At 32.2% G+C, this 144,179-nt stretch overlaps 2 protein-coding genes and 1 long non-coding RNA gene across 6 annotated transcripts in view; 1 reads left to right on the top strand and 2 right to left on the bottom strand.

Moving 5' to 3' along the window:
• Nucleotides 1–30,381: 30,381 nt before the first annotated feature.
• LOC143051190 (uncharacterized) lies at nucleotides 30,382–122,438 on the bottom strand. Of its 2 annotated transcripts, none has more exons than XM_076224179.1 (5): nucleotides 121,976–122,438; nucleotides 121,297–121,390; nucleotides 33,300–33,479; nucleotides 31,798–31,977; nucleotides 30,382–30,948 (listed from the first exon to the last, which is right to left on the bottom strand). In XM_076224179.1, exons 1-5 carry the CDS (start codon nucleotides 122,327–122,329, stop codon nucleotides 30,797–30,799), a joined length of 960 nt encoding a protein of 319 aa, XP_076080294.1. In that variant the 5' UTR covers nucleotides 122,330–122,438; the 3' UTR covers nucleotides 30,382–30,796. The 2 variants fall into 2 exon arrangements, with proteins under 2 accessions (XP_076080294.1, XP_076080295.1); XM_076224180.1 differs by having other exon boundaries at nucleotides 31,798–31,974.
• LOC143052291 (uncharacterized) lies at nucleotides 76,101–84,016 on the bottom strand. Its single transcript, XR_012971067.1, has 4 exons — nucleotides 83,861–84,016; nucleotides 81,060–81,217; nucleotides 78,345–78,422; nucleotides 76,101–77,023 (listed from the first exon to the last, which is right to left on the bottom strand). It is a non-coding gene; the product is annotated as an uncharacterized LOC143052291 (long non-coding RNA).
• Nucleotides 122,439–138,216: 15,778 nt separating the features above from the next.
• The window catches only part of LOC143052287 (neurotrypsin-like), an 11,496-nt gene continuing 5,533 nt past the window's right edge, over nucleotides 138,217–144,179 (top strand). For 2 of the 3 annotated variants that reach the window (XM_076225293.1, XM_076225295.1), the window contains exons 1-3: nucleotides 138,231–138,366; nucleotides 138,925–139,031; nucleotides 141,612–141,759. In XM_076225293.1, the coding sequence (XP_076081408.1) occupies nucleotides 138,965–139,031; nucleotides 141,612–141,759 (215 nt within the window). In that variant the 5' untranslated portion in view covers nucleotides 138,231–138,366; nucleotides 138,925–138,964. Of the gene's footprint in view, nucleotides 138,367–138,924; nucleotides 139,032–141,611; nucleotides 141,760–144,179 lie in introns of all 3 variants that reach the window. The other variant, XM_076225294.1, reaches the window with a different exon arrangement.

The raw sequence follows: 144,179 nt of genomic DNA, 5'->3' as shown, positions 1-144,179 counted from the left end.
GATAGTAAAAAACAAACACACTTTATTTATAGTAATGTGTGTTCATAACATACTAAACGTATGTTCATGTTGAAATACATAGAAAACAAAAAAAAAATGGAACTTTTGGAAAAAAAGGAGAAGGGTTGAAAAACAATTGTCCTGTCCCCAAGTACCTATAACTTTTATAACCTTTCCTGAAATTCTCCAGTCCTAAATTTTTTTTACAAACAATTCATCCTACAACACTTTTAACATACTTTCAACTACGCTCTCACGGGATGCCCGCGATTTCACAGGTGTGTTCTAGTATTTATCATCCAAGCCTAAACTATTTCAGTTTGGTTTATTTTTGGAGGAAAACGAAAATATAGGCGTCCATATATTTTTTCCGTCATAGGACTGACTTTTTGAGAAATATAAAAGACTTCCGCTCCCCTTTAGGCCTGTTTTGAAATTAAACATAATTTGCATAAGTACTTGGGACAGAACAATTATTTTTTTTTTTGCGTTTTTCTGTATACTATGATCATACATATACTATAAATAAAGTGTATTTGCTATTTATTTATATTATCAATTCCAATAGTTTTCTATCTACGGCGGTCACTGAAATATTTCTGTATACTACTATGAATGAATTGTATAAATTTGCTATAATTTACTATAAATTCCAATAGTTTACTGGGGTGACTTTAATATATCAGTGACCGTTGTATATAGTAATTATAGTATATATATATGTGTATGTTCATAGTATACAGAAAAACAGAAAGAATAAAAATCAGTTTTTGGAAAAAAAGGGGAAGGGCAAAAAAAAATGTGCTCAGTCCCCAAGTACCTTTGACTTTTGATACCTCTCCTGGAATTCTCCAGTTATAATTTTTTTTATAGTTTACATACCATACGCTCTATTTCCCCGCGATTTCGCGGGTGTGTTCTAGTAAATATAACAAGACTAACAAAGGGGGATGGGAATGGTAAGTATAGATACGTTTATAAAAAGTAAACAAACAAAACTTGTCTATCGTTTAATTGAGGAGCCATTGGAAAGCTGGAATGCGATCGGTAAGTACTGGCTTCGGAAATTTGATGAAAAATATAATGATGCCTTTTTTGTATGTTAATGTTCAAGTTTAAATGGTTTAGATATGAACCAACTACCACAAGTTTATCAGTAAATTATAACTACGTGGTCAGGATTCATTCAAAATATTGACACACCTTCACATAAAAGAGATATTTTAAATACGAAAATATTTGGAAACTCTTCTATTCGTTTCAAAAATAAACCATTGTTCTACTCTTCTTTTATAAAAAGCGATATCACAACTATCCAGGACATTTGGAATTCAGAAACTACAGATTTAATTAGCTGTAATGAAATTTATAGGAGGCTGATTGATAGGAGAAATTGTATTTCCGAATTTTCAAAAAACTAAACAGGCAATTCCTAAAGATTTCATGCAAATTTTGAAATCTTGCGGAAACCAGAATTTGCATCTTGAAAATAAATTAAAGATATCAAATGATCTTGAGATCATTAACTTAAACAATCAAACAATCAAACCATCAAAGTTTAAACTCAAATATATTCGTACGGTTTTAAATAAAGATGTATCTCCAAAATGTCAAATTAAGTGGGAGGAAATATTTGGAACAAATATACCATGGGAAAATATATGGTCGGGATTAGAACATTTGAAAATTGAAAATACAGTAAAAGAATTTCAATGTAGATCCTTGCACAATATTTTATATACTGAAGAAAGAAATGCCACATTTGTTAAAATGACAGTGATATAGAAACGCTGCAACACTTATTTGTCAGTTGTAGTACATCACAGTTAACTTTTAAAAATCTCCGAAAAAGACTTATCAAATAAAACCTAGGATTAAATAATCCTTTTGTTGAAAAGGACATTCTATTAGGTAAAAACACGAGAGAATTAAAATATGATAATTTTTTAAATATAATTATCATATATTTTAAATGGACACTATGGAAAATTAGGAATTCAATAAAATTTGACAAAACGCCTAAAGCACCGCAAGATATTTATAAAACTGGAAACAAAACTTAAAAAATAATCTAAAATGTGTTCTTCTTTTGAGAGGCGTTGACATCACTGATAAGACAAAAGAGCCGGTTATAATGAAAATCTAGACAGTAAATGTAGTATAAGCTTGAGTCAAAGTACATTTTTGTATGGTTTATCGTATAAGAATATCGATTTTATCAAGTTATACAAACATACAAAAAGATAAAAATGTATTAGCCTATCATGTTTATTGTAGGAAATGCACATCTTTTGTGTGAGTATCTTATTATTTACTTACTATTTTGAAATTAAAGAATAGAACTGTTAGATGCTTCTAACATTATCATGATTATATGGATATATTTTTTACACTAATTGTAAATCCAAGGTAAAAAGTGGACAACATCTTTGTTACCTTCTATTTCCCCTGGATAGATGGTTCATTTTGTAAACAGGGACCCTTGGCCTGTCCCTGGACGACTAAGGTTATTGTATACAGGAAATATTTAGGAATAAAACGTTTATATGTCTAAAAAAAAAAAAAAAGGCCACAGGCTCCTGACTTGGGAAAGGCGCAACAATGCGGCGGGGTTAAACATGTTTTTTGATATCTCAACTGTCCCCCTATACCTCTAGCCTGTCTAGAAAAAACAAAGATACAACAATATGCACGGTTAAACTCAGTTACAAAAGTTCGAGTACATGTCTAAATAGGTAACAAAAGAATATAAACAACATAACAATGATACATTAATTGACAAAGGACTACTAGCAGTTACTGACATACCAGATCCAGACCTCAATTAAGCTGATTGAAAGATTATTTCTTTATCATAAGAACTTCAAGTACAATCCCTCCCGTAAGGGGGTTTAGTATTATACCATCATAAAATATATGAGAAGAACCGGAATCATGCCAACAACTGATTTTAGGATAAATGTGTTTATTTTCGATGCAAAGACCCTATAAGTGAATCAATATTAGAGCCAATATATGCAATATTTAATAAATTGTATCGTAACTATATCCATTCTTAATAAGTCTGTTAAGGTTGCATTCCTGTAAATATAGACAATGCAATTTTCCATAGGAACTCCTTTTACGGCTAAAACTGTACCACTTTTACTATGAAGTTTTGAAAAAAATCTTATCCTAGAATTGAAAGTTCAATGCAAAACAATTTTTTTAAAAGGTCAAAATATAGGGCTGTGCGGCAAATTTTCAACGTTCATATGCCCTGAACTTTTCAGAGTTCAAACTAACACTAATTTTCTTAACTACCCCTACCTCGAATGAAGGGTTTCCACAGATTTCAATGTAAACAATATGCACATGTATATTTACTGGTAACATTCCCAAGTTCTGTCTCTATGAGATGGAACACAGAGAGCATAACTGGAAACCGGTATGTAAACAAAATTAATTTTCTATGAATGTTCTAAATCTCCCCAAAAGAGGCGTGGTTTGAGAAACAGCTGTATGAATAAAGTGCAACCTTTAAAGGTTTTGTTAGCTTTTGAGTTGAGATAGTGACAAGGGAACGTCACAATAACAGAAGGGATAATTACCGATAGGATCCATTTCGACATTTCTTATTCACATTTATGTACATTATATATAGAAATAATTTAAAGTATAGAACTAAATAGCTTTTATAATTAGTATTAGTTAATTTGATATCATTCTTGTCAACAAGACTTACCTAATTAGATAAATATAGACTTACTTAAGTGAAGCTGAATAAAATATTCTATACTTTATTTAATGCTTGCGTCAAATTTTATCTCAGATATGATTGGCCTTTTAAATTTTAACCAATAATCTTGTGGTTCTTATAAGATGGACAAATAATCTAATGTGTTTCATTTATTTACCTTTTCAAGATGAAGTGGGTATTTATTGTAGCATTATGTGTAACATTATTTGGAATTCATATTTTGGCAGCAGTGACTTTAGCAAAAACAAGAAAATTAGGGAAGAACAGATTCTTTCGGTTAGCTTTTTATCTGATCATTACTGATGCCTGTTTGATGATTGAGTATGTTTGGAAGGTCATTACAACGAATATCTATGAATTCAGCATTGATGGTCTGCACCAATATCATTGTATAGTCATGATACATCTCTGTCCTGCTGCAATCCTGTGTTCCCTATTGATGACATTAAGCATGTGCCTCCATCGTTTGAATGCTACATTTACAACACCAAAAAGAGTTTTGAGTGCTTTAACAAGCAACATTACTATAGTACTAGGATTTTTATTTATACACGTTTACGTCTTATTGCGTTGTGTGTTAGAGCTACTGAACCCACGTGTACCCTTACCATGCGATCCACTATATAACACAGAAAAAAAGCTTTCTTTTGTTTATAGATGTTCCTTTTGCTATTTTCGTTTCATTGATTGCATGCTGTTACATCGTTGTGATTTGGAGAATAAGAACACACCAATATTTGGTTATGGAAATCACAACCTTGAGTGATGAACAAATTCAGCAGCAAAGAAAAGCATCGTTACGAATGTGGTATAACATGATTACCCTAAGCTGTATCATCGTTGTAACCGCTTGTGCAATTTTACCCAGAACTATCTATGGTCTCTACATTAATGTTAGTGATAATATTAATGCTGAAATCGTCCAAGCTGCCAACAATTTGCTTTTGATCAATCCTTTGGTAGACCCTTTCATTTATATTTTCAGAATTAAAGAAATACGTAGTCAGTTTGTTAGCAGATGTTTCCGGTCAAACAAAACCACGCCTACGACAATACCAACGACTTTACTAGCAACTTCTACGGCATTTTCTGGTCCTAATACTTAGAACAATAAACAAAAACAGTATGGACGACTTTCAGAACTTTTATGTCTATCCACAAACAAAATTATCATTTGTATTTGATAAATATTTAAAGCGTATTTAAGGAAAAAAAGATTAGATACATGTGTACGGAATAAATATAAAGTGCATTTTTTTTCATTATTGTAAGGTATGTAAAATAAACAAGTTTTATTCATCTATTCATGTGTTATTGCTTAAAATAATATTGCTATTTCTGAACCATCTTATACTTTGTTGACAGTACAGTGTCGTCACCTTTGATAGAAGAGGGGCGAAAGAAACCAGAGGGACAGTCAAACTCATAAATCGAAAATAAACTGACAACGCCATGGCTAAAAATGAAAAAAAAAACAAACAGACAAACAATAGTAGACATGATAAGTATACATGATAAATCTTCTTAATAAAACAATAAGGAAAGATGTGGTATAAAATCCCAATAAAACAACTATCCGTCAAACTTCGAAGTTGATAAATGATTATAAGCAACTATGCGACCTCGAAATCGTATTTAAAACGGAAGCTGTTCAAGCTAGACATCATTGAGATGGGTGCCATCTCTGTGGATCCAGCTGTTAATAACGTGTGTTAAACAATGTATATGGATAAGCTGATATGAATCACTTTTTAAGTTATGACATAGTCTCGTTACGTTCTGAATTCTAAGTGTTTTAGTTACAGTGAAATATTTGGCAATTTGATTAAACTGATAAATATCCTGAACTCACTATCATAGTATAATAGTGATATCACTGCATAGTGTGAAATCATTGTTGACCACTAGGTGACTGAATATATAGGTTGATGTGTAAACTTTGAAATTATAACGATTCTCAAGATATAGAGCGGACAAGATCTGTACCATATGATATTGGTTTTCAATTAAAAACGAACATTTTGACCCTGAACTTTAACGTAGAAAGTTGTACAAATATTATGACACACCCTGTGGTGTTGGTTAATGTACATCCCATGTATAAAGTTTGAAATTATAATGTTTTTCTTGATATAGAGCGAACATAAATTGGTACGGACGGACAGACGGACAGATGGACGGATAGACTGTTCACTATAGGGTGACCTGCCTCTAAGAGGGGCCCTTATCAGTTTAGTGAGATAGCAGGACATGTGCTTAATTATGTTTAATTTGCTGTACAATTTTGTTTTGAGAAGCTTTTTTTGCATATATCCAATTACTAAAGAGCATTACATTTTATATGCTACACAACACATTAACACATTAGTTATATGAAAGTCTCGGTCACTACGTGAACCACAGATGCTGAAAAAAACTCAATTTCCTGAACTTTAAGACAATGATAAATTGACATATTCAGACTGCGTATTGTTCAAAATAAATTACCGACTTTTATTAGAAAATAGGTTAAAAAGTAAAATAAAAAAAAATACTGAACTGCGAGGAAAATCAATTTGGAAAGTCCATAATCACATGGCAAAATCAAATGACAAAACACATAAAAAATGAATGGACAAGAACTGTCATACTCCTGACTTGGTACAGGCATTTTCAAATGACAAAAATGGTGGATTAAACCTGGTTTTATAGCGCTAAACCTCTCACTTTATTGACAGTCTCATCAAATTCATCGTTATATTTACAATGATGCGTGAACTAAACAGACATAATAAATAAAATAGTCAAAATATGGTTACAGCAGTCATCATCGTGTAACAATTTTAAAAGGAACAATTTAACAGAACACAAAAACATCTATCTACAAACACATTCATTGCTTCGCGTGTCTAACGTCAGAAAATTGTATACGTCACATATTTTTGTCGTTCAATGTGTATACAAACAATTTTAAAATTTCACAAGGGCAATGCTAGCATACAGGGTTAACAAATCAAAAGTATGTAAGAATTAATTTCAGAAATAGACCGAGATTTAAATAGTCCAAAAGTTCTATAGAATTTATAAGAATCTACAAATAGTTCCTTACACTACGCGATTGAATAATTTTGACGTTTGTGGTTCAACGTATTCAAAATATTGTTTCAAAATTACAGCAGAATGCATCGAGTGTGTAGGTAAAGGTTATATCTTTGGTTTGCTTGTTTGTTAGCTGAACCGTGAAATTATTGTTAGGTTAGTTAAACTACCCTCATTTTAGAGCAGACTAGTCCGACAGATAACCAACCTATCTCTCTGTAGGAATAGACTACTCCGAAAGGAGGGTAAAATTCAGAATGGAAATGGAGAATATGTCAAAGAAACAACAATCCGACCATAGAGCAGACAACAGCAGAAGGTCATCAACAGGTCTTGAATGCAGCGAGAAATTCCCGATGCATGATTTTTTTATAAGTTGTTAGTGGCTTTGAACTAGCTGTCAGTTAACTACGTGTACTCTCAGATCTGTTCCTATTGTCTTTTTGTTGGAAGGATGTAAAAGTAACCACTTGTATTTTTGTCCATCTGATGAGTTAAGCCTTTTTAAACTAATTTTTATAGTTCGTGCTTATGTTGTACTGTTATACCACTGTCCCAGGTTAGGGGAGGGTTGGGATCCCGCTAACATGTTTAAACCCGCTACATTATGTATGTATGTACCTGTCGCAAGTTAGGAGCCTGTAATTTAGTGGTTGTCGTTTGTTTATTTGTTTCCTATTTGTTTTTCGTTCATTTTTTTTATATAAAAAAGGCCGTAAGTTTTTTTTACATTGTTTTTGCGGGGGCTTATAGCTGACAATGCTGTGTGGGCTTTGTTCATTGTTGAAGGCCGTACGGTGACCTATAGTTGTTAATTTCTGTGTCATTTTGGTCTCTTGTGGAGAATTGTCTCCTTAGCAATCATACCACATCTTCTTTTTTACCATACAAATTATGTTACGTATGTTATATACTGTCCCTACTGTTGATTGGTACTCTGCTTAAATATTGACTCCGTCTAAAAGGTAGGACTACCTCTGCTGAAAATAATGTCATTGTTCAGCTAGCAAGCAGTAAGACTGTAATAGAAAAGAGAAAAATCTACAATGTCATATTTACCTTTAACCTTGACCCATATACAAATAAAATAAAATTAACGTACTCTTTTAACCAAATGAGTAAAATATTGGATCAATATCTTGTACCGATGTTGATGAGAAGCCAGAATCAAAATATGACATTGATCTTTGACCTTGACCTCCTTTTTGTGGACTTTCAAATTTAGAGAATTAAAGAGAGGTGACAGATATCAATGGGATTTTCAAACTAAAAAATTGAAAACAAACTAACAATGTCATAGAAAAAAACGAAAAACAATGAAAGGACAACACAATATACACAAACCGCTTCATAGCAAACTTAAGACTAAGATGCATGAACCCCACCCGAAAACGTAAGACTAAGATACATGAACCCCACCCGATACCGGAAGACATCAGGTTCTCTGGAAGGGTAGTCAAGTCCTGCGCAACATGTGGCACGAGGTAAGATTGTGTTAACACTATTTCATAACGTTTTATCATGTTGAGACAGAATCTTAATCTAAATGTTGTTTGATACATGTAACAGTTTTGGAAAAAGAATTCAGAAAATTTGTAATATTTTGAAAAAAAGTCAAACATTAGTCTTCTTTGGTATGCTGTTTAGGCAAATTTAGACGACAATGATTAGTCCTGTCGATTGTTTTTTATTTGTAATTTATCTAGCTTATCAAATATCACCAGTTAAAAGCTTTTCCACTCATCCCTTCAGTTCGTATCATATAAAAAGAAACTGATATTGCATATAATTCAAAAAGCATAATTCTATATGACTGTGCTTATGGCAGTATTTCCTGTTTTCAGTGGAAATTACCTGTTAACACGTGACACTTGATAAGAAAGAAAGATACATTTAGAGATGAACATGAAATTGAATGAACTTCACGACAAAGCTACTGTAATTATGATCCATTTTGGAAATAATAGTTTTTTTTTGGTACACACGATTTGCGGAAATTAAACTAATATTAATGAAACCGGATACACAAGTCAGCCTTCGACTTCGAATCAGGAAAATCATGTTGCTTTGGAAAATTATTCATACTGTTATAATATATATCATTTTAAATTCTGTGATATCAAATGATTTTGATCTTTAATAACACAAATCGATATTATCCAATCTATTATTTACATGATATCCGTGCTACTTGAATTTCAATTAAAAACTGCAATTCATTTAAAGTTTGATTGTTAAAACATGTAAAAAACGGTAATGATGAGTGGGCTAATAATACCACGATACAAGTGCGTCATTTCGTTATTTATCACTCAGTCCATTAATCTGTGTTATTATAAGTTACATGGACAAACACTCCATTGATCGAGAAGGCTATTGTCCGTTGAGAGTAACTAAAAATTCAAAATTAGAATCATTGTTATTAAACATGTTAAAATCAATAAATTAAAAAAAAAACGAAAAAGCAAAGAAACACGTTAGGTCATGATTGATAAGTAAAATAGCCGTCTCAAATAATACGGAATCTAATGAGTTCTGCGAGATGTCATTTGCAGACAGTACGCATACAATTTAAAAATAATTGACCTTACATGAATTTTGTATATAAAAACTGCCGATATATTGATATTGTGAGTGATTGCAATATGTTATAACTATTTGCAAGATATTATTTTACTTGAACAAAATTGCAACGTTATATAGATGATTACTTCGAACTCTTTGCGTTACAACAGTTCGACCGCATTTGTCCTTCAAATAACACAAACAAGGAGATGCGATATGAGTTCCAAGGAGACAATACTCCAGCCAAGTCACAATGTATAAAAAAATAAACCATTAAAGTGCAAAGTACACTATAGTTCAAAGTACAGCATTCAACACGAAGCCTTGGATTAAACAGAAGTTTGAATAAATAGATAGTAAGATAGTTAAAACGATATTCATTTAGACATTATTATTGTGTTATTTTCTGATACTGAGTACAGAAATTTATATTTGAACTTGACTGTCTTAACTCAGTCACGAATCTGTATTGTCAATATTGATTAAATTTTTGAGCTAAATGTATTCCAATTGAATTAATTTTATCTATGTAATTTAAAGAAGCTATGACGAATATAAGTAACAGTATTTGGTGGGTTCTTTAATAGCGCACTTTATAGTTTCTGTCCGGGTCAAAACAAATACTTTAAAAGAGAGGGTTTTTTGGTCACGCGGAATGATGGAATAAGACGAAAGACTAGTCGACTTGCAGTCGTAATAATGTGTGCGGTTTTGTCTCCCTACACATTAGCACGTACAAAATCAGGCTCACGGGATCGATCTTGTAAAAGGCATGCTTCATATTCATATATCTTTTATATTTGTATGTATGGGTTAAAGCAGGTGAATGTTGAACAGCCATCCATTTTGATGTTATTTGTAGCGTCTGTTTGTCGTCAAAGTAAAGTATAAATTGCACCTCCATTTATTTATATTTATAACTGTAGATTTAAAGGTTTACCCACTACACCGAATGCTGCAGTTGATGAGCGGTTCGGACTGCGCCGGAATCTAGATACTGGAAATAAATATAAATGTGATAAAGATTATAAGATGAAGGGAAACCCGCTTGCAGTCTGTCAAAGTCCTGGAGAATGGAAAGTTTTGTTTTATTGTACCACGAAAGGTTTTTTTTGTTACATAGACCATAGTTAAAATGATGAAAATATGCAACGAATGGAAAAGCGGAAAAGTGCGACGGAATATCTTCTATAATTTGACCATTTGATGTGCAAGTTTTGTCTCATATTCAAATTAAAACAAACCCGATGTCCCCCAGAGTCATTACAATTTCATTTCCTCTCAATGTTAACTGTGTATCCAAAAGACAAATTTTATTATTTGAACATATAAAACAAAACAGTTATATTGATTAGCGAAGCTTTTGAGCAAATCTAAAATGTGAACGAATGAAAAATTTACGAAACTAAAATAAGACGTAAACCCATCAACATATAGAAAGAAAGAAAACGAGCCTACAGACCTTAATGTCAACCTACTGTTTAAAAAAAAGACTTTATGGAAAAGTTTTGAATATATTAAACAATGAATATTAAATGACTACATGATACAGTACACTACAAAATATAATATATAACAAGTCTAAAAGTGTACAACATCACCAAAAAAAAAAAAAAAAAAACCCAAAGAAACGTACAGTTGTTAAATATTTCAGATAAAGATATCCTTCATCAGTATGATCACGATGTAAAATGAATCATGTCAATCGATCTATTTTGATATAAAACGATCACAATCTTGAAACGTATACACAAAAAAACAAAAAAGTTTAAACGAACATCAGAGACGCTGGAACAATTTTAAATAAAGGCAACAGTAGTATACCGCTGTTCAAAACTGTGCAGAGGGATTTAAGTTTGACGAGAGCACAAAAGTATGTATTAAATTAAAGTCTCCAAAATTTAGTTGGGAGGATGCAAGGCAAAATTGTCAATGGAAATCAGGTGGGAATTTAGTTAGCATAACCACAAAGGAGAAGTGGAATTTTATCATAAAATATATAGAAGGTAATACAACACATGTATGTGTATGTTCAGTTAGTTATGTTACTCGTACGTCATGTACATGGTAGTACATTATTATATTTCACAGAAAACTTTCATTTCACGATACCAAATATATTGCAAGTTGTCATTCTCTTGTAATACATTAATTCGATAGTCATTTGAAAGCTTTTATTTGCTGAGAAACAAATTAAAAACATATTTTTGTCGCAACAAAAAATCTGAATATCAGCACATTTTCAGTAAACAGAATCATTCGAAGGTTTCGATAGAAAAGAAAATAACACGTAGGGAATATTTTTTATTCCAATATTACCCGTCAAAATTATAATAACCGTTAGATATGGTTGCTGTTCACAAGGTATCTATTAAAGCAAGAGTTCCAAGCGGTGAAATTGAAATCATTTCTCCGTATTTTTTAATTGTAAGCGAATAACTATTTCGTCATATCACTTTCATTAATGATTGAACAAAAAAAAATACTTTAGATTTTTTTGTATATCTTGTAGCTAGTGCCCCTTTAATTTAGACCAATAAACACAAAACATAAATTAAAGGCTTTAATGCTATTCAAAAAAACATATATAATTTCATCTGTACAATAAGTGATTTGCATCAAGTACCAACATACCTCTTCATTCCTCCTGAAAATGTCATGTCGGAGAAGGGTGGAAGGTATCGAAAACAGCCAAATTTCATCTTCAAATAGAATGCATGGCTAGGCTGCCCTTTTCCTTATTTTTTGTAATACTCTTATTTGTATAGATGGTTCATTTTGTAAACAGGGACCCGTAACCTGTTTCTGGACGACTAAGGTACAGATGGGTGCGGTCTTAACCTTGACAAAAGTTAACTTAAAGTTAACTTGTTGACTGCTTTTTTAAGTTAACTTGAGAATTTACTGCTATTTCAAAGCATCTGATTTGTTTATTAATTTTAGTGTAATTCAGGTTTTTTGCTTCATATTTCAAAACATTTCAAACACACTATCATAGCTTTTTTTCGATTTGTATTATGTCAGGTTGTCCAGAAGGATCTATACAAAGCTTAAGAGGTATTTCAAAATAAGTTTTAAAATATCGTTTAGACTGAAAAATATAGATATGTTTGAAACTTTATTTTTAGATTCTGTCAATCAAAATGATAAAATATGGATAGGTCTCAAAAATGAGAAATGGATGACAGGCAGTGCTTTCGAGAACATATTCGAAATTCCAGATCTCTGGCAGTATCTTCGAAATAGATGTTGTGTAATTGAAAAACGTCACACCATAAAGGATAAAAAATGTACAGATAAAGAGAAGTTTCTTTGCGAAATACTTGCAACATAAAGCGTTCATGATGCTTCATTCAAATCATTTAGGATGATAATGAAAAAAAAGAAAGTACATTCCCTTTGTTTTTTAAGAGTTTCATACTTCTGTTTGCTTTTGTTTTAATAACATAGATGTGTGATTTTTTTTAACAAAATGTATGGTATGAATTCTTTCATTGATGACTTACGCGGCAATCAAAAGTCGATTATACACCAGTAAACCAAATGTGTTTATAATGTGGTAGTTTGTCGTTTTTATTTTTCAGTTTTGCCTTTACGCAAGAAGTAAGACGGCCTGTGAAAAAATAGAAAAGATAAAAATCAAATATTTTCTTATCCTTATCTGATAGATTCTTTTTGGGAAAATTTGAAGGATGCTATTTGATATATTCAATCCCTTTAGAAGAGGTGTGTTGACGTGTAAACGCAACATTAAAATCACAAATTTAACATGAAGAACAGTGGATTCACTCAGATTGTATGTCAGCCCATGAAGATTACAAATCAAACCACACCTTCAACATGTTCAATATTCACTTTTACGGAAATATTGTTAACCGTGCCCATATCATGCATATATTTAGAAAAGATCCTTATAAACTTATCGCTCCTTTAGCTAAACTTATTCTAAAACACTGTAATAAGATCATTGAATATTGTTTTTATTGGTATAAATATTGATTTTGTTATCAGTAAATTAAAAGCAAATTAAATATTACTAGTATGTTATATACATATACACATTCATGGATCTACAATCTGTCGATACCTGTAACTTGGCATTGCACAAGGTCATGTTTTTCTCTGACTGTTTATGACGTCTTTACACTAAATCCATTGGATGTTGGACGTGTACGGATTGATAGTTTAGTCTTAGATGCATGATTTTTTTTATTAGTAGTTAGTGGCTTTGAACTAGCTTTCAGATAACTGCGAGTACTTTCAGATCTGTTCCTAATGTCTTTTTGTTGTCGGGATGTACAAATACCCGGCCACGCCCACTTGTATTTTGTCCATCTGATGAGTTAAGCCTTTTCAATTGATTTTTATAGTTCGTTCTACTGAACTGTACTGTTTATACCACTGTCCCAGGTTAGGGGGAGGGTTGGGCCTGTAATTAAGTGGTTGTCGTCTGTTTATGTGTTTCATTTTTGTTTTCGTTCATTTTTTTATACAAATAAGGCCGTTAGTTTTCTCGTTTGAATTGTTTTACATTGTCATATCGGGGCCTTTTATAGCTGACTATGTGATATGGGCTTTGCTCATTGTTGGAGGCCGTACGGTGACCTATAGTTGTTAATGTCTGTGTCCTCTTGGTCTCTTGTGGATAGTTAGTTGTCTCATTGGCAATCATATCACATCTTCTTTTTTATATAAAACCAGACTATATTATAGCTTATAAAAAAGGCAATCATAAGATCACTCAATTTCACTTAATTTTAGAAATTTTAATTGGTCAATAGTCAAGGTACGACGAGACTCACAACTCGATGCGCCAGACGAGCGCTTCGTCTACATTTCAATCATCATTGAAACTGAGATCAAAATAGTTAGAAAACCGAACATATATAAATTTGAAGACCATTGGGGACTCTTAAATATAAAAATAAATGTGCTAAGGTAATCTATGCCTGGGGTAAACTCCTTAGTATTTAAAAAACGATGTTTCCTATCATGCATTTATCGGTTCTCATACAAGAACATGCTTGAATTCTATGTATTCAGCACCCGTTCCGATTGAAGTTAAATCTACAAAAGTGCTTTGGACGCATGAAATTTACAAAGTGTATTTATGACACAATTTTTTTTCAGCTTAAATATGTATTTGAATAAAAAAAAAAACATCACTAGTGTATTGTTAGGTTCATTGTTGCTGGTTTTGTACTATCTATCATTGTGTGTTTTCCCTTTCTTTAATCAATATAGTTTTTTGTGTAAATATACGTTGCTTATTAAAAGCTTAAAATAACAAAAGCAGATATGATAGTCCTGATCAGGCTTATTGTATATATGTATTAGTATGAGTGTTTAAAGCTGTCCAAAGTTTCAACTTTTCAACTTTATACCCAACTCAAGATAGTAACAAAAGATAGACGAAGGATATCAGAGGGACAGTCAAACTCATAGATCGAAAATTAACTGACAACGACATGGCTAGCAAAGACAAAGACAAACAGACAAGTAATAGTACAAATAAAACATAGACAACTAAAGACTAAGCATGCACGAACCCCACCAAAAAACTGGGGGTGATCTCCAATGTATTCCTGCCTCAATATAAAAAAACATCGTATTACTGCTATACTATGCAAAACATATACCGTTACACTTTCACACAAATGTTGTAAATAATTCAAAGGATAATAAGTATTGGCATACGTTTAAATAGTCATAAGATACAAACCAAACATTACCGAAAGCTGAGTAAATCACAAACAGATACTTTTATCTAAATGAAGCAATACTACAAAATGGCATTATTACCATGGAGGTTTTGCATTGTAAATTTTGCGCCATAATCGGTTATGTTGTAAAAACTGTACATTATACACACACCTAGACCAAATGAAAACAAATTATGATCGTACATTTTACTTTGGTCTCTCGGATTTTAATATATTTGGTTAAGAGCATTTTCTTTCAAAGTGTTCATCTTTTGCATCCAATTAAATTTAGAATGGAAATGGGTATGTGCCAAAAGGACAACAACCCGACCAAAAGAGCATACAACATCCGAAGGCCACCAGTGGGTCTTCAATGCAGCGAAAAACACCTGCTACAGGAGCGCGCTTCAGCTGCCCCTAAACAAAAAGGTATACGAGTTCAGTGATAACGGACGTCATACTAAACTCCGAAATATACACAAGTAACTAAAATTAAAAATCATACAAGACTAACAACGGCCAGAGGTAGGCGACAACATGCGGCAAGGTTAAAAACACACATCAATACGCACAGTAAAACTCAGTTCAAAATAATTGTACATGTCATTTTGAGAATTGCTTCCTTTTAAATTAGCACGTTAATATCCGGTCCAAATGTGTCGGTCTCGTGCAAAACAGGATACATATCAGTATCATATTTACCTTCTGATCTGGGAGAACCACTAGACATTAATCAAATGATTTACATGTATCAAAAATTAAAAAATTAAAAGGTCACAAGGATAACCAAAATAAATAAAAGTCCTCCGTAAACACTACAGAATATTACAACTATTGTAAATATTGGTAAAAATATCACTTTTGATAAAAAATAAAGATCGTTTCAAAAGTGGGTGTAAGTTCTTCTAAGAACAGAAAGATATTCAGATATGGAATTTGTAAAACTGTGTTGTAAATGACATTTTCCATGATTCCCTGCTCTATAGTAATACCATTTTGAATGTATATGGTCGATGCTGCATATTTGTCATGGCATATTCCGGACCATATGAATATATGTATAATATCCGCTTGGTCATAATCACTTATGTATACACTTTAATGGTTCCATCGTAAACGCAAAGACCAGGTAATCAACACGACGAAAGTTGACACGTTCCTGAACATTCGTGTTAAGTAGGCTCGAGGGTATAAAAATTTCAGAAAAATATAAACATTATTTTTTTTCATTGCAAATTTTATTTATAACTTTATTAGTTGTTACTTTATCATATGGTACAAAAATCATTCAAATAAATCAATTCGTTTTGGTCCCAGATGATTCATCAATGAATAAACTCAAAATTATCTCCCTTTGGTCCAAAAATTGCCATTTTTTTTTTGCATTCACATTGAATTATTTTTTTTTTAACTCATCGGTGACCTATATCTTTTATTATGATTTTCAAATGAGCTGTACTTACACTAAACTATTGTAAAATTTGAGCGATTTCTGTAATTTATCTCTTTTTTTATTTCGATATTACCTCTATTTCTCCTATTAATTAGTTCAACAGAAAAAAGTACATTTACAAAAATGTATCCTTTTTTCGAAGGCAGATTGTGAGCGTAAATAAACAGTGACCCCATTTTTAATTTTATTTTTCTATTAAGTATAATAAAAAGTTCATTTATAGAAAAATATAGCGAAATCCTATATTAAGAAATAAATGATTTAGACCCGCAAGCCCCCTCAATCAAAAATAACACAAGGAGACAAGAGGAAAAATCGGTAAATGTTTCTTACGCATATTCGAAAAATACCTTTATGATCAAAACATCCTTAACAGCATTCTAAATGTTTTTCATTTGGTTAAAATTCATAAAAACCTTGTTTTAATCCAGTTTTCTACAAAAGGGATGCCTTTACCGAGACATAATTTATATAACAGTTGTTTTCCATTCGTTTGAGCTTTTGAAATCCGTGTTACTTGATTTAATTTATAATTCTTCAAAATGCCGCCTAAGGGTAGGAGCGGAAACGAAATCGGAAAAATATTGTCGGGGAAATACAAACGAGAAAACAAAAATCAAGTTATATTGTATTTCATCTATATAATTCTACACCAGACCATAAGTTATTATTTTCATAGTATTTAATGTTGCTGTAGATTAATATATTTTTCTCCCATTAAGAATCAAGGATTAAATATGTCCTTGAAAAAAACACTTGTCTATAAATCAATTTGTCTACAATAGATTCATCACCATGACGTGTGACGATCGAATAAAAAACCAAAATAAAATACAAAGTTAAAGAGTTTTGAGGATCAATATTTCACAATAGAGTTGCCAAATACAGCTAAGGTAATATAATACTGAGGTAGAAAAGCTTTGGAATTTCAAAAATGTAAAGTTTTGTTAACAGGTAATCTATAAGTATGACCATAGCAATGCTAAATCATTTCAACAGAGAAGTGTAGACTACTGGGCTGGTGATACCCTCGAGGAATAATAACTCCACTAGCAGTGTCATCGAATGTCCTTTTTAAACACTCGGGTTTGGTAATTTATGTAATGTTTACAAACACTTTTTTTACACTAAGTGTTTGACGCAGTTTTACAAAAGAATGCGACAAAAGACATATGATTCTCATTGGATTTATTGAAAGATATATGTAAACAATTTCAGAAAAGGTAATACTTGAAGTGATTGAAATTCTACTTTTGGCCAAATTTCGGAGAAATAGGTTGTGTGTGGTTAGCATTACATTTACTGTTTACAGTATCACTTTAACATATCTTGAGTTCATTAATTAATTTTTCGTACCCCAAAATGAAAATAACGTCACGTCATTTGGTAAAATTTTCCATTGTTTATGACATTTTAAACAATCACGACATTTTGGTGTACACTTTTGAAAATGTTACCCAGGATGCGATAGATTCTGAAATGGCGAATTGATATTCATGTCAACATCTAAGTGCTGACATCTTGGCTGGTGAAACCCAAGTCAGGAATATGACAGTTGTTATCCATTTGTTTGATTGTGTGTGTTCGAGTTTTAATTTTGCCATCTTCGTTTTGAATTTCCTCGTAGTTCAGTATTTTTGTGATTTTACTTTTTGAATACTGTAAAAAAATCAATGCAAATAAAAGTGTTTTTAAATATTAAGAACACAGATTTAATATATCTTAATGTTGTACCTTATAGAGGTTTTAAATGGTTCTTTTAATGTAAATTTGATAGTAGAATTTAATGGCCATTTAATACGTGACTATGCAGGAACTTTATTGGACAGAATGTAGCACTTATTAATGAATTGGTATATGATTGAATTTAAATGGATTTGTCAATTTCAAATATTTGCTTTTTACACTTTAATTGTATTAGTTATATTCAGATAGAACATAATCAGTGTATCGTATTTTGTACATGTACTTTCCGTTTGATGGATTAGAGTTATATCCCTTTGTACACTGTATCATTGTAAATATAATGGAATTTGATGAGACTTTCATCAAAGTGAGAGGGTTATCGCTATAAAACCAGATTTAATCCACCATTTTCTACATTTAAAAATGCCTGTACCAAGTCAGGAATATGACAGTTCTTGTCCATTCGTTTTTGATGTGTTTTCTTATTTGATTTTGCCAATTGTGATTATGGACGTTCCGAATTGATTTTCCTCTAAGGACAGTATTTGTGTGATTTTACTTTTTTTTGTCTATTTATTCATAAAAATAAAAAGATGGGGTATCATTGCCAACGAGACAACTCTCCATTAAATACAAAATGACACATAAATTGCTAGTTATTGGTCAACATACAGCCTTCAACAATAAGCAAAATCAATTAATTCATTATGTTTTGTTATTTGTGTACGTTCAAATTATTTATTTATGTTGTTATTTATGTACACATAAACATCTGTGAACTTGACAAATAACTGTATTCCGTCCAAGGACCTAAATACATTTAACACCCACCAGTATGTTAGACGTTTCAACAACATATTTCTATTTTAGAGTCTCAACCAAGGTCATTAACTAGGACATTACATCCAGCGGAAGATTAAAAAATCTGATGAAAAAAATTAAAACGTTGGTGAAAAGTTCCAATGATACAAGCTATTTACTGTTATATCCCTTGTTTATGTAATGAAATTGTGAGAATATACAAATATGTTGCATATATTTGGTATAAGATAGCTACTTGTAAAGTAAAACATTGTAAACTTTTGTGCCGTTTGTAAATTTGCCTTTGTTTGAATAATACTGACAACTAGTCTACTAGTTCAAATAACTTCTACTTTGACTAATTTTGATGTGCAAGCATATAGAGCACTGTTAACGAAAGAAAGAGTAGTATTTCACTTGAATGAAGATTGAACAAAAATCTATAATCGTTTTAGTAACAAATACGATTTCCAAGCTCTATCAATAAGAATAGTACGTAGATGTCTGATTGGTTGTTATATTCTTTAATATTAAAATATTCTTAATCAATACGTCATGTATCAAATGATATGATTATATAAACTGCTGTCAGTTGGTATTATGTACAATACAAAACGTTTTAAAATTAATCAGTAAAAGCCTCAGTGATGAAGTCATTATTTCTTACCATACCAGTTCATTTGGGAATGTTCTTTGTTCCAGCCATTGCAAGTAAGTTTTTTATCATTTCATATACATCCAAAGATAAATCACTGAAAAAGCATTATTTGAATTACACTGAACGTGATTAGCTTGTAATTGTTGCTTATTGATGGCCAGAACGAGGAAAAGCTCTTTAACACAGATGTGTATTGAAAAGATATACAATATATTTAAAGAAAAAAATATAAACATGTCTTATTTGAAAACAACGTTCAAACCTTTGATAGCGTTGGATAAAAACCACAATTTTTATACGTGTGCATGTGAAACATATTTCTTGGTAGAAGGCTCTTAATACAGCACAAGCAACATGTTCCAAAAGACCACAAATTTAAGATTTAAAGTGAAAAAGTATAGTTTAAAAAACAACGCATTTGACTTACAGGTCTAACAACTGATGTTCTTAAACCCTGCTGACTTCCATTGGCCATTGCCAAATAAATTGATCACGAGATGTATCATGGATCTTACATGTCTTAGTTATCCATTTAATACATACCAGAAAACATTGAACTTGGGAGAAATGTAAAAAATACTCTATTTGGTTGCTGAATATATATCAGGATATAAATTCAAAACAAGACGAATCAATTTTAAAAGATTGACCATAGGGACTAAAAGTCGACACTTGAACCTGTAAAATATTTAACGACATCGTATCTATTTGGTGGTCTAAGGTAGCTAGGGTGTATTCCTCTATCTTGGATTTTGAAATAGAAAAATCACTTTTTGAAATTTTGTAATATAAGGGGAGATAACTCAGATAAGTAACTTTATAATATAATGTGTTGTGAATTTACCTATTTAAATATGTGTCAAGAAAACGAATCAGCTGACCCCATTATTTCTTATGTGAAAGCATATTTCTAGAACTATCATCTCATATTTTATATTAAAACTCTATCGTGTGGTTTTCTTTTTATCACTTGAAATTGGGTTTTCCATGCATATTCTATACAGAATATGACAATTTTTCACAACCTGTAGCGTGAAACAAACCTTGGTGAGCCGTACTTTTTGCTATATTTTTAAAATCTCTGTAAAAGTTACAGTGATTTGAATAACCAAACAATTTCAGTGAATTAAGTTTCCAAACAGTTGGACGATAATGTATCCACCCTGTATTTGAAAGTCTTAATAAATCTTGTCGAAAATTTTCACTTAAGAATTGAATGCTTCTTTTATGAACTTCACTGGGATGTAAAAGCGTTCACGGAAGTACATTTTGTATGAAGCGCTTCCGCGCACGGTCAACGCTTTTACAACCCTATGAAGTTACAAAAAGAAACATGCAATGCTTTAAATTACATTGTTTTAGCTAGGATCATGAAACAATTTACCTGTGCACATTATTGTGGGACCTCGTGTCATCATGAATGTGTGATGTCATGGGATGCTCTGTTTAGATAAAAATAAAACTGTTGAATGTTATTTTAAATGATATGCTTGAAAATGAGCATTTATTACTTCAAATTGATATTCATTAAATATTTTCAGTGAAAAGAAAAAGTTGTCACCAGAGACTAACTGTTGGTAAGTTATCAAAATGTTTACTTTTTGTTGCTCGTCCAATATTGTCAATACATCAAAACTATAAAGAACTGCCAGTCAAATGGGAGGGTTATAAGTAGCTAGCTACACAACAAGGTTTATAGTGGTACATAAGACTACTGGAAGATAACTTTGTAAAAGTCAGCAGAACGTTTTAACCACGTTCTTTTGTTAAGGAAAGAATAAGCTCCTCAATACTCAAAATAAGTGTTTGTCAAACTACTATACTACTATATATCCAATGATATTTCTGACAAAGTGTGTGGTTCAAGTGTTTTGAAATTTTATATTTTTGTCAAATCGTCAAAGGAGGTTTATGTCAAATGTTTTTGAAAATTGAACGAACTAAATTAATTTTAGTCAAGGTGTTTGGTACCATCTTTACCTAGCATTTAGTCAGAAAATTCTGGTACCATGTCAGTAATACAACAGTTGTGATTGATTCTTTTGTTCTATTGTTTGATATAGTCGACAGTTTAAATTTGTTAGGTTTTAAAGATTCCTGCTTTCTTAAATTACCATTGAGTTCTATATTATTATATATACATCTTTTAATTTGCAATATGCTGATAATATTTTAGAATAAGAACATTCTTATTCCTCTTATAGTTGATGTGTTTCTCTCAGTTTAAGTTTGTGACCCGGATTTGTTTTAGTTAAATTGAGATATGACTACTGAACAGAAGTATACTACTTTTGCCTTTATTTACACAAAAAAAAAAGATTATGATACAATTTCTTTGAATATAATTCCCGAACCATTTTAGACATGAATATAAATCTCAGGTAAACATTGAAAATATTATGTTGTGTTTTTATAAATAGCAAAAGTATTTAATTTGTCGTGTTAGGTTACTCTAAACATATTTTTTTAGGTTGAAATCTGTAAATACAGCTGATTCACAAACCCCCACCTCTTTTTTTTAGACAACTCATATTCATAAATATATTTTTTTGTTCACCTACTGCTTCCAAGATATGATCTCCATGTTCATCTCATAGAGAGACTTTTGTGAATTTCACCAGACTAATACTGTTGGGTAGCGGACAGATTGAATTGACAGGAAGACTCAAAGTAAAGGGAGGGGTAGTACATACTTTAACGATAAGTTTAAGCTCTCAGAAGTTTAAGGCATATTCATGTTAAAAACATGAAGTCCAACTCTATGTTTTTACTTATGTACCATTGCAAAGAATAATAGATGTGATTTTACTGTAGCAATATGTGATTTTACTGTACCAATATGTATTTTTTTACTTTTTACGACACTTCAATTTCAGTTTAATCCGCAAAAGGAGTTCCAATGGGAATTTACATAATCTAAATTAACAAAAGTGCAACTGGAAATATATTTGCAATTTTTGAACTTTGATATTATTAGAAATTAATACATTTCAATAACAAACAAAAAGACATTATCCCATTTTGATGTGTCTTGATTGTTCATAAAGTTGTCTTGTCATTATTTCAAAATAGATTTTTTTAAATACAAATTTTAGAAGGTAGATCAATGTATCTACATGAAAGTATAGCCATGGTGACAATCGAATCAAAAAGGTGAAAAAGGCCTAAAAAACTACGAAGAAGAAGAGTATTGAGATTGCAATTCTGTAAAAAAAGGGCAATGTAATTTCTCATAGGAATTCCATTTGAGGCTCAACATTGCCACTTTAGAAGTTGATATGCACTACTATGTTATTCAAAGGTCATAATATAGGGCTGTGCGACATGTTTTCAACATTTATATGCCCTGAACTTCTCAAATTAAAACTTAGAAATTTAAACTACCACAAAATCAACTTTTGGCGCTGCTAAGAATTTAAATGTAGGCGCTACCAGGTGTTTAAATACTGGTTACATTCCCAAGTTATGTCTATCTGAAATGAAACACAGATATCATATCTTGGAACCAGTAACAATGTGAAATAAAAAAGATATCTAGAATTTTAAATTGACACTTTAAGTCATCATAGCATTTAGGAACAAAATAAGTTAAATATATCATATCTTTTGAGCTCCTTTTCAATTATCTAAATCAAACAAAATGGCAGGAAAATGGTGACTCGGAATTTTATCTAGAGTTTGAAATAATAATATTTGGGTTTCAAATCAAAAGAAAAGAAATTTAGAATCTGCTTAAATATAGTATAAAAAAATCTACAAAAAAATCCTAAGCTTGACCTAAGTATATCCCAAAGTAATGTATACCCCATGTTTTGAACTTAGATAACTGTCTGATTAAATCATGTTTTGCAGGCGTCTTGTTCCTCAATGTGTGGAACTCTAATCGAAATAAATAATGAAGAAGAAAACAGCTTCATTATTTCAGCTATTAAGAAAATTCCAGTATCAGGTAGATCTAGTTTTACATGTAAATCATCATCTATGAAGGTCAAAACCATATTTACGACACAAATGAATAATGTTAGCTTCGAAATTGTAAACTGTCTAGTTCTCTATTGAGTATATAGTTGCACTCTCTTTGCCCCTAGTTTATTGTTTTCTGTTTTGTATTAGATAAATTTTAAATTCCATTTTGTTACATCTTGTGATCAATTTATTTGGCAGTGGCAGTCAGCAGGGTTTAAGAACATCAGTTGTTCGACCTGTTAGTCAAATGCGTTTTGTTAAAATATACTTTTTCACTTTTTTGGTCTTTTGGACAATGTTGTTTGTGTTGTATTTAGACATCTCTACAACGAAATTTGTTCTACACGTATACAAATTGCGGTTTTTATCCAACGCAATGATAGGTTTGAACGTTGTTTTCAATATAGACTTGTTTATATATAGATATCTCTCTAAATTTAAAACAACGTTCTCAATTGAAACATGAAATTATCTTTTGTTTTGAAGCCTGGCTTTTAACTTTCACTCATTGTCACTTTTCTAGTGTTTATCCACTTTTGCTGAATACTAAGCTAGTTATATTGGCTTGTTTATTATTTTTTAATCGTATAATTGCGAACACATAGTCAACACAATTATTTTTTTCATGAAATGCGAAATCATTTTTATTCAAGTTTAATGGTAGCTTCTTTGGATTGTTCCTCGGAAGTTTTTTGATTGTTTATCGGTAGTTCTGTTGATTGTTTCTCGGAAGCTTTTTTAATGTATATAATATGATTAATCTCGTTGTAAAACAGAACAATATGAAGCGATTTTATGCATATACTATACCCAATCTATTAATTGAAAAAAGTTGAACTAGTTCTTGAAATCGACATTAAAATTAGATTGAGGATGACTAGACTATGATTAACGTATATATTTGTTGTAGAACATTTTTATAAAGTCTATATTGGACTAGAGTCAAAGGATGGAATTAATTATAAATGGCAATCTGGAAATACAACAAAAACAAACAAGTTTGAGTACTGGGACCTCAAAGAACCTAATAGCATTGCAATAGAGAATTGTTTTTTTTAAATATTTTTACAATGGTAGTTTTTATGGTCTGCCGACAACAAATGGGGACGTAAAGAACCGTTTAATTGTATATGCGATTTTTTTCAATTAATAATTTTTTTTCTGTTTTGTAAATTTACATTAATGTGAAAGAGGAGAATTTCAAGGGTCTTGTGGTTTTCAATACTAAACAAGATCTCACACCGTGCTTGAATGCATCTATTTATGGAGCATTATCCAGTCCTTTACTAGTAACACTATCATTGATATGTTCATAATTATATATTTATTGTTAACAAAACTTTGAATATTTAAAATACTAAGGCATTTCTACATCAGGAATAGATTACCTTAGCTGTATTTGGCAAAACTTTTAGGAATTAGTAGTCCTGAATGCCCTTCAACTTCGTACTTTCTTTAGCATTATAACAATTTTTTGATTCGAGCGTCACTGGTGAGTCTTTTGTAGACAAAATGCGCGTCTGGCGTAAATATAAAATTTAAATTCTGGTATCTATGATGAGTTTATTTAATCTGTTTTAAAATTTGATATATATTGATATTAAATGTTTGATACACTATAGCACAGCTTCTACATATAACTCATATGTTATTTAGTATTTTTGCAGGTTTGACTAACCACCATGACAACAATAAAAGACAAGGAGAACGTACCCTTATAATAAAATCTAGAATAACAGTTTATAATTGAATAGCATTTCTTTTATGCCATACCCGATTAACTTCGAAACTGTACCAATTAGTTTTGTCGGGATAGATTAATTAAAGGTGGTGAGGGTGAAGGAGCATTGGGATGACGGGTAGTTAAGTATGAGTCAGGGAGGTGACAGGGGGTCAAGATGAAGGGAAGCGGAAGTCAATGATGCGTAGGGGGCGGAACCGGTAAAAATGGCAGGTAAAACAAAGAAAAATTCTGGGGATGTTTTATTGACTGCTTTTTGTCTTGGAGTGGGAAGTGGAAGTAGGGTGAGGGAAGATAAAGTTATGGGTTAGCGGAGATGGGGTAATGAGGTGCCAGGTAAGGACTGTGTTGGACACACCCAAACATGGTGAATATCGCTAAGTGCAATGTATGGCTGTTCAAAAATCATGAGGATAATTTCATTGCTTTGTCGTTCTTTTTTTTTGTATTACATTTGCTTGTCGGTTATTATCATTTTGTTCATAAATCAATGATATTCCGTCGGTTTGGTCGTTTGAGATTGTTTGCATTATTTTGTAATTTCAGATCTATATAGGATACAGCTTGCAATGCCGTTTGAGTTTTTCTCATGGTTAAATGCTGTAGGTGTAATGTATATTTGCTACCATCTACGTCCTTTATGTCTCTGGTGGATATTTACAACATCAGTTATTATAGCACATCTTCTTTTAATGCTTTAAAACAATGACTGGCGAATTTTCTGGACCATGGCAAACATACTCAATCAAACTATAGCTTTGAATATTCGCCAGCACTATACACATGCTTTGATCAAAGTTCAACTACATACAATTATTTGACAGAACATTATACTACAAACATTAACATTTAGCTGTTTTCGAAGATGTTAGCAAACAGAGTTAGTTCTTGTTCATTACCTTAAGGTCTCTTTCATTTGTGATTTGTTAGATTGTTATTAAAGGGATTGCGTAATGATTGATATTTTGGATTGTTTTGTAAAATTATCCACACGTATCTATTTCTTTCAATTTTTAAAAGCTTGAAATATTTTGAAGACATGTATCCATTAAAGAAACCCGAGTGTTGGCCTTTTTTTAGCTTTGGTGTTAATCTATATGTTGTCTCATTTATAAACAACCACGTCTCCTTTTATTTACACAAACTAATCTAGCAACGCTTTAAATTATTCTACATGCATGTATGTAGGAATACTACTGTTGCCTTTATTTTTAATCACGCTGAAGTGTGATGATGGCATTGTGACACTATGTTGCTGTTTGCTACGCCGAAATGCGAAGATGGTAACGTTGATATGCAATGAAAAGTAAAATCACCAAAAAACTGAACTGCGAGGAAAATCTCCTCGGAAAATCCATAATCACATGGCAAAATCAAATAACAAAAGACATCATAAACGAATGGACAAGAACTGTCATATTCCTGACTTGGTATAGGCATTTTCAAATGTAGAAAATGGTGGATTAAACCTGGTTTTATAGCGCTAAACCTCTCACTTTGATGACAGTCTCATCAATTTCCGAACTACTTAATCTCTCTTTGTCATGTTTACATGCCAATGTATATACCAATGTGTTTGTCAGAAGTATTGTTGTTCTTCGTAAAGGATATCCCTGTGTAATTTAGATAATTATAGTCACGGTTAAAAATAGCCATTACAATTACAGTTTTCACTATAACGTTGTATTGTTGTAGTGTAATGATTTTATAGTTCGTTCGTCTGTTGTACTGTTAAACCACTGTCCCAGGTTAGGGGAGGGATGGGATCCCGCTGACATGTATAACCCCGCCACATTATGTATGTATGTGTCTGTCCGAAGTCAGGAGCCTGTAATTCAGTGGTTGTTCTTTGTTGATGTGTTACATATTTGTTGATCGTTTATTTTTTGTATGTACATTATGTACGTTTGAATTGTTTCGCTTGCGTCATTTCCGGGCCTTTTAAATCTGACTATGCGAGATTGGCTTTGTTCATTGTTGAAGTCTGTACGGTGACATATAGTTGTTAAATTCTCTGTTATTTGGTTTCTTGTGCCGAGTTGTCTCATTGGCATTGACTCAGTTGGTCTTCAGCTGGCCCCCAAATAAAATTGTGTACTAGTTCAGTGAAAATGGACGTCACACTAAACTCCAAAACATATAAACGCACTAAATTTAAGGAAAAAAAAAGTCCAGAGGCTCCAGACTTTTGGACAGGCGCAAAAATGTGGCGGGGTTTAATTTCCTTTACAACGAGTACTAATTGCAATGACTGGAAAACGTGGAATTGGTTTGAAATGCAAACACGCCTGGATTAGTTAGAACGAAACAAAATAAGCGAAACATCCATACTGCTGCTGCAAATGATGTCAAGAAACTAGGAAGATCACTTGGAAGATGGTTTTTATCTCACTTACTTGACCGAGGACCTGAATGTTCCATTACAGAGAATTAGACCATCGCACATCAGCGAAAGTACCACTACACTTCGGCACAGACCATTGCATTTCAGCTTGACCACATAGTTCTACAGGGTTCCCATCACTTCAGAGTCCTACATATATCTTAACCTGTTTTTAAAACACTTTACAGGACTTTTAAATAACCAGCTACGTAGATTATTCATTGTGCACCGTATGTTTGATGCTATTTCATCATAGACAGAAAAAATATTATTTTTATTCCTTAAAGTTTTTTTTGTATTTTTTTTTATTGAAAACTAGAAAAGATAGATAGACATTTTAAATGATATTAACCATGAAATAGCTCTGACTTTGTTTATAATATAAATAAAATACAAATATGAGAGACTGACTTATAAAATAAGCTTCATTTACATCATTTGTTTTGTTGAATGTTTTCTCTCATAGTTACTTGCAGGTTAGGTGAAGCTATCGGTTACTTTTTGAAATTTAAGTTATGTAGTCTGCCATAATTGATTTGATTATTTAATTTATAAAAGAGAAAACAATTGATGTAATGAAATTAAACATGTATAAACACATGTTACCGTATGCATCAGACTGGACGAAAGATATTCATAACTACATAAAATTAATATTAATATCTACATAGACATAAGTTTTTAACTCACAAAGAAATAATTTGATGAGCCATTAGCTAAAAGACAGAGGACCCTTTTGCATCTACTAGAATCTCTTACTTATTTACATTCATGATTACTATTTTCATAATTCATAATCTTAATTTACTGTGAAACACTCTAGAAAGAAATGTAAACTTGACTGTAGAAGGATTTTCCGAGATTTCGTTTGGTCATAAAGCTCCCAATGTTTCCCAGTACTAACAAATCCTTGGCTGGTAAACTCTTTTCAAAGCGGCATACTACTGTTGCCTTTATTTATTAAAATGCTAGTTTCTGTGAATAACACCTGTGCAATAATTAAGATTTTAATTTATGTGTTGAACGTACAACCGTACATTTTTAAAGAACTGAGTGTGTGTATAAAAAGATCATCTCCATTGTTTTTGAGAGACACCATAACGTCGATGTCACAATAAACCTTTTGTTCATGTAACTGAATTTCGGCTTCGCAGTATAAAGTATTTAATACGGTGAACTTCTCTGTAGTTGAACATTCAGGTCCTCGGTCAAGTAAGTGAAATAATGCTTGCAAAACGTGCCATTTAGTGAAAACATCAAATTGTCCGATGATTTGATCGTGTATAGAAAATGTATAACATATGGCCCCTAAAAAGAGATTTAATACTTTAAACAGAGGAAATTTTACGAAAGTCTCATTTTTTTGTCTTCTGAATATTCTCATGCTCCTTTTAGTTGATTAAATGGTTGTTGGTTGCTTTAACATCTCCGTTATGTTGTTAGGATTGTTTTTTCTTACATTTCCGATAACACCACTGGTAAATATAAATATATTTCTATGTTTTTGTAGAGAGGATGTAAGCAATGTTTTTTTCATAAATACGAAAAATAACAAACGAACATGTGTTCATAAATAATATCAATTTAGTGCAATAGTGTATGAGTATAGAGAATATGTAAATGAATGAACCAACAGGTTTTTACACTTTCCAATCCTTGGTATTCAATGTAAACAAATGAAAATAAAGTAATATTACAGTATTTGATGCTATATATGTTAAGTTTGGTAGAATTAAAGATTTAGTTACTACTATTCTCCCTAATATACTTAGTGTTCTTTTCCTCCAGTTTGCTATTATTTTTTCACATTTCAATATTTGTTTTTCAATATTAAGATTTTGACATTCTGATTTATTGTGTTCAAAAATTCCCAAACTTTTGATAGGTTTATTACTCCAATTAATATTTTCATATTTTTCTTTGCAGTGCTTTAATTTGCCAAGCCATATTCCTTCAGTTTTAGTTCTATTAAGTTTAAGGCCAGAAAAGTTACCAAATGTTTCAATTAAATTTAATGTAACTGTAATGTCCTGTTTAAAATGTAGAAACAGAGTAGTATCGTCTGCTAGTTGACATATGTTTAGAGTATTAGTGCTGCTTTCTAGCTTAATTTCTAATCCTTTAATATTTCTATTTTCTTTAATTTTTATAGCGAAGATAGCGGACACCGTTGTTTAATACCACGGAATGCTTTAAAGCGACTTGAAACCCAGCCATTATTAGTTATACATCCTTTAATATCTGAATACATTTTTTTTATTAAAACAAACTGTTTGATTGGAAAGTTGTCGAATGTACTTCAAGTTTAGATATACAAAAATGTTAGATAATTAAAATATTGAAGGTGTGATTTGTAATCTCCGTGGGCTGAAACGCAATCTGAGTGAATCCACTGTTCTTCATTTTAAATTTGTGATTTTAATGTTGCGTTTACACATCAACACACTCATTCTAAAGGGATTAGATATATCAAATAGCATCCTTCAAATTTTCTCAAAAGAATCTATCAGATAAGGATAAGAAAATATTTTAATTATCTTTTCTATTTTGCCACAGGCTGTCTTACTTCTTGTATAAAAGGCAAAAAAGAAAAAAGACAAACTACCATATTATAAAGACATCTGGTTTATTGGTGTATAAATAAACTCATCATAGATACCAGGACTAAATTTAGTATATACGCCAGACGCGCGTTTCGTCTTCTTTGAAGAGCATTGAGGACTAAAATTCCTAAAAGTTTGGCCAAATACAGCTAAGGTAATCTTTCTGCCTGAGGTAGAAAAACCTTAGTATTTAAAAAAAAATCGACTTTTGATTGCCGCGTAAGTCACCAATGAAAAAAAATCACACATCTATGTTATTAAAACAAAAACAAACTGAAGTATGTAAACTCTCAAAAAACAAAGGGAATGTACTTTCTTTTTTTCATAATCATCCTAAATGATTTGAATGAAGCATCATGAACGCTTTATGTTACAAGTATTTCGCAAAGAAACTTCTCTTTATCTTTACATTGTTTATCCTTTATTCTTTCTTTTTTTCAATAACACCACATTTGTTTGCAAACATACTTCCAGAGAGATCTGCAATATCGAATATGTTCTCGACAGCACTGCCTGTCATCCATTTCTCATCTTTGAGACCTATCCATATTTTATCATCTTGATTGCCAGACTCTAAAAATAAATTTCAAACATATCTATATTTTTCAGTCTAAGCGATATTTTAAAACTTATTTTGAAATACCTCTTAAGCTTTGTGTATATCCTTCTGGATTCTAAAGAGAGGGACAACCTGACAAGATAAAACTCGGAAAAAGTGTGCTTGAAATGTTTTGAAATATGAAGCGAAAATCTGAATTACACTAGAAATTATTAAACAAATCAGATGCTTTGAAATAAGAGTAATTTTTTTAAAGACATATAAACGTTTTATTTCGTCATATTTCATGTATACCTTAGTCGTTCAGGAACAGGTTAAGGGCCTCTGTTTACAAAATGAACCATCTATCCAAATAAGATTATTACAAAAACAAGGAAAAGGGCAGCCTAGCCATTCAATATATTTGAATATAAACTTGGCTGTTTTTCGATACCCTCCACCCTTCCCCGACATGACATTTTCAGGAGGAATGAAGAGGTATGTTTGTACTTGATGTTAATCACTTATTGTAAAGCTGAAATTATATTTGTTTTTTTAATAGCATTAAAGCCTTTAATTTATGTTTTGTGGTTATTGGTCTAAATTAAAGGGGCACTAGCTACAAGATATACAAAAAAAATCTAAAGTAATTTTGTTTTGTTCAATCATTAATGAAAGTGATATAAATATGTTTTTAATTGTTTCTCGGCAAATAAAAGCTTTCAAATGACTATCGAATACATGTATAACAAGAGAATGATAACTTGCAATATATTTGGTATCGTGAAATTAAAATTTTCTGTGAAAATATAACAATGTACTACCATGTACTTGACGTACGAGTAACATAACTAACTGAACATACACATCATTTGTTGTATTACCTTCTATATATTTAATGATAAAATTCCACTTCTCCTTTGTGGTTATGCTAACTAAATTCCCTCCTGATTCTGTTTGACAATTGTGTCTTGCTTCCTCCCAAGTAGATTTGGGAGACATTAGTTTAATACATGCTTTTGTGTTCTTGTCATACTTAAATCCCTCTGCACTGCACGCACCTTCTGAATATCAAATATGGTATACGTATATATTCATTGTTTTAAATTGTTTAAAATTGTTCCAGCGTCTCTGATGTTCGTTTAAACTTTTTTGTTTTTTTGTGTATACATTTCAAAATTTTGATAGTTTTATATCATAAAAGATCATGTAGATTGTCATGATTCATTATACATCGTGATTGTACTGACGAAGGATGTCTTTATCTGAAATATTTAACAACTGAACGTTGTTTTGGTTGGTTGTTTTTTTGGTGATTTTGTACACTTTTAGACTTGTTATATATTATATTTTGTATTGTACTGTATCATGATTATATGATTGATCTCCCCGTAAGATTTATCATTTGCTTTTATTCAGTCATTTAATATTCATTGTTTAATATATTCACAACTTTTCTACAAAAGTCTATTAAGGATGATCGCTGCTCAGTTTTAAAATAAATAACTTTTCATAAAACTAGTTTATATTGATAGGGGATTAATTGAGGAATCAAAATAGCAAAAAAATTAAATAGGGGTCAATGTGCTTGTTTTCGAGGAAAATGTTCTCTCTTGATTTTTCATAGCTTTATCATTGACCCGTTAAAGTTCTCAAATACTATTAAAAAATAAATAAGATTTTATAAAACTTTTACAAATGGCTTATAGTTATACATGTAAAAGATTTATAAAAAGAAAAATGGGGATCCATGGGCAAATTTTATTAAGGCATTCAAATGGATAAACCAGAGGATTCCGAAAATCTGACAAAAATTCCAAAACATGACAAGCAAACATCCTTAAGGTCTGTAGGCTTTGTTTCTATATGTTGATGGGTTAACGTCTCATTTTAGTTTCATAAATTTTTCATTCATTCAAATGTGAAATATTCAGCAACATGTCAATTAAGTATCTGAACTAGAGTACAATAAATGAAAGTTCAAAAAAGAGATCTGCAACTTAAACATGTGTTAAAATGCAGTAACGAAAAAACTGTACAAAGAATCTCATTCCTTTAAAACTATTTAATTTTAATAATCATTATTAATGAGTCATTTATGCATTTTAGATTTGCTCAAACGTTTCGCTATTCAATATAACTGTTTTGCCTTATATGTCCAAATAATAAAATTTGTCTCCTGGATGCACAGTTAAAATTGAGATGAAATAAAATTATAATGATTCTGGGGGACATCGGGTTTGTTTTAATTTGAATATGAGACAAAACTTGCCCATAAAATGGTCAAGTTGTAGAAGATATTCAGTCGTATTTTTCCACCTTTCCATTCGTTGCATATTTTCACCATTTAAGCTATGTATGGTCTATGTAACAAAACAAAAAATACCTTTCGTGGTACAATTAAACAAAACTTTCCATTCTCCATGACTTTGACAGACTGCAAACGGGTTTCCCTTCATCTTATAATCTTTATCACATTTATATTTACTTCCAGTATCTAGATTCCGTCGAAGTCCGAACCGCTCATCAACTGCAGCATTCGGTGTAGTGGGTAAACCTTTACAATCTATAGTCATAAACATAAATAAATGGAGGTGCAATTTATACTTTACTTTGACGGCAAACAGACGCTACAAATAACATCAAAATGGATGGCTGTTCAAAATTCAGCTGCTTTAACCCATACATACAAATATAAAAGATATATGAATATGAAGCATGCCTTTTACAAGGTCGATCCCGTGAGCCTGATTTTGTACGTGCTAATGTGTAGGGAGACCAACCTCTTACCAGCAAACACTATTGTGACTGCAAGTCGACTAGCCTTTGTTCTTATATCATCATTTCGCGTGCAAAAACCAACAACCCCTCTCTTTTAAGGTATTTGTTTTGACCCTGACAGCAACTATAAAATTGGTTATTAAAGGTCCCAACGAATACTATTACATGTATTTTTCAAATCTTCTTTAAATCAAATAGATAAAATTAATTCAATTGGCATACATTCAGCTCAAAAATGTAATCAATATTGACAAAACAGTTTTGTGACTGAGTTAAGACATTCCAGCTCAAATTTAAATTTCTGTACTCAGAATCAGTAATTAACACTATAATAATGAATATCGTTTTAACTATCTTTACTATTTATTTATTCAAACTTCTGTCTGATCCATGGCTTCGTGTTGAAGGCTGTACTTTGAACTATAATGTACTGTGCACTATAATGGTTTATTTTTTATACATTGTGACTTGGATGGAGTATTGTCTCCTTGGAACTCATATCGCATCTCCATTTTTGTGTTATTTGCAGGACAAAAGCGGTCGAACTGTTGTAACGCAAAGAGTTCGGAGTAATCATCTATATAACGTTGCAATATTTTGCAAATACAATAATATCTTGCAAATAGTTATAACATATTGCAATCACTAACAATTTACAATATATCGGCAGTTTTTATAAATAAAATTCATGTAAGGTCAATTATTTTTAAATTGTATGCGTACTGTCTGCGCATGACATCTCGCAGATCGCATTAGATTTCGTATTATTTGAGGCGGCTATTTCACTTCTCAATCTTGATCTAACGTGTTTCTTTGTGTTTTCGTTTTTTTAATTTATTGATTTTAACATGTTTAATAACAATGATTCTAATTTTGAATTTTTAGTTACTCTCAACGGACAATAGCCTTCTCGATCAATGGATTGTTTGTCCATGTAACTTATAATCACGCAGATTAATGGACTGAGTGATAAATAACGAAATGACGCACTTGTATCGTGGTAATATTAGCTCACTTATCATTACCGTTTTATACATGTTTTAACAATCAAACTTTAAATGAATTGCAGTTTTTAATTGAAATTGAAGTAACACGGATATCATGTAAATAATAGATTGGATAATATCGATTTGTGTTATTAAAGATCAAAATCATTTGATTGCACAGAATTTAAAATAATATTTATTATAACAGTATGAATAATTTTCCAAAGCGACATGATTTTCCTGATTCGTAGTCGAAGGCTGACTTGTGTATCCGGTTTCATTAATATAAGTTTGTTTCCGCAAATCGTGTGTACCAAAAAAAACCTATTATTTCCAAAATGGAGCATAATTACAGTAGCTTTGTCGTGAAGTTCATTCAATTTCATGTTCATCTCTAAATGTATCTTTCTTTCTTATCAAGTGTCACGTGTTAACAGGTAATTGACACTGAAAACAGGAAATACTGCCATAAGCACAGTCATGTAGAATTATGATTTTTGAATTATATGCAATATCAGTTTCTTTTTAATATGATACGAACTGAAGGGATGAGTGGAAAAGCTTTTATTTGGTGATATTTGATAAGCTAGATAAATTACAAATAAAAAACAATCGACAGGACTAATCATTGTCGTCTAAATTTTCCTGCATACCAAAGAAGACTAATGTTTGACTTTTTTTCAACATATTACAAATTTTCTGAATCCTTTTTCAAAAACTGTTACATGTATCAAACAACATTTAGATTAAGATTCTGTCTCAACTTAATAAAACATTATGAAATAGTGTTAACACAATCTTACCTCGTGTCACATGTTGCGCAGGACTTGACTACCCTTCCAGAGAACCTGATGTCTTACGGTTTCGGGTGGGGTTCATGTATCTTAGTCTTACGTTTTCGGGTGGGGTTCATGTATCTTAGTCTTAAGTTTGCTATGAAGCGGTTTGTGTATATTGTGTTGTCCTTTCATTGTTTTTCGTTTTTTTCTATGACATTGTTAGTTTGTTTTCAATTTTTTAGTTTGAAAATCCTATTGATATCTGTCACCTCTCTTTAATTCTCTAAATTTGAAAGTCCACAAAAAGGAGGTCAAGGTCAAAGATCAATGTCATATTTTGATTCGGGCTTCTCATCAACATCGGTACAAGATATTGATCCAATATTTTACTCATTTGGTTAAAAGGGTACGTTAATTTTATTTTATTTGTATATCGGTCAAGGTTAAAGGTAAATATGACATTGTAGATTTTTTGCTTTTCTATTATAGGGAAAGGTAGTATATTTGTCTATACTGCTTGCTAGCTGAACAATGACATTATTTTCAGCAGAGGTAGTCCTACCTTTTAGACGGAGTCAATATTTAAGCAGAGTACCAATCAACAGTAGGGACAGTATATAACATACCTAACATAATTTGTATGGTAAAAAAGAAGATGTGGTATGATTGCAAAGGAGACAATTCTCCACAAGAGACCAAAATGACACAGAAATTAACAACTATAGGCCACCGTACGTCCTTCAACAATGAACAAAGCCCACACAGCATAGTCAGCTATAAAAGCCCCCGCAAAGAGAATGTAAAAAAACTTACGGCCTTATTTATATAAAAAAATGAACGAAGAACAAATAGGAAACAAATAAACAAACGATAACCACTAAATTACAGGCTCCTGACTAGGGACAGGTACTTACATACATAATGAAGAGGGTTTAAAGTTGTTATCGGGATTCCAACCCTCCCATAACCTTGGACAGTGGTATAACAGTACAACATAAGCACGAACTATAAAAATCGGTTTAAAGAGGCTTAACTTATCAGATGGACAAACATACAAGTGGACGTGGCCGGGTACTTTTACATCCTTACAACAAAGGGACAATAGGAACAGATCTGAGAGTACACGTAGTTAACTGACAGCTAGTTTAAAGCCACTAACAACTTATAAAAAAATCATGCATCTTAGACTAAATTATCAATCCGTACACATCCAACATCCAATGACCTTGTGTATAACTTTTGTGAGATTTTTGTTTAAACATCAATGTTGTAAGTTAGGCAATCGTTAATAGATTGTTTTTTGAGAATTGTTTGTGATGACGAATAACCAAACGTGTCTGTTTTATGTATTAACATCATAGTAGAATCGATGCAATGTTAACCTTGAGATTATATGTTAGGCTTTTTTGTTTATTTATTTCTATTAAACAATAAAACTATATGCTTAACATTTTAGAAACGATTTAAGGACAAAAGTACCTGTATCAGATATAACATCGTCGGCTCAAGATCAAATTTTTTTGTTATCAAAGTCACAAGTTGAAAACAAGACAACAGATAACGAAACCGTCATATATTATGATTTGAACGTTGGTATCAATGTTACCATATATTCATTTATGATCCCGAAAGTAGTAGTCAACACGTTGCTCATCTTATTACGTCAAGAGAATATCCAGTTAAGTGTCTGACTTGCAGTCGGTAGGATATCTTTTGCTACTGATTTGGTTTATTTATGCAAGCTATTAATGAGTTAGTTTTAAATATCTTGCAAATACAGGTTTATCATCAAAAACACATAATGTCGGGTTATAAACAAAGGGTTCATTTATTTACAATGATGTTTCGATTGCAATGTACTGTCGGTCAAAACCATATTAATTTATAAAGCAATGTTTTCTTTATTTTCAATTCCGATTCCGTTTCATCGTATGAAGACTGTTAAATATAAATGTCTATCGTCATTTTTTATGGAACAGCTTTAATACCTTTTATGGATTGCCATAAATCATCCTGGATTTTATCAAACTTAAACATGTTATAGATCATATCTATTCTTTCAGAATTATTTAACCTTCACATTTCAATCTGGTTTCCACCAATAAAACCTTTTAAATGCATACCATCAAAGTTTAAATAAAACTGTCTAGTTTCTAGGTCGTTACACTAGTCTTTTATTTTTGATAACCGTTGCGCAATTCTATTCAAGAAAGTAAAGACAATTATTGGTTTTAGTTCTTGTTATTTGTTTTTAAATAAGCAACCCGTGTTTTCATACGACAAAATATATTCAGTGACGCGTTTGCGACGTATGATAACCATAGTAAAATCATCAATGTTTTTGAACCATCTTAGACAGAATATACAGCAGTTACTGTACGCAAAATATAATAAATAAATAAATGCAGACTGATTGATGATATTGAGTAAGACGGAGGTTTGTGTGAATGTTGTTACAGCAGCATGCATTGAGTATGCATGTAGAGGTATAAGCTTCCGTAAGAAGAACTGTTAGGCTATTATTGGGCTAGGTATACAAGTATATATATATATTTGTTAAGGGGCCAACTGAAGGACGCCTCCGGGTGCGGGAATTTCTCGCTGCATTGAAGACCTGTTGGTGACCTTCTGCTGTTGTCTGCTCTATGGTCGGGTTCTCTTTGACACATTCCTCATTTCCATTCTCAATTTTACCCTCCTTTCGGAGTAGTCTATTCCTACAGAGAGATAGATTAGTTATCTGTCGGACGAGTCTGCTCTTAAAGGAGGGTAGTTTAACTAACCTAACAATAATTGCACGGTTCAGCTAACAAACAAGCAAATCAAAGATATAATCTTTACCTACGCACTCGATGCATTCTGCTGTAATTTTGAAACAATATTTTGAATACTTTGAACCACAAACGTCAAAATTATTCAATCGCGTAGTGAAATGAACTATTTGTAGATTCTTATAAATTCTATAAAACTTTTGGACTATTTTAAATCTCGGTCTATTTCTGAAATTAATTCTTACATACTTTTGATTTGTTAACCCTGTATGCTAACATTGCCCTTGTGAAATTTTAAAATTGTTTGTATACACATTGAACGACATTAATATGTGACGTATACAATTTTCTGACGTCAGACACGCGAAGCAATGAATGTGTTTGTAGATAGATGTTTTAGTAATCTGTTAAATTGTTACTTTTAAAATTGTTACACGATGATGACTGCTGTACCCATATTTTGACTATTTTATTTATTATGTCTGTTTAGGGATTTTGTCTGATGCTTGGTCCGTTTCTGTGTGTCTTACATTGCAGTGTTGTGTCGTTGTTCTCCTCTTATATTTAATGCGTTTCCCTCAGTTTTAGTTTGTTACCCCGATTTTGTTTTTTGTCCATGGATTTATGAGTTTGAACAGCGGTATACTATTGTTGCCTTTATTTAGTTCACGCATCATTGTAAATATAATGGAATTTGATGAGACTGTCAATAAGGTGAGAGGTTTAGCGCTATAAAACCAGGTTTAATCCACCATTTTCAACATTTGAAAATGCCTGTACCAAGTCAGAAGTGTGACAGTTCTTGTCCATTCGTTTTTGATGTGTTTTGTCATTTGATTTTGCCATGTGATTATGTATTTTTGTGATTTTACTTTTTAACCCACTTTCTAATAAAAAAGGTAATTTATTTTGAACAATACGCAGTCTGAATATGTCAATTTATCGTTGTCTAAAAGTTCAGGAAATTGAGTTTTTTTCAGCAAGTGTGGTTCACGAAGTGACCGAGACTTTCATATAACTAATGTGTTAATGTGTTGTGTAGCATATAAAATGTAATGCTCATTAGTAATTGGATATATGCAAAAAAAGCTTCAAAAAACAAAATTGTACAGCAAATTAAACATAATTAAGTACATGTCCTGCTATCTCACTAAACTGATAAGGGCCTCTCTTATAAAGCAGGTCGCCCTATAGTGAACAGTCTATTCGTCCGTCCGTCCGTACCAATTTATGTTCGCTCTATATCTAGAAAAACATTATAATTTCAAACTTTATACTTGGCATGTACATTAACCAACACCACAGGGTGTGTCATAATATTTGTACAACTTTCTAGGTTAAAGTTCAGGGTAAAAATGTTCGTTTATAATTGAAAACCCATATCATATGGTACAGATCTTGTCCGCTCTATATCTTGAGAATCGTTATGATTTCAAAGTTTACTCATCAACCTATATATTCAGTCACCTAGTGGTCAACAATGATTTCACACCATGCAGCTATATCACTATTATACTATGATAGTGAGTTCAGGATATTTATCAGTTTAATCAAATTGCCAAATATTTCACTGTAACTAAAACACTTAGAATTCAGCACGTAACGAGACTATGTCCTAACTTAAAAAGTGATTCATATCAGCTTATCCATTTACATTGTTAAACTCACGTTATCAACAGCTGGACCCACAGAGATGGCACCCATCTCAATGATGTCTAGTTTGAACAGCTTCCGTTTTAAATACGATTTCGAGGTCGTAATTTGCTTATAATCATTTTAGCAACTTCGAAGTTTGACGGATAGTTGTTTCATTGGGATTTTATACCACATCTTTCCGTATTGTTTTTTTTAAGAAGATTTATCATGTATACCTATCATGTGTACTATTGTTTGTCTGTTTGTCTTTTTCATTTTAAGCCATGGCGTTGTCAGTTTTTTTCCATTTATGAAATTGACTGTCCCTCTGGTATCCTTCGTCCCTCTTCTATCAAAGGTGACGACACTGTACTGCCAACAAAGTATGAGATGGTTCAGAAATAGCAATATTATTTTAAGCATTAACACATGAATAGATGAATAAAACTTGTTTATTTTACATACCTTACAATAATGTAAAAAAATGCACTTTATTTTTGTTCCGTACACATGTATCCAATCATATTTTCCTTAAATACGCTTTAAAATTTATAAAATACAAATGGTAATTTTGTTTTTGGATAGACATAAAAGTTCTGAAAGTCGTCCATACTGTTTTTGTTTATTGTTCTAAGTATTAGGACCATAAGGTGCCCTAGACGTTGCTGGTTTAGTCGTTGGTATTGTCGTAGGCGTAGTTTTGTTTGACCGGAAACATCTGCTAACAAACTGACTACGTATTTCCTTTATTCTGAAAATATAAATGAAAGGGTCTACCAAAGGATTGATCAAAAGCAAATTGTTGGCAGCTTGGACGATTTTCACATTAATATTATCACTAACATTAATGTAGAGACCATAGATAGTTCTAGGTAAAATTGCACAAGCGGTTACAACGATGATACAGCTTAGGGTAATGATGTTATACTGCATTCGTAACGATGTTTTTCTTTGCTGCTGATTTCTTTCTTCACTCAAGGTTGTGATTTCCATAACCAAATATTGTTTTTGTCTTATTCTCCAAATCACAACGATGTAACAGCATGCAATCAATGAAACGAAAATAGCAAAAGGAACATCTATAAACAAGAGAAAGCTTTTTTGTGTGTTATACAGTGGATCGCATGGTAAGGGTACACGTGGGTTTAGTAGCTCTAACACACAACGCAATAAGACGTAAACGTGTATAAATAAAAATCCTAGTCCTATAGTAATATTGCTTGTTAAAGCACTCAAAACTCTTTTTGGTGTTGTAAATGTAGCATTCAAACGATGGAGGCACATGCTTAATGTCGTCAATAGGGAACACAGGACTGCAGCAGGACAGAGATGTGCCATGACTATACAATGATATTGGTGCAGTCCATCAATGCTGAATTCATAGATATTCGTTGTAATGACCTTCCAAACATACTCAATCATCAAACAGCCATCAGTAATGATCAGATAAAAAGCTAACCGAAAAAATCTGTTCTTCCCTAATTTTCTTGTTTTTGCTAAAGTCACTGCTGCCAAAATATGAATTCCAAATAATGTTATACATAATGCTACAATAAATACCCACTTCATCTTGAAAAGGTAAATAAATGAAACACATTAGATTGTTTTTCCATCTTATAAAAACCACAAGATTATTGATTAAAATTTAAAAGGCCAATCATATCTGAGATAAAATGTGACGCAAGTATTAAATAAAGAATAGAATATTTTATTCAGCTTCACGTAAGTAAGTCTATATGTATCTAATAAGGTGAGTATTGTTCACAAGACTAATCTCTACAAATTAACTAATACTAAGTATCAAAGCTATTTAGTTCCATACTTTAAATTATTTTTATATATAATGTACATAAATGTGAATAAGAAATGTCGAAATGCATCCTATCGGAAATTATCTTTTCTTTTATGGTGACGTTCCCTTGTCACTATCTCATGGTGTTAATATCTTAACGTGTAAGATTCGCTCGCGTATGTAACAACGTATCAGATTTCAACGAGCGAAATTTGTGTATTACTGAAAAATTATGACACAAGGGTTTCGATATCACAAAATAATCAAAACATTTACTTATAGATTATCGTTGATCAACTCAACGAGATTGATATTCTCGCTTGAGCTGGGACGGCGAAGGCGAGAAAGGCAATCGAGTTGAGATGATCAATGATAATCTGTTTATCGCTATTTTACTTATGACGACGTTGTCAATTTCATGTCAATTTCGTTAGCAACGCCACGTGCCTGCTAAGTTTCTAGCGATAATTTTCCATCTCAAGCGAGTAGCATGCTATGAAAATTATCACAAAAAAATATCAAAGGAAAAATGCACAAAATAGCGATAATGAATTTTATCGTCGGGATATCATTCGTAAATATAATTCAACATGCAGGCATCTTATACGTTCAGGTATTTTACATCAAATTGTTTATCGGTAATATTCTTTACAAAGCAAAAAAAACGCCGGCATTCACCCCAAAAGCTAACAAAACCTTTAAAGGTTGCACTTTGTTAATACAGCTGTTTCTCAAACCACGCCTCTTTTGGGTAGATTTAGAATATTCATAGAAAATTAATTTTGTTTACATACTGGTTTCCAGTTATGCTCTCTGTGTTCCATCTCGTAGAGACATAACTTGGTAATGTTACCAGTAAATATACATGTGCATATTGTTTACATTGAAATATGTGGTAACTCTTCATTCGAGGTAGGGGTAGTTAAGAAAATTAGTGTTCGTTTAGACTCTTCAGAAAAGTTCAGGGCATATGAACGTTGAAAATATGCCGCACAGCCCTATATTTTGACCTTTGAAAAAAATTGTATTGCATATGAACTTTCAGTTCTAGGATAAGATTTGTTTTCAAAACTTCGTAGTAAAAGTGGTACAGTTTTAGCCGTAAATGGGAAATTGCATTGTCAATACTTACAGAAATGCAACCTAAACAGACTTATTAAGAATGGATATAGTTACGATACTGTTGTCAATTTATCAAATATTGCATATTTTGGCTCTAATATTGATTCACTTATAAACATGATAGTCTAATACATTAACGATACGATAAACCATGAAAAATGTACTTTGACTCAAGCTTATACTTTATTTACGGTCTAGATTTTCATTATACCCTACTCCAGTTTTGTCTTATCAATGATGTCAATGCCTTTCAAAAGAAGAACACATTTTAGATTATTTTTCAAGTTTTGTTTCCAGATTTTATAAATATCTTGCGGTGCTTTAGGCGTTTTGTCAAATTTTATTGAATTCCTAATTTTCCATAGTGTCCATTTAAAATATATGATAATTATGTTTAAAATTTATCATATTTTAATTCTCTCGTGTTTTTACCTAATAGAATGTCCTTTTCAACAAAAGGATTATTTAATCCTATGTTTGATTTGATAAGTATTTCTCTGAGATTTTTTAAAATAAACTGTGATGTACTACAACTGACAAATAAGTGTTGCAGCGTTTCTATATCACTGTCATTTTGACAAATGTGGCATTTTCCATTTGATATATTCATTTTTTTAAATCTTTCTTCAATATATAAAATATTGTGCATGGATCTCCATTGAAATTCTTTTATTGTTTTTTCAATTTTCAAATGTTCTAATCTCGACCATATATTTTCCCAAGGTAAATTTGTTCCAAATATTCAAGTTCCTCCCACTTAAGTGGCTTCCGATACTAAGGGAGATAACAACGTTTTACTGATGTAAAACTGGTTCCCTGTTTTAATCTTAGGTTATTGTATATATATATATATATATATACACATAGATTGAAAGGGGGGCCTATATAAAATGTAAGTGTACTTGTATTGTTTAAATCTGTATTCTCATTGTTTGACCTCATGATGTAATTAATGAATCCAACGAATAAACTATAAATCAAAATCACTAAAGAAATTATGTTTTATTTGGCTGTAAATTTGTCATGGCATTTATTGCAAGAAAGAAACACAATCAACTTGTCAATCAAAACTTGATGACGATTGAATTACTGAAGGGCGATCCAGCAGTAACAAAGTTATATCAGGAGCCACTGGGTAGTCCATAGCAGCTTAAAGTAAATTCCGCCTGTCCATTCACAATACAAAAAAGCTCCAAACTCAGTCTGTTATATATGCCATGACGCTGGTTCTATAATCATTCTTCCAAAACTGAAACGATAAATGAAAAGCAGCAGAAAATATTCATAATGGGGAAAAGGGAGGGCGGGTAAATTCTATAGCTTTGGTCAAGCTCCGTGTAAGGTTTGAATTCAAATGACCAAACCACACGAGGTAAATTGCACGGACTAACATTTCGCGGGCTAAACTAATTAGCATATTAAAGTGACCAGTATAAAATGAATCGAACACACCGTCAATTTAAATCAATAATAGGCATACCAAGTTATATAATTACAATAACTGAATTTAATTATTATTGAATTAAATTCTATTATTGTATATATATATATATATATATATATATACACATAGATTGAAAGGGGGGCCTATATAAAATGTAAGTGTACTTGTATTGTTTAAATCTGTATTCTCATTGTTTGACCTCATGATGTAATTAATGAATCCAACGAATAAACTATAAATCAAAATCACTAAAGAAATTATGTTTTATTTGGCTGTAAATTTGTCATGGCATTTATTGCAAGAAAGAAACACAATCAACTTGTCAATCAAAACTTGATGACGATTGAATTACTGAAGGGCGATCCAGCAGTAACAAAGTTATATCAGGAGCCACTGGGTAGTCCATAGCAGCTTAAAGTAAATTCCGCCAAAATTACAAGTTGAGAAACTAGTTGCACAACTTGTAATCCGCCATAAAATTTACCTTATGACAAATTTAACAGCAAGAATCAACATCAATCAACTTCAACATCATTATCAACTTCGATGTCATTATCAACTTCGATGTCATTATCAACTTCAACATCATTATCAACTTCGATGTCATTATCAACTTCAACATCATAATCAATTTCAACATTAACAATATTAACAACATTATCAACTCAACATCATTATCAACTTCAACATTATTATCAACTTCAACATTATTATCAACTTCAATATTATCAACTTCAATATTATTATCAACTACAACATTATTATCAACTACAACATTATCAACTACAACATTAGTATCAACTACAACATTATTATCAACTTCAATATTATCAACTTCAACATTATTATCAACTTCAACACAAACATCAAAAACTTCAACATCAACTTAAATTCAATACTTTGAACTTCATTAAATTGATATTCATGTGGCAAAATCAACATAAACTTCAGCTAAAGCAATACTGTCAACATCTAAGCTATGTTATTCATTGTAAGGGAAAACCAAACAATGTGGAAATATAAAGAAAATATATACATAACATTTTCAGAGCTCCTTGAATCTGATTTAGGAATACACCCAACTATCTCTAATCCGAACGATGCACCTATAAGCTTAATATGACAGCTCCTATGACAATAAAAGAGCCAATTACCCAAATATCTTTCAGGTACCCTGAAATTAAGTGTTTCAACTATACAAGGTTTGTTCTTGCATAACCTTTTTTAAAGTGTTTGAAAATGTCCATCGTCTTTGTGTCTCAGCAATGTAGTCCGACATCAACCGGACAGGACAAATTGAAGTAGTTTATTCTTTTCCAGAATTGTCGTTACTGAATTACCCAGCTGATCTGTTTTCTAAGAAGGAACTTTTATAATAAGTGACCCTGAATAAGCATCAAATTATATCGTGGATCGTTTTACAATAAGATTTTCATTAAAACTTGAATTTGCAATTTCTCCAAAACTAAGAAACCCAAAATTTTAGCTGAAAATGAAGCTTTGGATAAACATGTTTCATATACTGAATAACAAACTAAATTAAGCGCATCTAAAAGTCTAGTTAATATACCAATAGTGATAGGCTTACGACAGACGTGTCGCTTATGTCACTGAGCATCTTTTGAACATTAAAAGAATGAGTGTTGATCAATAAACCATTGATCTTATGATTAAACCTAATGCCTGAAAGGTACGCATTCCCAGTGGAATAAGAATATTCATCCTTAAACATGTCAGCTACTATTAACTAAATGTGAAACGGGGCATGGCCATACGTCATACAGGTTTAGTTTATTTTTAAAGTTTTGAAATTAATTTAGTCCATTTGATACGTAAGCCAAGTATTTGAATAACTCTTGCACTACCGATAAAGAGATTTAAAACAGAACTCGACAACCACTTGTCACCCAAAATATAAGAAATGCCATTATAATTTCTAAAATTATTTTCCAAACACGTAGATTAGAAATAGGTCGATAATAAAAAGGCCCCGCAATTCTACCATTTTTCAATTCACTCATGATTTTTCCAAGCTAAATTTGGATCATGTAAAACAGACTTTAATGTTTTGCTTGTATGATGTGCTCGAAAACCATATATAAAACCATTATATAATAAATTTGCCAACATTTTAACGGGGTAGTCAGTCAACATATTCCCTTAAACCGTAGTATTAACAGGGTACAACCAAAAATACCAAAAATCATACTGTGATTGCAAGCTGTAAACAAAATTATAAAATTTGAAATGATTAAATTGCATCCGTGGAACATTAGCCTGCTGACAGGGAAATCTTTTAAAATTATTTATCGAAAAACGAGTATTTGGGTTAAAATTTCCATGTGTATCCAAAAACCTGTTTGACTGCTCTAGCACTGGACTGATACCTTGGTGCAAAATGTTTGCATCAGGTGCCCTAGGGTAGTTTTGATACCTAAGAGCAGAATAGTCTGAAGTTACAGAACTTCGAGGATTATTCTTGTTATATGAATAATTTGTACAGTACATCGAAGGATGGAACTGGCTACATCTTATACATGAATTCATGGCTATATACACAATTCATACGAGTACAAACGGCCTTAAAATTATAATCGTAGCAAGGACTAATAACTGTGTGAGAAGTATAAGAAGATGTCTGTGGAACATGATTTATGCCTACTGCAATAAACTGAAGCCATAGCTGCCCATCAATGACGTCCCATGCACGCATATGATCACGAGCTTTTCTAAATCGAAATTGCATGTCATTTATAAACGTTCTCAAAAGGTACACCCCCTTATAATCGTCATGTATAGCTAATCAATTCATTTGCCAATTCCGGGAATCTTTGCAATAAAATTTTCATATAATTTAAAAACCCTTCAGTCCACTCACCTAAGTTAGATAATGATTTACTTTTGAATATTTGTTTCTGTCAATTAAAATGTCTCCATCTTCATCAAAACCGAGCACTTTTTTCGGTTGATCAATATTTGAAACAAAATGTTTTTGTAAAGTAATTGTGCCAAATCAACATATTCTAAATTCCATATTTGGTTTATAATTTGTTGTGGTACAAACACATCAACATCATTACTAGTAGGTATAACTAAAATCTCACCGTTTTGTACAGAATTACGAGCTGTGGGCTGCCCTGGGTGTACACATCCCTGATCAGGAACTTGTTGTTCAGCGGGCTGCTGAGGAAGTTTGAAGTTCAAATGAGTTGTGGTTGTAGAATTGGCTGTAGTGGTACAAACGGCTGTTGTGGTAATAACTGCTGTTGTGGTTATAACTGATGTGGTGGTTATAACTGATGTGGTGGCAATAACTGATGTGGTGGCAATAACTGATGTGGTGGCAATAACTGATGTGGTGGCATTAATGGCTGTTGTGGTGGCATTCATGGCTGTTGTGGTGGCATTCATGGCTGTTGTGGTGGCATTAATGGCTGTTGTGGTGGCATTAATGGCTGTTGTGGTGGCATTAATGGCTGTTGTGGTGGCATTAATGGCTGTTGTGGTGGTATTAACGGCGGTTGTGGAATGGCTATATTTTGTCTTACAATTTCAGCTCTCTTTGGGCGAAGCCTTCTGTTTACCGGTAGCTGTATTTGATTTTGCCTACGTACAGCACGGTTTGGCAGCACCCTCTCCCCTTTTCCTCTCGGCATACTGGCTTAAACAAATAATTACAATGTTAGTCAATGCATTAGTAAAATAGTATATCATTTGTCAATGTTACATCCCTTAATCAAACAATTGAATCAATATTGAAATACAAATATTTCAATTTTTACCATTGACTAATTAGTATTAAGATACAATGGCAATAACCAAAGTAGAAAAAACCGCAAATGCTTGATTGTGGCTGTCTATGTCCAGTGGCAGATATTTCAAGTATATTCATAATGATAATATCATATTGATAACGAAAGTCATTAAAGAAAATAATTATTGTGTCTACCGAATATCAATTGAAGTGGCCTTCGTTAATGAGAAATATTCCTATCCTATAATCGACTATAATACATGAAAACTATGAAACAATTAAATCGAAAAGTATATATATTTAAATAGTCAACTAACATCCTTGATGGCTCGCAAAAGTTTACAAAAAGAAATGATTCATTAGGTACGGAAAGTGATTTTTTTTTTTTAAATCAACTGCTCTAAGAAAACTTGACCTCATTTTAAAGGCATTGTGAAGACATTTTCAAAACAGTTTCACTTTTATCAATACACATAATAACAACGAAGAAATAGCAAATTTTCAAAATGGTAATTTTTCACTACTCTGGAAAAACTGTTGCCTCTCTTTAAAAATTAATAAAATATATATATATTTTTTATATATTTTTTTTTTTTTTAATCATTTGGGTTATACACTGTAGCTTTTGTTTATTTTGCTTCTTTTACATCTTGTTAGTCAATTTCAATCCTCCATATTAAGTTTTTTGGTCAAAATAGAAGCTTAAAGCATGAAAATGTCAACCACTCTCATGAAATTCTATCGTCCAAAGTCACATAACATGACGATTTTTGTTTATTCCTTTTTTCAGAGCATCAGTTGGTATATTGAAAATGTAAAGTAAAACTTTATTAACATTTGAATGTAAAGAAACAAAATATGAAATATTACTCTTTATATACAAATGTATATGTTTGTGTGTGTGTATAAAAAAGATGTGGTATGATTGCCAATGAGACAACTCTCCACAAAAGACCAAATGATACAGAAATTAACAACTATAGGTCACCGTATAGCCTTCAACAATGGGCAAAACCCATACCGCATAGTCAGCTATAAAAGGCCCCGAAATGACAAATGTAAAACAATTCAAACGAGAAAACTAACTGCCTAATTTATGTACAAAAAATGAACGAAAACAAATATTTAACACATCTACAAACGAAAACCACTGAATTACAGGCTCCTGACTTTGGACAGGCACATACATACAGAATGTGGTGGGGTTAAACATGTTAGCAGGCGCCCAATCCCCCCTGACCTGTGACAGTACAACATAACAAACTATAAAAATCAGTTGTACCATGAGAGACAAGAAAAGTTTTGAAATATGTCATCTGTCTTTGTATTGTCATGATAGTTTAGAATGTTCCCTTTTCATTAACATTTAATGAAATATTCTTATTCTTATATAGCATGTATAGTGAATGCTTATAAATAAAGATAAACAACCTTTTAACAATTATATATTCTACTGGACTAAAATACCTGTTGCACTGAAAAACAATGAAAATAATATAACATTATTCTTATTCCAGAAATTTCAAACAAATAATTATATCAGATCACAATTAAAATACTTGTATGTATAAAAGTAAAGTAAATTCATATCTGTATATCAGTTACAATATTTATACAGTGAAATCTGTAAACCAATCTCATTCAGGACTGAAGTTCAAAATGCATTGAATGTGAATAGCATTCGTTGCCATACCTGGATTCATAGATTGTTTTCTTTAAGTCCAGTGGCACCTATTTCATGCATATTTAGGACTAAAAAGAATTTATATATACATTTATGTTGAAATTAATATGTGGCTTACTCACCGGTTACTTCGCGCTGCAAGATTTGGATTTGGATTAAGAATAAATAACATGGTAAATGTTCATTAGCGTATTAAGACAGTTAAACAATTAGATACAACAACTCGCACAATAAGTATAACCATCTACTCAATTTACAAATATAAATATAAAATAATATCCAAGAAAAGATTGACAATTTACGCAATGATAGAATTTAAATTCAGTTATAACACCAAAGAAAAAGTTCACGACTATTTAAAGCATTTAACAAAGTTAAAATTATTTAAGAAAGAAAAACCAGATTAACAGTTTAAATTGTTGAGCTATTATTTTTTCATAAAATGTTGCTTAATTCTAAAACTAAAAAAGAATACTCATCTTTTCTTCTGTGTTTTAAATTCTATAGCTTTGGTCAAGCTCCGTGTAAGGTTTGAATTCAAATGACCAAACCACACGAGGTAAATTGCACGGACTAACATTTCGCGGGCTAAACTAATTAGCATATTAAAGTGACCAGTATAAAATGAATCGAACACACCGTCAATTTAAATCAATAATAGGCATACCAAGTTATATAATTACAATAACTGAATTTAATTATTATTGAATTAAATTCTAATATATCGCTTATATATCTGAGTCACGGTAACAGTTGTGTTGTCGTCGGGTGATAACGTGTGTAAACCACAGGCACTTGTTTCTATCCATTGGAAGACCCACTATCAACGTATATTTACTCGTAAATATACGTTGATAGTGGGTCTTCCAATGGATAGAAACAAGTGCCTGTGGTGTAAACAACTTACAGCTGATCGGACGGAAGAGAAAAAAAGTTTATTAAAAAGGATAGATTCATGCGTTCTTTTTATAAAAGAACGCATGAATCTATCCTTTTTGATAATGATGCAGGACGTGACGGCCATACTGCCATGACGTCCATAGGATGTATCGGCCATACCCCGAAAAGATGAAACGGCCACACGACAAAAACGGCCATACTTTGTAAAGCTTGTTTTTTTTTAGATGTGATATATGAATTATTTTGATACTTATAGATGGTTATTATTAACTTTTGAATAAACTATACTGTTTTTACATTATTTATCATGTTTAATTGTGTTAATTCCGAAAGAAGGTTGTTAATTGCTTATTATAACTCCTTTGATGAACACAAGTATTAATTATGCTTTTGTCAAGAAATTGTAAAGGAAATACAATTCGAGATCACTATAAAAATACAGCACCCATGCTGAGACTCAGAGTTCAAGCGGAGTGCACACATACATTACGTAGTGAAATTCTTGTAAAAATACAAGATGTTTGAGCAGTCTTTTCGATGTACCGACCTTGCTTTATAAAAGTAAACAGAAATGTCGGTGGCACTCTATGGTTCATTTTCAATTTTTTTATCATATGTAGAAAAAGTTTTAGCAATATATTTCAGTACAAAAACGAATTTCATATGATAAAAAATATTTACATGTTACCAAACTTATCTAATGCAAGCTACATGCAAACGGACGTATTTGGACAGAGTTTTATTATATCTTTTGCTTTCAAAAATGAGTAAAGCACATACCACATAGTCATTTTTACACAAAATATTTCATACAATATCTTAAACAGATAATTTGGAATATCTTGAAATTTGTCTGTATTTCATTGGTACGTTAATGATCTATCACTATATATAAAATTCTATCCTGTTACCTTTTTGTCTATCCTGTTACCGATATCCGTATTTCACCTGCAAATCTAAATTGGGAAGATTTTTTCATTTCTTAGGTTGACTATTGCTTTGAATAAGTGCTGTTATGCCAAAGGTCTCAGACCGTTATTTATGATTATGTATGATTACCTATACAAAACCCATCATAAATCATATTAATCCAATCATTGGATGCGTGTCTCTGTTCAATGCAAACTTTTGAGTTTACATATTTGGAGGTGTTAATCCTTTTATTAGTTTACGTGATTGCGAACCAATTATCAAACAAATTTACAATTATTAACGTGAAGGTGTATGTTGTATGGTTTATATGTGTGTTGTATATTTGTTTGTCTGTATGACTGAATGAATGAATAAATAAAATATATTAAACGAAAATATTATCTTTTTGTGTTTTTCTGAAACACAAAATGCATTTAACTTTATTATATCTAGTGGATGCCAGGCATTAACACTTGTCACACTTTACTTGTAAGTCTGTTGTCAGAGTAATTTTTGGGCATGAAAATACAGCCATATTTGTCCGTTTGTTATGATGAACCTTAAGATGTATGACTGTCCCTTGCGAATACTGTCTGTGAACGGAAATACTACCTTGGACCTGGAGGTCGAGACTGTGGAGCATTTTGTCCATACCATATCGTAGTAGCTGCAGTGCATGTAACCTGCATATCATCAGATCATGCACATGTAACAGCGTAGAAACCAGGAAAAGAAATGGAACTGGTGAATTTGTTATCAATTCAAAAACTGCAAATGGTAAGAGATTAAAATTTTCTCATTTATAATCTCTTTACACATTTTACTGGGTGGAGAAGGTATATGGTTTCATGTCTTGTATAAATCAACCTGCCCCACACCTCTCTTTTTCTTTCTTCAATTCCCCTCTATTATGGTATTGGGTTAATGTGGTTTGAGGGTAAAAAGCATTATTTTGAGGGGAAGTGCTGCCCAAATTTTTTATGAAGCTGGACTTAGTAGTTTTTCTTGAATTTTGCCCCTGAAAGTTATTTATCATTTTTGCAATGAACAGAAAGACATCTATGCATAAGAGGCTTATTAGTTTTGCATCCAAAAGGGGAGGATTATTTTGTAAATAATTATTTTTATTCCTACCCCAAACAAATCACAAGCAAATCGTAAATAAAATGGCATCGATCACCAATTCACAGATTAAATAATTTACATCCAGATCAAAAATATGTTCTGCCCTTGTACCCCCAAACTTTGAAGCGCAATTGTCTTGATTTTACATTTAACAGCTACTTCTCTAATTGTAAAAAGGAATACTATATTTGGTTGCGATGAGGGACGAATTGTTCCCTCTGTGTAGGTTTTGCTTACTTTTCTCTTGGATTTGACTATAATGAAATTTGAAGAAAAAAAAAAACATAGCCAACCACGTGTACTTAGTAGAATGATGTCGAATAGGAGATGGGTCTTAGTCTTGGTCAAAATATGCTACATTGAAATATACATGTAGCTGTGTCCATTTTGCCCAGGACCTGGTCAGTAAACAACAATTAAAACTTAAACGTACCAGTGAATTGTGTCTGCTGGCTCGGGAAGCTAGTCTTGAAATGAACTTGTTTACACATCTTTTACACATTTTTATCTTGAAATTTAATCCGTACAGCACAAATTTATCATGTTTATAACCAGATACTGAAATGCACAGTTTCTGAATTTTAAAGGTTAATTAACGTTTGAATAGTATTAGATGAATATGTGCAATTATAAATAAATAACTGAGATTCCTTACCGGCGTCATCTTTCATAGACTGTATAAAACTCCTCATCTTGCAACCTTCTTTGTTCATTAAATATAGAACAGTATTTGAAAGGAGTAGGTCCAGTAAGACCTCTTTCTCTTTTTGGCCCCAAAATATAGCAGTTTTACAAAATTGTTAAAATGTAAACTTTTAGTTATTTATTGGACAGTAGAATGCTTCTGCTATAAAAATAGGGGCTGTTTTTGACAATTAAATCCACATATATCGGTCACTAGCACCATTAAGTCATGCTAAATTACTGAAATCTTCACAATTCTAGCATTTTAGTTAAATTTTAGACGGTTTTCGTGTAAAACAAAAGTGGCCGCTTCGTGTTCATCCTTAATATTGAAATGTAAGTTGTATTTTATAATAATACATAACATATATAAAGGTTGAGGATGAACACGGATGCCGCCACTTTCATTTTTGACAAAACAAACATCTGAAAAGTGACATTTGTTTACATATTTGGTAGATTTTTCATATTTGAGCTTGAATCGGATCGTTTTTAATGGCTAAATCAGTTAAAATCTTTCACATAAACTAATTGATTCAAATGAAATAGACACTTAAGTGTTGAAAAAGTGGTCGACATCTTTCGTCAGATGAACCTGAAATTTGAGGCCAAAATTGGTCCTTACCGGACCTACTCCTTTGAATTTGACCTCAACCGGAAGTCAGAGAGATAGATAAACAAAGAAAATTTGAATGCATTAACATTTTATTCATTGTAGCAAATCATCAATGAATCACACCAAGATATCTAACAAAGTTAACAAATCATTTTCAAATAATTTCAGATGATATTTAAAATTAACAAATCATTAAGAAATCACACCATTCTAGCTAACAAAGTTAACAAATCTCTTTCAAATCATTTCATACGATATTCTAAGTAAACAAATCATAAAGACATCGCACAAAAACATAAGCAAATTGCTTACAAATCATACAATAGAAAGAAATCACAAAGAAATCAGTTTTAGGGATTTCGGAAAATTCTGATTTGTTTATGATTTGTTTAATGAATCGCAAGCAAATTGCACTAGCAAATCGCAGAATCACGATTTGAAAAAGATTTGAAAACGATTTGAATGCAATTTGTTCATTTATTTTTTCTGTTTGGGTGTCTTTATCTTATAATCAGAATTTTCATAGTAATTCATCTTTTGCATGTGACCATAGATCAAACTTGTGGTCTGATGCCTTACAGATTTAGTCAATTGAAACATTGAAATCTTAGAATGATTTGCAGAATGCATGATAATGCATATATGCATGAAGGCAAAAAAGAAAACGAGGAAAGGGCACCCACCCATCATTTCCTCACTCCACATTATTAGAAATTTATATGAGTCTGTGATCTATAAGGATAAAGGCAAACATGAATTTACAATCAAAAAATATAAATATAAATTAAACAAACAATTGCATATATTCCAAATAAAATTATGAACTCAAGTCTAAATAGTTTATAGTTTCTCTAATTCACCAACATGTAGACTGACATTTCATATCATATTTTTTAGGAATGATACATGCAGGAATTAGTGCCACACATTTTAACAATTTCCTTAATGGATTGAATGTACTTTCTGTGAATCCATTAATCATATATAAATAAAAAGGAGAATGAAACTGGAAAGAAAATATTTGCAGTTGCAAAAGAATCCTGTAAATTAATTCAGAAGAAGAAACAGTTTTAAACATGGTTAATATAATGAGTAGTTGAAAGGTAATTAAATCTTTAGTTATATATATTTTTTTTAATTTTCCAAAGTAGATATAAAGTATAATGAGGACCATAATTATATTCATATTTGCCCAAGCAGTCATAAAAATGAATTAACATATCTTGGTAATAACTTTTCAAGTTAAGGGTCAAGTTTTCAAATTAATTTTGTGGTAAAGCAGTGTTATATATACTTAAAGACTTACACGTATAGATCATGACAGAATTTGTTTGAACAAAAATATTGAAGTAGAATTATTTACATTTGTATTTATTAAATGAAATCTATATTTATGGATTATTTCAACAAATTTAATGAAACCAAATTGGTTTTGAAAGCCTTTTATTATTATTATTACAAATTTCATTGTTAACAGCCTGAGTTTCCAGTTAATTTTAAATGTAATCATGGTAATATGTCTTATACATTAGCTATAGTATTTGAATACTGCATGTTCTTTCATTTATACATTTAGGTACTACTTTTTTTCATTAGGTTGAAGCCAGTTTTGTTGCAGAATGGCGTATTGTTGGGACTGGTTGGACCTATGAAAGTATTACAGGTACATGTAAAGAAATTAGGCTTTAACTTTATTAATAGAAAGGATATTCCCAAATGTCAAGGTCAAAGTGGACATTGTAGATTCTATACATCCTTGTGAAAGCTGTAGAAGCAACAGTCTTCTATGGTGAGAGGATGCCATACTTTGCAATGCTCTTGTCAGATCATGCTAACTGATGTACACAGATGACTCTCAGAGTCTCAGTTAGAAACTCAGCTTCCAGGCAAAAGAAGGTTACAGTGATCCACATTTTACACTATTGATTGTACTTTATGTTATTATTTAAGTATAAAGTATATTATCATGACTGCCACTGGTTCCTATGTGCCACAATGAAGATAACTATATGATGTAGTACATGTACTTATGTTTATCACAAACTTGGTCACTTGGTGAATATGTAACTTTATACCAAAAAGAACAGTTCAACTGTATTGATTTAAGATAAATGGTCAAGGTCATATCTATTAAATCTATACCTTGAATTTGCATTTGTATTGGACACTATAATGCTACCTATATTGTCACTTATATTTCATTTCAAATTGTCATTGTATATTAAAAAAACACATCATATGCAGAAAATTGCATACCCATCAGGTGGCCTAATTATTTTCAATCACTTCAAAAACCTGGATATTACATTTAGTCATTATGATTTTAAACGCTAAATGAGTGTCTTTGTTAGTCAGGTTTATAATCTTTTTAAATTGATGATTTAATGTGTGATTGGATTAATTTTGCACTATAATATTATATTTTACACCTTTTCATTAATAATAAATAATTTAAACTTTCAGGTATATGCAGTATCAGAACGTTCCCCAGGAAAATTTACCCTGAAAGTTTGGGAAAGTGAATAAGAAATTGGAGAGGCAAAGAGATAACCAGAAAACACAGAATTTGAAAGAGAAGAAAATAGAAAGAGGCCCCACAGACATTGTAGTTCAAATATTAAAGAAGGAACAACATATGATATAGAAATTGAAGTAAACGCTTGCTTTAGTGCTTGTGACATTCGGCAAATTCCTCTTCATATTCTTCATTATATATATATACATATGGACTCCGAAAGGAGAAAACAGAGAGAAAGGTTCTGGATGCATCAGCTACGTACTCTTGAATCTGATGGACTTAATGAGAGGGATGAAAAACAGTTCTACCCAAAACCAAAGGAATAAATCATGAATTTCATTCTATTTAACTAAAACAACTATTTGTTTAGATTTAAAAATTATTATGTACAATAAACGGCAAAAATATCTTGTATATACCCTATCAATCAATATTTTAAACTTTTACACAAAAACGTCAAGCTACAAAGATATTTTTTTGTCATGCATCCGATTTCACCTAGATAGATGCACACGCCCGATGAAGCTAATTTGTTTAGCGAAATATTGCGTGAATAATATATAAAATATAACAACTAATTTTATAACACTCATTAGTGTCAAAGGACTACACAACCATGGCAGCATTGTCAAAAATTATCGGCAAAAATGCTCTCTTTTCTCATTTAGATGATAATGAAAGAAGGTAGGTAGTAAGAGTGTTGAAAATAGACCAAAAAAAAAAAAATGAGAATGAAAATGAGGAATGTGTTAAAGAGACAACAACCTGATCAAAGAGCAGACAACAGCCGAAGTCCACCAATGGGTCTTCAATACAGCGAGAAAATCCTGCTGTTTAAAAATGTGTCTTATACTAATGAGTAAGGCTAAATAATTGTATGTGTATGTTCATAATGTTGAAAGACTCCATTTAATAGTTAGACCTTGACCAAGTTTGGAGACTGTTCACTTTCCTATCCATTAAAAACATTGCACTCTTTCTCAGAGGTTTGTAGTTATCCTTGAAATATTTGCCACTGCACTTGTAGCAAATAACATACAATTGATGTATGCCTGTCAATTCCTTAAAGGGATGTTAACATCAACATACATTTAATTTAAACATAAGAGACATTACTGATACAGGTAATTCAACTCGGGAGGGATGGGATAGGCTAGCTCATTCAATGCATAATTGGACAAGACTTAAGAACAAGTTTTAATTGGCCAATAACTTTTATTATTATTATCTGACTTTTGCCACAAGAAAAACTTGTTAGTCTTAATTTTTTACTTATGTCATGAATATTTCATTGTAAATAAAAATCATTTGAAATGTGGGATTTTGTTTTGCAAAAAGAATAAGAAAACACCAGTTAATATAGCAGAATTTGTGACCTGAGTATGCGTCTTTAAAAGTGAAGTTCAATTTGGTACATCTCAGAAATGCCACAAGCCCTTATTTACAATGTCTGATTTGGCAATTACTCTAGTAGATACAACTGTAGAAAGAATTTATATTGGGAAATCATGTTGTTATACAACTGCAGTTAGACATTTGATTGGACAAATGACGAAGGGCATTCAGTTAACTTATCTCCCAGAGCTAGATGTCACATTCTCTAGCAAATGACTATTTACAGAAGAAATAATGAATTATCAATCATAATAACAGTAAAACAAGCAATTTTTTCTCTTAATTTTTTCCAAAAAAAAAGGTGAAGTCACTCTATGTTACAGTAACTAATACAAGCATTCCATAAAGTAAAAATCTGTTTGTTTTAGATTTGATTTGTCCAAACCTTTGCTACATGTATACAACATGGGTCTTTTATATTGTTGAAGGCTGAACAGTGACATATAGTTGCTAACTTCTGTATTGTTTGGTCTCTGATGGAAAATTGTCTATCTCCTCATTTAATATTATCTAGATGATTTAACATCAAGTGACATTATGTGATAGAGGCAATTTTATTAAAATTGAAATATCTATGTCGAAATTTGAATCTTTATATCAAATAAACATATTTTGAATACTTCTTATGTGCCCACCACTTATGGCACATATGTATAAAGGACACAATATTGAGACATCATCCTCATAGTTTCAAACAGGTGAGTTTGCACTCTAGATTCTTATGGTATAAGAATGAGGATGATTTGATATGAAATAATTGTTTTACAATTGCATTTTATAAGGACTTTTAAAATGTCACAGAGGCAATGATGAAATTTTACATACCCTCAGAAAATAAAATTTCAAAGGAAAACAAATTTTTCCAATTTAACACCAAAAATATAATTAAAACTGCATTTTATAAGGATTTGTAAAATGTCACAGACGCAATGATGACATTTTACATACCCGTATAAATTTAAATTTAAAATGAAAACAAATTTTTCCAATTTAACACAAAAAAAAAAAAAAAAAAAAATTAAAACTGCATTTTATAAGGATTTGTAAAATGTCACAGACGGAATGATGACATTTTACATACCCTTATAAAATTAAATTTCAAATGAAAATATTTTTTTCCAATTTAACACCAACAAAATAATTAAAACTTTGTTCAATTCTGCATGTCAACAAAAATTATAGTCTTATGATTGACTAAGCATCTAGAAGTCAGCATAATCTCAATATAATCACATTAGATATTCAAAAATAATGGTTTTAATTTACTCTTCAGGCTGTATCAATTTCAGAATTGAATTAACTTTTAAAGGACAATTATGTAATTCTATTTTTTTTTGTAAATGAAATATTTGTTGTTGATTTTGTTGTTTACATAAGAACAGAAGTGATGATAATGTGATCATGGTGATGGTGATAATATCAGATTGTGCTGAACATGCATGAAATATTTGCCACTGGATGTAAAGCAACCTATAATCAATCAATGATACTATCAGTTATTTTGAACAGATTTCAGTCAATAAGATCAGTCAGATAGTAGCCTAGGTTACTTAATTTTAACCAAACTTGTCCATAGTGCTCACCAGTATGTCAATCTATGAGAGTGTTGGAGGTTGGACACTCTTAAGAAATGGAAAATGTAATTTTTTTCTGGATGTTTGATTGACATCAATTTGTCTGTAACACAATTATTGTGGAAAACAGCTGTCCTTTTATGTCAATGGTTGAGCTTAGTTGATTACATGATCTCTTCAAAAATATTCATGTTTCTTAAATGTGTCTCTAAATAGATTAATGAGACCATTGTCCACCTAATAGCCTATCAATCATGTAGATTCAGGGTTAAACCTGAATAAAGCTTCCAATAACTTATAAAGCTTCTTGAAACTCTACAGTTGTCAATAATAGCTAAGTATTTACATTTGTCTATATTCAAAGTTATCGTATGTCAGTAAGATTGACCAGTGTGTTGACCTTAACATATTACATTGGATAGTTGCCACTGGACATGAATCAAACACTAATATAACCAAAGCAAAGCATTGGTTGGAGAACTGCACAAATTAAAAAAGATTTTTATAAATGATTTAAAATGGTTGTCTATAAAATCTTTACTCAATGTCAACAGTTGTGAATAAATTTGAATAAATAAAGTGACAATGTCCTGGTAGAAAAATGTTCTGGTAGAAAAATGAGATTAAATTGATATCGTTGAAGTTTTGTCTACTTCGCTAACCAGAGGACTGGATTGTATACCCCCTTGGCCGCTATTGAAGATGAAGTTTCCTTAGAAGTACATTTAATTATTGTTACCTGATTTGATATTCCCTAGAATACATCTATAAAAGGAAATTAGATATAAGATGCAATTTGGGATATAAAAAGATATGTTGAAAAAACAAATTGGATTTCCCAAATTATACTAAGCAATTAATTGATGAAGGCATTACGGATGTGCATTCTTAAAGTACACAATCACAAAGGTTACAATAGGAGTTACAGCTAATTTCCTAATGCATGTAGAGCAGGACTTTGGTTAGCTTGCTTTCTTTGTTTGTATATTGTACAATTGTAATTGAGTTTATGTCCAATCAAATTGAAATATTACATATACAGGTTTAACATTGCATGCCTATATTTATTGTTTGAAGATGTCAATCTTAATTACAAAGCTTATGTAAATGTTTATTTAAACAAAGCAAGCATAAGCCAACCAAATTTTTAATCTACAAGCATTAGGAAATTAGCTCTAATCCTATATCTTGATATCTTTAAAACATGAAATTCAAATAACGAAGAATATTTTGTTTTTATTTTCTGATCTTTTTTAAAACATAAAACTGCAATACATGTAATTGGAACTTAAAATTGCATCTTTATCATTTGACATGAAATTGTAAAAAGGAAAATTAATGTTTTATTGCCCATTGAAGAAGTTTTTGTCTCGCCTTGACGGAGTCAAAAAGCGAGGCATAGGTATGTTGTTTCCGGTGTCGTCGGCGGCGATGGCGTCAACAATGTATTAGTTTGTGATTAGGTCTAGTTCATGGTGAACTACAAGTGTTAGGGCAATCATATTTGGTATGCAGTTGTATAAGCATTGGTACATTTCATTTATATGGAGATTATTTGGCCCTGCCCCCTCAGTCATGGTCTATTGACTTTGAAACTTTTACTTATTTTACATGTATTAGTTTGTGATTAGGTCAGTTTATTGGGAACCACAAGTGGTAGGTCAGTGATATTTAGTATGCAGTTGTATAACCATTGACATATCTCATTTCCATGGATATAATTTGGCTCCGCCCCCTTAGTCATGGTATCTTGACTTTGAAATTTTTTCTAAGTTATCATGTATTAGTTTGTGATTAGGTCAGTTCAAGGGGAACCATTAGTGGTAGGCCAATGTTAATTGGTATTCAGTTGTATAAGCATTGGCTCATCTCATTTCCATGGAGAATATTTGACCTCGCCCCTCAGTCACAGTCTAATGACTTTGAAACTTATCTTAGTTTACATGAATTAGTTTTAGAGATTAGATCAGTTTAAGATGTTATTTGGTATGCAAATGTATTTGCATTTGCAAGTCGTTTCCATGGAGATTATATAGCCCCACCCCTCTTCATGGTTTATTGACTTTGAATCTTTTACATAGTTTACAAGTTAATTTTTTTATTAAGGTTTGGGAACGACTTACAATATTTGGTATGCAGTTGTATAAGCATTGGCACATCTCATTTACATGGAGTTTGTTTAGCCATGTAACTCAGTCATGGTTCATTGACTTTGAATATGTACGTAACTTGTGTAAGATGTTAAAGTATTGCTATTTTGATTTCAACATTTGCATAATCAAAATTTCAAAAAGGCGAGACATATCTCTGTGATAACAGTTTATGATAATAGTAATTACACTACCAATTGACTTTCGGTTGATGCATGTAAAAAGTTGTGATCTAATTACCTTATAATTGGATCATTTGAAATATCTTGCAATAAAGCAACCTGTAAAACTTAATTAATTTTGATTAATTAAATTTCAAAGAGAAAATACATTATTAATTGACAATGCATTTACTTTCATAAGAAGAATAGGAAATTTCCGTGTATTGCTTTCATGATCAAAGTCTCAATATAATTTGGAGAGGGGCATGAAGGGGGTTAATCTGCACGGAAGAACGGGAAATAAAATTGCCTTCTCACGATGTCCACTACTTTTTCGAGCTTTTATTTGACATTGTATATTTCAAATTTTTACAAGTAGATTGTCTTGTTTCATTGAATTTATATAATTTTTGCCCAATTTTTGAAGACAGAAAAACAAGCGCAGTGTTTTTAGTTGACCTATACCCTCTCAAGTTTCACTCAAATACTTTTATAGCCTATAGTAAAAATATTAAAAGTTTTATCTTATTCAGTTCTAAAAAAACAGATTCATATTTATATGTCACAAATTAAAGTATAAAATATCTGAACTACTAATAGAACATTGTTTTGCCATCTTTTGTCATGTTTGTGTACTACATGATATGCTGTTACAGGGATTGAAATATACATTTTCAAGTGGTAGCCCAGTCAGTCATGCCGGTGGTATTGGTGGCCTAGTGTTGTATGATCAAGGAAAATTGTGGAAGAAAGTAGTAACCCTGAGGTCAAATTTATTGGGCCATGATCTACTTCAGAATGTATTTTAAAGACAAGTTATTGAAAGATTTCTTAGATTTTAGTTTTAAGCCATACTTACACAAAAAAAAAAAAAAATTGAAACAAAATAATAAAGTATAGGAAAAGGAGAAAGTAGAAAATTCAGACCAAAGTACAACTCATGTTTCTCTTTTTTCAGTGATATTTTTGATGCCATGTTTCCAGTGCACAGACATTCAGGGGAGGTCATTATACTGCAAGGTAAATATCAATTATAACATATATTTAACAAAGTACAGCAACCAATACCATTCACATTCAACAGACATTTAAAGGTTAATTATACACTGTCACCTACATTAACAAGTCTATACAATATACCTTTTCGTTACATTTCCTAATGAAGGGTTGTTGCCCCTACATCAAAATGTGCAAAGAAATTGGAATAAAACCATTCACAAGAGTAAATAATTGAAAATAAATTCAAATAATAAAGAATATTCACTAAACAAAAACAAATACATACAAAGAGGGGTTCATTCCTCAAAAGTCATGTGTTCTGAATTGTTATAACAATGACTTTTGTGTGCACCATAGATGGTAAAGCCCTGCATTATCAGATCAAAAATTGTTTTATCAGTTAAGAATCCCACACGTTTAGTCCATATATAAGATAATTTGCAATGACAATTCCTTTCAAGTACTATAATGTGTTAATGTTCAGCCTTGTCTTTTATGGAATGCCTTAATCTCTTGACGAAGGACAGTCATTAGCTTTAATGAATGCACTTAAGCCATGAAGGACAGATATACCTTGAATGCACTAAAGCTATGAAGGAATAACAATAACTTTAATGCATTAAAGCCAAGGAATAACACTAACTTTAATGCACTAAAGCCATGAAGGAATAACAATAACTTTAATGCACTAAAACCATGAGGGAATAACAATAACTTTAATGTCCTAAAGACATGAAGGAATAGCACTAACTTAAATGTGCTAAAGCCAAGGAATAACAATAACTTTAATGCACTAAAGCCAAGAAATAACAATAACTTTAACAAATACATACAAAGAGGGGTTCATTCCTCAAAAGTCATGTGTTCTGAATTGTTATAACAATGACTTTTGTGTGCACCGTAGATGGTCAAGCCCTGCATTATCAGATCACAAATTGTTTTATCAGTTAAGAATCCCACACGTTTAGTCCATATATAAAATAATTTGCAATGACAATTCCTTTCAAGTACTATAATGTGTTAATGTTCAGCCTTGTCTTTTATGGAATGCCTTAATCTCTTGACGAAGGACAGTCATTAGCTTTAGTGAATGCACTTAAGCCATGAAGAACAGATATACCTTGAATGCACTAAAGCTATGAAGAAATAACAATAACTTTAATGCATTAAAGCCAAGGAATAACACTAACTTTAATGCACTAAAGCCATGAAGGAATAACAATAACTTTAATGCACTAAAACCATGAGGGAATAACAATAACTTTAATGCACTAAAGACATGAAGGAATAGCACTAACTTTAATGTGCTAAAGCCAAGGAATAACAATAACTTTAATGCACTAAAGCCAAGGAATAACAATAACTTTAATGCACTAAAGCCATGAAGGAATAACAATAACTTAAATGCACTAAAGCCATGAGGGAATAACACTAACTTTAATGCACTAAAGCCTTTAAGGAATAACAAAAACTTTAATGCACTAAAATACCCACTTCATTAATTTTTGTTTTATTTTAACTGTTTTTGCATCCATTATGCCTATAAAAATCAATATAAGACAGACCCTAATGGAATTATATAAGTTACATAAGTACAGACTGCATCCTAGCAGACTGGTTAAATTTTATTCGGACTAGTAAGTTTTTGCAAAATTTTGATTACACATATATTATGAAAAATGTCTGAATATAAAAAAGAAGATGTGGTATGATTGCCAATGAGACAACTCTCCACAAGAGACCAAATGAATACTGGTCTTCAGACTAGTAATTGGAAAAGGTTTTAGTGCAGACTGTTAGTACAATATAATTATAGGATAAGAGTACTTTGAAGTAGGAGTTACACTGTTTGTCTACATTGGTAACATATGGTGTTTTTTTTTTTAGTTGGTTAAGATCATATATAAATTATTCTTTTAGTATTAAGATAGGTTTCTTAAGAAGTAGATCAGGGGAGAGAATGATATATCAATTGGTTTAACAAGACATCAGCTGGTTAACTTATTCTTCTCTGCTGCAGTCTCTTTGTCTTCAATTCTGAACCAGCCTGCTAACAATGCAGTGTCATCTTGATTAATTGGCCATTTGTTAAATTTGTAATTGGAAAGGTTTGTGATGGGACAGCTTGGTGTTATTACACTGGTTATTTGCTAAACTGAATTATTTTTTTTACGTTATTTATATCTAAGAAATTAAATTTTAAATATTAAATGAGGAAAGTGGAATTCAAGTGGAATTGTTGAAATTGATATAAACATGCATTGCTCTTGAATCTTTTTTTTTTTTTTTTTTTTTTTTTTATTTTTTATTTTTTTTTTATTTTTTTTTTTTAATTTTTTGGGATTCGAGTGTCACTGGTGAGTCTTTTGTAGACCAAACGCGCGTCTGACGTAAATATAGAATTTAATCCTGGTATCTATGATGACTTATACAATTTTTTTTTTCACTTTTAAAAACAAGAAACTACAAAGTCAAAAATTTTTGAAAAAATAATTTCAGAATCACAAAAGTAGATAGGACACATGAAGTTTAAAGAAAACAGAATTCAAATGCATAATAAAATCATGACTTCAGTTAACTGTATTCAGCAAACTTTTGAAAGTGTATCCTACAAGCTAATATGCTTGCCAGTCTAAAGCTAGGAAACTTGTAAGCTGTTGTCTGTTGTTTTCTTGTTTCTTTGGGAAATTGGTTGTTGATTACAGATTTTTGATGGTCGTCTTAAAATCTACTCACTGCATGCTTTTCTAGACATTGTAATAAAGAACATAACATATATTAGATAGAGACCTACCTTGAAAACTGTAAGATGATCTCTACATGGTATTTGTTAGGTTTTGTGTTGTTGTCAGGTTGAGCTGACTAATTGTTTTATATCCAATCTATCTTGTTTTTTTTAGTAAAGAATTGAATGCTTAGTAACTTTATGAAATGTTTTAAGGTTCAATGTTTAGCTTTGAACTGTGCTCATGCAATTACATCTTACATGATAACAAAAATTCCCATTCTATTCTTAATTAAAAAACAGAGCTATTGGTATATTTTTTAATTACTGCAAATTCAGAAATAATTGGGAGATTTTTATTAAAATGAATAATGCCACTTGGTAAATATCCCTAAAAAAGAAATTAAATTCTGATATCTGATATACAAAAAAAGTATGAGGTAGGGAAAATTTACCCAAAAATTTGTGATTTTGGAAATCGGCAACCTGAGTGTCTTGTCTCCCCTCATTAGTTTACTAAGTATTAGTGAATATTATTAAGAAAATTGTGAAAAGATCGAATTTTTTAGGGAAAAAAGTTGTATGCCTTACGTTATGGTACTTATTAGATCAGAGTTAAGTTATATTAAAAAGTATCATCAAGCAAGTTCTTCTTTTAGTTAATCTGCAGTACTTTCAATAAATGATGTCAAACTTCAGTAGCCTGAGCAATAACATGGGTCTTAAAGACATGTATAATCCTTTTACATATCCTAGAATAGACTGTGGGTGGCATGGATTTATATTCGTTATTCTATTATATAAGCTTCTTGGAGAGATTGTTTGTTAGATAATTGAATCTTTTCTCACAGCTGAAGATAAAAATTGCACTTTAAATTTATTTTCCATTCCATTATCAAGACAACAGGGAGAAAAAAATACTTTAAAAATTTATATTTGATTTAACTAAATGAAACATACAGAAACAAAAACAAATCGGTTTTCACTTTTAAAAATAATTGGATGTTAAAATGAGTATTAATTCAAAAATGAAAATAATTGGATAATAATATATGTAATAAGTCACTTTTGAAGATTCAATGATAATACAATTGTCAATAATTTAAGTCACTTTGAAGGTAATAAGTATAAATTCACTAATTTAGTCACTATTGAAGATAATTAGATATTAATAAAAGTATCAAGTCTGAGTCTCGGAGAAAGTATTAAGTCACTTTTGAAGATAATTGGGTGTTACCGTAATACAAGTATTAATATCACTTTTGAAGATAATTGGGTGTTAATACAAGTTTTATGTCACTTTTGAAAATAATTTGATATTGATTCAAGTGTTATTAGTCCCTAATGTTGAAAATTATAGTTTTATGTACAAGTATCAAGTCACTTTTGAAGATAATGTAATGTTTATAGAAGTATATGTCACTTTTGCAACATTGAAAATTCAAAGTTAATATTTTGCATCTCTGAGCAGGAGATGTTTTTGTGTCTATAAATAGACGTGTAAACCAGATTAAAAGATGGCTATTATGAAGAGTCCTGATGGTGGTTCCTCAATTTACATAAAACGATGGTTTGGAATATAAGGAATAAGAACACATCTCATATACTAATTGGGGGAAAATAATACTTTTGGTTTTCTCCTAAGAAAAACATCTATTTTCCAAGGAAGTTATCTAATTTAAGACGATAAATGTTATATTGCCATGTCAGTGCCAATTATTCTTTTGTTGCTAATAAAATGTTAATTTTTCTGGATAATGTGGAAATAGTCTGATTTGTCAATGCTGAAAGGTGGAAAAATTACATACCAAATAGAAATATTCCAGACACAATTACCATGGAAGATAGAAACATTCTGTCAAAATTAACCTTTAAATTGCATTCCTAATTTGTCAGTGATTGAAAGATTTAAAAAAAAAATGTGTTCAAGAAGCTGAAACTATAATTAACTAACTGTACACCAATAAGAAAATAGCTTTTCAAGAAATTACATGTAATTTTTTAAAGAAATATTTTGAAATGCAATTGAAAGTTGATGTTCCTTTGCTTGAACAGTGACTTTCTATTTTGATTGCAAATTTATTTTATTGCAAAATATTGCAAAATAAATTGTCTGAATTTCCATAACTTATTTCTGAGGTCATCTCAGCAGACCTTTATCTTAAAGGCTCAATGTTTTCTTGTATTTTATATAGATTAGACCGTTCAGGTTTTCCATTTGAATGGTTTTACACTAGTCATTTTTTTGGGCCTTGTATTAGCTTGCTGTTCGGTGTGAGACAAGGCTCCGTGTTGAAGATTAACGGTATACTTTGACCTGTAATGATTTACTTTTACAATTTGTGACTTGGATGGATAGTTGTCTCATTGGCACTCATACCACATCTTCTTGTATCTATCAATATCAATTTCAATAAGAATTGGATGCATACTTGTTATGTAATAGGAAATTGTTTCAAACAAATTGATCATTAGTGACAAACTAAAGCTTCAAAGAGATTTGTATTTTATATTTGTATTATTAGCATTGCTGCATTTTAAAGTGCCTTTTTTACAGAATGGAATGTTCAAAGCCACCACCAACTTTCACTTTGAGTAAATTGTGGAGAAGGATCATTAGATATTGTTTACTATATTGTTGACTTATATATTTCTTGGCTCTATATTCTTTTAAATTTTACAATATATTGCTATGATAAAATTATTTTTATATTTCAGGTGATGAGGGTGATAATTTCTATGTTATTGACCAAGGTGAAGTAGATGTAAGTATACTATGTATTATTGACTGAAGTTTTATCAGGTGTTTAACTTCAGTTTTATTGACCTGACTTAAGTGTTTGTTAGTATAAAAATCTCATCAAAGATACCAGGATAATAAATCTGTATGCCAGACACAGATCATGATGTGGGCCTGCTATTAAGGCATTGTTTAAAGATGTTTTTGAAGATGAGAAGCACATGCAAATACCAGTCGTCCTTTCCTCGGTTTAGTCAGTCCGTCCAATCTTGTTAACACTTTCACCAGTACAAGTCTTGCCAGATTTTCATAAAACTTATACTATAGGTTAATATCAGCACGATCTCAGACAAGTTCTTAAATGGTGGAGGATCAACTTTTTAAAATAGTAATGTCCCTAAATAATAAATTTATGGAAAATGGCTTCGTTAACGCTCTAGTACAATTCTTGCCAGATTTGATAAAACTTGTATTGCGGGGGATATTGGTTCTTTTATTTCTATTTTTAGACCAGGTAACTAATAATAGTCCTTTTTTAACAAAATTTATGAAAGAGGGTACAAGTTTTGTGTAATCAACTCCTCCTCAGCCCAGATCCCTGAAACTTCACAGGAAGAATGCACATATGTTGAAGTTGTGCACCTGCTATTATGGAATTGTTTGAGGTATTGTTTCTTTTACTGTTTCAAATATGTTCAGTAAAGAGCATTTGTCTTTGTTGTCTTCAATCTATGTTTTTCTAACTTTATAATCTCTAGAAAATTGTGCTTGTTGAATTGTCATTTATAACAGACAATAATATTTTCTGAGTTCTGTTTAGATTTAGGTACAACTTTTTATTTCTGATTAGTATTTTTTTGGTCTCTTGCGAGTTTGATATTATTGCATTTCTTGTAGTTTTCTCTATAGAAATTCATTGAAATGATAAATAATGTTTGGTCACGAATTAGAAATCCTGTTATTATTTTATAGCATTTTCTTCTAGTTTATTGTTAATTTCCTGGTTGATATTAAATTTCTAGTAGTTATTGGTAAGTTATGGTTCTGTTTTTATTAGTATTTCCTAATTATTTGGCTATTTATCTGTTGAAATATAAAACTAGATTAATGCTTCAAGGACAAGGCAGTTAAGAATGGCAAAAAATAAATTGTTTTAGAAGGATTGTATGCTAATTTGAAGCAATACAAAAGATCCAACTAGTTCCTTTATATAGCCTTTACTTCTTCATCCCTGAATCGGTTTGGAGGTCAAGGTCAAATTGGATAATAAGAGTTGGAATATTACTTTTTTTTTACTCAAAAATTAAGGATCCAACTCAATTTAAGATAGGCATGTCCAAAATAAAGCATGGATGGAAAAGCTTTTATTTAAAAAGGCGATTGAAAATTAATCTCTACTGTTGAATTCAAGAGATTTGCTTAAGCTTCACTTTAGTATAATACAGGTTAACAGCTACGAAACAACAGCAAAAAAACATAAATAAAACTAAAATAATTATTTAAGAAGCTGAACTTCTTTAAACAATTAACAAAATTATTTTAGTTGCAAGAAATTCTGTTCTGAGATAATGCCTTTTTTTGTGTGTTAATTGTCCAGGCTCAAGGTCGTTAATTACGGTGATGTGTGCATTTTTCTTAATAACATATTAGATTTTATTGTACAAATTGTGCATTAACATATTTTCTTGTGATGATGGAAATAAGATATCTACAGCAAGCCAGAAATCTTTGCTTCAAGATAAAAACAAAATGTTATCTTTGTAAAAGTCATGGAAAACCTTGTGTTAAAATTTATTCCTTAATCAGTTTTTATACGACCGCAAAAATTGATAGTATATTGGTATCACGTTGGCATCGTCGTCGTCGTCGTCCGAAGACATTTCGTTTTCGCCCTCTAACTTTAGTAAAAGTAAAAATAGAAATCTATGAAATTTAAACACAAGGTTTATGACATGCAAAGTATGTTGACGTCATACACAGGTTATAGTTAAAATATTTGACAAAATAATTTTGAATAATTCAAATATAAGTAAAAGAGATATATATATGTCGTTAACACCGACATTTTTTTTTTTGTTAAAAAAAACTGTTTGATTGGAAAGTTGTTGAATGTACTTCAAGTTTAGATATACAAAAATATTAGATAATTATAATATTGAAGGTGTGATTTGTAATCTCTGTGGGCTGACATACAATCTGAATGAATCCACTATACTTCATGTTAAATATGTGATTTTAATGTTGCGTTTACACATCAACACACCCCGTCTAAATGGATAAGATATATCAAATAGCATCCTTCAAATGTTCTAAAAAAATCTGTCAGATAAGGGTAAGAAAATATTAGGATTATTTTTTGCAACAGGCCGTCTTACTTCTTGCATAAAAGACAAAACAGAAAAAGAAAAACGACAAACTATCACATTATAAAGACATCTCCATGATCTACAAAAATGAACAACCGCCTTGCTAATAATGTTCAGACCAATAAACTCCGTAAGAAAATTTATAAGTTATGATTCCAATAAAATGCCCTAATAATTCAGTTCAGATCAAGTTTTCATCAACAACCACATATTTTGAAATATTCCACGTGTAGGAGTAACGTCATTAACATGAATAATCTGGTTTGTTGGTGTATAATCGACTTTTCATTGCCGCGTAAGTCACCAATGAAATAATTCATAGCATACATTTTTGTTAAAAAAAAATCACACATCTATGTAATTAAAACAAAAGCATTTTTCATTATCATCCTAAATGATTTGAATGAAGCATCATTAACACTTTATGTTACAAGTATTTTGCAAAGAAACTTCTTTTTATCTGTACATTTTTTATCCTTTATGCTCTAAGTTCAGTATTTTTTGGATTTTACTTTTTGTCTCTTTGGAACTCATATCGCATGTCCTTTTTTGTGTTATTTGAAGGACAAAAGCGGTCGAACTGTTGTAACGCAATGAGTTCTGAGTAATCATCTATATAACGTTACATTTTTTTTGCCAATGAAATAATATCTTGCAAATAGTTGTAACATATTGCATTCACTACATGGAAGAGTTGCTGTCGCTTTGACACATTCCTCATTTTCATTCTCAATTTTACTAAATAATTGAGTAGGTAATCAGACGATACAAACTTATGCGTTTTTTTTTACATGAGTTAATGAATAATTGTTGATCACAGTGCTAGTTGAAATTATTTAAATACATTTATTAGAAACTTTGTTTTTAATTGTTAAAGATCTAAAATATATAAGATGTTGACTTAGGTAATGTTCAATCTTTTTTATTGTTTATTGTTTAATAATGTGTATTGTGTCCATTGCAAGAACATTTTTTACTTTGTAAATATTTCAGTTATTTTGTTAAATTCCTTTTAATTGTTTAAATTTGAATAAATGATATGACAAGAAAAGAAAATCAAATATGGCAGACGAAAGCCACTGGTTTATAGGCTTCTGAATTGGGACAGACCCATATATCATGTGGTTGGGTTAAACTTGTTTGTTGTCAATGGAACATTCTTATTGCATTTGCCACTTGTAGAAAACGTAGATAGGTTGTAACTATGTAAATATACGCGTAACTTTATGATGTGAACATTATTAATGCAAATTCGTCACGAACATAAGATTACAATATGATACGCGTTGGGGATCTTAAAACTCAATGGACCTGGGGAAGGACTTATTTCCATTGGCAAAGAAGAAGAAAGAGAAAAAAATGAAAGTTCTGCACTGCAACAGGTGACACAGGCCATCATGAAAGGTGTTGACATGGTTCTTTGATAGTGTGACAGATAACATACGAACCGTCATCAAAGGTGTTTACATGGTTCATTGATTGTGTGACAGGGTACATACGGACCATCATGAAAGGTGTTGATATGCCAGCTTTAGCTGGCACTTATGGTAAAAGCGTCGATTTTGAATAAAGAACGATTACTCTCTCCACACGACCAATCTGAAAAGTTTCGTCACTCTCGTTTAATCACGTACGATTTTTTTTAATGGCGGTCGAATTTAACGTATCAGCGAGAACTTGAAAAAACGTGACAGATCGGAATAATTTCGATGTTAAATACGACATGAATTGTTATTTATTTACAAAAACAAGAATTCAGAAATTTTGGTAACTTATGTAGTTTATTTAAATTCCATTGTAGGCCCCTACCACGGAAATTACCGAAGTTAGGACAACATCTGCGTCTGCTTCAATTTTCCATTATCAGTGAGGTCAAAACAAATTACATAAATAATCACAGGTACTTCATTTAAAAGTCACAAAATCATAATTAACGATAACATATATAGCGTAAAAGTTCCGTCAAGCCATGGGAACACAGAAAAAAACTCTGCCAGCAATATATGTCGGATTATTTTTTAATAATGGCCATGCGGCATGCGGGATAAACTCCAGTGCACTGGTTGAACATGATGACTTCTTATGTTCATCTGCCACATAATTCCATACATCAAGGAACAGTGGTAATGACGTTAGTTATACTGTTGAATGTGATCACGGTTATTCATGTAGCTAGTGGCGAATCCAGAACTTTTCATAGAGCACCTCAAAGCTGAATGACCTAAAAAGGGGGGGCACTCTAGTCATGCTTCAGTGATTTCCTATATAATCAACATTTTTCCAACGAGGGGGTTGGGGTTGGAGGGTGCCCCTGCATCCGCCTATGGTAGCCCACAGACTTATTCAAAACTTTCCAAAAGTTTCACTGCATGAAATGATGCATTTAATATAAAATTAAATGCATATGTTATGCATATTAAATTTCAAATTACAAAAAATATTATGCATTTACTTTGCTGGAAAATTTCTAATTTAATATAGATTTAAACTAAATTTAATATTGCAAATAAATTCCCAAATTTCAACCTAGTTTAAAGGTATTTTTAAATCTAAATAAATTTCAAATTTAAAGAATTTAAGTATACACTAAATTTGAATAAATTTCTAATTTAAAGAAATGTTTATGTAAATTAAATTTGAATAAATTTGAGATTTAAAGATTTTTTAATATAAATTAAATTTGAATAAATTTCAAATTTAAAGAAGTTTTGATATAATTTAAATTTGAATAAATTTGAGATTTAAAGATCTTTTTTTTAATTAATTTCAATAAATTTCAAATTTATAGAATTTTAAATATAAATTAAATTTAATTAATTTTGTAATTTAATTACATGTAAATTCAAATAAATTTCTTGTTTATGACTTATTTAAATTAGAACTTCCATCAAATTTAATGCAATTTAAAGTCAATATAATCCTGTATAACTACTTACAAAACAATAGTGCAAATGAATAATAAAGAAAAGGCAGAATTTTTCCCTCTGCTTTTTGGAAAAGGGATGTTGGGGATTTGTTTTTACTTTAACCCAAATATCTGGTTTGAAAATATCTAACTAAATAAAAAAACAAAAATTAGGAAAAACAGGAATTTTTAATGGTGATAACTTTGTAGCTACTGTACATATAAAATTGATCCTCCAACTTTTCTGATCCATGTTTACAAAGTATTAGACTTGAAAGGCATGGATTGCTGCTCTGTGTATTTACAGTAGAATAATATTTGTGGTTTCAAATGGCAATGTGCAAATGTATAATTTGTCAGTAACATTGAAGACTGTATTTTTCAGATGAAACTTAAACAATAATACAACGAATACATGTCACTCATTTGCAAAGCTCAATACCATTTTGTAAATATGCCTTTACCTATATGTAAAGAATTGCAACGCATCTGAATTTATATAAGAACTTGAAGAGTTAGAATCTAAGACATACAAAAAACACAAACACCAGATATCAACTATAGGACAAGGCTATCTATGTGTGATTTGGATTTTGACAATGGCAGCAATATACAATACAGGAGATAACAAAAACTTTTGGACAAAGCATAACCATACACAACAATTTCTAGCATTTTCTTATTGTCATCCTGTCTTGAGCATAGTTATTTTCACTTCTAATCGGGTCAGAATAATAAAAAAAAAACAATTTTGAGTTATCTCCCTTTGTATATACTTCAATAAAAGAAACAAAGTATCTAACAAATTAATTTTATTCAGATACTGACAAATTAGAGTTGTTTTGGTGATTAATTAAAATAAAATGTCAAAAAGTTTGTTATACAATTTTAAAAACATTTAAAACAAATAAAAAAACACTTTTGTTTAAAAAAAGTCAAGTTCTACATCAAAGAACCTCATCAAATTCAAACTAATTAATAAAATAATTGTTATTGACAAATTAACATGCTTACTTGTATAGATTATTTAAGAATCATAACAATTGGGTTATAACAAAAAGCAAACATAGGCACCTCTAAATTTCAAGTTTGGCATCATAAAAATATTAATGAATAATCTCCCCTGCTAGCATTATTTGTCAATTTTAAAAACTTCAAAAAGCAAAAAACAAAAAACATAACATTATTTACATGATTAACATAATTCGTAAATTCACAAGAGTGCACACACTGAAATGTCTCGCCTTCTTTACTTATCATTGATATTATGTTGATAGTCCTAAGTATAAAGCTTTATTAAAAACTGTCACATAAACTTAACATTAACCAAGATAACTAAACAAAGAGCAATGAACCATGAAAATGAGGTCAAGGTCAGATGAACCATGCCAGGCAGACATGTACAGCTAACAATGCTTCCATACAACAAATATAGTTGACCTATTACTTATAGTTTTAAAAAAATAGACCAAAACACAAGAACTTAACACTGAGCAATGAACCGTGAAAATGAGGTCGAGGTCAAATAAAACCTACGCGACTGACATATAGATCATAAAATATTTCCATACACCAAATATAGTTGACCTATGGCATATAGAATAATAAAAAGACCAAAACTCAAAAACTTAACTTTGACCACTCAACCATGAATATGAGGTCCAGGTCAGATGACATCTGCTCGCTAGACATGTACACCTTACAATCATTCCATACAACAAATAAAGTAGATCTATTGCATAAAGTATGAGAAAAACAGACCAAAACACAAAAACTTAACTATAACCACTGAACCATGAAAATGAGGTCAAGGTCAGATGACACCTGCCAGTTGGACATGTACACCTTACAGTCCTTCCATACACCAAATATACTAGCCCTATTGCTTATAGTATCTGAGATATGGACTTGACCACCAAAACTTAACCTTGTTCACTGATCCATGAAATGAGGTCAGGTCAAGTGAAAACCGTCTGACGGACATGAGGACCTTGCAAGGTACGCACATACCAAATATAATTATTCTATTACTTATAATAAGAGAGAATTCAACATTACAAAAACTCTGATCTTTTTTTCAAGTGGTCACTGAACCATGAAAATGAGGTCAAGGACATTTGACATGTGACTGACGGAAACTTCGTAACATGAGGCATTTATATACAAAGTATGAAGCATCCAGGTCTTCCACCTTCTAAAATATTAAGCTTTAAAAAAGTTAGCTAACGCCGCCGCCCGATCACTATCCCTATGTCGAGCTTTCTGCAACAAAAGTTGCAGGCTCGACAAAAAAAACATCCTGCTGCTCGAACATTGATTAAAATTTCATTCCAAATGCTGTATGCAAGAATAAAAATAATAAGGTGTAATGAAATACTTCAAATATGTACAATTGAATAAAATAGCACACAAATAAACTTTTATCAACAAAATTATGTAATGTCAAGCAAAAAATTATCAATATTGAATATGTACTTGGACAATTGAAGAAAATAATAAGTTTATATGCTTATAAATATATTTGGTGTATTGACTGTCTCCTGATTAGTTAAAATTTTTTAGTTTTATTTTCAATTTTTTTTGTTTACAAATTTTATGAAGTCAACATGTGCATGATGTGTGTACTTTGTTATTATTTATATAAATAAAATAAAAAAATTCTTTGAGCCTTATTTTTGATAGAAATTTATTTATAATGAATGGCAATAACTTATTTTGATTTTATTGAACCATAAAATTAATTTTCAACTATTTACATTTTACATAATCCTCTTCGCAGATTATCTAATGTGAAGATTCAAAAAGTTATCTCCCTTTGACCAAGCGATTATAAATAATGTGAAATCTTACAGGAAAAATCTTGACAGCAAATACAAGACACTGAAATGAGCCACACTCAAATTATTATTCAGCATTTAATTAATTAGAAAAGGCAACAGAAAGTTTAAGTAAAAAGAAATATGTGTAGCTTAACCAAACACATTAACATAATCTGATGTCACCGATATGCTGCACTTGTAAATAATTTTAATAAAAAATGCAAATGTTGAAATAAAAGAGCAGTAATTCATTTTTTTACTTTAAAAAATAATCAAATTCAATAAACCAAACCACTTCATTTTAAGGGTTCCCCCCTTAAACTGAAAACCGTCAACTATAATTCAAAAGTAAACATGAAGGTATTTTTGTTTTTGCAAATTCCAAAAGTGTACCTTTGAATTGGTCCTTATTAAAATTTAAAGAAATTTTTATTGATATCTCTCAATGTTGTGTCATATGCCCTTAAGTAAAAATCCATGCAAGTTCTGTACATTTCTTGTGACAAGGCCTCTCTGATTTACTTGGACCTCAGCTCTTTGCCTTGTGCATTCAGCTGTCTCTGGTATTTACAGTCTAGTAAATGACTTTAGTTTATCCATGTAAGATTTAAAATCTTGTGACAGTCAAATCCCAGTTGTGATCAGGCGAGTTTATCTACAGAATCACTGTCCCAACTTGACATTAAATCAATTTGCATGGCCTTTCTAAGTTTGTCCTTTTCTGACACTGGCAGTTTCTTGGTTTAAAGGGCCTTAGCTCTATTTTGTAGCTTCTGTAATAAAGTAATAAAAAAAATGTTTAATTTTATTAAATTGACAAGTGATATATATGTGACAAAAGCAATAATTTTCTGCATGCAATTATTCTATCTTAATGCAGTTGTAATCAAAATCATATATTTAAAAGATATTCTAATGAGTGACCCAAAAATATCTCGTGGAATAACTCTATAAAAAGAATAGCTAGACGTTGTGATAAATTTTCTATTTTCAATGGACCATGAAATTGGGGTCAAACCATTAATTTATCCTTAGAAAGATCATAACATAAGGCACATGTATATTTATTTTTAAGTTGATTGGTCGTTAACATCATTAACAACTATCCTGACCAAAAACTTTTACCAAAACTTGAACCTAAAGCAGAACAGATGAAAGAATTAACAAACAAAAGCATGGATCATTAAACATAAACCCCTTCTACAATTGTAGGCTGGCATAACAATTTATTACAACTATTACACATTGTGATTTATTTATCAACATCAAAAAAATTATTGATTTGTATCAGTTTAGTTTTTCAATTATATTTTAAAACTAACTCCTTCTATCATTGTTTGGTCTTATTCACGGTGTAGAATATATACAACTTTTATAATTTGATGTGTGATCCCCTCAGGGGTTCAGGCTTATATTTTGGCAAGTGTTTGATGTGTCTATGGGCACTATGGAGGTCTAAAATTAGGTAGCACCCCATTTTTTCCCTAGGGAGATTGATATTGGAATAGCTCATTATTGAGTTTGTTGTCTTTATCAATTTCAATATAAATCACAATATCAGGTACAGCAATTTTTTTTTCTTTTGACATATAAGAAGTATTTGTAAATAGTATTAAAATACAATCAGCTGTATACAATATAACCAAAACAAAAATCTGAGACTGGATTACTGCCCTTTTATCTATTTATTATTTGATCTATAAAATAATATTTAATCAATAGAAATGTGAAAATTTCAAACAAGATTTAAGTCAGTTATTGTTTGATTTGGCTAATTCTACTAAATACACAATTATTTTGATTTTTGTTGTTGTTTTTTTTTTCCTGCAATTATTTTGTAACACTCTAATAAAATTGAGTATGAATTCAATCCTCCTTGATTCTATTCATGCTATTTGTTAGATGTCTCTACTCTCATTGGCAACAACACTTCATCTCCTTATAAATTAATTTTTGCAGGCCTCAACTAACAGTATTTTCCATAAAATATATAAAACAATAAAAAGCTAGTACAATCATGACAATGAGTACTATTAATTTATCCCAAGACTTGGTCTGGTCATGTCAAATTAATGTAATCATCAAATAGCTTACTTCAAAATAGAACCAGCTGCTGTTTTACATGTCCAGACTAGATTGTTTATGCCTATAAGCATCACAAACAGCTGCTTACTGCAAAATAAAACATAAAAAGTTCCTAAAATAAATGTGTATTGCCAGGAGATAATTAGTTGAATTTAAACATTCATATTATATTTGTTAAACTTGGTCTAAGGAAAGGGTGTACAGGATTTCCAATACTCAATATATATATATGTCTAGCGGGACGGCTGCAGTGCAGGCGATTTGGTGTCACGATATCACAGTAGCATGGGTTCGAATACCCGCGAGGGAAGAACCAAAAATTTGTGAAAGCAAATTTACATGTACAGATCTAACATTGTTAGGTTGATATTTAGACGAGTTGTATATATATATATACATGTATATAGCCCAGGTGGTCGTGTGGTCTAGCGGGACGGCTGCAGTGCAGGCGATTGGGTGTCACAATATCACAGTAGCATGGGTTCGAATCCCGGCGAGGGAAGAACCAAAAATTTGCGAAAGCAAATTTACAGATCTAACATTGTTGGGTTGATGTTTAGACTAGTTGTATATATATATATATTTTTTACAATGTTTGGCTATTTGAAACATTATGATCACATGCATATATGTATATATTCTGACAGACATTTCAACATACATGTAATATACATAAGGTATATTTATAGATTTTAACAAGGCTAAGTAAGTATATAAGCTGATAATACTAACTAGAGGGTCCAAGGACCCTGTGTCGCTCACCTGATATTTTTATTTACAATTGTTGCATGATAAATGCAACTGTTGTACTGTCATTTAGTTTCAGAGATATAATACTAAAAAGTGCATTTGAAACCTATGTTTTATTTCAGCCATGTGGGCAGGCAGGGTCATCATACACAGTGGTCCCTGGATATCCTAGTGGTGATTTAAACCAAGTTTGTTTAAATTCAACAGTTGTTTCAGGGGAGAATTTTTGTAAAATTTATCTAACAAGAAATGCAAAGTAATGAGAAAGGTGTGAAGTAGTTTTGTTGTTGCGCAACCCCCCCCCCCCCCCCCACTTTGCCAAAAAAAGCAAAAAGGTAATAAAAAATTATCATATAAGGGCAATCTATCCTATTCATGATTTCTGCAAAATTCAGTTGATTGTGCAAGGGTTGTATAGCCAGCTGAGGTCGTTAAAAACTCTCTTTCTTTTGTTGTTGCAGATAGATCTTGACCTGATAAGCAATTTTACCACATGTCAGATTTGCTCTAAATGCTTTGGTTTTTGAGTGATAAGCCAAAAACTGCATTTTACCCCTATGTTCTATTTTTAGCCATGGCGGCCATCTTGATTGGTTGGCCGGGTCACCGTACACAATTTTTAAAGTAGATACCCCAATGATGATTGTGGCCAAGTTTGGTTTAATTTGGTCCAGTAGTTTCAGAGGAGAAGATTTTTGTAAAAGATAACTAAGATTTATGAAAAATGGTTAAAAATTGACTATAAAGGGCAATAACTCCTAAAGGGGTCAACAGACCATTTTGGTCATGTTGACTTATTTGTAGATCTTATTTAGCTGAACATTTTTGCTGTTTACAGTATATCTCAATCTATAATAATATTCAAGATAATAACCAAAAACAGCAAAATTTCCTTAAAATTACCAATTCAGGGGCAGCAACCTATCAACGAATTGTCCGATTCATCTCAAAACTTCAGGGCAGATAGATCTTGACCTGATAAACAATTTTACTACATGTCAGATTTGCTCTAAATGCTTCCGTTTTTGAGTGATAAGCCAAAAACTGCATTTTACCCCTATGTTCTATTTTTAGCCATGGCGGCCATCTTGGTTGGGCGGGCGGGTCACCGGACACAATTTTTAAACTAGATACCCCAATGATGATTGTGGCCTAGTTTGGTTTAATTTGGTCCAGTAGTTTCAGAGGAGAAGATTTTTGTAAAAGATAATTAAGATTTACGAAAAATGGTTAAAAATTGACTATAAAGGGCAATAACTTCTAAAGGGGTCAACAGACCATTTTGGTCATGTTGACTTATTTGTAGATCTTACTTTGTTGAACATTTTTGCTGTTCACAGTTTATCTCTATCTATAATAATATTCAGGATAATAACCAAAAACAGCAAAATTTTCTCAAAATTACCAATTCAGGGGCAGCAACCTATCAACGGGTTGTCCGATTCATCTGAAAATTTCAGGGCAGATACATCTTAACCTGATAAACAATTTTACCCCATGTCAGATTTGCTCTAAATGCTTTGGTTTTTGAGTTATAAGCCAAAAACTGCATTTTACCCCTATGTTCTATTTTTAGCCATGGCGGCCATCTTGGTTGGTTGGGCGGGTCACCGGACACAATTTTTAAACTAGATACCCCAATGATGATTGTGGCCAAGTTTGGTTTAATTTGGTCCAGTAGTTTCAGAGGAGAAGATTTTTGTAAAAGTTAACGACGGACGACGACGACGACGGACGACGGACGCCGGACGCCGGACGCCAAGTGATGAGAATAGCTCACTTGGCCCTTCGGGCCAGGTGAGCTAAAAAGGCATATATGTACATGTAACTCTATCTTTTATCAAAGACAATGGCACGTCTCTATTTGAATTACATGACTTACAATGTACATTTATATCTTTTGAAAGATTTTTAAAATCATAAATTCAGAAAATGTAGACAAAATATATATATACAATATACAATGATATATACCTTTATATGTGAAGGAACATGGATGGCTGTTGTATTCCCTTATCTTTGAGCATCTGTTTCTGCTTGAAATCGATTCTCTGTAACAATTGGTGCAATTCTTCAATTTTGTTCACTGTCATCAAGATTTCTGTTTGGGAATCCATCATCTTCTTTATTAGCTAAGTAAAATAAAAATTTTGAGAAAATGTAAATATTCAACATGATGTTCATACAAAATGATATTAAGTTTAAATTCTTTTATATAAATGCCTTTTAAACTTGAGTCGCTGAACTGTAGTAACATGTATATGTTACAGTAAATAGGTGAAATTAGGAATTACATGTAATTACTAAACACTTCAGTAAATACCTGTAATTACTAGCCAATTTAGTAATTACATGTATTTACTAGTTATTTCAGTGATTACTGGTAATCACTGATTTTTTTTGTCATTTTTACAGCTATTTACTAACTTGATGTTTTTGTTTTAAAATTAAAAACATAATTCAAGATATCAAATAAGAAAGTGAAGGGGTAGGGATTTTAACAGCGCTAACTTAAGGATGTAGGAATATAATGCACATCCAAAGTGCATACTCTTTAGTGTTTGTGAATTGAAACTGGAAAATGGTTGTTTTATAGGTTTTGAAACTCTGTAAATATATGTACATTGTATGCAAGACAAAGATATCTATCCAAAATCAAACTAAAATCTCCATCATGCACTGTGGCTCAAAACTTTAAAAAAAACTTTCTCCAAATATCCTGGATTTCTACCAAACTTCATGAACTTGGACAGAAGCTAAATGTTTATGATCATAAAATGATATCCAAAAGTAAAGTTTGAAAAAAAAATCCTTTTTTTCGTATATTACTTATAAATGGACTAGTTTTGTCCCAGTTAACATTACATACACTCTGTAGTTAAAGTTTTTAAAACATTAGATTTTATAAACCATCCTGGATTTTTACCCAATTTTGACTGAAGCTTCTTACAGTACTAGTCAACAGATAGTATCTAGAGGAAAATTTTAATATTTTTTCCTCATTTTTGTTGAGCCTGCGATTAACAGCAAAAGTAACCGAGACTACATGTATTTGTTCTGCAAAAACCCTTACAATTTTAATAGCTTAATACATCGATAACCCATTTCCAGCTAGGGGTTGATTTGAAGGTCACATGAATACGTATTCAATGAGGTCCAAATATTCACTTGCAAGTGCACAACTCATCAACCTTGTTTCTCAGCTAATTTAACAAAATAAAACCAGAATGGCTGCTAACAGTGAATTATAATTTTACAATATCATTTTTATAAATGATTTAACAACAAAAAAAAGATATTTTTTTTATATATCTCGAAGCTAATGCACATAACAGTTCATTCCAGTTCTTAACCTACATAACGTTATCTTATCTTTATAAGGTAATAAGTCTAAATATTCATCATATTCAAAGAGTTCTTTAAAAAGTTAAGACATAATGCTTTGGGAGAATTTTCCATTTCTGATTTCCATGTCTGCTGAAGTTGGTCAAAAATTATCTGTATTATAATGCTCAACTTAAACCATTTTGGATTAAAACTAAAGTTACTCTGATTTAACCAAATATTTGAAAGTCCATATTTATTCAAGATATTTTTTATACATATCAACCATTCAAAATTTTAAGTGTACCAACTGATCTTCTAGTTAGTATTACACAGCTAAAACAATGTTGTATTATGGTCAGGTGATCAAAAGTTATGGTTGTGTTAGCAGTCAGTAAATAGGTGTAAATATTCATTTTAAATTTAGTAATTACTGGTAATAACTGGGCCGTTTAAGGAATTACTTGTATTAACTAAGTGCATGAAGTGCATCGGGAATTACCTGTAATTCCTAAATTTTAGTAATTACATGTAATTCCTAATTTCACCTATTTACTGTAACATATATAAACAGCATGTAAAGGTTTGAAATGTTTCCAAAAAAATACTCAATAATCATAATATAAATGAAGGAAGTATGGTAACCTACATGTATGTATCATTTGTTTGGCTATAGTAATAGGATCAACATCAGTTGGTCTTTAGCGGATAGCATTTATTTTGGAAACATACCACATTGTTTACTTTAATCTAATTAATCTTCATATACAACATGTACAATGTACATATACATGTATCTTAGTTTTCTCGTTTGAATTGTTTTACATTGTCATATCGGGGCCTTTGTGGTATGGGCTATGCTCATTGTTGAAGGCTGTACAGTGACCTATAGTTGTTAATGTCTGTGTCATTTTGGTCTCTTGTGGACAGCTGTCTCATTGGCAATCATACCACATCTTCTTTTAATATATCATTATTAAAGCATTTGAATCACAGGCACTTGTTTCTATCCATTGGAAGACCCACTATCAACGTATATTTTCGAGAAGGTACCCAAGTAATTTTTTCACCTCTCCGCTTAAAACCATTATTTCTGGTAAATATATACGTTAATAGTGGGTCTTCAAATGGATAGAAACAAGTGCTGTGATTTGAATTTATACCAATATCAAGGGTACAACTGATATGTCACCTGGGTAAGTAAGGTACATGTACCTATAGAACAAGTCAATTATCCAATAATCTTAAAAACTATAGCACAGTTTGTTATTATTCCGTGACAATAAACAATAATTTGGTTTGGACGACACTTTGACCATGTCCCCTCCTTTTTAAATAAGGTTTTGGGAATAAAATATATTGGGCATGCATATCAGATTAATCATAAAAAGTAAATTGATTGTGTAAGGTTATGTAATATATAATGATCTATATTAAAGTAATGCGGTTACCAAATCGAAAATCATGTTGAATTTGAAGTGTGTTCTTCTTTTGGGATTTGAAAATCCCGCAACATGACGACTTAAACATTGCTATAATAGAAAACACTCGAGACAACCGAAAGGTGCACGGTCGCACTAAATACCAATAATATGTTATTAAGCCAAATAAAATAATGTATACTAATTGATAGATTGATATGATGCGTATATAATATAATTGTTTAAAAGATGTGAATAACAGAATAAATGACAGACACATGATCTCCAGAAATTAACTAGTTAAGATAATAAAGTATTTTCCTGGTCTACTTTTTGGTCTTAACTTACACTGTTATTATAACAACATTACAAAAAAAAAACGCGGGACATGACCAGATAATAAATATAATTTTTCATACGTACAAATCAAGTTGATCGAGTTACCTGGACTCACAATATTCACATATTAGTATAACCCTTAATATATATTTCTCAAATTATTGCTTTAATAGTAAGCATAGGTACTTGGGTACAGGACATTTTTTTTACCCTACCCTTTTTTTCCAAAATCTGTTATATTTTCGTTTTCTCACTTTCGTATTATTTATTTTTTTCGCGTCTGTCTGTACGTGTCATTAGAACATAAATACACTACAAATTACTTGGTTTTGCTATTTACTATCAATTCCAAGTTTACTATCCACAGCGGTCACGGATATATTACTAAAGAGAGTGAATTTTAAAATAGAAAACGAAAAATTAACGGATATTGGAAAAAAGGGGGAGGGTAAAAAAAATGGTGACATCCCAATAGTCTGACAACCATTATTCGGACAGCCCAATACTCCGACAACATGTACTATTCTGACAGCCCATTATTACGACAACCCATTACTCCGACAGCCCATTATTCCGACAATATGCGTTTTTCTTAGTGTATGGATAAATTTTCTCTAAAAAAAAAAAAAACCAACTCCGCTCTCTGATATTTGTGGTTGTCCGTTTTGATTCCAATTATTTTTTGCATGCGGACATTAATTTTGTCTCAGTATATTGGAGTTGATACACATGATTATAGCAACTGCTCAGTCCTTAACCTCGCCCCTCTTTCGTTTTGCGTGTCTAGTTACTTTATTTATCTTTATATTTCGTTGTTTGTGTGTCTACTATCAGTCTGTGCTGTTCTAGCTCGCTATTTCTTGCATGTGTGTCTTGATCTACCTTCTTTTCACTAGATCTTCGAATCCCCCTTTTCGCGTATCAGGGGAGTGAGGTTCCCCCACTATGAACTACATAAATAAATAATACATCGGAGTTGGAAAACACTACCCGCCCTCTTTGGTCGCAACACTTTCTCTCCTTGTATCACTCATCTGAGTTTTATTTAAATTTATTTTGTTGCAGAAATAATGGGATAAAATAGCGTCAGTCAAAATTAGAAAAACAAACGGAGACAAATACGTACCCAGAACCTAAAAAATAAGAAGACAAATAGGACGAAATATGTGCTCAGAAAAGATGAGCAATTCCAATCATGATCAATCATGAATACGGTATCATGTTCGGGAATGAGAATCCACGAAATACGGAGACAGTACATGTAGCACTTCTAATAGCGATCGTTCAGACATAATCCGAGAGATGACACTCAATATTTTGTTGGGAGACCGATTTTGTATCCTAAGATTATTTTAAATTCTAGAAAGATATGCCTCTTTTTTAATGATTGGTGGAGATGCAGGACTGCATGATGATTTACAACAAAACTTATTACGAAAAACAAATATGACGGACATGAATATTTCGGCAATTTCTATCTAAATATGCATAAGGAAAAGTGATATCGGGTCAGTGACTGTATATGTCATAGAAATATACAGTCAACGCATTTTGACTGCTCAAGTAGAACGAGTGCAGCATAAAAGACAATAACAAACTAGTAGAATAAGACAATGTGTGACATTCTTGTCCTTGTGTCTTTGTCAAATTGTTTAATTGTAAAAACTTAGTAATATGTGTTTTGTGGGAAACTTATTTTTCATTTAAAAATTGGTTTCAAGAAGAAACATATTTAGATATCATTGATTTTAAGAAAGGTAATTTATATGTTAATTCAGAATCGGTGCTCTTCCATTACATGAAGAATTGAAAATGCTAAATACTCAAAAAATCGTATTGTACAGCTGATAAAGTTTAGGATGAGCGTCATTTTTCAATCGAATGCTCACTTCATTATAATTTGAGGGAGGAATTCTTTCGCCATATTTCTAGCACATATCAGAACTTTAAAACGTTAGACAATTATGATTAATTTCGAAGTGAACACAAGAAAACTTTACTATTATGGAGGAAAAAATGAGGATCATATCGTTAGTTCTTTTGAATAATGTAGTACATGTCTGGATACTGACTGTTAATTGATATTAATACGTATTTTTTTTATATTTTGTCTTAGCTCCGATTGTGACTGAGGCTTATAGTGCTATAAATATAATTATATCATATTAGTATTGTAATGTCTTAATGTTGACACAATCATTAGACTGGCCGCCGTTTCGAAAAAGTGGGGGTATACTGTTTTATCTCTGTCTGTCCGTCCGTCCAACCGTCCATCCGTCAGTTCGCCGCCCGTCCCATAACTATTTTCGTTGCATCTTTTTCATGAACTACATTACAAGGATTTCTGAAAGGTTTATTGAAGTCAGTTATATCGTGTGATGCTTTTTCAAACTCATTACTCATTACATGACAGCCAAGTTGAAAACTTTTGTCACATTTTTCTCAGGTACTACAATACCATGATTTCTGATATTTAACTTCAAGGTTTATATAAGTCAGTTATACTGTGTAATGCTTTTTCAGATTCACAACTCAAAAACTTTCTATCTACCGAAATGTTTGGGCAGGGTATCATCAGTAGCTCGCGCCATCAATGCTTGTTGTTGATTTACATAGATCCTTTAATTTGGAAAATAAAATATTATTTTCTGTTTTATTCTATATACAGATTTCGAATTGAGAATTAACATTGAAAGTATACGAACTACCTTAGCCTTGTATTATATATACGGAGTTATTTCTTAAAATATGTTATTACAAATATAAACGTAATAATACAGACAGACACATTTTATTTTACCCTGATATCCTGATACTTGACTTGATAAGTGTCGGAATTATAGGTTGTCGGAGTATTGGGCTGTCGGAGCAATGTGTTGTCGGACTATTGGGTTGTCAGACTAATTTGTTGTCGGACCAATAGGCTGTCGGATTAATGGGCTGTCGGAATAATGGCGTGTTACCAAAAAAAAAACAAAGTTCCGATGATAGTAAGACCCTTATTACTATACACATCCTTGATTCATGACAGTGATATATGCATTATAGACTGTATACAGAAATATACAAGATATTGACTTCTAAATTAACTTAATGTTACCTCAGTTACTGACTCCATGTTGACATTATTGTGTAATGTTGGTGTTAAATGAGATAGGTGTTGAAATTTTTCGTCGAATAACTGAATTTGGTGTGTCGATATCTTCTGATCCTCCACATGCCCCGGGCAAATCCAGAGGCGCTAACCGGGCATTCTTTTGCATCTGACCGAGAAGACTTTCAGAAGGACTGTATAGACGAATTTTTAATTGTTTTAGAACCTTCATCAGACCCGAGTCTTGCATGGAGATGGACACTGATAGACTTAAGTACTGGTACATTGTATTAACGATTTCACTACGAGGAATATCATCATCTTCAGAATGTGAGAGACAAGCAAATCCGCCAGACGACATATCCAGACAGACTTAGTCAATGATGCAAATAATATTCTTGTAGACTTGTAGCCAGACTGGTATATATATATATATATAAGCAGACTGGTGGACGTGTAGGACATGAAGGCAAACTGTTAGAAACGTAATCTGGCGGGTAAACATGTATATCGACTCGTAAACACGGAGACAGACTGACGGACACATAGAGACCGCGGTTAAAACGTAGTGACTTGTGGACATAGCCAGACTGTTGAAAATCATATGGACAGACTAGGGGTCTATAAGAAAGACTTGTGAAAGTAAAAACAGACTAGTGGATGATTGAAAAACTGGTGAACATGTAGACAGACTTGTGCAAATGTAAATTGACAGAAAATATTTGTCAGCCTAAAAATCTAATTCTAACTCTATTGGGTTTGATTTTCAGACTTACATGTATATGAATACGAAATCTATATTCTTGGGGGGGGGGGGGGGGGGTATTATGTTGTAGGGCAAGCTAGGGTAACAGTTATCAAAGCCCCCCCCCCCTTTTTTCAAATAAACGAATTTTTTTATTAATCTTCATTTTGTCGGATTAGAAATGTTCTATGATCTCATCTATGATTTAAGTATAAACTAAAGGACACTTTTTTACTTGGTTGTGCTATAATGGATTTAGTATTACCATTTTTTTCAGTTAAGAACAAAAATGAAAATAATGGATTATTTAAGGTTCTCTCATTAAAATATTAAACATAATGATTCTTTATTTGCAAAACAAACAAAAAACAATTTTGATTATGGCAAATACATAGACTAAACAAACATAATGAAAAATTGTAAGGTTAAATTAACTGTAATATTTATTTCCAAAATAAATTCAACATCATGTCAGCTCATCGGGTCAATTTAATTAGCCGGATATCGTTGCCTTTACCAATTATTTCACACCACATTTTACACTAGTTTAACAAATAATTCATACTTTTTATACTGATTCAGAAGCGTTGTCTATGTGGTTTATTTATTATAAAAGTTGTAGGTCACTGGGTCATTATCAAACACTACAGGAAATTAAACAATGTATAAATTTGTCTTTGGTATACACGTCTATATACTATACTGACTAATATAAGTTCAGCAGCGCATATTTTAATATATTTCAACAAATAAACAATACATATTGTCTGTGTGTGTGTTACAAGTATGCAAGTGATCTAATTATTACAGGAAATAAATGGAACCATAATGCGTGATTTTCTTTACTTGAAAATGGAAAAACTTGACAGAAATTAAGATAGATTTGACTTGAATGTATCTGTTGTTTTACCTTTTTTGTAAAGCAGTATATTTTGAATTTGTTAATAGTATAGAATTTTTTATTAATCTAATCAAGAACCCATAAAGGGCATCATTTTACAACACAATATGTTAGTATACTAGTATATATAATGCGACGTAGGTAAAGATTTTTCTTTATAAAATATTATCATTTCCAATTTTGATGAAAACACATTATGTGGTCAAGAGGATAGCGTTTAAAAACTAAAAAAATGCTTGCACTTCGCCATTTTTTAAGTTAAATGGTCAGTTTCATTTGGCCTTATTAACATTTTTTAGTCGAGCGTCAATGATGGGTCTTTTGTAGACGAAATACCCGTCTGTCGTGAATGTAAAATTTCAATCCTGGTATTTATGATGAGTTTATTTACCATATTTACAAATATCTTTCTATTAAATATACCAACCGAGCTATACACTAGCTGTTGGCGCTTTTAATCTTTGTTGCAGTATTGAAAATAAATTGTAAAAATGAAACAATGTTACTTTTCTTAAAAGAGGATTTACGTATTCAGCTTCTTTTTTTAGAGTGAATGGCAATATATATATTTTTTTAAACAAATACATGACAGGGTGCTGCCTGAACTGAAGTGAGGGGTATCTCCAGTCAGTTATTCCCTTTATGGTATATAATCAATAAAAAAAATCCCACAAACGGGGGACCCGGACCCGGGCCCGCCCCCCCCCCCCCAAAAAAAAATTGGATCCGCCTATACCAACCGAGCTATACACTAGCTGTTGGCGATTTTAATCTTGGTGTTATTTAACATTTGCAGCTATTGAGAATAAATTGTAAAAATGAAACAATATTACTTTTCTTAAAAGAGGATTTACGTATTCAGCTTCGTTTTTAGAGTGAATGGCAATATATATATATATATATATTTATATATTTTTTAACAAATACAGGACATGGTGCTGCCTGACCTAAAGTGGGAGGTCTCTCAAGTCAGTGAATCCTTATATAGTATATAATCAATAAAAAAATCCCACGAAAGGGGGACCCCCCCCCCCCCAACTGGATCCGCCTATACCAACCGAGCTAAACACTTGCTGTCGGCGCTTTTAATCTTAAGCTATTGAAAATAAATTGTAAAAATGAAACAATATAACTTTTCTTAAAAGAGGGTTTAAGTATTTAGCTTCGTTTTTAGAGTGAATGGCAATATATTTTTTTTCTTTTAACAAATACATGACAGGGTGCTGACTGACCTAATGTGGGTGGGGGTCTTTCAAGTCAGTGATTCCCTATATAGTATATAATCACTAAAAAAAATCCCACGAGAGGGGGACACGCCCCCCCCCCCTTCCCACTGGATCCGCCTATACCAACCGAACTATACACTAGCTGTTGGTGCTTTTAATCTTGGTGTTATTTAACATTTGCAGCTATTGAGAATAAGTAAAAGAGACAACGACTCGAAAACAAGCAGACGATAGACGAAGGCAATTGGGTCTTCAACGCGGCGAGAATTCCACGCAAAATACGGATATAACAGAAAATGTTCTATAATTGCCGATCCGACACATGTATTGTAACTATCCATGCACCCATCGATTCAATCGAAAAACTCGACGTACGACCTTCGACAATAAACCAACACATGCGAAATGTATATACGTAACAATTTATAAAATGTCCCGATGTGACAAAATGTGAAACAATAGCCTAGAGTATGTAAAAACAAGAACAAAACAAAAAACAAAATTTGATAGAAAGCAACCATTGCATCCCTGAAAAATAACTTTCAATTCAGAAACTCAAATGTATTACGATCTTAGAAATCTTAAAATTCATGGCTATAAAGCTGAAGAGAAATGTTTAAGCAAACTGAGCACTATGAGGTTTTGATTTTTTATAAGTATCAACTGCAATTTCAAGCTTATTTTATGACCTCACTTTCATCGAAGGGTATATTAATTTATCGCCTACAGGTTCGTTCGTCTACCCGTTCGTCTGTTCGTCAAGCTATAGATTGGTTTGTCTGGCTATCACCTCGTACAGTTTTTGAGTTGCATTGAAACATTTAAGTCAAATATCCTCAAAATTCAAGGTAGTTGGATACATTTTATTATAAAATGCAGAGAGAGATCATCGTTTGTCCTGCTTCCTCTTCCGACATTTTTTTAACTATAAATTTATAGTTTTAATTAATATTTCAGAGGTTGTCTGAACATACAATTGAGATGTTCATGCATGTATTCCTATATATGCATCTTGATTTTTGTCAAATATTCTTAAATGCCAGGAAGTTGAACCTTAACAATTATGTATATAACCAGCATCTATAGAGCTACTCCTACATTTTTTTAAGCAAAGACCTTGATATCTTGTAGGATGCAGAGGCGTATCAAAGGAATGCGGTAGCAGGTGGGCCTCCCCCTTTTTTTGTGTTATTGATTATAAAGAGAAGCACTGAAACATGACTGGCACAGGCCCCCTTTTCGGCAGTACTGAGACCCACTTTTGAAAATTTCTAGTTCCGCAACTGGGATGTTTATACGCATAATAGTGATGTGCAAGTCCATATTTAGTCTTAGATACATGATTTGTTTTATTAGTAGTTGGTGGCTTTGAACTAGCTGTCAGTTAACTGCAAGTACTTTGAGATATGTTCCTATAGTGTCTTTTTGTTGGGGATGAACAAGTACCCGGCCACGTCCACTTGTAGTTTTGTCATCTGATGAGTTAAGCCATTTTCAAACGATTTTAATAGTTCGTTCTTATGTTGTACTGTTATACTATTGTCCCATGTTAAGTGCATGGGGTTGGGATCCCGCTAACAGGTTTAACCCCGCCACATTATATAAGAATGTGCCTGTCCCAAGTCAGGAGCCTGTAATTCAGTGGTTGTCGTTTGTTTATGTGTTACATACTAGTATTTTTTTTTCGTTCAATGTTTTATATAAATAGGGCCGTTAGTTTTCTCTTTTGAATGGTTCTACATTGTCATTTCGTGGCCTTGTATAGCTGACTATGCGGTATTGGCCTATCTTATTGTTGAAGCCCGTAGGGTAACCTATAATTATTAATTTCTGTGTCATTTTGGTCTCTAGTGGAGAGTTGTACATGTCTCGTTGGCATTCATACCACATCTTCTTTTATATATATATATATAGGATATTTTTTTCAAATATACATTCATATACATTATAACTAATAATTGGACTAAATCAACTATGGCTGGGGTATTTAAACGTGTCTTATAGACACACATAATTTACGTTTTACTTCTGTATTGCTTTTTGCTAAATGAAATGTATGCAAACCTATGTTGTTTTATGCAGTGGTGTCACAAGGGGGATGGGGAGGGATCTTCTGCATGCATATGTAGTTCCTAAAATTTTATACTATATTCATTTAAATCTGAATTACCCGGCATAGTTTTCTCGTTTGAATTGTTTTACATTGTCTTATCGGGGCCTTTTATAGCCGACTATGCGGTATGGGCTTTGCTCATTGTTGAAGGCCGTACGGTGACCTATAGTTGTTAATATTTGTGTCATTTTGGTCTTTTGTGGATAGTTGTCTCATTGGTAATTATACCACATCACCTTTTTTTATGTAGTCTTTCTAAAACATTCGATGAACATCTTTTCATTTTCGCCAATACATTATTTTTTTTCATTCGCCCAAATTTTAGATACATGGCGTAAACACACACTAGTTAATTAATAAAAAAAACACACTTCTTTCTGCTATTTGCACCCGCCTTGTTCGCCATGGGACATGAATGTGTGATAATCATATATAGGCGGTATGATATAACTTATAATTTTTTGTGAACGGGATGACGATCGGAATTCATTTTTGTTAACTTCGGAAATTAGTACATACATGTACATGTAAAAAAAAAAGTTCTTATTAATAATCGTGTCAAAAATATCGCTCTAATATCACAGTGTAGATACTATTCTGTACGCTTTCCGGAAGTCGCGATTTTCGAAGCGAGAACTTTTTGGATCACATTTTAAATTTGTCGGATATACTATATTAAACGGTAAGATGTTCATCTGTACATTGCTTAATGATTAATTCAGCTGACATCGATACTCACAAATGGTTTATAATTAAATTTAGCACATTCATTATTCGTATCTTTGCCTTAATTAAGAGATTTTCAAGTGCATCACTAAGGAAAATCAGTTGGTGAACCTAAAAACAATCTTTTTGCACTCTTACTGTACAAATTAACGTAAAATCCAGACTTAATTTACTAGATAAAGTGTATTTTAAGTGGTGGTAAAAGTTTCAGCCAGATCTTTGAAGCCAGAAATAAGAAAATTACACTTGTTTGAATTTCTCACTGTACGATCAGTCTCGCTTGTATATTTTGAAACTGTATGATCAGTCGTTATTTCACTGTATTCTAGTAGTGATTTCAAAGTTATTTACGATACATTAGAAGATGGCATTTTTCTAAATAACACAAATATATTTTAATAAATTCACATCCTGTAAACTTTTCAAACATGTTTTAGCTTGATAGGGTGTACTCGACTTATTACATTAAGTATAAGGATGTTTGAATGTGGCTGAAATAAGAAAAAGGTTTGTTTGTTTATAGAAGTTTCAGAAATGTCCTCCGTTTTACTTAAAATTGTACAAACACACAGATTTAATAGTTACTATATAAAAATGCATGAATTTACAAACATTCGAGGCCGTACTGTAGCCTATAATTGATCACAGTTCCTTCACTTTGTTTTGGATGTAGATCTGTCTCTTTCACACTCAATTGTACACCACTTTGTGAGGCGATGGTTTATAGTGATAATGAAGTCCGTCTTTCCGTTTGTCCGTTGGACCGGTACAACATGTTTCGCCGGTTTTGCAAGCGCATCTCCACATACACCACTTAATATACATTGGTGTTTCCAGACATTTTTAAATGGAGAGGGGGTCCAATCCAGGAGAAAAGAGGATTCCAAATATATGTTCCCATACAAATGCATTGAAAGTTAAAAAAAAGAGTTTCAAACCGCCGGATCCCAATTTTCTTGAATCCGTCAATGGTATAACTATTACTTATTTTTTTCTCGGATTCCGTATCATAAATATAAAAAATATAAAAAAGAAGATGCGGTATGATTGCCAATGAGACAACCGTTCACAAGAGATCAAAATGACACAGATATTAACAAATGTAGGTCACCGTATGGCCTTCAACAATAAGCAAAGCCAATACCACAGAGTCGGCTATAAAAAGCCCCGAAATGACAATGTAAAACAATTCAAACGAGAAAATTAACGGCCTTATTTATATAATAAAAGGAATGTATTTCTGATTTTATTAAGAATATTTTATGGGGTCTCTTTATATAAGATACGGACTTGAACATTGCATTATATGGGGGCACCCATCAGATATTTTCAACCGTGACCTCCAAAACCAATTGTTAAACTTTTCTAAAATTGCTCCATTTGTAATCTATTAATGTATGTATGGACCTTCTATTTCGAATATTTTGTAAACATATTTTTGATGTTTCTCTATCGTAAATACGGACTTTGTCATAACCTTATATTGGGCGTACCTATTTTATATCCACAACTTCCTTCAGACACTTGTCATAACTTAATGAATCTTTTTTTTTTCAGATTCCTTATCATTTAATTCAATTGTGTACCTCTTATTTTGGTTTTTCGAAAAATCATCAGTTTTTTATTTCCATGATATGGACTTTTCCATTACCTTATTGGGTGGTACCCGCTTACTATACGCAACTTTCAAAAACTTACCATATACTAGTATTAATAAAACTTTCTCATATTCGTTATTAAATGATGCCCCTGTGCACCTATAATTTAGTTTTTCTGGTGGTTTATTTTTTTCCAAAACATGGACTATAGAAGTGGCGGGGTATAATTTCGTTAATTCTTTCCTCAATACCTAAAGTTTTTTAACAAAGCTTTCTCTATCTATTTTTTGTCATTTTAAAAGAGACAGGCTTGATGTATGTAATCACCAATTGATCAACGGTAGACGGTGTAAATAGTCTTTAAAAATGTAATAGTTAAACAGATAACTGCAACGACACACTAATACAGTCCACAAGCGAATCATGTATTACTTTTTAGGCATTTGATTTTAAGTAAGACTGACAGAACAAAAATTAATTTGCCGTCTACAAAAATCATCAGAAATATATTTGTATTGTCTGATGAAAGAAATTACACGTTATAGTTCCATGGACACAATCATAATATCACATAGACACATATATACCTTCAAATTGCCGTTGTTTTTCAGTCAAGGTCGTTAAAAACTTCCATTTGTTGTTGTTTTTTTCTTCAAAATCACGACTGGTCATACAGACAAAAAATCTGAAATCGCTACTAGAATACAGTCAGTTTTAGACTGATCGTACAGTAATTTATTTTGGGTTCCTCAAGGAAAGCATATTTTTTTATTTGAAATACGAACATTCTACTTAAATACGGTAGGAATATTGAAACAGTATATATTTTACTGTAAACTGATGCAAATATTCGCAATAAAAGATTATCTGCTTTGTACTACGGGAGCAAAATTGTCAATCGATTTCACTTTTTTCTATGAAGTTGGTGTGATGCACGCGAATATTTTATATTCTACTGCATGTTTTTGTTACAGATACTCATATTTATGATGTTGTACATACATTTAAGATGTGCAAAGCACTTTATAGATATAGGAGTAAACAAATGATGAGAAAAAGCACCAAAACAAAACCGTTCTGTTAGCCAGTTTGAAATCCTCGCTTCGAAAATCGCGACTTCCGGATAGCGTACAGAATAGTATCTACACTGTGAATATATATTTTGACAACCTGGCAGTCAGCACTGTTCTTCTTTATAATTCTTAAATGTATCACCCTACGCGACATGCGTTGCGGTAGAAATAAAACTTTTTCATGGGCGTCCGAACGTGTCCGTGTTTCTGTCCAGCCACCTCTCATGTAAAATTCTTTGTCAATTGTGAATCAAACTTATATCAGAGATGAATCGTCACAAATGGCTCGGACCAGTATTGAATTTCAACATTTTTTAAAATATTCGATCTCTCTTTTGCACCGATTATTATTACTATTATCATCATTATTGAGGGGGGGGCAAGGGGTTTAACTGTTATGCTGTTATGGGGCATTTTAATTCTTTGTTATCTGTTATTCTGAAAATATATTTACTGTTAGCTGTTATTGTCTTATTCTTTGTTAGCTGTTATATGACTATTATCTATTTTGTTATCTGTTATTGTGAGAATCTATTTGCTGTTAACTGTTATTGAAATTGGAATGTTAGCATTTTGACAGCCAATCTTCCGTAGAAATTGAAGATTATTGAAAATTGTGATTTGAATGGATAATAGTCTCATTGACACGCTTACCACATCTTCTTACAATGTATATCTATTGGGGTCTTTCTACTGGTATTATAGGGTGGCCCTGTATTTGCAGAAGAATTTCAGTAACATACATCACATAAACATATAAAATCAATTGGACCCAGGACCATTCCAGTATATATTATTATTATCCTTTGTAATAAATTCCATTGTCTGTGAACATGTAGCATTTTGTACAAATTATAATTCACTTATTACTTGTACAATAACTCATAGTATGGATTTTGTTATAAAAAAAGCATTGGTACACCCTATATATTTTTTTATTCAATGACCACATAATAATCTTTATGTTGTACTATTACACCACTGTCCCTGATTAGGGGAGGATTAGACACCAACTAGCATGCTAAAGTTGATGCAGTCACATTCTGTATTTGCCTATTTCCACGTCAGGAGCCTGGATTCAGTGGTTGTACATGTAGTTTGTAACTGTGTTACTAAGTTTCTCGTTCACTATTTTGTGGATAAATTAGGCAGTTAGTTTTCTCCTTTGAATTGTTTTACATTACTAAGTGGTGTGGGTTTGAATTATGGCTTTGGGAATTATACAACATCTTTTTCTTTTAGTATTTAAATTATAAGTGCTACTCCCTCTCTTTTCATTAACATGAAAGAGAACCCTGACCACCATATATTTAAAAGCTTTTTAACTGCTTCACATGGCGAACATTGAAGCTCAGAAACCATTGATGCAAACACAGATGTGTCTTCAGTTTAATTTTTCGGTAAATACCCTTTTTAAAATCCCACAGCTTCTCCAATGCTGTACCCAAATTTTTCATATTCTATAATTTCACATAAGATACATGATTGGTGTTTCACTTGGTGTCATCCAAATTTTCACTATGTCCAATTTCTATTATACTATCAGAATTTTCACTTCAGTCAATTTCTATTATCAGAATAATCATAACTGGTATGCGTGTTTCAGTTATATGTCCTGTCTCCACTGATCTGGGTATTTTTGTATTTTATAAGTAAGTTTTATCATAAGGTCATTAAATAAAAAAAAGATATTGTGCATCAATGTTTTTTTTTATTACTTGTAAAGTATATATATGACATATATTGCTTTTCAGAAGAAAAAAAATCAAAAAATCAAATTGATAATAAAGTGTCACTGGCTGCACTATTTTTAAAAATTAAATAAAAAAACCTAAATCATTAAAAATTGATCCCTCAAATGCCGTGGATTAAAAATATCCCTATATCAAAAACAGAAACCAGTAATTTCGTTCAGAAAAATTCAACATCCATACTATAACTTATTGTACAAGTTACGGAAAAAATCAACCAAGGCAGAACTGCCTCAACGGCCGGAACGTCTTGTTTAAACAAATTACAATTTTCTAGGTCCATACCACAAGTTATATACTAAGATCTACGAGTCATCTACTGGATTGGTCCTGGACAGATCTATTTTCATATTTCATTTACTGTTATCTGTTATTATCCCTTTTCAATTCCTTGTTATCTGTTTTTCACCAAATCAATTCACTGTTTTGCTGTTATGGGGACCCCCCTTGCCCCCCTCTCATTATTATTACAAACCTCTACTGTTCGCTATTTATATACACATGTTATAAATTGTCATAATAATTGTTGTTCCTTGCAAATAGGCTGCTGTCGTTTTCATCTGGCGCAGAAATAACTGGTTTGTGTGTGTGTGTGTGGGGGGGGGGGTCCAGTCTGTTGGGCTAGTAGAGAGAAAACTCAAGTGAAATTGGTAAATGGCTATCGCAGTTTTGCGGTGACCATTCCTTCCCCCATGAAATCGAGGATTGCTTCACGTTTGACATTATATCTGACGCTCGAAGCCGTCATGCATGCATTCTAAGATGTTGTACTTGTATATGCTGAACTTCAAGTTAGCCATCTCATTGCTGGTCGGCTGCACGCGTTGAAAACTGTAAGAATAACGGTGCAGTTTTTCATGGATGTAAACAGAGTGCTTTTATCTTAATTTTACTGGTATGTTTTTAAACAGTTATACCATTGGCATTGTCCCACGTTAGGGCGATGGTTGGGATCCCGCTAACATGTTTAACCCCGAAACATTATGTCGGTAATGTGCCTGTCCCAAGTCAGGAGCTTGTTATTCAATGGTTGTCGTTTGTATATGTGTTTCATATTTGTTTTTCGTTCATTTATTGTACAAAAATTAAGCCGTTCGTTTTCTCGTTTGAATTTTTTTACATCGTCAGATAGGGACCTTTTTTAAGCTGATTATGAGGTATCGACTTTGCTCATTGTCGAAGGCCAAATGGTGACCCATAGTTGTTAATTTCTGTGTCATTTTTGTCTTTTGTGGGGAGTTGTTTCATTGGCAACCATACCACATCTAAATTCTTTTTTATAATCCTGCTCGGAAGCCTACTTTCACCTCCTCTTGAGTATGTTACAACAGTTATATACATGTTATGATTGACAATTTATAACTTATGTACTGGCTAACGGAAGAGATTTATAATGATCAAAACGACCCTGTAAGTAACATGTACACAAACAACGCAAATGAAACACAAATTCGGCAAAAAAGAAATAAAAAAAAATCAGCGAAAAAGAAATGCAGATCAGACCTGTGCAAATGATGAGTAATCAATGATAGCGTTAAATTAGAATTTGAATGTTATGGTCCCATATCATGGTTTAAAAGAATTAGGGACCAAAAACTGGCCATAATAAGCAAAACAACGTTTTTCTGGTTTCCGGACAATAACTTGTGTAAAAGTGTATTGATATCTATAAAATTATACTACAAATATTTGCACAAGGGAGGGAGGGTTGGGTTTTATTTTGTTGGTTATAGCTCAAACCGTTCAGGAGTAAAGTGCAAACAAGAATGTAAACACAATACACGGATGCCCAACTCGCACTATCATTATCTATTTTCAGTAGATAGTGAAATTGGGACCAAAACTCTAATTTGGCATTAAAATTAGAAATATCATAGTATAGGGAAAATGTGTACTTAGTTTCGAGTTGATTGGACTTCAACTTTATAAAAACTACCTTGACCAAAAACTTTAACCTAAAGCGGGACAGACGGACGACGAACAGACGAATGGACGCACAAAGCAGAAAACATAATGCCCCTCTGCTAGCGTTGGTGAAGAATACAAATGGGTATTTTTAATGATTTTCGGAATATCAGTATACTAGTAATAATATCTATAATTTAAAGCACAAGATTCATAAGACCCAGAGGCCCCCTCCCCATTTTTGTGGGAACAAAATGGTTGATTGTATAGGGAATCACTGAATCATGAATGGAGCGCCCCCTTTTAGGTCAGTCGACGGGCCCCTCCTTATGAAAAATTATGCATGGATCCGCCACTGAGGTTTCATTCCACAAAAGAAAGGTTGGGTCGATTTAGGGGTTAAGGGTATATTGCTTTAAATTGTTATAATAATAGAGGCCAAAACAAGACTTTTTGAATACTTTGTAAAACCTAGATAGTTATTTATCAAAGAAACAAAAACCCTTTACTTCTCCGAAATCATTCCAACTGAAAATGTCAGTTTAGTTGTATACATAGAGATGAACGCGTTACGGACATAATTTTGCATTTACTAATCAATACTTGTTGAGTTGTACAATTCATATTTCACTAACTGTTTTTCAATTTTCACTGAAGTTATATAAATATAATATATATGTTCGTGTTCCTAAATTCATGTCTTTAATGTGTAAAGATGTTTAGTAACTTTTTATCACAGTAGTATTGTCAGTTAAAATATTTTGGTTAATCTTTGGTGATGTATTTTTTTCCCTTAAGTTAAAGGTACATAGAGCAATATGATCTTTTTTTAAAATGCATCAATATACTTTTCTATTGAACCGTCTAAATTATATTATAAGCTTATATAACACATTCACCTTTTAAATAATTTCAATACATCAGTTTTATTTAAAATTAAAGATAATTCTTCTTCTGAACACCCCCCCCCCCCTTTTTTTCTTCTTTTTTTTATATGTTGTATCGAAAAGAAAGGATCTGAATCAGAATTTACATCTATTTTTATCTGTGATCATGTTTCATTGAACGCAGCTGTGTACCTAGTTGCATGGGGTTGATATAAATGACATAATTGGAAGTTATGCAGTTACTGATAAGTTTCCTTGTCAGTTTTACTGGATAATTTAAGAGTGTTAAGGCCAATTCAGACTGGAGCGTTGTCAATGTGCACAACTTGTGTTTTTAAATTATAAAATTTCAATAGCAAGGTCAACATTCCAAAACTGAATGATTACCTTTGGAAGACAAACGTTTAGTCGGAAGAATAGCCTGCTACAATATTGTACAGATGCTCGAAAAGCATCTTTAACTGTTGTTTTTGGGAGAGGAGTCGTCAAAATTATAAAAGAGGATGTGTCAAATTCAGAGGCGGATTTAGAGGGGACCAGGGAGCCCCCCGGGTTTCTGGGGGAAGTTTGGTTGATTATATAGGGAATCACTGAAGCATGACCAGAGCGGACCACCCCCCCCCCTAATCTTAGGCAGTCAGTGTGCCCCCCACGTATAACATTTCTGGATCCGTTAGTTAAATTCCCTATTCTCATACTATATATTTTTCTTATCATGGAACTTAATGCATTAATTCCCAGGGGAAGGCTATAGGGATAGCTTGAATAGGTCTTTCAAGCTTCATTAATATATGAAAAGGGTGGGAAATTTAAAACGGTCAGGGTTATTTCTAATTAAGTGTCTGATGCTTATAGTATTTATCGTGTTGCGGTTAAAACCACATTAAAATTTTGTAAATGTGTCAGATGTTTCCGGCATTATTTGTAAATTTGCACCCATTTGACATCAAAAATAGACTGTAGGAATTTGCAAGTGTCGATAAGCTTTGTTTTAAAAATGTTTTAAGAGGGAATGGCAATGTAGCGCAAATCAGATCATTATATAGGTGTAGGTCTCCATTTTGGTATATAAATATCTGGAAATATACATAGATATGTATATCATGTTTAAACAAAAATATACATTAGAAAAGGGACAGGTTATAAGCAGATCCGGGTGGGTGGGGTTACGGGGGGGGGGGGTCGACGGGGTCGCCCCCCCCCCCATTTCCTGAAGAAAAGGGTTGATTATATAGGAAATCACTGAAGCATGACTAGAGCGCCCTCCCCTTAAGGTCAGTCATTTCCCCAAACCCCTAATGAAAAGTTCTGGATCGCCACTGCAGGTATATGGAGTCTTAATGGCTGACATCTACCTCCAAATAAATGAACAAATTAAATTCAAGATTAAACGGCCTTTTGGGAATAACTTTTTTGAAATGCCTATTTATTTTGATATTTATAAACATCATACAATAATATTTCAATAAAATCTTACTCGCAATGGGGATTCCTTGAAAATAAAGAGAAATTGTCTTTCAAATGACAGCACGCAGAACATGTATCTATATACATGTATGTTACTGTACGGCTTCGTTATCGATCCGTAGCATACCACATCGTCTTGGTTACATGTATATGCATAATTGTGTAAATTATGTTTGCATTTTAACCCGTTTGGGTATTATGGTTTGCAAAAAGATTATCAGCTAATTAAACTACTTATTTGGGTTTTTTGGGCCGCTAATTTGGGCTTAAATTTTATTTAAAAATTACCAACTTGACTGCCAAAAAAAAATCTAAAAATGTATATATTATAGTCCAGGCATGTTTCATATTAAAGAATTCCCATAATCAAGTTCTTATCAATATTAAAGTCAAACATCGAGTAAGAAAAGAGAAGATAAATGTTTAAGTATCGAGTTAACAAAGTAGGTTCACATTGTCGATCGGACTCAATCAACACTGATCGATGAAGCCACCAGAAGATTGATTTGACTCGTTCAACGAAAATGTTCGGGTGTCTATCTTCCTTGACACTGATTCCAATTTCTATGCGATAACCTTTGAAAGTCAATAAAATTCGAATAGGGATCAAGAAGTAGAATCCATGCACTAGATATTCGTCGGGAAATGTTAGTATATATATAGAGAGATCAAGAAAGGTCATCATACAAATATTTGAGGTAAACGGACAGAAAGTCACAGGACAAAAGTCACAAGACAGAAAGTGAAAATTTGATAGGACAAACTAAGTCACACTTACAATCAGTCACGCCGTTGCCGAGGAGGCATTAATTTTTAACCTTGTCTGTTCGTACGTATACGTAAAAATGTACTAATCTTATCGGGGCCTTTTATAGCTGACTAGGCGGTATGGGCTTTGCTCATTGTTGAAGGTCGCATGATGACCTAAAGTTGTTAATGTCTGTGTCATTTTAGTCTCTTGTGGACAGTTGTCTCATTGGCAATCATACCACATCCTCTTTTTTATAAATACGTCCGTACGTTCAAAAAATGTATCCGTTCTTTAACTTTAGTTTGCCTTAACCAAATGTAAGAATCTCACACACAATGCTTATCACCACATAACACATATCAAGTTTGAATTTTGGTCTCAATAATTTTCACCGTTCCAGAGTTATGCCTTTTACAAATATGCAAAATTGCTGAATATTTCGTTTCCTGTCTCTAACTCAAATTTGCCTCAACTAAATGTTATGAAGTTTAAAAATGCTTACTGCCACAAAACTCACATCAGGAACACACTTTTAATGTTCTTGATTTATGAGCCTTTATAACGTCTTATGCAAGCGGGGGGATTATCTGCATATGGCCCATGCACACATTCCCTATTTAGTTTTTTTATTAAGTGTTTTCTTTTTCAAAGAAAACTAATCTCAGAACTAAATTGTGACTATTTTGCCAAGTGACTTTTTGTCCGTGACTTTTTGTCTAGTGACTTTCTGTCCTACATATTTTAATGGTCAGTACTTGATAAGCTTGACTTTTACTTGATAAATAAATATATACGACGCTTGGAGCTCAATGCCATTAATCTGCGTTTTATCTGTTTTCTAGATTTATTCGAACAATACTTCTTTATCACTGGCTGACTACTGCCACCATTAATAAATCCAAACCTGACCTATATTCGACTCTACCAAACTCGATCGCCTTTTGATTCCTATACTTAACCATGCACATGCACGAGTACAAATGATCGCTACAAGACTCTATGAAAGATATCTACATAGATAGGAAGATGTGGTATGAGTGCCAATGAGACAACTCTGCATCCAAGTCACAATTTATAAAAGTAAACCATTATAGGTCAAGGTACGGTCTTCAACACGGGGCCTATGCTCACACCCAACAACAAGATATAAAGGTCGATAAAAAATGACTGGTGTAAAACCATTCAAACGGGAAAAACCAACGGTCCAGGTCTGATCTATATATATAAAAAAAAACGAGAAACGAGAAACACTCTTTCGATCGAGGTATAATATATATCTGTTATTAGGGCTGAAGGGTCCTGCCAGTCCATTCCATTATTCAAAATATTCATTTCATTATTTAAAATTGGCTATTTTTCAATGTTCACGAGTAATTCGTTAGTTTTCTCGTTTGAAATGTTTTACAATGTCTTATCGGGGCCTTAAATAGCTGACTATGCGGTATGGGCTTTGCTCATTGTTGAAGGCCGTACGGTGACCTACAGTTGTTAATGTCTGTGTCATTTTGGTCTTTTGTGGATATTTTTCTCATTGGCAATCATACCACATCTTCTTTTTTTTATATTTCCTCATTTTTACGCATGTTGTTGCATTTAGGTCCTCCGTAAACCCTCTTATAGTCATTGTGAATCAAAATATAGCTATAGTGTCACAGTCATTTTTTTTTATATTTATTTCACTATTCACCGCTTCGATTTGAATAATGAAACATAAACCATTTTATTATTCATCATTCATTTTTTAATATTGAATAGTGAATAGTGAACTATGAATAATGGACGTACTTCAGCGCGGTTCATATATGATATATGGGTAGGCCCAAATTGAATACTAACTTTTTTGCAATCTTTATAATGTTCATGTCGTGTTTTTGATACTTTTCGTATTTCATCGAGCACCCATAATATTTCATAATTGAAGGATGGCTAAAATATAGAAATAAGAAATATATTGTTTATTTTCAAATACCACAAATATCTGCCAAAGACCAAACGACGGTAAATTAAACAAACAAGTTGATAGACGGCCTTCAACAATGAGCAAAAGCCATAAAATGTAATAAATTGTTAGACAATTCAAACGAAGATCACCAACAGCCTTCGGTATGTTATGATAAAACATGATAAGACAGAAAGCAAAAAATCAGGTCCCTGAAAATTTGATTTTACCCTGAACACAGACTTTAATTTTACATGTGACAGAATCACGTTGTTTTATACTTCGTGCTTAAGAAAATAGACACATGCATGGCCAAGAGGCGGATTTAGAGGTTTTTTTTTAAGTTGGCAGCCCCCCCCCCCTCCCAATTTTTGGTAAAACAAAAATGGTTGGTCAAACAGGGAATTGCCGAGGCATGATTGCAGCGTACCCCTCTTCGGCAGTCAGTGATCCTCCCCCTTATGAACATTTCTAAATCCGCCACTGCATGCATGGCAAATCAGAAAATAAAAGTCAGGAATAAAAGACCAGTTTAAAAATCTTTGTTTTCTACTAACACTGTCTATATTTTAAAAAGAATATTTAAGATAATATCTTATTTGAAAACTATTTACTAGTAGGTTTGTTTGAAATTGGTGAGAGAAAACAATATTGCAGGGAGAATAAAGATTTTCATTGAACTTTATATTTCACTCTAAGTCATAAGCCCTGATTTTACACATAATTTACAGTTTTATCTCAGCATGTTATCAGTAATCTGTTACATATATAAACTTTGTGGTCACACTTTCTCTATGGTTCACTAATTGTAACCAGATGTATGTTGACTAAGTAAACCTCAATGTTAAACTGTTTTTATCAGAAATTGTTTTGTAGAATTGGTATGTCCCTGTCCTTCCACAGGTTTCATTGTATTTTCTGCTCTCTCTGGTCAAAAATATGATGATTTTGAAAAAAAATCTGGGACTATTAGACCCCGTTTACACTGACAAATAAGATCGATCTTATCGAACGCGGCCCTTGTCTTTTTAAGATCGATTCAAATAAAGATCGATTCAGTTTCGTTGCCAGTGTAAACAGGGTCTTATACTATTAGTATAATAGTCCAGATAACAATTTTATGATAAGAAAAAAATACAAGATTGATAATGAAAAAACGAATATTTATTTTCTATTCCTTGTATTTCTTAATCTAATTTAATTTAATAAAATGTATGGAAAAAAAAATCTAGATAAATTTCTCATTAACTTAATGACTTCCTATTTTTTAAAACTATTGTTGAAGTGAATTCAGGAAAAAACAAAGATGTACCATAAACAATTATTCCAGCATCGACAAAGGATCTGATATATATATATATATTTTCGTGCGTAAAAATTAACTCTTAAGTAGGCACGAGGTATGCATTGCCCTGCCTGTCTAGTTTGTTTAAATGATCAAACCAACCTTATATTCCAAGTGTAATACGTAGCTGTAATTAATAGAAAACAAAAACTAACAGATCTTGGAAAAAGGGGGAGGGTTAACAAAAATATTGTCCTTGATCTATGGATTCATTTTTTATTTATTTTAAATTTTAGATATTGATTGAACTTAAACATACTTTGGAGTAAAGTAGTTTTGAGATTTTAGCTACCATTTATTTTACTTAAACTGCGGAGTCCTTGGGACTTTTCTGCGTGACAATTTCTTTTTGGCTTACGGTAATTCATCTTCTTGAATATTTTGTTTTCTTGGGAAAAAAGTTCTCCCTTGATGTCTTTAGCAAAGGTTTTAGGTCCAAAGTTGCATTCAATTTCTCCTGATTATAATTTTGATAGACACCCTTGACCCTAAACAAGAAAATCTGGAATAGGTGCAAAATGAAGACTTGCTGACAAGAAACCTGTATTTGAAAGACAATCTACTGTAACATTTTTTGCAAGTGTCTGAACGGTTTATTCAATTTCATTTCATTTTGAATATTTTATAAGTTAGTATAAACTATACGAAGATTTCAATTGAACAATTTGTTTAACTTTAAAAATCATCAGAATTAATTAATCTATAAGTAAATTTGATAATTTCCAAGCTGGAAACGTTACAAGGTTTAAAGAAAATCCATAAAATAGGGTAACAAGAATTCTGATGATTTGTGACCATAACGAATCACCTTCACAATGTTATTCTATGAAACCCTACTATAGAAAATTCTAAAAGGTTCTATACGGAACTAGATACTAGCTTTTGATCATAAACAAGGTTCTATCCAAGTTTGGCAGAAATCAATGACAGTTTGAGAAGGTTATTATCATTTTTAAACCTTTTACCACAGAATGAATATTTGTGGAGGCCCCAACCAACTACGACGGAATGTAGGATGGCTATGTATCGCTTTTGCGACTAAAGTTGCAGGCTCGACAAAAAGGGAGAAATATTAAAAACAAGAAAAATATCTGAAAAAACTGAAGAAAATAAAACATAGTAAATTAACTAACATGCGATACAAAATTTCAAGAAATTCCATCAAGTAATATGGGAGAATATTACAGCACCCACAACTATATAAATCGAGATATAAATGTTGAAAAATAAACTTTGAAGTCCAAAGAGAATTTGAGCAAACTGGATTTTATGACAATATGCACATGACTTTGTTTCATTTTAAGATAACAAATCCATATTTATTTAAGTACAAATGCAGTAACAGCAACACATGATTTTCAAAAACTTGAAAAACATGAACTTGTTTCAGCTACCTGTATTTACCTATCTGGTTAATTAGTATGATTGTTTTGATAAGCATTCCTTTTTGTTGTAATAACTACTTGCACCTTTTTTTTTGGCATTTCTAAAGATATCTTACATATGTCTTCCTATGTAAGTCAATAAAGGCATATTGCCAAATTCCATTTCTACAAAAACTGAGGTAAATATGTCATTTGATATATAACATGGTGTAGCTTTTGGTGTCATTTCAACGTCGCACACGCCCTTGTCAAAATCAATTTTATCAAAAGATAAACGAAAAATATTAATTACACCCCAAATGACTATCCCCCTTTCTCCCCATAACAGTACAATGTATTTATCAATTTCTTCTTTTCCAGCCTTGCCCATTAATGCTTGACAATGTCTGAACCTATGTCATTCTCTTTTTAAAAGTGTGTAATATCAACTTCTGATATCAAACTTTCACATAGAATCGATTCTAAATTGGCTAGATTTGATTTAGTCAGTTCTATACATAGAACAGTATTAAGAACTCTTTATCTTAAATGTAAATAAGTCTTATTAATAATAATATATACATATTGTGAAGCCAAGGTGGTCGAGTGGTATATATAAATATATAAATATATACAACTCGTCTAAACATCAACCTAACAATATTAGATCTGTAACTTTGCGTTCGCAAATTTTTTGTTCTTCCCTCGACGGGATTCGATTAAAACTGACGAGGAAAGGTAACACACGGCCGCTGAAAGCTTTATTATTGTGGAGCCCAGGTGGTCTTGTGGTCTAGCGGGACGGCTACAGTGCAGGCGATTTGGTGCCACGATATGTCAGTAGCATGGGTTCGAATCTCGGCGAACCCATGCTACTGAGATATCGTGGCACCAAATCGCCTGCACTGTAACCGGCGCGCTAGATCACACGAACACATGGGCTTCATAAAAATGAAGCTTTCGCTGGCCGGGTGTTACCTTTCTTCGCCAGTTTTAATCTAGCATCGTACTACAGTACATGCTATAAAAGGCATGAAGATGTTATTTTTACAGATCAGCTAAATTATCTATATATATAGTGAAGGATCCTACAAATTAATGTAAGATACAGTCACAGAAATAATTATATTTACAAGTACGTCTGAACCAGTGACAATTTTACAACAGATGTATCTATCGGATCACCAGCAGTGATGGTGATACATGACTGTGTACATTCTGTATATACAACTCGTCTAAACATCAACCCAATAATGTAAGATCGGTAAATTTGCTTTCGCAATTGTTTTGTTCTTGTTATATATATATATATATATATATATATAGGGCAGAACAAACAAAAAATGCGAGAGTAAATTTACAGATCTAACAGTTCTACCTATAACAGTTTCATACAGTTCTATCTAAAACTGGTTCTGACAGTTCTACTAAGAACAGTTTTTGGGGTAGAACTGTTCTAGGTAGAACTGTTCTAGGAGTGTTTACAACAGCTCTATGACAGAGTATTCTGACAATTCTAACGAGAGATCAGAAGTTATATCCACTGTATGATTCCAAAAGAAGGTCCTGCATTTATTGTTCCCCTTCTTGTTTTTTAAAATCAGGTCGTTATTTTGCACTTTTTTTTTGAATGACTCAGAGGACATAAGAGAAAAAGGTAAGCACGTGTAACCTGCCCAAAACGTTAGATTGTGTTTACGATAGAAACAAAAAGAAAAAAAAGCTGTTTACTTAATAAAACAGAATAAAAAGGGTGGGTTACGCCAACCTTGATATCCCTTTCCCAGTCTAGGCGTATCAGTGCATGTTCATAGATCTCCGTTGTAGAAAAACATCTTCCTATATCTATTTGAAATACATCCAATTTGGGGTTCTCATTGCGGTCTGCTTTTAAATCATTTCGATTTCTTTCAGAAACAAATAAAATACAGAATTGTGAAAAAATATAAAATTCAACTTTTGAACATGTTCAGTTCAATATAACTACATATGTACAGTCATTTTAAAAATGAATTATCTTAATTTACTTGTCATAGTGTTTCTGAAAAACTAATGCGCGCCAATGTAATTACGCAAACGTAAAAAAAAACAAGGAGTAATTGTAACAGGATGCTGTTACGAAGTCTCCCAAACAAAGCTCCCCATTCGCCATTCCTATGGTACCATCCATTTACAAGTATTCAAACAGGAGGGGGTGGTGGTGAACAGCAGGGACTTTACCTACATTTCATTAGATTTGTTTTATCGTCCCATACAAGAATATATATGGTTTAGGGGTGGGGATCTCAATCATTTAAAAGTTGTGGGGTGTGGGTGACCCCATGGACTCTCCCTATATTTCATTTGAAGTGCTTTATTCTTCCATTCAAGAATATATATGGTTTAGGGGTGGGGATCTTGACCGTTTACAAGTTTTCTATCAAGATGGGGGTGGGGTGACTCTCTAGGGACTTCCCTTTTATTTCATTTCATTTGTTTTATTGACCCCTACAATAATATAGATGGTTAAGGGATGGGGATCTGGACTGTTTACAAGATAATAGCACATTCTCAAATTGAACAGGGTGGGGATGACCCCAGGTACTTCCCTTTAATTTCATTTGATTTGTTTTATCCTCAAATTCAAGAATGTATATGGTTTAGGGGTGGGGATCTGGACCGTTTACAAGTTCTCAAACAAGAGGGGGTGGGGTGACTCCCTAGGGACTTCTCTTTTATTTCATTGCATTTGTTTTATTGTCCCCTACAATAATATAGATGGTTAAGGGATGGGGATCTGGGCCGTTTACTAGTTAATAGCATGTTCTCAAATTGAATGGGTTGGGGGTGACCCCCCCCCCCCCATGACATTCCCATTAGTTTTATTTCATTTGTTTTATTGTCCCATTCAAGAATATATATGGTTTAGGGATGGGGATCTGAATGGTTTACAAAATAATAGCATATTCTCAAATTGAAAGGGGTGGGGGTGACCCCATGGTCTTCCCTTTTCTTACATTTGATTTGTTTTATTGTCCTCTACAAGAATATATATGGTTTAGGGGTGGGGATCTGGACCGTTTAAAAGATAATAGCACATTCTCAAATTGAATGGGGTGGGAGTGACCCCCGGGACTTCCTATTAGTTTCATTTGATTTGTTTTATTGTCCCATTCAAGAATATATATGGTTTAGGGGTGGGTATCTGGGTCGTTTACAAGATAATAGCATATTCTCAAATTGAAGGGGGTGGGGATGACCCCATGGGACTTGCCCTATGTTTTATGCAATTTGTTTTATTGTCCTTTGAGCATTTCTGACGACTGCATGTGTCTATCACTTATAGTTTTCAAGTAATATTCTTTTGAAAATTTTAGAAAAGAAAATCCCATAGGATTCTATTGTAAACCCCTCCCTTCTTTCTGCCCCCCCCCCCAAAAAAAATACCCCTAAATAGACCCCAATGCACAAACGAACAATAAATTGCTCATCTAGACATATAAGTCTAACATTCTATGAAACCCTAAGTTAATCTGACAAGTGATTTGTAGAAACGCTGCGGACAAGTTCATTTTTAAAGTGGCGGAAGAAGAGGGAGAAGAAGAATAATAAAAATAATAAGAACTGAGCAAAAACAATAAGTCTCCAAACTTTGTTTGGGAGACTTAATAATCACAAAATGCGCGCAAATGAAATGCGTCCGCATAACTTTCACTTACGGAAAAGCGATTTATGTTGTACAAACGGGTATCATTATTTGCGAAAGAGTCGTTAGCAAAATACGACGACTGGGGAAAAAATCCCGTTTACTTCGTGAATATTGTGAAATTTGCGCTAAAACAGCTTTTACTTTTTTTTAGTGTGCCCTTTTATACTAGTATGCGGCACATTTGGTTATTTTTTTTTAAAGAATTATCCACCCATCTGTAAAACTGTGTTGAATATATTAAAAAGAAAGACAAATTTTAAAATGTATAATCTTAAATCTTTACGCTTTCCAATGTAATGGGAGATAACTTATTTTTAAAATAAATATTTTTTCCTCTGAAACAGATATGATTGTTGACAAAAAGAGTTACATCCCATCATAAATATTATCAAAAAAGTAATACGATAATTAAAAAATATCTGACAAAGTGCACTGTATAGAAGTAAATTTCGTATATATATGATTATTATAAATATCAAATGAAAGAAAAATGTCAAAATGTCAAAATATATTTAGTTTATAATAAGGGGGATAATCAAAACTGCTTGTTTCTAAAAATATATTGTATATATGTACATATGTACTTCGATAAATACATGTTGTTTAAACTATTCATAACTGAATTATTCCTTATAAAAGACGATAAAAATCAATCAATGAAATTTAGCCATTATCCAAGCTCTTGTTATTTGTTGTGTTTTGTATTTTCTGTTACTGGGATAAAAGATAAACAGAACGTCCATGGAAATCTGACGAAGACCTTTACTTACTTGAAAATCTCTAAAGGTTTGGGGGATTTTCAAGATTTAAATATTGATTTACGTAAGTTGTAAATATTTTTTCAACGAAAGTTTCTTTTTTCTTCTTCTTCCTTTTGAACAATTATAATAAGCCCGATCGTAAAGTCGTCTTGTTTTCTTAATAACGTTTTCGCTCCATTTTATTTTGTACAACATGTATTCATATGACAGTAGTGAAGCCTTGTTGACCCTTAAAAAGAAGAGTTACTTCATCATTGAAATTAAACAAGAAACATAATATAAAAAAGAAGATGTGGTATGATTGCCAATGAGACAACTATCCATAAAAGACCAAAATGACACAGACATTAACAACTATAGGTCACCGTTCGGCCTTCAGCAATGAGCAAAGCCCATACCGCATAGTCAGCTATAAATGGCCCCGATAAAACAATGTAAAACACGTTACCAAAACTGGCATTAAATTTCAAATTTACCGAAAAAAAATTGATCCGTATAAACTTGTTATTCAATCTAAATTAAATTTCAGTTAAATCGTCTGATATTAGTAGTTTCGATAAAAAATAAACGTATACCAAAACTGGCATTAAATTTCAAATTTACCGAACAAAAATTGATCAGTATAAACTTGTTATTTAATCTAAATTAAATTTCAGTTAAATCGTCTGATATTAGTAGTTTTGATAAAAAATAAACGTATATTTAAACGAAAAATTTAACGGTGATAAACTAGATTTAAACCTTTTAAATAACAAATTTAAACTGCTATTATTTTTCAAATAAATAACAAGTTTAATAACCCATCAATCGGAATTAAACTTAAGAAAATAAGAAATTTAAAAAAATTATTAAACTTTCATAAACTACTAAAATAATTCTTCATAAATCAGACCTGAAATTCAAAACTAGAAATTTAATTTATGAATAAATTTTGTAAACGTATCATTTCATGCAGTGTTTAAAACAAAATAAAATATTCAAATAATTCACAATCTTCTAATTCTGTACTTCCTTTTGCAAACTCTCAACAATTCTTTTCATTGATTATGTCACATATCAGATATCTACCTGATACAGTCCCAGGAGATGGAAACTGTTTTGTTTTCTCTCTCTAAGTTTAATCATAAAAGGAGACTTGAGTCTGAGTATTACACTGTATGATTTAGTACTGTATATATATATATATAATATTGTATGCTCCCATATATTGTCCAAAATTGGATTTTATGGGAAGATGGAGTTATTATGAGAATACCATGTGACTTTGATAGGTATATACAGGGCATGTTTATACTTGGAAGTATGTGGGCTACATGTACATCCTTTAAAATTCAAGCTGCAGCAGTCGCCTGTATATTTTATGCGACAGTTTAAACCTGATCAAAACATTTTCACTCTACCAAGTACATGTGTACTTTATCACTATATCAAGTGCACATTTCAACCTATTTAGCAATACACACTTATGGTTATATAACATCACAGTACCAGAATTGCACTTAGTAACCAAATTGCACCTACATGTATTCAACAAAAAAAGCTGAAGATATCTTACAAGTTTTCTTTCACTATGTGAAGTTATCTAATTATCATATTTTTAAAATGAGCAAATTAAATTTGTTACCAGCATCCTTTTCTTAAAAAAATAATAGTCATGATAGTTCAAACATGGAATGATGTCAAATTGTTCAAATATTTGAAGAAATAAAACAAAACATCTGTTTATATTCCAGTTTTAAGAATTTGAAATTAAACATGTTACATGTAATGATGTATGGAATTTGGGTACTGACCTCATTACAGAATCATGGATTGTTTGGATGTCAGTTTATGACTCCACATACATGGACTCAAAATTAAATTGATGTAACTATATTGTAAACAAGGATAGTCTACAAAATAAGCACAGAATAGATGTTTGCCTAGTTCATAAAAAAAGCTGGTGAAAAACTGACAATATAGGTGCAATTTGGGTACTCTCATGTTAGCAACTTCACAACTACAAACTTATTTTTATGATCAAAAAGGAAATTAAAAAAAGTACAAACCTAAAGGCAATAAAATGCTTTGCCATGCACAGCCTGATACTACCACAGATATATATTTACCGGTAGCATATAAAAAACACCATTTTTTTTTATATCAGTTGAAATCAAGCATATTTTAATTTTGGACCCTTCAAACTTCAAAATGGACTAATTTGAAAACAGGTATTAGGTGAACCCAAACATTTCTATTCAGCAGCAGTCTCTAACTACATATATTCTTAATTTTATATGATAGTCCTACAAAAATATTGAAAATGTGTAGATTTGATTTTTTTTTTATTAAAAAGAAAAATACCATACCCTCTCCTGCCATTTGAAGTTCCAATGATCATTCCCTAAACATTTTCCATCTGAACTTATTATTTTATTTTAGTCAAACACTATATGTTAATGTAGCCTAGGACATTCGTCCTGAACATTCGTCCTGAACATGCATGAAATATTTGCCACTGGACATTTAGCAACCAACAACCAATCAATATATAGGACATTGTCTTGGTATAAAGCTGGCATTTACGGTAGCGCCTTCCTCATATTATAATTCTGTGAGAGTATGACAGGTTAAATAAGGACCATCATGAAAGGTGTTGACATGGTTCTGTGGGAATGTGACAGGTTACATACGGACCATCATGAAAGGTGTTGACATAGTTCTGTGATAGAGTGACAGGTTACATACAAACCACATGAAAGGTGTTGACATGGTTTTGTGGGAGTGTGACAGGTTACGAACGGACCATTATTAAAAGTGTTAGCATTGTTCTGTGAGAGTATGACAGGTTACATATGGACCATCATGGAAGGTGTTGACATGGTTCTGTGATAGAGTGACAGGTTAAATACAGACCATCATGAAAGGTGTTGACATGGTTCTTTGAGAGTTTGACAGGTTACATACGGACCATCATGAAAAGTATAAGCATTGTTCTGTCAGAGTAAAGAAGGTTACATACAGACCAGCATGAAAAGTGTTGACATTGTTCTGTGAGAGTGTGACAGGATAAATACGGACCATCATGGAAGGTGTTGACATGGTTCTGTGGGAGAGTGACAGGTTAAATAAGGACCATCATGAAAGGTGTTGATATGGTTCTGTGGGAGAGTGACAGGTTACATACGAACCATCATGAAAGGTGTTGTCATAGTTCCATGAGAGTGTGACAGGTTACATACGGAACATCATAAAAGGTGTTGACATGGCTCTGTGGGAGAGTGACAGTTTAAATAAGGACCATCATGAAAGGTGTTGATATGGTTCTGTGGGAGAGTGACAGGTTACATACGAACCATCATGAAAGGTGTTGACATAATTCCATGAGAGTGTGACAGGTTACATACGGAACATCATAAAAGGTGTTGACATGGCTCTGTGGGAGAGTGACAGTTTAAATAAGGACCATCATGAAAGGTGTTGATATGGTTCTGTGGGAGAGTGACAGGTTACATACGGACCATCATGAAAGGTGTTTACATAGTTCTGTGCGAGTGTGACAGTTTAAATTCGGACCATCATGAAAGGTGTTGACATGGTTATGTGGGAGAGTGACAGGTTACATACGAACCATCATGAAAGGTGTTGACATAGTTCCATGAGAGTGTGACAGGTTACATACGGAACATCATAAAAGGTGATGACATGGCTCTGTGGGAGAGTGACAGTTAAAATAAGGACCATCATGAAAGGTGTTGACATAGTTCTGTGAGAGTGTGACAGTTTAAATTCGGACCATCATGAAAGGTGTTGACATGATTCTGTGGAAGTGTGACAAATTTCATACGGACCATCATGAAAGGTGTTGACATGGCTCTGTGGAAGAGTGACAGGTTACAAACAGACCATCATGAAAGGTGGTGACATGGTTCTGTGGGAGTGTGACAAATTACATACGGACCATCATGGAAGGTGTTGACATGGTTCTGTTGGAGAGTGACAGGTTACATACGAACCATCATGAAAGGTGTTGACATGGTTCTATGAGAGTGTGACAGGTTACATACGGACCATCGTGAAAGGTGTTGACATGGTTCTGTGGAAGTGTGACAAATTACATACGAACCATTATGAAAGGTATTGACATGGTTCTATGAGAGTGTGACAGGTTACATACGAACCATCATGAAAGGTGTTGACATGGTTCTATGAGAGTGTGACAAATCACATACGGACCATCATCAAAAGTGTTGACATGGTTTTGTTGGAGTGTGACAGGTTACATACGAACCATCATGAAAGCTTTTTTTACATGGTTCTATGAGAGTGTGACAGGTTACAAACGGACCATCATGGAAGGTGTTGACATGGTTCTGTGATAGAGTGACAGGTTACATACAGACCATCATGAAAGGTGTTGACATGGTTTTGTTGGAGTGTGACAGGTTACATACGAACCATCATGAAAGGTTTTTTTACATGGTTCTATGAGAGTGTGACAGGTTACAAACGGACCATCATGTAAGGTATTGACATGGTTCTGTGGGAGTGATGCAAATTACATACGGACCATCATAAAAAGTGTTGACATGGTTCTGTGATAGAGTGACAGGTTAAATACAGACCATCATGAAAGGTGTTGACATGGTTCTTTGAGAGTTTGACAGGTTACATACGGACCATCATGAAAAGTATTAGCATTGTTCTGTCAGAGTAAAGAAGGTTACATACAGACCAGCATGAAAGGTGTTGACATTGTTCTGTGAGAGTGTGACAGGATAAATACGGACCATCATGGAAGGTGTTGACATGGTTCTGTGGGAGAGTGACAGGTTAAATAAGGACCATCATGAAAGGTGTTGATATGGTTCTGTGGGAGAGTGACAGGTTACATACGAACCATCATGAAAGGTGTTGTCATAGTTCCATGAGAGTGTGACAGGTTACATACGGAACACCATAAAAGGTGTTGACATGGCTCTGTGGGAGAGTGACAGGTTAAATAAGGACCATCATGAAAGGTGTTGATATGGTTCTGTGGGAGAGTGACAGGTTACATACGAACCATCATGAAAGGTGTTGACATAATTCCATGAGAGTGTGACAGGTTACATACGGAACATCATAAAAGGTGTTGACATGGCTCTGTGGGAGAGTGACAGTTTAAATAAGGACCATCATGAAAGGTGTTGATATGGTTCTGTGGGAGAGTGACAGGTTACATACGGACCATCATGAAAGGTGTTTACATAGTTCTGTGCGAGTGTGACAGTTTAAATTCGGACCATCATGAAAGGTGTTGACATGGTTTTGTGGGAGAGTGACAGGTTACATACGAACCATCATGAAAGGTGTTGACATAGTTCCATGAGAGTGTGACAGGTTACATACGGAACATCATAAAAGGTGATGACATGGCTCTGTGGGAGAGTGACAGTTTAAATAAGGACCATCATGAAAGGTGTTGACATAGTTCTGTGAGAGTGTGACAGTTTAAATTCGGACCATCATGAAAGGTGTTGACATGGTTCTGTGGAAGTGTGACAAATTTCATACGGACCATCATGAAAGGTGTTGACATGGCTCTGTGGGAGAGTGACATGTTACAAACAGACCATCATGAAAGGTGGTGACATGGTTCTGTGGGAGTGTGACAAATTACATACGGACCATCATGGAAGGTGTTGACATGGTTCTGTTGGAGAGTGACAGGTTACATACGAACCATCATGAAAGGTGTTGACATGGTTCTATGAGAGTGTGACAGGTTACATACGGACCATCATGAAAGGTGTTGACATGGTTCTGTGGAAGTGTGACAAATTACATACGAACCATTATGAAAGGTATTGACATGGTTCTAAGAGAGTGTGACAGGTTACATACGAACCATCATGAAAGGTGTTGACATGGTTCTATGAGAGTGTGACAAATTACATACGGACCATCATAAAAAGTGTTGACATGGTTTTGTTGGAGTGTGACAGGTTACATACGAACCATCATGAAAGCTTTTTTTACATGGTTCTATGAGAGTGTGACAGGTTACAAACGGACCATCATGGAAGGTGTTGACATGGTTCTGTGATAGAGTGACAGGTTACATACAGACCATCATGAAAGGTGTTGACATGGTTTTGTTGGAGTGTGACAGGTTACATACGAACCATCATGAAAGGTTTTTTTACATGGTTCTATGAGAGTGTGACAGGTTACAAACGGACCATCATGGAAGGTGTTGACATGGTTCTGTGGGAGTGATGCAAATTACATACGGACCATCATAAAAGGTGTTGACATGGTTCTGTTGGAGTGTGACAGGTTACATACAAATAATTATGAAAGGTATTGACATTGTTTTGTGAGAGTGTGACAGGTTACAAACGGACCATAATGAAAGGTGTTGACATGGTTCTGTGGGAGGATGACAGGTTACGTACGGACAATTATGAAAGGTGTCGACATGGTTCTGTGATAGTATGACAGGTTTAATACGGACCATCATGACAGGTGTTGTCATTGTTCTGTGGTAGTGTGACTGACAGGTTACAAACGGACCATTATGAAAGGTGTTGAAATGGTTCTATGGGAGTGTGACAGGTAACGTACGGACCATCATGAAAGGTGTTGACATGGTTCTTTGATAATGTGATCTTTTTCATAATATTTCTATCGATAAATGTTCTATTACAGTTCATATGTTGAAAGAACGATATGGCTCCTTGCATTGGACAGAACCGTGAGTAGGCTTGAGGTTGAACAAATAATTAACTGCAATCCCTTTTCCTACACTCAAATGAAAAAAATGAAAATTTGCCGTACAATTTTCGCTTTCACACAGAAAAAAAAACCCGTTGATATCTTTTAAAGATCTTTTACGTTGCCAAAAACAATTCAATTAATGCCATTACAAAAATGAAAACTTAATTTAAGTCATTGTTAGAAAGGATCTCTATCAAATTATCAAACTTATTCAACATCAATTATCCTTAAGATTATAAAGCGTTGTTACCAGTTTCAACTAAATAAACAAAATGAGGTTACAGAAGTGTTGTCTGCAGAAAACTTTGAATTGCAAATATCAAAATTACAACGCAGAACAAGTATTCATGTATCATTTTACTTTTATCTTTATCGGTAATTTGTACGTTTTCTCTTTGTTTTTACTGTCTGGTATCTCAGCTGGAAAGTAAGTCCTTGGAAACGTCCGTTTTCGTCAAGCTCTATCAGCAAAACCAGCAGGGATAATTAATTAGGTGGCGCTTCAGTCGTCCAAGACGTCGAAAAGTCGGCCATATCAATCGGCTAAAAAACTGACGTTTAAAGTATTTTTAATCAACTCGTCATGCCTTAATTATAATTGATTTTTGCAATTTGTAGGTTTTGCGACCAATATAGTTTCAATACGACATACATACATTACCAAAATTAGCTTGTTTTTGCTATTTCTTTATCTCGTCCGTTTTAAGAATTATCAGCAATTCTTTTTCTTCGCCAAAACCATCGAATTTTGATTACTTGCTGTTTGCGTATCAAGAAACAGAAAACAACAGTAATAATCTTAAATGTAACCGGGTAACCTATTTCAAAATTCTACACAATTTTAAAGCCATAATATTTTACTTTAATACATCAAATTTAGTGACCACCAGTCATGTCAATTTGTACTTGGTTTTGAATGCGTTTCTTCTTCAAAACAGTGAAATTCGACTTCTTTTTATTCTACCTGTGATGGTGACATTGTTTTCCTTTTTCAACGTACGTCCACGTTAAAACATATGTTTCAGGGTCATGTGGATAGTGAAAATTTAAACATTAGAAAAGTTACACAACAAAAAAAGATCTTCTTAATTGCGTTTGAACCTAGACATTCATTCATATTAGAAACAAGTCAGACAAATTAACGATGAACAAAAGCACAACAATAGCAATAAAAATGACATTGTAAAGAAAAGTTCTGAAGGAAAAAATATGATAAAAGGAAGGGAAAGTCAATTAATATCATATTTAATTTTTATAAGTAAAAAAACTTGTTTATTTATTTATCTCCTTACTAAGTAAGCTACATTGTTAATTATAATAGCAAACACTAGCTTATCAAGTCGAACAAGAAGTTTAATAATTCATAAAAATGTGTTCCTACAAATTTGAATTTATTCAAATTGCAAATCTTGTCAAATCTAATAATCCATTAATCATTAAGTAAAATGCACAAGTTGTCCCACAAACTTTCATTTATGATATATATAAAGATTCGATTATTCAGGTAAAATATGAATATACCAATACTGAAGAGAAGAATCCCCATTTTTACAGGTTTACTTTCATAATCTATATAATACCCTGATAAAGGGGTTACTTTGCTAGCTAATCTATTAGTTGAATTTTACCATTTTATAATGTTTTTAAAATTCCAAATAATGTTACATTCACCTAAAATTGTAAGCATTTTTTTTTACAGATTTTCTTTCAAATTTTGTTTAAACTTATCTTTTTTCTATAAGACATTTTCTAGGCAGTACTAGACTGTTCAACTAAGAAAAATAGAATCTTTTACTTTGAAGAAACTTATTGAGATTCTTAGTCCTATTTTATAGAATATAAATTAAACATGATCAGTACATTTTGATTATTATTTTCATTTTCAAGGGATAATTCAAATTCTCTTAAATATGTTTCATTGTACATTATTAGAATTGCTAAAAGAATTATAATACACAAAGAGGTGACCCATAAGACATTTACCCTTATTTATAAAAGTAGCAAAGTAAATTTCATCTGCCAGAGCTAATTTATATAAACATAGCTATGTTTCTACGTGATATTCCTTGATTTTTATTAATTCTTTTGTCTTTTTATATTTACAACTAATCTTTCTCTGAAAAGTAAGGAAGTATCTCTTCTCAATGTTATAATAGCATAGTTGTAAATCCATTTTTTGAAAAAAAATCCTGATTTTCCCAAAGTTAACTTCTTCTTATATTTTTTTTCCTAAGTTTAATTTTTGACTGGTGATTTCAAAAGGGGAGATAACCAATTGTACAAATCGGTAAAAAACACAACCGCTACGTTTTTGAAATAACTTGACGTCTGCGTATCTAATATTCTTCGGTTTAGATATTCACATCGAGTATTTTAATGAGATGTTTTATTAAATTTAAATTCAGTTTCCTAGAAAATATTTAGATTTTTCGATAGGAGACTTGACAATTTTCACACACTAATCAAGTTTAGGATACAAAAAGACTTTGAATTGCAGTGTAAGTTTTATCGAGGTAAAACTATGAATATTCAGAATTATTTTCATCAATAAGTTTTTATCATGCCATTTGTATTTGAGTGAATAGAATGAGGTTTGTCTCATCCGTAGTTTTACTGAATTTTCACAGTCACGTGACCTCCATAATTGCTGATATACTTGGGGTCCAACTGTCTTTAACATCACAGACAGAATTTGATTCTCGAAAATATTAGGTAATGACGTCACGTATCAGTGCAGAACGTCGCGTGCTCAAGTAAATCGGCGTTAATTTATCAATAAAATGCACACGACTTCATTCATACAACAGAACAACTGTCCCAACATTTTGTACCCGTAAAAGTAGTTTTACCAGCTATTTCATTTTACTTCATATTCTAAACGAAAAAAGTACAGTTATGGTAAATTACCTTTACACAGAATAATGGCATTTTCATTTTTTGATACTTACTTCATAAGCTCGAATATCAGCTTGCCTACCGGGATCACTTAATATTCTTGCTGATACAGTCAACAAATTATAAATGTAAAATGAATGAGAAGAATAGAACTTACATGCTTTAACGCATTTCAAACTTTTGTCATGAGGATTGAATTCACACTTTTTCCCTTCTTCACATTCATAGCCTGCACATTTCCCCGCCAATGACTAAAACACATTACAAAAAAAAAAAAAAACCGTCATCATTTTAATGAAGCATTGTTGGAATAATGAGAAAACAATACACATTTGATTTATACAGCTATTAAAATGTGAATATGACAACAATCTAAAATGACAAAAATTAAGATTCCTCCTTACCCTATTAAAATTATTGGACTACTTGTGTGCTAAAGGAACTTGTAATGCGCAAATTTCGTTTGATCCCAGTCGAAGATCGTTTGAGATGTTATAATATTTACATCCATAATTTGTTTACCAATTAGAAAAATACCCCAAGAATATTTCAAATGAAAGGGATAGCATTATTATATATAAATATATATATACAAAAAAAAGTTGCTTTAAAAATTGCATTATTTTATCTTCAAGCAAGACTTGCAAGTGTATACAATCATACATCTTAAATTCCGTTACTCGAAAATCGTTATTCATTGTACATTGTCAACAAAATTGTATGTTTATGTTGCTATAAAATGCAACTAAACCAAAACAGAGACAATACATGAAAGATAATCTGATATAAATAAAATAATTTGTGATGATTAAGTTTTAGATTCCGTTCTTACATACCTTTTGCCATGTTGTTATATTACTTCTGATACAGGTCGAGTCGTCGGCAATCTCGTTAGCCTCACCATCAGACATCACAAGGTCACATAATTTCCAATCTTGTCTGTAATTAATAGACGTGCAGTTTGACGTAATGAAGCATTTCTTAGCACATTCGAGCATTGACAGCTGGTGAAATCTAAGAAGTACTCCTGTCAATGAACATTTACCCTTTTCAATCATACCGACTCCAGAAAGATTTGGTTTCTTGCACTTATCGTCATCAGCCGAGCATACGTCATCCATATTCATACAGTTAACTATTCCTGTGAATTGGATCACAAGTAATAATAAAAATGATTTTTTTAAATTCATATCTGTTTTTCAACGTTTTAAACTATTCCGTCAGATGAAATACATGCATTAGTGTTTAATAACATTAAATATGCTAACCCGTCTAAAGTTAACCAGCAACTGCATGAGATGCATTCATTCTGATAACTAAATTGAAATGTATTTAGTGTTTATCATTTATCCTGTTTAAAGTTGGATCAATTAAAACAATTCGAGTTACACAGACCATAACAAGACCTGTAAATGTTTAATTCGTTCCAGGTGATATTTCAATACCAATGCCAATATTGTGATTATTTTATTGTTTGATTTATCATTTAGAGGATGAAAAAACGATAAATCGTTATTTAATGCGTGAACATACTGTTTTTAAAATGAGCAATTCATGTTTTAAATACAGTTGATGCTAAATACATGTATTTTGTAGTCATATTAAACTTTTTAGCAATTTTGGGTGAAACATAATTATTTGCTATATTTTCCAAATATTTAAGATAAAATGTAAAATTCTTTTTGTAGCTTTTTCTTTGTAAAGGTTGGTACGTTATCAAGAAAACATGGAGCAATAAGTATTTCTTAATAATAAATAATTTACTGAGGACCTACATCAGATCGAATATTTCGTTTAGTTGGTTTCTTCATTACAAAAGATTTGTCAGTCTTTTAGTTTGATCACTTTATTTGGGGGTTGGGGGTATAGAATTATATACCAAGGACAAAGCGATACCCTTCTGTTGAAACAGTTAACGCGAAGGCCTTGAAAATTAAAATAAAAAGACAAAACGGGTTTTAAAAAAAAGAAGCTATGGGGTCGGAACCCTCCCCTCCACCCTTGAAAAAAAAACCAAAGTGACCGGGCTAACTCTAGGTGCTGCGGAAGGGTATTTGTACTTCTAGTTGTTCCCTTATATGTACCTGTCGGGGTTGCCCTTGAAAGGAAAAGACAAGGCATATCTCGACCGACGAAAAAGGCGGATATTCTAACTACACATTTTGTTTACGAAAAATAATTTTAACAAGGTTCATCTTTATTAAAGTTAGTGGACAATGTAACTATAGCAGGTCTAGTATATATGACGATAATAAATCACTTGGTAAAAATACAGAAAACAAATCGTGATTCTCATTTTTGTTTGATTTGAAAGACAATTTGAATAAGAACATATTTTAGCAATATATCATTACAACATGCAAAATAGGAACAACCATCGGGTGTTTCATCTGAAGAGCTGTTTTGGAATTTAGAGGTTCCTTTCTGGTTAAAGTCGAAATGTAAATGTGAAAACAATTCAAAATGCAAGTTTTATTTTCAAGAAGTATGAAATAAATTATGTATCGTTACTTTTGTAACCAGTTTGAAAACATTTCAAAACCCTAAGCTGCCTTCTGATTGGTTCATCGCAAACTAAAACTAATTCTTATTGGTTCATCGCAAACCTTTCTGGAAACTGAATCACACTCAGTCTGGTTAACGGATATACTAAGGTGAGATTTCGGAATTTTGTCAGATGTTCACACAGCTTGATTTTCCCATTCAACATAAGGTACCTATGTTACCCTATTACACTCACTTTGTCTTTTATAAGAATTGAATGCTTCTTTTTGTAAATTCATTGGAGTGCAAAACCGTTAACCAAAGTACATATTGTGTGAAGCACGGAAGTACTTTTATTATATAAATGTTCGCATAGTCAAAGCTCTACAACAACCTATGAAATTACAAAACGAAACATTCAATACTTATTATAACATTTTTTTAGCTAGAATGGTTTATTTAGTTTTTTGTTTATTTACTTGTGCACTTTATTGTGAAAACGTGTGTCATCATGTATGTTACTTTTCTCTATAAATGGATAATAATTTCAGAAGGACACGAGATTGCTGTAAGGCAATCAAAATAACGTATCATAATGAAACATACATCCAATATAATCATATAAGCCCATAAAAGGTCATTTAACAAAATGTATTCAAACTCTAGATTCTAGAGTCACCTTTTTCCCGCCATTTTTTAAGAAATCCAATATCTTGAAAAGGAGGTTCATTATTAAAACCATTTCTTTCTTATTTTGTTCATTTATGAATTGAATGCTTCTTTTTGTTAATTCATTGGAATGTAAAAGAGTTGACCGAAATACATTTTGTATTTTCGCGCTTCATTCTAAAACCGTACGGTCAACACTTTTACAAACTTATGAAATTAGTGTTGTCCTTGAAACCGTTCTATTTATGTATGGCTGTATCCAGCAAACTTATGGCTGTGTTTTAAATGTGATAGATAAACGTTCATAAAAGACGATAATCATTTGCTATTTTAATGAACTCCTGAATTCTTATATTGACGAATGAGGTATTATCAACGCATCATCTCCAATGGATGATAATAGAAGACATGAAACTTAATAGAAACACTAATGTACTCGTTGTTCTACCATAGAAAACTATGAAGGATTTGTTCTATAGAAGCCCAGGCTTTATTTGAGAAAAACGATATGTTTAGTCCTGGGCAATAATATTGATTACGTTACATTTTGTTTGCAACGCACATGGTTATATCTATGAAGAAGATTACACATTTTCTGATCGGAAAACGAAATTCAATTCTGTTATACAATTATTTCATCTTTAAAATAATTAAATTTAAAGTCCACTTGTGAATTTAATGAAACACGATGAGCACAAACGTAAAACAACGTAAGCTTTCAACTATAACATGTATAATGGGATGTATAAAATATTCTTATATGACGTTTTTCGTTGATTTGTTATCATAAGTGAGTCCCGCGAGATTTGACCAATACATTCAGTTTGGCAGCTGCTATCAAGCGTGACAGCACGGACTTTAACAGCTCTTGAGTAGAGCGTGGTTGTAGTGTCTAAAGTAAAGAAGTTTCTTACTGTGGAAGTAAGTTTTTTAAATCTAGTTAAATGTAGTTAATGCTTTCAATGTATTTTGTTGATAACAGCTAGTAGTTGTGGTTTAATGCTGTTTTTATAATTAATGTACTAAAATGGAGTTTGCGTCTGCATTGGTTGCAAGGCGTATTGAGAACTGTCCTGTATGTCGGGAAGTGTTGTATGATTTAAAGCTTTAAGTGGCGTTTGCATAGGTTGCAGAGTTCAATGAAGATATTGTCAGAGATTTTTGTTAAATATATCTAGGGAGAAGAAAGCTCCGAATTTTGCGTTATTGTCGAGGTATTGGAAATAATAACTTTGAAGGAGAATGTTTTTGGTTTAGTTCATTCTAGGAGTTTAAGAGCACATTTATTTTTTTTTAATGTTCATACGTTAATTTAGAAAAAGATATTTGTATCTTCAATTTATGACGAAGACAGTCCGCATTGCACGATTTTTAATGGCGGATTTGTAATGAGGTTACTAAATTTATTTTTATTAATTTCAGCTATGGCTCAGGTATTGAAGCCAAATTGCTCCCTGGCGGGTAAAAGTTTAATCCCGATCATTTTGAGGGTAAAAAACGCAGATGCAGAAGCGGTTTTAGAGCTGTCAAGACTGAAAAAAGATGAACCTTTAGAGAGTTTAACAAAAGTCGAATTAATTGCTCAGTTTGAGAAGCTGACAGGTAATTTATAATTTATTATAACGTTTTCTTAAGACTTTCAGAGAACCTTGTATTCAAAGTAAATATGGCTTTAATTTTTTGTTTTTGATAATTTAATCAGCTTCATTTGACCGATAATGCTCTTTTGAACAAACATTTTTGTTAGAAATGTAGATCTGCATCTGGTGCGATAAATTTAGCCTTTGGTTTTTATGTTAATTCTTGTTGTTTAGTGTCATCAGAAGTTATGATTTTATTGACGGTAACTTGGCAAGTTGCCTCCGAGATTTTCGCTTTTCACGGTTCGTGATTTTTTACACATTATACATGAAACTGCATCTGTTCCGTTTGATTGATTAGTGCCTTATTTAATTCCAGGTGAATCAGTTAAAGTTGTATTAATTGTTCTGTGTGGGAAGGATGACAATATAGAGAATCTGTGACTTCTAGTGCATGAAAGCATATTGTTAGCCAATTCTGTTGGTGCTAGAGGTCAGAGGTTAAGTACTAGTAATCCCAGTACAGATACACCAGCGGCGAAAGGTATGAATGTTTCTTTTTATCTTTTTTCTTTGGATAAGTTTGCTTGTCCGTCTGTTCTAATTTAGCCCTTTTTAAATGCTTATCAAAGATTATCTCTCCTTATTTGTAACTTGATGTTTATGGACCTTTATGTAGGCTTTTGTTTATTTAAGTGAGATATTATTCACGGCAACATTTCATTCACGGCAACACATATTGTTCACGGCAACAGATCTAGTCTTGTTTTGTTGCATTTTCAAGAAATCTGGATTTCTTTGCTAAGTAAACTTAATTTTTTACAGAAAACAAGACTTGATAATTTTATATAGTTTTTCGTTATTTCGTTTTACACTTAATTTTGTTTTAATGTTGGCACTACTTTCATGGTTTCCTACATTTACAGCTTACGAATGTTATTTAGAGCAAGACATTGTCCTGTATTTGTATTGCTAGTATGTTTTGATATTCTTGATTTTCCTTTTGATATATATTTAAAAACTGTTGCAAGGAAGTTTAGTTATGGCACCCTCAACGGAGTTGGGGTGACATATTGTTATTCTACGTTTCTTTTTTTTCTTATTATTTTTCTTCTTGCAACAGATTTTGTCCAGGGGATTTTTTGAAATCCAATGGACCAATGTCGATGGAACTCTACTATGATAAGGACCCCCACGTGCAGAGTTGCAGTAAGCATGGAATGGTTCAAGATGGCTACCGTTTCCATGGAAACAGAACAAATGTGAAAAAATCTAGTTTTTGGTTTTGGTGAACTGTTTGGATATGCTTTAACTCAGAATCATTATATTTAAATAGAATGTAGGTGCCCACTATATACAGGTTTTGGATGATTTTGGCTCTCATTGGAACTACTCTGTTGCCATGGAAACTACACCAAAAATTCCAAAAATCTCAAAGTGCTCCAAATTTCATGAAACTTCACAGTAAGGATGAGCAACATTGTAAGATGTGGCATTTGGAGTTGGAATTTCCAAAATAGCTGTTGTTACCATGGAAACAATGCAAAAAGGTAAAAAATTTCAACAAAAAAATAATATGCTGCAAACTGGATGAAACTTTACAGGAATAGTAGCTAGCATAAGCAGAGTTGCATTTTGAAGTTGGAATTTTCAAAATGGCCGCCGTAACCATGGAAACAGCAAAAATATCAAAAATTTCAAAATACTTTAAACTTAATGAAACTTTGCAAAAATGTTACTAGACATCTGTAGATGAACTCTTTGACTTTGGAATTTTCAAAATGGCTGCCGCTCACCTGGCAATGGGGGAAGGGTGCCATCCGTTATTGCTAGCAATTACAAATCTAGTTATTTTTCGTTTTGTTTGTTGTAGGAAGTGATGGCAAAGCGGCGCAGGGAGACCCATCCACAACAAACCAGCAGCTGCAAGCAATGAGACAAGACCTGGATGAGTTGAAGAAAAATTCAAAGGTTTTACAGGTAGATGAAGCACTATCTTACGTTAGAACTTTGGCAGCAAGACCAAAACTCACAACACCGGGAGTATTACTTGCGGCCATCGAAATGTTGGTTGATGCAGCTAACAAAGCGAATCATAAGGACTGTTCTTTATTTTCAAAATCTTTTTCAATGTGTAAAAAATACGAAGATAATGTTGATTTTTGTGGGCTCGTCTTAAAGTTATTTGGTTCCCAGGAGGACAAGAAGATTTCCTCCTTAATTTCAGACTGGGCAAAATCTAAAAAATACGAGGAACCATCAGGTTCAAAGGAGAGGCAGGATATATTAGATGCTCCACCTACTTCAGCTCCTGCATTTCCTTTTCCTGGATATGGATATCAGAATCCAGGTTTTGGTTTCCCGTATCCTAATTTTTATCCAGGGCCAAACTATAATTCAGGTGGTTTTAGGCCTCCAAGAATGCAAGGAGGTAGAGGCAGGAGAGTGTCAAACGGTGTGTGTTATTTTTGCAAGGAGTCGGGACATTTTATTGCAAATTGTCCAAAGATGAAAAAAGACAATTAATTAATATGTATTTTGTATATTTTTTAATTTTAATCTTTTAGATGCCTTTCCCTTTCCCAGGAGCTTCGATCTCCAGTGAAAATTTTTTCACGCGGGCAAGGGTTGAGTGTCTCTCTCCTTTATTTTATTTTATAAATCTCAAGCAATTTTTCAGAGTTGAAAAGATTTTCTTTTTGTTAATTTCAGAATATCAGGGATCATGAACCTTTGGCTAAGAAAGAAAAGTTTGAGCCAGAAATTCCAGATTGGGAGTTAAAATCGGGTTTCGATCCACTTAGCGTTAAATTAAGAAAGCAAAGTGACATACTTTTAGTAAATTATAAAGGAGAGATCACCCAACCCTCTGATTGCTTACCAAGTGCTGAAGAGGTTGTAAATGGTAGCGACTATGATTTTAAGGATCTGTCTTTTTTAGATCCTAATTTTTTCAAAGCAGGAAATTTAATGTATTGTTCAGAACAATGGGAGAAAATAGGTTGTCCTGGTGAAATTTTGGACTGGATTAAACAGGGGGTAGATATTAGGCCCATGTTTAAACATTTTAAGGGAAATTTTAGGGGTCGTTGTTACGATTCAAGTCTTCCCAAACCTGCTTATTTTCAAAATTCTGCTAGTTGCAAAGGATTTGAGAAATTTTTGTGTGACACTTTATTAGAAAGAATAGCCAATGGATCATTAACTGTAATTGGCAGAGTTGGGGAATGTGATCCGCCGTTACTTGTTTTACCTATCACTATTGAGCCATCAAAACCACGTATGTGCCATGATGAAAGATACTTGAATTTATGGATTAAGGATTTCCCTTTTTCGTTAGATACTCTTAAAGAGGTTCTTAGATTAATAGAAAAGGATTCTTTCATGGCATCTCTTGATGATAAGTCTGGTTACGATCATATACTTTTAAATCCCAATTCTAGACAGTATTTTGGAATTCAGTTTGCAGGCTGGTACATGGTTTTTAACTCTCTTCCTTTCGGCTTCAAAGCTAGTGCTTTTATTTATCACACTACTGGTCTGGTTCCAATTAGCTATTGTCGCTCCCTTGGTGTACCTTCTTTATTGTACATAGATGATAGGTTAGTTTGCGAGTTTAAAAATACAAGTTTGAAGAAGAAATCAGGTCATGCCGAATTGGTAAAAAGTCTGTACATTCTGTGTCAGGTTCTTGTTAGATTGGGATATTTTTTAAACTTGGAAAAGTGTTGTTTTATACCAATCAGGTGTTTGAAATTCTTGGGAATGTTTTGTGACTCAGCTAAACTGGCCTTTATCTTGCCGGAGCAGAAAAAAGAATCATTTAGAATTTTAAGGGAATCTATCCTTGATGGCAATGACGTAGGCATTAAAACCCTTCAACGTTTCGCAGGAAAATGTATTTCATTTTTTCTTGCTGTCCCCTCTGCCAGATTGTTTTCAAGGGAAATCAATAGGGCCATAAGCCTTGCTTCTAAAAATAGTAAGAAAATTAACATTTACAAAGAGTTAAAAGAGGAGTTAGAATATTGGCGTTTTTTTGATAATTGGAAGGGAACTGCCTCTTGGAGATTAGAAACCCATTTACAATTGATTTTAGCAACTGACTCGTCGCTTTTTAAGTGGGGTGCCTTTATGATTTGCAAAGAGGTTACGGTAGAGTTTGGTGACTTTTGGAATAAGAATGATAGCTCTCCTATCCACGTTAAGGAGGCAAATGCCCTACTACACTCCCTCTGTTCTGTTAAAGAGAGAATTGTCGACACTCGGGTGGACGCGTTTTGTGATAATCTTGCGGTAGTTAATGCTTGGAGTAATCAAGGAGGTAGAGACCCCTCGTTGAATGGAGTTTTGCGAAAGATATTCACTCTTTCAAAAACAGTTATCATGGACCTACGTCTTGTATATGTTAGTTCTAGTAGAAACCCTGCTGACAGGGAGTCCAGAAAGTTGAGATTATCAGATGCTATGTTATCTCCTATGAAGTGGAAATTTGTTGAAGAGAGGTTTGGTCCCCACACTTCAGATTTGATGGCATTAGACTCGAATGCTATGAATGATACTAATGGTAATCCGTTAAAACATTTTACACCATTCCCCACAGTTCTTTCAGATGGTGTTAATGTTTTTTCTCAGGACTTGAATTTGGAAAAAAACCCTTATGTGTTCCCCCCTTTTTGTTTAATTTTTCCCGTTTTGAAGTTCTGTGCTCAGATTGGGGTTAAGAGTTGTACATTTGTGGTTCCTGAGTTGTTTCCAAGACCAGTGTGGTGGCCTTTTTTCTGGGAACATGTGTCAGTATGGAATGTTTTAGCTGAACGAAATGAACACAAAGCCCTGTTGTACCCATCTACTAAAGGGTTTAAGTTGGACACTTATGGTTTACCATGGCGTTTAATTGTCGCACGACTTCATTTTTAGTTTCACCTTTTTGTAGAATGGTGTACCACGAGTTTGGCTGCCAGCAGAACAGTGTTTAGTGTGTGGTTATGCAAATGATGTTGGGTATCAATTTTGCCAGTCATGTGGACAAAACCCCGTTTTGATTGAAAGTTCGGAAAGAATCACGAGTAATTGTTCAGTGGAAAGGCGTTTGAGATATTTAGACAGTTTAGTTGGAAGCACTAGTTATAATAAGAAAAAACTTTCGCTGGAAAAAGAGTTTGAGAAGTTTTTATTTGGAGGTGAACCTGTTAAGTGTTTAAAAACCGCTTCCCCTTTAGATGTAAGGCGATTTATGGTCATGAAGGATTCAAGGGGGAAAACGCAAGTACATGACTTAACATGTGAATTTCTTGGTAAGTTGGGTATTCATTTATGTCAGTGTCCGTTAAGGTTAGCAGCGGGAACTGTTCAGTCTATGCTAGGACAATTAAAAGCTATATTTGAAGCTAATGGTCGGGGTTCTGAGTGGAATGAAATAACTAAAATTGGTAATCCTGTGTGTAGTCCAGAGGTAGACAAATATTTGCATGCTATTCAGTTTGAGCAGTCAAAATCCCATGTTGTACAAAAACAGGCAAAACCTCTGTTTTTAGACAAACTCCGATCAATTAGTGTTCATATTGATGATTTGTTGTTGGATCCTGTTTTGAAATCCTCTGAAAGATTCATATTCCTTAGAGATCAAGCTTTCTTCAAAGTTCAATACTTTTCAGGGGACAGAGCGAATGACTTGGGCTTGTGTATTTCACAAGAGGTTAAATTATTACCAAATGGTGACGGTTTTCTATTTTCACACACAGTAGGCAAAACACTTGGAAAAGGGAAAGTGAATGAATTTTCCATCTTAAGATTTGATGATACTTTAATTTGTCCAGTTAAAGCACTGGAAAGGTATGTTGAAGGTGCCAGGGCACTTGGAGTTGATTTACGGTTTGGTTATTTATTCCGTACTTTGAGTAAAAATCGAAAAGATGTTACTGACAATCCTGTATCTCCGAATGCTATGTATGATCGCTTGAGGAAATATTTAAAGAAACTCGATATTTACGACGGTGAGACCCCTCATGGAATTCGGGAGCTTGTGCTATTACTTTAGCTTTGTCAGGGGGGTCTACAAGTGACGTCATGCAGCATATAGGTTGGTCTTCTTCGTCCTCTTACCAAAGATATAGTAGATTGTCAAGTATGGTAGGAAGAGGGTCAGTCAGTTCCATCATGGCTAATACAGGGGTTTCTGAATCTAATATTTGTAGATCTATATTCGAGTCGTATTGTGAGGTCGATAAACTTTCCAGTGCTTTTCAGTGACAATTTGAAGTGTTTAGAGTAAAAGTTACTTTTGATGCTTGTTTAATTATTTTTTGTATTTTGAGGGAATTATGTATTACTACTTTTATGTATATTGACTATGACTAACTTGTATTTTGAGGGATATTATGTATTTCTATAAGTATGAAGGTATGTAAAAATAGAGAATTTTTTAAATTGGATTTGCCTCTATTTTTCGAGGGATATTATGTATTACTATTTTGTACATGTATGTTAAAATTGAATTTTGTGAAGACGTACTGTATTGAATACACTTTTCTTTAATAAATATTACTTTTCATAATCTGTTTAACGTAATTTGTTTTGAAAACAAGTTTATTAAGTTTAGAGGGAGACTTGTGGTTTCTGTTCTATTTAGATATGCGAATTGCTTACATCAACAACATTTGATCTTGGCTGGTTTGTTGTCTCATTGGTAATTAAACAACATCTGATTTTATATGGACAAAAATGGACAACATATTACACATGTCATTCTCTACACATTCTTTTTATTTCATACATGTAGTGGATGTATTGAATATTCAAGAGTATTTCCCTGATTATGGGAAATAAGGGATAAAGGTCAAAGACACCAAACATTTCTTAGTCACCCGATGTAATATATAAAAACCATCTAGAGCTCATGCACCACTTGATCGTTCTTGACGTATGCAAAAACTACTGCATAACAGATAGTTCGCTCCGGGTGTCTACAAACATAAGAGCAGTTCAACTGAAAATATTAACACTTTAATTTAAGTCATAGGTTGCATACGTTTGTTAAAATTCATGATATGGAGCATGCACGTGAAAGTCTCAGAAACAACACAAGAAGTACACGGAATAGTTAGCAGTTGGCATAATTTGCTTTTACCAGTTTTCTGCATGGGATGTATTCATTTGAAATTTCTTAACTTTTTGATGTTTGCTTAGATGGCGATATATGGACTCAAAACTCCCATTTGTTTAAGAATTTTGACTTCTTCATTTATACAAGACAATTTTTAAGTTTTGGGTGAGTATTGGGAATGTTAAAGGTTAGAATTGGGAATTATAAGTGTGTTGTCGTTATACTAGCTTATAATATTGAGGTCTGCTGTGTAACCCAATTTTCACCCAATACTCATATAAATTTGGTCATATCGAGCAAAGGCTCACCTATGATATTACTATATCATAAGTGAGTCCCGCGAGATTTGACTCAGAGCAAAGCGGGACTTGCACATGCTCTGCATGATGTCGATACAAAGGTGGACTTGCACATGCTCTGTGCATGCTGTCGATACAAAGGTGGACTTGCACACACTCTGTGCATGATGTCGATACAAAGGTGGGTTTGCACATGCTCTGTGCATAATGGTGGTGCCGTACAGATGGAATGAACGTGTGACGTCGGTACAAAACTTAAAAAAAAACAAATAACAACACGAAAGTACATGTATCTCGATATGGCTAAGTTCAAACCCAATTTTCACCCAATACTCATATAAATTTGGTCATATCGAGCAAGGGCTCACCTATGATATTACTAAAACTACACTGTGATACTATTCTCGATATATCTATACTTTGCGCAGACTCAGATGAACACAATAATGGTTGTTACAATATACCTCCCAATACATTACGTCATAAGGAAAAAACGCGAAAGGTTGCACTTTGTAAATACAGCTGTTTCCCAAACCACGACTCTTTTGGGGAGATATAGAATATTTATAGATAATTAATTTTGTTTACATACTGGTTCCCAGTTATGATCTCTAGGTTTCATCTAATAGAGACATAACTCGTGAATGTTTCCGGTAAATATTCATATACATATTGTTTATATTGAAATATGTTGTAATTTTACAGTTAAGGTAGGTATAGTTAAAAAAAATTAGAACTTTTAGAAGTTCGGGGCATATAAACGTTAAAAATATGCCGCACAGCCCTATATTTTGACCTTTGAAACAAATTGTAGTGCATATGAATTTTCCATTCTAGGATATCATTTTTTTCAAAACTTCATCGTAAAAGTGTTACAGTTTTACCCGTAAGAGGAGTTCCTATGGGAAATTGTCAATATTTACAGAAATGCAACCTATAGCAGAAACTTTTCCGTTTCGTGAACCATCTATATTAGGGAGATTTGATTAAAATTGAATTTGTGGTAGGTGTTCGTTTATTTTCTAATTTATTGCATTATTCGCTGATTTCAACAAATCCAATTGGCGGCTCCTTCTTTACGAAAAATAAACTGGATTTGACGATGGAGAATAAGACAAAAAATGTATAAACAATTGAATGTGTTGGGGTTTAAATTCAAAAGAAGTAAACACATTTGTTCTAGCGGTTATTTAATAAATAATTGATGCAAGCGTTAAATTTGTTGGAAAATGTTTATTGAACAGAGGTTACAAATAAACACATACACACACGACAAACCTACCCTCGCTTCAGTTTTGAAGTTGCCGTATATGTCCTTTTAAAATCGAAATAACCTCTTGATACAAATTATTATCACAATATTTCAACAAGTAAACAAAATTCAAATGATATCTTGATGATAACTTCACTATCTGGAACGACAGCAAAGAGGAATTCGATTGCTTCTATATCAATGATGGAAACACAGCACGAAACAACTATCATGTCGATCACCCTGACTTCATCCTTTCAAATCTCATACGATTACTCAGTTTTTGTTAGTTTCCTTTATTTGCCTCATTCTACTCGCCTTATGAGATTTTAACATTGCCACAACTTGTGTTTTCTTCAACTTTTCATTATTTATTAGAAGCGTCTGAACTACCGTGTAATCAATTAAATAACTACGTGTATTTGGATGAAAACGTTATGTGTTCCTTGTGTAATAAAAACTGCAACAAAGTTTTTAACAGTAAAGCTTAATAGCTTTAAAACAAAAAAACCTTCATCACAGCCATAATCAGAGTTATTAAAATTAAAAATTTGCTTGCAAAACTTTAGCATCCAATTTCACGTGAAAGATAAAGCAATAAATAATGGCAACAGTAGTATATAAAAGTTCAAAATCGATTTAGAGAAAGCAAATCCGGTTTGCAAACTAAAACCCACGGAAACACACCAAATATAAGAGGATGACAACGGAGCAACAGATATGCTTGAGAACATTGCTTATTATTTTATTATAACTGTAACTATTGGCGTAACTATAAAACGTCTTCCTTAATTGTTGGAGTACCTAAATAAAATATATGTAAAAAAAAAGAGCTTTAAGCATATGATTTTAGCTTTTGCAAAACTATTTGATATTACCTAGATAGTTGTCTTGAATACATTTTTAATGATGGAAATCAAGTCCGATGCAATCTAATCCACAAAACATTAGAAAAGGACTGTAGCAATTACGTGATCGATTTTTGAAACCGTTGTCACAAGTTGTATTGCAAGACTACCCTCTGCCAACTTTCCCACTGTCCATGAATTGTAATTATATGAGGTAATCCTGATTTGTTTTCTCTCAACACTACTGTTGACCTCATTTATATCGTATCGTAATCATGTAAGATGATTATATTCTATGAATTGTAAACCCAATTTAAATGAAATTAACTATGTATCAAATGATGAAACTCTTCAATTGATAACCTTTTTATTTCAGTTATACAATTCTTATATGTTTGGGTAATTCAAATCTCACTATGTGTTAGTTAACACGTTGTATATTTAGTTGTTGTACTTCAGATAATGGAATTTGGTAGTTACGATGTCATACAATCCCTTTCCATACAGTTATCACATATGTGAACATATAACTGGATAAGTATTTGAGATGTAAATCATACGATAAGGCAAAATATATATTAGAAATTACTTTCAAAATAAATTTACCATGACTATAACGTCCTCCATCGGATAGTCTTGAAGTATCCCATGTGCCAGTTCTATCCTGTATTCCAAATTACATGTTGCACTGCAGGTATTCCAGGAAGACAATTCCCCCAAGCTGACATGGACTTAGATAAAGAAAAAGAAAGATATTATTATAATACATTTTAAAAACATATTTGTGAAGAATCTTTAACAAATATTACATAAGGAGCATTTACTCCAATATCCATCGACTAAAATTTTTAAACATCGATAAAATAAACAACTTTTATATATTTCAAATGTTAACTTGTATGTCTTTATTGTTTCAAATGAATTTAAAAATATGAATTATACATTGTGTATTAATCTTTATTATCAACTTATAATTAGTACAATGTGTTCTATTTCATCTCGTTTATTTCTGTCATAGGGTTTAATATCATAGATATAGTAATATGCATCTAACTCTCGCAATTACATTTCGACCCAATTACACAACTGTAAAATAAAATAATACTATAGAGAACATGAGCTAGCGTAGACTATAAATAAATGATGCAGTAAACCAGCAACATTAACTACACAAATGTCCCAGGAGTTTATCAATCATTAATCTTATATATTTATTTACTTTCACTTGGTACCAGAACGTAGAAACTAAAAATATGTATGGTGTATTCATTCTATGAAGCTGTGATTTTCATTGATATCTCATTCCTTTATTCTGTTAGGAAGAACACATTGCATTACTTTAGTAACGAAAACTTACTGTAGATATCTTAAAACTTTTGTAGCTTACCTTTGAATTAGGGATTGGTTTAGCCAAATTTGGCACAACGTTATGGAATTTTGGCCTCTCAATGCTTTTCAACTTTATACTTGTTTGGCTTTCTAACTATTTAATCAGAGCGTCACTGATGAGTATTTTGTAGGAAAAACGCCTGCCTGGTACCTTTGATATCTATTTGAAGTTCACAAACATGTTTAACCAAACAGATTATGTATTTGATTGTGGTACAGCGTATGTTTTTGGGTCATTTTTGTCATTTAATTTTTTTTTATTTTTTTAGTAGGCCGTTTTTATTTTGAGTTGCTTCACATTTGTCATGTCGGGGCTTTTATTACAATTATACGGTGTGAGTTTGTTTAACATATCTGAAGGCTCTACGGTTGACTTTATTTGCATTCCTTCACTTCCATTGAAATTTTGAGGAACAGTTATCTCATTTACAGTCATAACATATCTCCGTATTTGTATGTTGATTATCAAAACACTAACTGTCTTGAACGCCAAACACCGTCTAAACTCTGATATCATACAGAAGACAAAAACTGGTCACGGAATTTTAGCTTCAGATGGATAATGCATGATATGTGCGTGCTAGAGTTTTTGAAGGAAAAGAATGTCAACACTGAAAGTGACACACTGGTAAATAATTTTATTTACTGATTGATCCACAAAAATCGATGATTAACACATGATTTAAATCTATTATATGACATTGAACAGACCTAGAATATTCTAATGAAACGAGTTTGCTTTCTATTTCTATCTATATTTATGTTTATATCGCTTATTTGACCAGCGGGGTATTCGAAGATCAACTCGATAGTTGATTGTATAAAGGCTAAAATACAGTCAAAACAGAGCTACATATTATCGAGAACATGCCGTATAAATATTCATTTTATACTTTTTAATGATTTGGATAACTGAGAATCTGAGTTAAATTGGTGAACATGAATTTGAACTAGTGCACCTTTAGTAATTCTCACATCATGCATTGTCCGATCAGCCTTGATATTAATGGTACTGAAAATTGCCAACAATACTGTTTAATAATATTTGCTAACCAAAGTTTGAGAGAGAGAGAGAGAGAGAGAGAGAGAGAGAGAGAGAGAGAGAGTTCATAGAACTAAGTATTGTATCATCAATATTTCCATTTGCTGTGATACCGACATTCACTTTTGTTTTGTTAGCAGTACAGTGTATGTGTTCATCAATTACTTTCACACAATATTTCATTTTCCTTTATGGGTTTATTGACACCTTTTGTTTTTAAAACATCTGGTATTAAAAATATAACTAGTAGTTTAATGATATTTGCATAATTCATTGCATTTTGAAATATATAAAATCTCTCACTAAACAAAACCACTACTTTCTTATAGTTTGTAAATTTATAAATGTACACGCGATGCAACTATGATAGAAAAATGTATGTTTTTTTCCGGGAAGTGACCTTCACTTCTCATCCTGAAACAATATTTTTATTTTATGTAAACTTGTCAATAACACCGTGCCTGTGTTTATTGTGATCAAATAACCGTCATTAGGGTATGATCTTAATATTAATTTTATCTTTATATTAATTTGATCAATGACGGATACGAATTAAAAGGTAATGTATTAACTATTTTTTTTTATAAAGAAGACGGGTGTGATTTTAAGGTTCTAATACAATTCTCGATGTATAGTATAGCTTTTGATTTTGAACTTTATTAGATACCTACATCAAGTTGAATTTTCCTTGAAGTTCGTTATTTCTGTTACATTATTTTTGATGGCGAAGTGTTATTTTCAACTCTTATTCATTGAGTCAATATCTTCCTTATAGGCAGCAACACATTGATATATCATCCCTCTTTTTGAAGTCATGCTTTGTGATTCGAGAAAAACCGCTTTGGTGACTTGTGTCTTTATTGTAGGGATTTATTTCACTTGATGGAATTTGAGAAGAAATATTTTTCTTCAACAAGAACTGGATTTTATTATTTCATAACATAAACTATTCAAAGATACATGGGTTATAATTATAACGCTCACACGCGTAACGTTTGTAAAGACTTACCAGTGACGCTTAAAGAAATTAACAAATATTCTTAAAAATGTTACAGTAGCAACAGGCATATTTTTCTGGTGAATGCAATAAGATTGATATTATAACTTATCATTTTAGGATTACAACTTATAGGGAGATATATATATATAACAATATTATGTGGAATTTTTTCATGATAGTTACTGTGTTAAAATGTATATCGTTCGGAGAAGGACAGTCTGAAGGTGAGTTATCATTTCTTGTACTATGTCTATATAAGATGCATGCATAATCTGCCTACTCTATTTCATAATTCTCTACATGAACCGAAGAAAAGATTGCTTCTGCCTTAAACCTACCAAATATAGAATATTAAAAAGTAGACCTATAACTGGTAACAACACCCGATAACTATCAAATGAATTGAATGTTTAAATACATTATAGATTGCATTTTAATTTGGAAATTGACGACCTCTCATAGGTCATTATTTGATGCCGTGAAGATTTTGACATTGGTACTAACATGTAGCACAAAACCAATAACAAAACAAAACAAAAAATCACACAAATAATCGATTTAGGAGTGTTCACAGCTGGTCAAAAGTCTAAATAAACCATGCTATCAGTACTAAAATTTCAATCGCTGAAAACAAATTTTCAATCGCTAAATATAAAATTTCAATCGCTTAATATGAAATTTCAATCCGCTAAATATAAAATTGCAATCGCTAAATGTAAAATTTCAATCGCTAAATATAAAATTTCAATTGCACAAGTCTAAATCTTAAGGCGGCTTCTTGTGTACAGAAGTTATACAAATAATTCAACTTGATATGTGTGCTCATTACTGTCAATGTCATACGTACTGTCTACAACTCTTATTTAGAAGATAGGTTGTAAAAAGCTATTATAATTCTACTTTCGTATCAAAAAGGCAACAATATTGCAATAAAATTATATTTGTTCACGTCTTCTAATGACTTAAAACCTTTTTCACTAAACTTTTAAAATGATTTTAAATGCAGTAAATCCCCTTCCCTTTCATGAATATGACCTACCGAATAAGACTATTTGCCGGATTTGTTATAACATAAGCAACACCACGGGTGCCACATGTGGAGCAGGATCTGCTTACCCTTCCGCAGCACCTGAGATCACCCCTAGTTTTTGGTGGGGTTCGTGTTGCTTATTCATTAGTTTTCTATGCTGTGTCATGTGTTCTATTGTTTGTCTGTTCGTCTTCTCTCATTTGTAGCATGGCGTTGTCAGTTTATTTTCAATTTATTAGTTTGACTGTCCCTCTTGTATCGTTCGTCCCTTTTTTCTAATGGTATGTACATTAATTTTTTTCAAAGGAATGGATGAAAGTTTAAACCCTATTTCCATGGACTTTCACGTTTTTGTGTTCTATTAGTACAAGGGTTTCTATCTTTGTAAAATTACCATTAGGTTATAATGAGTTCATCCGTGTTACATGGTCATTTTTATAAATTTTCTGTTTACAAAACTTTGAATTTTTCGAAAAACTAAGGATTTTCTTACCCCAGGAGTAGATTACCTTAGCCGTATTTGGCACAACTTTTTGGAATTTTGGGTCCTCAATGCTCTTCAACTTTGTATTTAATTGGCTTTTTTAACTATTTTGATCTGAGCGTCACTGATGAGTCTTATGTAGACGAAACGCGCGTCTGGCGTATAAAATTATAATCCTGGTACTTTTGATAACTATTTACGACTGTTATTTAAAGTAGACAAAGCCTTACACAGTATTGCTTTTATACGTTTTAAGTATTGTTTGAAATGAAATGTCTCCGATAAGAAATCAATTGACGATTTTGACATTGGTTATTGATTTGCTTGTCATTTTCCATCATTTACAGCTTTTTGAAGATAGTAACAAGAAGTGCTTAGTTTGCTATACATTGATACTCAAGGAATAGGCTACCTATCTTTTAGGAAATTTCAATATATATACATATATAAATCCCATGAACTATATGGAAATAACATAAACACACCATTTAGATAAGTATTTATGAAATATTAAGCTGTAAAAAGTAAAATAACAAAAATACTCCAAAGAAAATTCAAAACGGAAAGTCCTTTATCAAACGGAAAATTAATTGATACAGTGGTTACAATTACAAGTTGACCCTTAATGCATTTGTCTATTTATCTATATCCCTCTTTTGTCATATAACTGTTTTCGTGAATAATATCTTTTTATACTTATAATTTTTGAATGAGTAGGTTATGGATACTGCTATAAGTAAGTCCAGACAAATTGAACGAAATTTGTGAGTAATATTTTCATTATGAAATTTTAGTCAACCATTTTTTAAAGTAAGTGTATAAACATAACTCGTTTTCTGAACACGATATGCAACACCGATAACCTATGCTGTAATTGCCACAACAGATGGACATTTGTATTTTGTTCACTGATCTTCAACTTGTTATTTGATTTGTTCTATAAACTGTTTTGATTTCAGCGACGGGGCGTATTCTACATGTATGCAAACAAATCATCGTGTGTCTTACTAACAAATTATAAGCAAGGTATATTACATGCATTATTGAACTACATGTGCTCATATTACGAACTATGGAATTGAAACACACACACACACACATCATTCATTAGAGATTTACTTCTTGTGTCATTTTAGTTTGACGCTTATCCCAAGTCTTTATTTATGGACATAGATGACAGATTGTTTTTTTTTAAAAAGGCTTATATACAAGATACATTAAAAAGCTGTTTTCATAACAAACAATTATTAATTTTTAACGTGAATGTTTATGTGATTGTCGTTCTTACAGGGGATCTGCGACTAGTTAATGTAGTTGGTGAAACTAATACCGAAGAAGGACGTCTTGAGATTTATCACAACTCTACATGGGGCACAGTATGCAATGATCTTTTCGGAACCTCTGATGCAATTGTGGCTTGTCGACAACTTGGATACAGGTATAGTTAGCTAAGTCAGGACAGGGTTGGACAAACGTCTTTTAAAGTTGATAGTCTTTTAAAAGTACTCTTAAATCAAATAGTATATCACGTGCGTTGAACAACATTGATTAGCGTTAATTAACTCACTATTTAATTTAATTGAACGAATGAGTGCTATTAAGTCCTTCAATTATAATAAATTCAGAATGGATGCTATGCACGTGCTTTGTTGATTGTACATAAAAATTACCGAACAAATACCGAGACATTTGTCGGACTGATAGCTTCATTAATATGACGAAATACACTGAATCGAACCTTTCTGGCCTTAACCAAAGTAATTTTACTCTTATTTTAATTGTTTGACACTTGAACGTCGTTTCAACACTATTTAACGTAGTCGAAGCCTGTGGCCACCTCATAAAATAAACTTTTTTTGAACTTATTTTTATTTCTAATAAATGTTATTTTTATAATGATTTGGGGTACATGTGGTATTGGAATTACCTTGCGCATGTATATTCCACGTCCAAACAAATACATACATGTACCGTAGCCAATAGATGACAAAACAGTTTTGCAATGTCACTGTGCATATCGTAATTTTTATTTCCCTGACATATATTCTGTAGACAATTATGTGATCCTCTTCTTGCAATTCAATATAAAAAAGAAGATAAAGTACGATTGCCCATGACACAACTCTTCACAAGAGACCAAATTACAAAAAAATTCAGAACTACTTAAGAATTAATGTCACCGTACGGCCTTCAACAATGAGCCAAATCCCGTACCGTATAGTCAGCTATAAAAGACCCGAAATGAGAAATGTAAAACAATTCAAACGAGAAAACTAACGGCCTAATTTATGAAAACAAATGAAAAACATAAAAAAAAAGAGTTCATTTCAATTTTAAATATAATATACGAACATGTTATTTTGTATAATAAGCCCGGTCTTTGCAAAGTCCAAATAATTATGACGTCTTCCCTATCACAAATGTGACCTACCGAATTCGAGTATTTACCGGATTTGTAATAACATAAGCAACACTACGGGTGTCACATGAAGAGCAGGATCTGCTAACCCTGCCCGAGCACCTGCGATCACCCCCAGGTTTTGGTGGGGTTCGTGTGGCTTATTATTTAGATTTCTATGTTGTATCTTCTGTACTATTATTTGTCTGTTTGACTTTTTATTTTAAGCCATGGCGTTGTCAGTTTGTTTTCGATCTATGAGTTTGACTGTCCCTCTGGTATCTTTCGTCTCTATTTTTTAATTAGAAAGACTATTTTAATTTTCAAGATAAGCAAGAGTAAAGCGAACATATTAAGTCAGCCTTTCAAGACGTCATAATTCTATGCAAACAGCAAACAAAAAAGTGCCGTGTTAAGTTAGGCCCGCAGCTCTTCTAATACCTATATGCCTTCAGATACACGTATTTTGTTTTACAATGCAGAATTGTAAAAAAATACCAAGTTAATATTCTAAATAATAACTACGGATGGGGAAAATAAATAACAGAACTGTGAACTATCAAATACCTCGTAGTTCGTAGGACATGGGACTAAACTACGTGATCAATTGAATTAATTACAACGTGGTTTAATTTAGCCATTCTAGTTTTAAACATAAATATGGTTATCAAAGGTACCAGGCTTATAATTTAATACATCACATACGCGTTTCGTCTACATAACACTCATCAGGGACGCGCAGATAAAAAAGTTAGAAAACCAAACAAGTACAAAGTTGAAGAGCATTGACGAGCATTTAAATTTTCAAATATTAAACTATATAAGCAACATTTCTTTGCCGATGTTTACAAACTCATATTTGTTAGAAACAATGTTAAAAAAAAACAATGTTTGCAACGAAAATGTCCATTTGGTCCTTGATGTATATATTATGTTGCTGGCATTATAATGTTAGTAAGGCAACCGTATGAATTGAATTATGTTATCCTAATTGAACAACATACTATCAACTGCTACATGATTGTACAATAGGTAAGCATACCATCGGACCACTTCTTGCAACTTGATTCAATGAATACTTTGATTTAAGATGTTTATTGTGAAGATTGTTATTTAAGAAAAAGCAGGCACATTATAGTTTAAATATATTTATTTATAGTGGATTGGGAACCAAGTTAGTGCAACTTATTTTAATCCTTTTCCACTTTGCGGGTGCGAGTGCTACCTCGTACTGGCACTAGCCTGCTCTTTTTTTAAATCTACAAGGGTGTCTTTTACGTGCAAGATATATGACTCTCTCTTAAGACGGGTCAGCCATTTATCATCTCCTTCCGACGGAATAACATCGTTTCTGAAGACCATACTCGCAAATGTTGTCATAGAAGAGCCGAAAAAGTAGTCCCTGAAATTTTCTTCAATGACCAAGGATCGAACCAGGAACCTTTATGTTAGTAGTCCGA

The sequence above is a fragment of the Mytilus galloprovincialis genome, chromosome 11 (genome assembly GCF_965363235.1).
Source record: "Mytilus galloprovincialis chromosome 11, xbMytGall1.hap1.1, whole genome shotgun sequence".
Taxonomy (NCBI): Eukaryota; Metazoa; Mollusca; class Bivalvia; order Mytilida; family Mytilidae; genus Mytilus; species Mytilus galloprovincialis.
This window is presented reverse-complemented; position numbering and strand designations above follow the sequence as displayed.

Bases quoted from the DNA above. Each gene is read 5' to 3' on its own strand.
- LOC143051190 (XM_076224179.1), bottom strand. From the start codon at position 122,329: ATGAATTTAAAAAAATCATTTTTATTATTACTTGTGATCCAATTCACA. The intron at 121,391-121,975 runs GTATGTAAGAAC...AATGTGTTTTAG, and splicing joins ATATAACAACATGGCAAAAG to TCATTGGCGGGGAAATGTGC. The intron at 31,978-33,299 runs GTATTTTTTGTT...TTTGATATTCAG, and splicing joins GTTTAATTGTACCACGAAAG to AAGGTGCGTGCAGTGCAGAG.